We start from the raw sequence: 143413 nt of genomic DNA, 5'->3' as shown, positions 1-143413 counted from the left end.
AAAAATGGGCAGAGGACATGAACAGACATTTCTCCAGTGAAGAAAGACAGATCGCCAGCAGACACTTGGAAAGACGTTCAGCATCACTCATCAGAGAAATAAAAATTAAAACTACAATAAGATACCACCTCACACCTGTCAGAATGGCTAAAATCAACAACATAAGAAACAGCAAGTGTTGGTGAGGATGTGGAGTAAAAGGAACCCTCATGCACTGTTGGTGGGAATGCAAACTGGTGCATCCACTGTGGAAAACAGTATTGAGGTTCCTCAAAAAGTTAAATATAGAACTACTATATGATCCAGTAATTCCAGTACTGAGTGTTTAACCCCCCAAAATAAAACACTAATTTGAAAAGCTATATAAACCCCTATACTTATTGCAGCATTATTTACAATAGATAAGATCTGGAAACAACCCAATTGTCTATCCATAGATAAATGGATAAAGATGTGGGTAAAGATGGATAAAGATAAAGGTATACAATGGTATATTACTCAGCCTTAAAAGAGAATGAGGTCTTGCCACTGAGATTTTGATAGGTATTGGATTGAATCTGTAGATTGCTTTAGGTAGTATGGACATTTTAACAGTACTAAATCTTTAGCAAAAACCATGTTAATATCTTATTATTAATTTTTCATTATAGGATGTGAGTAGATGTATTTTACCAAGTGAGAAGTTGCTAGAAAGTTTCATGTAAATACTGGTTTAACTGTATCATCGAAGTTTTGGTATTCAGAGTTTTCAGTATCACTTAGTTTTACCTGCTTAAGTTTTCAGTATTATTTCTTCTTTGACCTGTGAATTATGAGGATGTGTCTTAAATTTCCAGATACTTAAGTTTTTGTCAGTTTTATTATTTATTAACATCTATTTAATTACTTTTTTATATTTAATTTTATTTTTTCAGTGTTCCAAGATTCATTGTTTATGCGCCACACCCAGTGTTCCATGCAATACATGCCCTTCTTAGTACCCACCACCAGCCTCACCTACCCCTCCACCCCCATCCCTCCAAAACCCTCAGTTTGTTTTTCAGAGTCCACAGTCTCTCATGGTTCATCTTCCCCTCCATTTCCCCACAATTCACTTTTCCTTTCCTTCTCCTAATGTCTTCTGTGTTATTCCTTATGCTCCACAAATAAGTGAAACCATATGATAATTGACTCTCTTCTTGACTTATTTCACTCAGCACAATCTCCAGTCCCATCCATGTTGATACAAAAGTTGGGTATTCATCCTTTCTGTTGGAGACATAATATTCCAATGTATATATAGACCATATCTTCTTTATCCATTCATCAAGATGTCCAAGAAGGGCATTTTGGCTCTTTCCACAATTTGGCAATTGTGGCAATTGCTGCTATGAACATTGGGGTACAGATGGCCCTTCTTTTCACTACATCTGTATCTTTGGGGTAAATACCCAGTAGTGCAATTGTAGGGTCATAGGGTGGCTTTATTTTTAATTTCTTAAGGAATCTCTACACTGTTTTCCTGAGTACCTGCACCAACTTACATTCCCACTAATAGTGTAAGAGTGTTCCCCTTTCTCCACATCCTCTCCAACACTTGTTGTTTACTGTCTTGTTAATTTTGGCCATTTTAACTGGTGTAAGGTGATATCTCCATGTGGTTTTGATTTGATTCCCCCTGATGGCTAATTATGATGAACATTTTTTTCATGTGTCTGTTAGCCATTTGTATGTCTTCTTTGGAGAAGTGTCTGTTCATGTTTTCTGCCCATTTTTTGACATGATTATATGTTTAATTACATTTATATCTCAGTTCCTTAGCAACAAATTAATTGACCAGATATGTATGGATTTATTTCTGGGGTCTCTATTCTGTTCCATTGATCTATGTGTCTCTTTTTAGGCCAATATCATACTGTCTCAATTTTTAGCATGTTGTAATATAGTTTGAAATTAAGAAATGTGATGCCTCCAGCCTTCTTTTTAAGATTGCTATGACTATTCAGAGTCTTTTGTTGGCTCCATATTCATTTAATAATTATTTTTCTAATTCTGTAAAAAATGCCAGTGAAATTTTATTAGGGATTGCATTGAATCTGTAGATGGCTTTGGGACGTATGGACATTTAAACAATCTTAATTCTTCCAATCTATAAATACAGACTATTTTTTCATTTATTTGTCTTCTTCAGTTTATATTATCAATGTATTATAGTTTTCAATGTATGAATCTTTCACCTCCTTGCTTAAATTTATTTCTAGGTATTTTATTCTTTTGATAGAATTGTAAATGAGGTTGTTTTCTTAATTTCTTTTCTGATAGTCTGTTATTGGTGTGTACACAACTGGGTTTTGTTTATTGATTTTATGTCCTGCAACTTCACTTATTCATTAGTTTTAACAGTTTTTGGTGGAGTCTTTAGGTTTTCCAAGTACAAAATCATGTCATCTGCAAATAGTGACAGTTTTACTTCTTTTTCTCCCCAATCTGGATACTTTTAATTTATTTTATCTAATTGCTCTTGCTAGGATTTCCAATACTATGTTGAATAAAAGTGGTGAGAGTGGATCCTTGTTTTTCCTGATCTTAAAGGAAAAGCTTTCAGCTTTTCACCATTGAGAATTTAGCTGTGGGTTTGTCATATATGAGCTTTATTATTTGAGGTGCATGATGCCTGTAGCCAGTGTTCTGAGAGTTTTTATCAGGAATCAATGTTGAACTTTGTCAAATACTTTTTCTGCATCTATTGAAATGGTCATATAATTTTTACCTTTTGTTTTACTAAATTTGTGTCTCACATTGATTGATTTGCAGGTGCTGAATCATCCTTGCATCCTTGGAATAAATCCTATTTGACTGTGGTGCATGATTCTTTGAATGTATTTTTGAATTTGGTTTGCTAATATTTTCTTGAGGATTTTTGCATATACGTTCACCAGGGATAATGGCCTATAATTTTGTTTTCTTGTAGAGTTCTTGTCTGGTTTTGGTATCAAGGTAATGCTGAACTTTTAAAATGATTTTGGAAGTGTTTCCTTTTCTATTTTTGGAAGAGTTTGAGAAGGTTTGGTATTAATTCTTTAAATTTTAGATAGAATTCACTAAAAATAATATTTTTTCTTTCTTTTTTTTTTCAGGAGACACATCTTTGCATTTTTATTGTGTTATTTGCAAGTTTATGTACATTAGTGAAATGTCATCCAAAAAAGAATAAAAGTAGGCTAATTGCAACTTTACATTGCCACTTTCAGTCCTTGAATTTTTATAGTTCCATAATATTTCTGTAGTTGTCTGCTTTCCTCATGCTTCCATGATCATGGCTAATGCATGTCACATAGCTGTTGGGAATGGAGAGTCCTGAAAACTGCCCACGTCATTGAATTAAGAGTATCTTTGCAAAGACAATTAAACATCAGAAAATTTTTCTCAGGCAGGGTCAAGTTAAGGTCTTCCACAGTATTTTTGTAGATTTAACTGCTCTTGGCATTCCAGCATCACCTAACTTTAAATATGGCAAGGCATACAAGCTATTTCCTGTGCATATTTTATTCAGTTCTTTTTCAAAACCTTCTTTATAAATATGTTTATATTTTGGAGTGTTAGTTTTAGGGTGCTAGCTTTGGTTCCATTGGTGAATTATTTACATAATGGTTTTTTTATCTTTAAAATGAGTAGGTTGCACAAGATCACCATGATGTTCCAACCTCCTGCAGAGCTCTGGCTGCTAAAATGTGACTACCTTCATGCTATTCCCTTGCTCAAGAAGCTGTGCTGGCTCCCAAGTACCTGCAGCCATGAGATCAGATTCCTCTGTTAATATTTCTATGCTCTCCACCTTCTAGGGTTGCTCTGCCTCATATGAACTCTGGCCTCTCTGATGAACACACACACTGCACCTCACAGAGGTTGTCTAGGATTCAAGATCACCACTTCAGGAGCCATGACTGCATGCATGGCAGGAATACTCAAAACGCTACCAGTCCATGAACCGTTTCTTACAGACTATGACAATGTAAATGCAGGGGGAAAAGTATTCAAAAGATTTTTCTTTGTAAGTCTGACTAAAGCTTGGTCTAGAGAGGAGTTCTGGTCCAAGACGGTATCTTAAGAGGTCCTGAATGCACCTCCTCCCATGGATGCATTGAATCTACAGCTATACATGGAACAAATCTCTTTGAAATAAATAAACTAGCTGAGTGACTTCTATACATCAGACAAATGAGGAAATACACACAGTGAAATGGTCAAGAAAGGCTGAGATACACTGTCACCATAAGTCCCACCCCTGCAAAAACAACATAGACTTGCAAAGTAGCTCACAATTCTATTCTCCCTGAGAAGCAAATGGTTTGTACTCAACATCTAGCACTCCAAATTTCAAGAATTCCACATAAGGCATGGCTGGAAGTCTACATCTCTGCACAGGCTTTACAAGAAATGTTAAAGGGATTTCTTCAAGCTAAAATGAAAGGATGCTAATTAGTACCAGGAAAACATATGAAAGTATAAATCTTACTGGTCATGTAAATACATTAGTTAATTTCAGAATACTCTGATGGTTTAATGGTGATAGGTAAATCACCTATAAAATTAGTCTAAAGGTTAAAAGACAAAAGTATTAAAATAACTATAACTACAATAATTTCTTAGTAGATACACAAGGAAAAAATGTAGATTATGGCATCAAATTTATATGCAACTAATGAATTGTTGAATACTACATCAAAAACTAATGATGTACTATATGTTGGCTAATTGAACATAAAAAAAAAATGTGGGTGGAGGAAAGTCAAAATGAAAAGTTTTAGTATGCATGCAATATTAACTTATCAGCTTAAAATATACTGTTATAAATATAAGATGTTTAATGTAAACTTCATTGTAACCACAAAGCAAAAACCTGTAGTAGATACACAGAAGATAAAGGGAAGGAAATCTAACTATATCACAACAGAAAAATACCACATCACAAAACAATACCACATCACAAAGGAAGAGATGAAGAAAGTAACAAAGGAATTACAGAGCAGCCAGAAAATAACAAAATCACAAAAGTAAGTCTATACCTATAAATAATTACTTTAAATGTATGGTTTCACTCATACATGGAACATAAGGAATATCATGGAAGACCAGAGGGGAAGGGAGGGAAATCTGAAGGGGGAGAAATCAGAGAAGGAGACAAACCATGAGAGAGTATGGACTCTAGGAAACAAACTGAGGGTTGCAGAAAGGAGGGGTTGGGGGATAGGGTAACTGGGTGATGAGTATTAAGGAGACCACATGTAGTGATGAGAACTGGGTGTTATACACAACTGATGATTCATTGAACACTACATCATAAACTAATGATGTGCAATATGTTGGCTAACTGAACATATTAAGATAAATAATTGTAAATGTACTAAATTTTCAAATCAAAAGACAGTGGATGAATGGATAAAAAATATACAAAATCACTGTATGCTGCCCTCAAAGTCTCGCTTCAGTTAAACTATATACACACTGACACACACTGACTGAGAGCAAAGGTATGGACAAATTAGTCCATACGAATGGAAACTGAAAGAAAACAGTTGTAATTCTGCTTATTTCCACCAAAATGGATTTTAATCCAAAGACTGTAATAAGAGAAAGAAGGTCATTATGGAATAATAAGAAAGTTAATCCATTGTGTATATGGACCACATCTTCTTTATCCATTCACCTGTTGAAGGGCATCTTGGCTCTTTCTACAGTTTGGCAATTGTGGACATTACTGCTATAAACATTGGGGTACAGATGGCCCTTCTTTTCACTATACTTATATCTTTGGGGTAAATACCCAGTAGTGGAATTGCAGGGTCATAGGATAGCTCTATTTTTAATTTTTTGAGGAATCTCCACACTGTCTTCCAAAGTGGCTGCACCAACTTGCATTTCCCACCAACAATGTAAGAGAGTTCCCGTTTCTCCACATCCTCTCCAATATTTGTTGTTTCTTGCCTTGTTAACTATTCTAACTGGTGTAAGGTGGTATCTCCATGTGATTTGAATTTCCCTGACTAATAATGTATTGTATGGTGACTAACATAACACAATAAAAAAGGTTAATCCAATAAAAGGATATGATATTTCAGAATATTTTTGCACACAACATAGGAGTACCTAAATTCATAAAGCAAATATTAACAGATCTGAAGGAAAAATATCCAGTAATACAATTAATAGTGGGGAATTTTGCTTTCAACAGATCATCCAGATGGAAAGCCAATAAGAAAACACTGGACTTAAACTACATGTCAGGCCTGACAGACTTAGGCATTCATATAATATTCTATCCAAAAGCAGCAGAATAAATTCTGTTGAACATGGAACACTCTCCAGGACAGATCACATGTTAGGACATAAAACACATCTTAATAAACTTAAGAAGATTGAAATCATGACAAGCATCTATTCTGACCATAGTGGTTTGAAACTAGAAAATATGGGCACAAAAACAGACACATAGACCAATGGAACAGAATAAAGAGCCCAGATATGGACCCTCAATTCTACAGTCAAATAATCTTTGACAATGCAGGAATAAAGTATTCCATGGAAAAAAAGATAGTCTCTTCAATAAATTTGCTGGGAAAATTGGACAGCTATATAAAGAAGAATAAAACTCGACCATTCTCTTACACCATACACAAAGATAAACTCAAAATGGATGAAAGACCTCAGTGTGAGACAGGAATCCATCAAAATCCTAGAGGAGAACATAGACAGTAACCTCTTCAACATCAGCCATGGCAACTTCTTTCAAGACACGTCTCTAAAGGCAAGGGTAACAAAAACAAAAGTGAACTTTTAGGACTTCATCAAGATAAAAAGCTTCTGCACAACAAACAGTCAGCAAAACAAAGAGGCAACCCATGGAATGGGAGAAGATATTTGCAAATGACACTACACACAAGGACTGATATCCAATATCTATAAAGAACTCCTCAAATCCAAAACCCAAAAAACAAATATTCCAAAAAATGGGCAGAAGACATGAACAGACATTTCTCCAAAGAAGACACAAATGGCTAACAGACATGAAAAAAATGTTCATCAATATTTAGCCATCAGGGAAATTCAAATCAAAACCACATTGAGATACCTCCTCACACCAGTCAGAGTGGCTAAAATTAATAAGGCAGGAAATAACAAATGTTGGAGAAGTTGTGGAGAAAGGGGAACCCCCTTACACTGTTGGTGGGAATAAACTGGTACAACCACATTCAAAAACAGTGTGGAGATTCCTGAAAAAATAGAGTTACCCTATGGCCCTGCAATTGTACTACTCAGTATTTACCCCAAAGATACAGATGTATCTTTGCATATGCACCCCAGGTTCATAGCAGCAATGTCCACAATATCCCAACTGTGGAAGGAGCTCAATATCCCAACTGTGGAAGGAGCTGAGATGCCCTTCAGCAGATGAATGGATAAAGAAGATGTGTTTCATATATACAATGGAATATTAATCAGCCATCAGAAAGGATGAATACCCAACATTTGTATCAACATGGATGGAATGGGAGGAGATTATGTTAAGTGAAATAAGTCAAGCAGAGAAAGTCAATTGTCATATGGTTTCACTTATTTATGGAACATGAGGAATAGCATGGAGGACATTAGGAGAAGAAAGGGAAAAATGAAGGGGGAGGATCAGAGTGGAAGATTAACCATGAGAGACTATAGACTCTGAGAAACAAACTGAGGGTTTTAGAGGGGAGGGTGGGTGAGCCTGGTGATGGGTATTAAGGAGGGCAGGTATTGCATGGAGCACTGGGTATTATATGCAAACAGTGAATCATGGAACTCTACATCAAAAACTAATGATTTACTGTATGGTGACTAACATGGCTTAATAAAAAAAAAGAAAGAAAGAAAGAAAGAAAGAAAGAGAAAGAAAGAAAGAAAGAAAGAAAGAAAGAAAGAAAGAAAAAAGGAAAGAAAGAGAGAAAGAAAGAAAGAAGAAAGAAAATATGGGTGTGTCAGTGGCTCAGTCAGTTAAGCATCTGCCTTTGGCTCAGGTCATAATCTCAAGGTCCTGGGATCAAGTCCCATATTGGGTTCCCTGCTCAGAGGGAAGTCTGCTTTTCCCTCTCCCTTGGCCTCTCTCCTGCTCATGCTCTCTCTCTCTCTCTCTCTCTCAAATAAATGAATACAATCTTTAAAAAGAAAACTAGAAAAAAATTATAAGGAGAAATTAATTGCATGAAAGGATAATTCACAAATATGAACATAAAACAACATGCCATTGAACAACATATAAATCAAAAAAGAAATCAAAAGATAAATAAAAAATATACTTTAGGTATTGAGGAGGGGACGTGCTTTGATGAGCACTGGGTGTTATACTTAAATAATGAACCATTGAACACTACATCAAAAACAAATCACGTGGTTTTGATTTCAGTTTCCCTGATGGCTAGTGATGATGAACATTTTCTCTTGTGTTAGTTAGCCATTTGTGTGTCTTCTTTGGAGAAGTGTCTGTTCATGTATTCTGCCCAATTTTTGACGTGAATATCTGTTTTTTGGATGTTGACTTTGAGGAGTTCTTTATAGATTTGGATATCAGCCCTTTGTCTATAGTGTCATTTGCGAATATCTTCTCCCATTCTCTGGGTTGTTTCTGTTTTGTTGACTGTTTCCTTTGCTGTGCAGAAGCTTTTTATCTTGATGAAGTCCCAAAAGTTCATTTCCTACATTAAGATACCACCTTACGCCAGTTACAGTGGCCAAAATCAACAGGACAGGAAACAAAAAGTGTTGGAGAGGATGTGGAGAAAGGGGAACCCTCTTACACTGTTGGCGGGAATGCAAGTTGGTGCAGCCACTTCGGAAGACAGTGTGGAGCTTCCTCAAAAAATTAAAAATAGAGCTATCCTATGACCCTGCAATTCCATTACTGGGTATTTATACCCCAAACACACAGATGTAGTGAAAAGAAGGTCCATCTGTACCCCAATGTTCATAGCAGCAATGTCCACAATCACCAAGCTGTGGAAAGAACCCAGATGCCCTTCAGCAGATGAATGAATAAAGAAGATGCGGTCCATATATTCAATGAAATATTATGCCTCCTTCAGAAAGGATGAATATCCAACTTTTGTATCAACATGGAGAGGACTGAAGGAGATTATGCTGAGTGAAATAACTAAAGCAGAGTAAGCCAATTATCATTTGGTTTCACTTACTTGTGGAGCATAACATGGAGGATAGTAAGAGAAGGAAAGGAAAAGTGAATTAGGGGAAATAGAGAGGGAGATGAAAGATGAGAGACTATGGATTCTGAGAAACAAACCGAGGGTTATGGAGGGGAGGAGGTGGGGGAATGGGTGACCCTGGTGGTGGGTATTAAGGAGGGCACATATTGCATGTAGCACTGAATGTGGTGCTTAAACAATGAATCTTGGAACATGAAAAAAATAAAATTAAATTAAGATGTTAAATGAATTAGGTACTATATAGTGACTAACAGAAATAATAAAAAATAAAAAAACTCAGAAATTGCAGAGCAGTGGGTATGAGGGGCTGGGGGAATAAAAGAAATGGGAAGATATTTGTCAAAGTGTACAAACTTTCAATTAGAAGATTAACAAGCTCTATAGATCAAATGCAGAGTATGTCGGTATACTTAATACTGTTTGATACATTTGAATGTTTCTAAGAGTAAATCTTAAATGTTCTTACAAAAAAAGGAATTTAAGTATATGACAGGATGGAGGTTTTGGCTAATGCTATGATGGTAATCTATTTGCTTATAAATGTGTCTTACCAACATCTTGTACACCTTAAATTTACACAATGCTGTATGTAAGCTATATATAAATAAAGCTGGAAAATTAAAAATAAATAAATAATTTACTTTGAGACCAATGAAAATGGAAACACAACATATTAAAACATACAGGATGCAACAAATGTAGTTCCAAGAGGGAATTTTATAGCAATAAACACCTACATTAAGAAACAAAGAAGATTTCAAATAAGAAATCTAACTGTACTTCTCAAAGAACAAGAAGTACAAAGTAAGTCCAAAATTAGTAGAAGATTGTCTTATGTTACTGCTTTCCAGATAACTTATGATGTTCTGTTTGATTTTCCCCTTTAACCAAAGGCATACATTCTTTAATCTCCAAAATTTAGGATTTTTGGTTCCTTTTAATAAATATTTTTATTTTATTGTATATGACCAAAGAATATGGCTAAAAAACCATTCTTTTAAAAATTTTAGTTTATAGCCAAACCATGATCTGTTTTTGAAACATTTTATAAACTTAACAAATTTTTATTCAAGGGGTCTAAGGTTTTTGTAAAAATACCAGAGATGTTTGTTAACTGATCTCTTATTATACTTGTCTTTGCTTATATTTTGCTTATATTCTACATTTGTCAAATTCTATAAGAATTCTCTCCTAACATTTCTAGAAGCTTTTACTTTGTGTATTTAACTACATTTTAAATGTGTACACCTTCATGACTGTTATATCATAATGCATAATGTTACTTATTTGCATTGCCTAATTAACTCTACCCTGTTTAGAACTTTTATCTTTAAATATGACCTTGTCAGCTATTAATAGTCCTGCTTTTTAAAATTTTTATTTTAATTTTTCAGTATTCCAAGATTCATTGCTTATGCACCACACCCAGTGCTCCATGCAATATGTGCCCTCCATAATACCCAACAACAGGGTCACCTAACCCCCCACACCCCCTTCCTAAACCCTCCATTTGTTTCTCAGAGTCCACAGTCTCTCATGGTTCATCTCCCCCTCCAGTTTCCCCCAATTCATTTTTCCTTTCCTTCTAATGTCCTCCGTGTTATTCCTTATGCTCTACAAGTAAGTGAAACCATATGATAATTGACTCTTTCTGCTTGACTTATTTCACTCAGCATAATCTTCTCCACTCCCATCCATGTTGATACAAAAGTTGGGCATTCATCCTTTCTGATGAGGTGTAATATTCCACTGTATATATGGACCATATCTTCTTTATCCATTCGTCTGTTGAAGGGCATCTTGGCTCTTTCCACAGTTGGCTATTGTGGACATTGCTGTTATGACCATTGGGGTACAGATGGCCCTTCTTTTCACTACATCTGTAACTTTGGGGTAAATAATGAGTAATGCAGTCCTTCTACTTTTTGTGTGCATTTAGTTGCTATCGCTTTGCTCATAACATTATTTTTAACAGTTGTTTATCATTTTAATTATGTTTCTTGTGCCTTAGCATATAGCTGGATTTGTTTTATTCAAACCTTACAGTTTTTCTCTTTTGACAGAGAATTCATTGCATTTACATTTTGTCTGATGACTTTACACCCTTCTCAATATTATTAACACACTAGGATAATCTATGGCAGTGAAAAGTGAATGATTTATTGCTATAAGCAACAGCATACATGAATATCACAAATATATTAATGAATAAAGGAAGGAAGATATAAAATAATACCTAGTATGTAATTCCATTTACATAATTCAGAACAGACAAAAGTAATCTTTAGCATTAAAAGTTAAGACAGTGATTACCTTTGGAGATTAAAAAAAAGTATTAGAGGGTTTCTGTATTGAATATTTTTGTTTCTTTTGGCTAGGTAGTGGTTTATACAGGTGTGTTCCTGCTTTCAAAATTCAATGAGTTGTATACTTAGATTTTTTTGAGCTTTCTCTTAAAATGATATAGTTAAAAATGTTTATTAAATGGATATCGGGGAGGGTATGTGCTATGGTGAGTGTTGTGAAGTGTGTAAACCTGGCGATTCGCAGACCTGTACCCCTGGGGATAAAAATATATGTTTATAAAGCTGTTAAAAAAAAAAAAAAAAAAAAAAAAAGAAAGAAAGGATGAATCCCCAAGTTTTGTAGCAACATGGACGGGACTGGAAGAGATTATGCTGAGTGAAATAAGTCAAGCAGAGAGAGTCAATTATCATATGGTTTCACTTATTTGTGGAGCATAACAAATAGCATGGAGGACAAGGGGAGATGGAGAGGAGAAGGGAGTTGAGGGAAATTGGAAGGGGAGGTGAACCATGAGAGACTATGGACTCTGAAAAACGATCTGAGAATTTTGAAGGGGTGGGGGGTGGGAGGTTGGGGGCACCAGGTGGTGGGTATTGTAGAGGGCACGGATTGCATGGAGCACTGGGTGTGGTGCAAAAATAATGAATACTGTTATGCTGAAAAAAATAAAAAAATTAAAAAAAAATGTTTATTAAATTTTTCTGATCTATAAACACAATCATCTTGTCTGCAAATTGAACTTTTAATTCTTTTCTAAGTTCTAGTTCCCTGGACCTTTACATTTTTATTGAGTTTTTGTGTCCATGTGCTTGTATTTCCTACATAATGTTAATGAGCGAGACAAAGGCTATTGCATCATTGACCTGTTTGCAGTTTTAGAGGAAAAACTTTTAACATTATATTATTTAAGGGTGGTATTTCCTGTAAGTTTTTAGAAGATGTCCTTTATGATGTTAAGGAAATTTCTTTGTTCCTATATTGCTAAGAGTGTATAAAAACAGCATTTCACCAAATGCTTGTGTTATATGTATATTCTTCCTCATTCTCTTCATGAGTTAAGTTACCTCAACTGATTTTTTAAGTGTGTAACAAATTTGTATTTCTGAAGTATATGAGTTGGTTGTAATGTATTCTATCTATCTATTATCTATCTATCTATCTATCTATCTGTCTGTCTATCATCTATCTGTCTGTCTTTATCTGGCTACAGTTATACTTTTCTTTTAAAAGGTTTTTTGTTTGGGAAAAATTTTCCATATATATTTATTAGGGAATTGGGCCTGTAATCTTATAATGTCCTCATCAGATTCAGGAAGCAAGGTTATGCTGGTTATTACAAAATGAGTTCATCAGTGTTCCTTCATTTCTATTTTCTGAAAAGGCATGACTATGCTTCTATCTTATATTGAAAAATCACTGAGAGAAATTCCTGTGTCTATAATTTTTCCAAGTGGAAAGTTTGTAATTTCAGAGTCAATGTCTTTATATGAAATTATCATTCAGCTTTTAAATTCATTCTTTGGTTGGCTTTGGCAAGGTTGTATTGCTATAGGAATATTCATCCTTTGCATCTACAGTTTCATTTTGGCTTAAGTTTGTTCATAATATCCCTCGTCATTTTTTAAATATTTATGAGCTCTACATGATTTCCCTTCTCATTCCCAATATTGGTTATTGATGACTTTCTCTTTTATCTTCATCTGTCTTGCTGTGTGTGTATCACTTTCATTAGCCTTTATAAAGAAAAATTTTTAATTTGGTTGACCTTGATATTGAGTTTTTATTTCTTAATTAATTATTTTTTGCTCTTATAATTATCCTTTCAAAAAATATTTTTCTTTCAACTTTGTTTTTTTAAATTAAAATTTATTTTATTTTATTTTATTTTTTCAGTGTTCCAAGATTCATTGTTTATGCACCACACCCAGTGTTCCACATGATACATGCCCTCCTTAATACCCACCATCAGGCTCACCTAACTCCCCACACTGCTCCCCTCCATAACCTTCAGTTTGTTTCTCAGAGTCCACAGTTTATGGTTCATCTCTCCCTCCGATTCCCCCCAACTCACTTCTCCTTTCCTTCTCCCAATGTCTTCCATGTTATTCCTTTTGCTCCACAAGTAAGTGAAACCATATGATAATCGACTCTCTCTGCTTGACTTATTTCACTCAGCATAATCTCTTCTAGTCCTGTCCATGTTGGTCCCTGTTGATACAAAAGTTGGGTATTCGTCCTTTCTAATGGAGGCATAATACTCCATAGTATATATGGACCACATCTTCTTTATCCATTCATCTGTTGAAGGGCATCTTGGCTCTTTCCACAGTTTGGCAATTGTGGCCATTGTTGCTATGACCATTGGGGTACAGATGGCCCATCTTTTCTCCACATCTGTATCTTTGGGTTAAACAGCCAGTAGTACAATTGCAGGGTCATAGGGTAGCTCTGTTTTTAATTTCTTAAGGAATCTCCACACTGTTCTCCAAAGTGGCTGCACCAACTTACATTCCCACCAACAGTGTAAGAGGGTTCCCCTTTCTCCACATCCTCTCCAACACTTGTTTACTGTTTTGTTAATTTTGGCCATTCTAACTGGTGTAAGGTGGTATCTCCATGTGGTTTTGATTTGATTCCCCCTGATGGCTAATGATGATGAACATTTTTTCAAGTTTCTGTTAGCCATTTGTATGTCTTCTTTGGAGAAGTGTATGTGATGTCTTCTGCCTATTTTATTGATGTGATTATCTGTTTTTTGGGTTTTGAGTTTGAGGAGTCCTTTATAGATCTTGGATATCAGCCCTTTGTCTGTAGTGTCATTTATGAATATCTCCTCCCATTCCAATGGGTTGCCTCTGCTTTCCTTAGGTTAAATTTAATCTGCCAATTTCTTGAAGTGGCTCCCATTGTTCTGTTGAAAATACAGTTACCTGTCTTATGAAGATATGACTTTTTCTGTATCTGCCTTTAGATTTTCCATCTGAATATGGTTTTCATCTCAGTTGTTACATGCCTAACTACAGTGTGGTTTTTTTTTTTTTAAATATCCTATTTGATGTTTCATCAATTTTGGACTACTCGTCTATTATATATATTCAAATATGGTCCCAGGTCATGCCTTCACTTCTTAATTTGATAAATATCAATTATATATATGTTAAGATTTATTAACTTATCCCCTATGTCTCTTATTACTTTTCCAGTATTTTTTATCCTTTCGACTCTTCATGCTTTTGAGTATGAATATTTTCTTTTGATCTGTATTTCAGTTTACTGATTCTTTCACCAGCTATATCTAGTCTTTGTCAATCCTATCCATTGTATTCTCAATTGCAGTAATTTTATTTTTTAATTTATACTTCTAATTCCTTGAACATATTTATTTCAAATCCCTGTCTGAGATGTCTTATAGATGTTTCTAATGTCTACTTTTTTTTTAAGATTTTATTTATTTGTCAGAGAGAGAGAGAAAGAGAGAGAGAGATCACAAGTAGGCCGAGAGGCAGGCAGAGGCAGAGGGAGAAGCAGGTTCCCTGCTGAGCAAGGAGCCCGATGTGGGACTCGATCCCAGGATGCTGGGATCATGACTTGAGCCGAAGGCAGCCGCTTAACCAACTGAGCCACCCAGGCGTCCCGTAATGTCTACTTTTTATTTTTGTTTTTATCACATTTTTTCTGAATGCCTGGTTACTTTTGATTACATGCCAGATAATAAATATTTTTCAGTGCAGGGGTAATTTGAGATGCTGGATGATGTTAACTCTTCTCTGAGAGAGTTTCCTTTTGCTGCTACTCAGAAGTCAGAAAAACAAACCGTGACCACATTAATTCAATCAGAATCTAAGATCTGGATCTGGGAAATATTGTGAGACCTTGTGAAAGCTGGTCAACTTGAAGTTTGCTGCTACTTCTAAGATGTTGCCCTTTCCACTCCCTCCTATTCATTGCCAATTTTTGCTGTCATAGCCACATGAATGTGCCAGTCACTTCTTAGCATCTCAGTATCAACCTTAGAAATTGACAACTTCCTTAAAGGAGAAACCCTGAGTCTCATATGGTTTGTCTCCCTCTCTGATTTCTTCCCTTCTACCAGTCAGAATGGCAAAAAGTAACAAGACAGGACACAACAATTGTTGGCAAGGATGTGGAGAAAGGGTGTGGAACACTTTTACACTGTTGATAGGAATGCAAGTTGGTACAGCCACTCTGGAAAACAGTATGGAGGTTCCTCCAGAAGTTAAGAATAGAGCTACCTTATGACCCAGCAATTGCCTACTGGGTATTTACCTCAAAGATACAGGTGTAGTGAAAAGAAGGAGCACATGCACACCAATGTTCATAGCAGCAATGTCCACAATAGACAAACTACAGAAGGAGCTGAGATGCCCTTCATCAGATGAAGGGATAAAGAAGATGTGATCCATATATACAATGGAATATTACTCAGCCATCAGAAAGGATGACTATCTACCATTTATATCAACATGGATGGAACTAGCGGGGATTATGCTGAGTGAAATAAGATGAGACATCCAAACTGATAAGGAAGAAGACAAACTCAGTATTTGCAGACAGTATCATACTCCTTGTTGAAAACCTGAAAGACTCTGCCAAAAGTTTGCTAGGACTAATACAGGAATTCAGCAAAGTTGCAAAACCTGAAATCAACATACAGAAATTTGTTGCATTTCTATACACCAATAATGAAGCAGCAGATAAAGAAATCAAGGAATCAATCCCATTTACAATTGCACGAAACCCCATAAGATAGTCAGGAATAAACCTAACCAACAAGGCTTCTCAAGAGTCAGGGTTGCAGAAAAGGTGGTGGGAGGGGAATATGGTAACTGGGTGATGGACATTAAAGAGGGCATGTGATATGATGAGCACTGGGTGATATACTCAACTAATGAATCATTGAACATTATATCAAAAAATAATGATATACTGTGCCTTGGCTAATTGAATTTAAATTTTAAACACATAGCATGTGACCATTCTGAGAGTCATTTCTCTAAAAAGGGTAATCTATTACATTTATCTTTGTTTTGATTTTTAATATGTTTAAACTTATACCTCATGTTTCTTCTTATATTATATATTAGCCATTTTTCTTACCTTTTTTCTAACTAGTTTCTGTATAAATTATTGATATTTTTTCTTTCACTTTTATTCTCAGTATTTCAAAATTACACACTTATTAATCTAGTAGCTACTCTTAGATTTTTTTAATTTTTTTAATTTTTTATTTCTTTTCAGCGTAACAGTATTCATTGTTTTTGCACTGCACCCAGTGCTCCATGCAATCCATGCCCTCTCTAATACCCACCACCTGGTTCCCCCAACCTCCCACCCCCCACCCCTTCAAAACCCTCAGATTGTTTTTCAGAGTCCATAGTCTCTCATGGTTCACCTCCCCTTCCAATTTCCCTCAACTCCCTTCTCCACTCCATCTCCCCTTGTCCTCCGTGCTATTTGTTATGCTCCACAAATAAGTGAAACTATATGATAATTGACTCTCTCTGCTTGACTTATTTCACTCAGCATAATCTCTTCCAGTCCCGTCCATGTTGCTACAAAAGTTGGGTATTCATCCTTTTTGATGGAGGCATAATACTCCATAGTGTATATGGACCACATTTTCCTTATCCATTCGTCCGTTGAAGGGCATCTTGGTTCTTTCCACAGTTTGGCGACCGTGACCATTGCTGCTATAAACATTGGGGGTACAGATGGCCCTTCTTTTCACTACATCTGTACCTTTGGGGTAAATACCCAGTAGTGCAATTGCAGGGTCATAGGGAAGATCTATTTTTAATTTCTTGAGGAATCTTCACACTGTTTTCCAAAGTGGCTGCACCAGTGGCTTTCTTATACACTAACAATGAAAATATAGAAAGGGAAATTAGAGAATTGATTCCATTTACTATAGCACCAAGAACCATTAGATAACTGGGAATAAACCTAACCAAAGAGGTAAAGGAACTGTACTCGAGAAACTACAGAACACTCATGAAAGAAATTGAAGAAAACACAAAAAGATGAAAAACCACTCCATGCTCTTAGATCGGAAGAATAAACATTGTTAAAATGTCTATACTGCCTAGAGCAATCTATACTTTTAATGCCATTCCGATCAAAATACCCACTGGTATTTTTCAAAGAGCTGGAGCAAATAATCCAAAATTTTGTATGGAATCAGAAGAGACCCCGAATTGCTAAGGAAATGTTGAAAAACAAAAATAAAACTGGGGGGCTCTCTGCTCTTCCCCATTCGACAGACAGCCGCATCTTCAGGTGCATTGCCAGCCTCGTGCCCGAGACACGATGGTGTAGGTCGGAGTGAACGGATTTGGCCGTATTGGGCGCCTAGTCACCAGGGCTGCTTTTAACTCTGGTAAAGTGGATATTGTCGCCATCAATGACCCTTTCATTGATCTCAACTACATGGTCTACATGTTCCAGTATGATTCTACCCATGGTAAATTCCTCGGCACAGTCAAGGCTGAGAACGGGAAGCTTGTCATCAATGGGAAGTCCATCTCCATCTTCCAGGAGTGAGATCCCGCCAACATCAAATGGGGCGATGCTGGTGCTGAGTATGTTGTGGAGTCCACTGGGGTCTTCACCACCATGGAGAAGGCTGGGGCTCACTTGAAGGGCGGGGCCAAGAGGGTCTTCATCTCTGCTCCTTCTGCTGATGCCCCCATGTTCGTGATGGGTGTGAACCATGAGAAGTATGACAACTCCCTCAAGATTGTCAGCAATGCCTCCTGTACCACCAACTGCTTGGCTCCTCTCACCAAGGTCATCCATGACAACTTTGGCATTGTGGAGGGACTCATGACCACCGTCCATGCCATCACTGCCACCCAGAAGACTGTGGACAGCCCCTCTGGGAAGCTGTGGCATGACAGCCGAGGGGCTGCCCAGAACATCATCCCAGCTTCCACTAGTGCGGCCAAGGCTGTAGGCAAGGTCATCCCTGAGCTGAATGGGAAGCTCACTGGCATGGTCTTCCATGTCCCCACCCCCAACGTGTCTGTTGTGGATCTGACCTGCCGCCTGGAGAAAGCTGCCAAATATGATGACATCAAGAAGGTGGTGAAGCAGGCATCAGAGGGCCCCCTTAAGGGCATCCTGGGGTACACTGAGGACCAGGTTGTCTCCTGCGACTTCAACAGTGACACCCACTCCTCTACTTTTGATGCTGGGGCTGGCATTGCTCTCAATGACCACTTTGTCAAGCTCATTTCCTGGTATGACAATGAATTTGGCTACAGCAACCGGGTGGTGGACCTTATGGTCCACATGGCCTCCAAGGAGTAAGAGCCCCCTGAACCACCAGCCCCAGCCAGAGCAAGAGGAAGAGAGAGGCCCTCAGTGCTGGGGAATCCCTGCCCTAACTTACCCCCCAAAACTTTGATAATCTCCCAACCTCCACTATTTCCATCCCAGACTCCCTAAAGAAGGGGAGGGGCTTGGGGAGCCCTACCTTGTCATGTACCATCAATAAAGTATACTGTATCCAGCCAAAAATAAAATAAAATAAAATAAAAAATAAAATAAAACTGGGGACATTACGTTACCTGATTTCAAGCTTTACTACAAAGCTGTGATCACCAAGACAGCATGGTACTGGCATAAAAACAGACACATAGACCAGTGGAATAGAGTAGAGAGCCCAGATATGGACCCTCAACTCTACGGTCAAATAATCTTTGACAAAACAGGAAAAAATAAACTGTGGAAAAAAGACAGTCTCTTCAATAAATGGTGCTGGGAAAACTGGACAGCTGTATGTAGAAAAATGAAACTCGACCATTCTCTTACACTGTACACAAAGATAAACTCAAAATAGATAAAAGACCTCAACGTGAGACAGGAATCCATCAGAATCCTAGAGGAGAGCCTAGGCAGTAACCTCTTCGATATCAGCCACAGCAACTTCTTTCAAGATATGTCTCCAAACAATCTGAGGGGTTTGAAGAGGCAGGGGGTGGGAGGTTGGGGGAACCAGGTGGTGGGTATTAGAGAGGGCACGGATTGCATGGAGCACTGGGTGTGGTGCAAAAACAAGGAATCCTGTTATGCTGGAAAAAAAAACAACCATAAAGTCAGTGTTAACATCTAAAAAAACCAAAAAACAAAAACAACAACAACAAAAAAAAAAAACAGGGTAGAAGTCCTGGGCATCTGAGAATGGAAATTGAGGGAATAGAAGAAAACTTCCCAGAGGATGCATTTTTTTTTCTAATAATGCTCATGTAAACAAAGAATATAGCATATATTTGATAAATTTGTATTGAATTAATATAATATGTTTAGAAATTTCAGTGAGCCATAACAGATTTTAAAAGTCATGTATAATCCTAAACCCTAAGAGATTAACATTTGAATGTATTTCCTTAAATTTTTCCCAAACACTTCTGTGGGATTGCTTATATACTTTTATTTTATTTTTCCTTTGCTTATATATTTTTAAAAATACATACATAAGTATGATAATTGAAAAAAAAAAGATATGTCTCCAAAGACAAAGGAAACAAAAGCGAAGATGAATTTTTGGGACTTCATCAAGATCAAAAGCTTCTGCACAGCAAAGGAAACAGTCAACAAAACAAAGAGGCAACCCACGGAATGGGAGAAGATATTTGCAAATGACAGTACAGACAAAAGGTTGATATCCAGGATCTATAAAGAACTCCTCAAACTCAACACACACAAAACAGATAATCATGTCAAAAAATGGGCAGAAGATATGAACAGACACTTCTCCAATGAAGACATACAAATGGCTATCAGACACATGAAAAAATGTTCATCAATCACTAGCCATCAGGGAGATTCAAATTAAAACCACATTGAGATACCACCTTACACCAGTTAGAATGGCCAAAATTAGCAAGACAGGAAACTACATGTGTTGGAGAGGATGTGGAGAAAGGGGAACCCTCTTACTCTTAGATTTTTAATACATGTTAACGTTATATTTTGTATTAATGCCTAGAGTGCAATAGAATCTCGTTCCTCAAGAAAGCAAAACCATTAACATATTCTTTCCCATAACCCACCCCTCTAAATTAACATCATTTAGCATTTTAGAACTGTATTTTACTTATTTTTTCAATTTAAATTCAATTAGACAATATATAGTACATCATCAATTTTTGGTGTAGTGTTCAAAGATTCATCAGTTTCATATAACACCCAGTGCTCATCACATCATATGTCCTCCTTAATACCCATCACCCAGTTACTCCATCCCTTTACCCACCTCCCTTTGTTTGTATGTTTCTAGAAATTTATCCATTTCTTCCAGATTGCCTGGTTTGTTGGCATATAATTTATCATAACATTCTCTTATGATTATTTGTATTTCTGTGGTGTCGGTGGTGATATCTACTCTTTCATTCATGATTTGTTTATTTGGGTTTTTCTCTTTTCTTTTTGAAAAGTCTGGCTAGGGGTTTATCAATTTTATTAATTCTGTCAAAGAACCAACTCCTAGTTTTGTTGATCTGTTCTGTTTGTTTCTATATCATTTATTTCTGCTCTAATCTTTATCATTTCCTTTCTGTTGCTGGCTTTAGGTTTTATTTGCTATTTCTTTTCTAGCTCTTTTAAGTATAAGATTAGGCTGTGTGTTTGAGACTTTTTTTTGCTTCTTGAGCTAGACCTGTATACTTCCCTCTGAGAACTGTCTATTGCATCCCAAAGCTTTTGGATTGTTGTGTTTTATTTTCATTTGCTTCCATGTGTTTTTTTATTTCTCCTTTAATTTCCTGATCACCCATTCATTCTTTAGTAGGATGTTCTTTAATCACCATGTTTTTGTGGTCTTTCCAAATATTTTTTTGTGGTTGACTTCAAGTTTCATAGCATTTTGGTCTGAAAAAATGCATGGTATTTTTGCACTTGTTGAGGGCTGATTTGTGAACCAGTATGTTATCTATTCTGGAGAATGTTCCATTTGTACTAAAAAATAGTGTATTCTGCTGCTTTAGGATGAAATGTTCTGAATATATCTGTTAAGTTCATCTGGTCCAGTATGTCATATAAAGACATTCCTTATTGATTTTCTGCTTAGGTGATCTGTCCATTGCTGTAAGTAGGATGTTAAAGACCCCTACTATTATTGTATTATTATCAAGGAGTTTCCTTAGGCTTATTATTAATTGATTTATATATTTGGGCCCTCCCAAGTTGGGGGCATAAATATTTATAGTTGTTAGATCTTCTTGATGGATAGACCCCTTAATTATGATATAATACCCTTCTTCATCTCCTGTTACAGTCTTTGTTTTAAAATCTAGTTTTTCTGGTATAAGTATGGCTGCATTAGCTTTCTTTTGACATCCATTAATATGATAGATGGCTCTCAATCCCCTAACTTTAAATATGCAGGTGTCTTTAGGTTTAAAATGAATCTTTTGTAGGCAGCATATAGATGGGTCTTATTTTTTATCCATTCTGATGCTGTATGAATTTGATTGGAACATTTAATCTATTTACATTCAGAATGATTATTAAAAGATAGTTTATTGCCATTGTATTACCCATAAAGTTGGTGTTTCTGGTGATGTTCTCTGTTCCTTTCTAGTCTTTGTTGTTTTGGTATTTTTTCCCCCACCTAAAGAGTTCCCCTTAATATTTCTTGCAGGGTTGTTTAAGGGGTCATGAACTCCTTTGGTTTTTTTTTTTTGTTTTGTTTTGTTTTTTTTTTTTTTTTTTTTTTTTTTTTGTCTGGAAAACTTTACCCCTCCTACTCCAAATGACAGCCTTGCTGGATAAAATATTCTTATCTGCATATTTTCCCCATTCAGTACATTGAATATATCCTGCCATTCACTTCTGGCCTGCCAAGTTTCTGTGGATGGACCTGTTTCAAACTTGATCCATCTTACCTTGTATGCTAAGGACTTTTTCTTCCCTTGCTGCTTTCAGGATTCTTTTCTTGTTTGTGTATTTTGTGAATTTGATTGTAATATATCTTGGCAATGACTGGTTTTTATTGAATTTAATGGGAGTTCTCTCTGCTTCTTGGATTTTTATGTTTATGTCCTTCCCCGGATTAGAGAGCTTTTCAGCTATAATTTGCACAAATAAAACTTCTGCTCTTTTTTCACTCTTCATCTTCTGGGACTCCTATCATTCAAATGTTATTACACTTTAAGGAGTCACTGAGTTCCCTAAGTATACATTTATGATCCAATTCCTTTCTTTCCCTCTTTTCAGCTTCATTAGTTTCCATATTATCTTCTACATTACCAATTTGTTTCTCTATTGTCCATCCCCATTGTCATGGCATCTATTCAGGTTTGCATCTGGTAGTAGCATTTTTAATTCTGGCCTCACTAGATTTTAATTCTTTTATCTCTGTGGTAAGGAATTCTCTAGTGTCTTTTACACTTTTTTTTTAAAACCCAGCTAATATCCTTATGACTGTTTTAAATTGTATTTGAGAAATCTCATTTGTATTGAGTAAATCCCTGGCGTTTACTTCTATTTCCTGTTCTCTTTTGCAGTAAATTGTCCCATCTTGTCATTTTGTCCAGAGGCGGGGGAAGAGGGGGTGAGGAAACTAGATCCTAGTTGTATTTGGTCTGCTTGTTTTTTTTTTTTTTTTACATGTAACAGTTTTATTTTTTTTTTAAATTTTTATTTTTTATAAACGTATAATATATTTTTATCCCCGGGGGTACAGGTCTGTGAATCGCCAGGTTTATACACTTCACAGCACTCACCATAGCACATACCCTCCCCAATGTCCATAACCCCACCCCCCTCTCCCAACCCCCTCCCCCCAGCAACACTCAGTTTGTTTTGTGAGATTACAAGTCACTTATGGTTTGTCTCCCTCCCAATCCCATCTTGTTTCATTTATTCTTCTCCTACCCCCTTAACCCCCCATGTTGCATCTCCACTTCCTCATATCAGGGAGATCATATGATAGTTGTCTTTCTAGATGTCTTTCTAAGCATGATACCCTCTAGTTCCATCCATATCGTCACAAATGGCAAGATTTCATTTTTTGATGGCTGCATAGTATTCCATTGTGTATATATACCACATCTTCTTTATCCATTCGTCTGTTGATGGACATCTAGGTTCTTTCCATAGTTTGGCTATTGTAGACATTGCTGCTATAAACATTCGGGTGCACGTGCCCCTTCGGATCACTACGTTTGTATATTTAGGGTAAATACCCAGCAGTGCAATTGCTGGGTCATAGGGTAGTTCTATTTTCAACATTTTGAGGAACCTCCATGCTGTTTTCCAGAGTGGTTGCACCAGCTTGCATTCCCACCAACAGTGTAGGAGGGTTCCCCTTTCTCCGCATCCTCGCCAGCATCTGTCATTTCCTGACTTGTTAATTTTAGCCATTCTGACTGGTGTGAGGTGATATCTCATTGTGGTTTTGATTTGTATTTCCCTGATGCCGAGTGATGTGGAGCACTTTTTCATGTGTCTGTTGGCCATCTGGATGTCTTCTTTGCAGAAATGTCTGTTCATGTCCTCTGCCCATTTCTTGATTGGATTCTTTGTTCTTTGGGTGTTGAGTTTGCTAAGTTCTTTATAGATTTTGGACACTAGCCCTTTATCTGATACATCATTTGCAAATATCTTCTCCCATTCTGTCAGTTGTCTTTTGGTTTTGTTAACTGTTTCCTTTGCTGTGCAAAAGCTTTTGATCTTGATGAAATCCCAACAGTTCATTTTTGCCCTTGCTTCCATTGCCATTGGTGATGTTCCTAGGAAGATGTTGCTGCGGCTGAGGTTGAAGAGGTTGCTGCCAGTGTTCTCCTCAAGGATTTTGATGGATTCCTTTCTCACATTGAGGTCCTTCATCCATTTTGAGTCTATTTTCATGTGTAGTGTAAGGAAATGGTCCAATTTCAGTTTTCTGCATGTGGCTGTCCAATTTTCCCAACACCATTTATTGAAGAGGCCATCTTTTTTCCAGTGGACATTCTTTCCTGCTTTGTCGAAGATTAGTTGACCATAGAGTTGAGGGTCTATTTCTGGGCTCTCTATTCTGTTCCATTGATCTATATGTCTGTTTTTGTGCCAGTATCATGCTGTCTTGATGATGACAGCTTTGTAATAGAGCTTGAAGTACGGAATTGTGATGCCACCAACTTTGGCTTTCTTTTTCAATATCCCTTTGGCTATTCGAGGTCTTTTCTGGTTTCATATAAATTTTAGGATTATTTGTTCCATTTCTTTGAAAAAAAATGGATGGTACTTTGATAGGAATTGCATTAAATGTGTAGATTGCTTTAGGTAGCATAAACATTTTCACAATATTTATTCTTCCAATCCAGGAGCATGGAACATTTTTCCATTTCTTTGTGTCTTCCTCAATTTCTTTCATGAGTACTTTATAGTTTTCTGAGTATAGCTTCTTAGCCTCTTTGGTTAGGTTTATTCCTAGGTATCTTATAATTTGGATGGAATTGTAAATGGGATTGACTACTCAATTTCTCTTTCTTCTGTCTTGTTGTTGGTGTAGAGAAATGCAACTGATTTCTGTGCATTGACTTTATATCCCAACACTTTACTGAATTCCTGTACAAGTTCTAGCAATTTTGGAGTGGAGTCTTTTGGGTTTTCCACATATAGTATCATATCATCTGCGAAGAGTGATAGTTTGACTTCTTCTTTGCCAATTTGGATGCCTTTAATTTCCTTTTGTTGTCTGATTGCTGAGGCTAGGACTTCTAGTACTATGTTGAATAGAAATGGTGATAACGGACATCCCTGCCGTGTTCCTGACCTTAGCGGCAAAGCTTTCAGTTTTTCTCCATTGAGAATGATAGTTGCAGTGGGTTTTTCATAGATGGCTTTGATAATATTGAGGTATGTGCCCTCTATCCCTACACTTTGAAGAGTTTTGATCAGGAAGGGATGCTGTACTTTGTCAAATGCTTTTTCAGCATCTATTGAGAGTATCATATGGTTCTTGTTCTTTCTTTTATTAATGTGTTGTATCACATTGATTGATTTGCGGATGTTGAACCAACCTTGCAGCCCTGGAATAAATCCCACTTGGTCGTGGTGAATAATCCTTTTAATGTACTGTTGAATCCTATTGGCTAGTATTTTGGTGAGAATTTTTGCATCTGTGTTCATCAAGGATATTGGTCTGTAGTTCTCTCTCTTTTTTTTTTAAAGAATTTATTTATTCATTTGACAGAGAGAGATCACAAGCAGGCAGAGAGGCAGGTGGAGAGAGAGGAGGAAGCAGGCTCCCCGCTGAGCAGAGAGCCCGATGCGGGGCTCGATCCCAGGACCCTGAGATCATGACCTGAGCCGAAGGCAGTGGCTTAACCCACTGAGCCACCCAGGCGCCCCTGTAGTTCTCTTTTTTGATGGGATCCTTGTCTGGTTTTGGGATCAAGGTGATGCTGGCCTCATAAAATGAGTTTGGAAGTTTTCCTTCCATTTCTCTTTTTTGGAACAGTTTCAGGAGAATAGGAATTAGTTCTTCTTTAAATGTTTGGTAGAATTCTCCCGGGAAGCCACCTGGCCCTGGGCTTTTGTTTGTTTGGAGATTCTTGATGACTGTTTCAATCTCCTTACTGGTTATGGGTCTGTTCAGGCTTTCTATTTCTTCCTGGTTCAGTTGTGGTAGTTTATATCTCTCTAGGAATGCATCCATTTCTTTCAGATTGTCAAATTTGTTGGCGTAGAGTTGCTCATAGTATGTTCTTATAATTGTCTGTATTTCTTTGGTGTTCATTGTGATCTCTCCTCTTTCATTCATGACTTTATTTATTTGGGTCCTTTCTCTTTTCTTTTTAATAAGTCTGGCCAGGGGTTTATCAATCTTATTAATTCTTTCAAAGAACTAGCTCCTAGTTTTATTGATTTGTTCTATTGTTTTTTGGTTTCTATTTCATTGATTTCTGCTCTGATCTTTATGATTTCTCTTCTCCTGCTGGGTTTAGGGTTTCTTTCTTGTTCTTTCCCCAGCTCCTTTAGGTGTAGGGTTAGGTTGTGTACTTGAGACCTTTCTTGTTTCTTGAGAAAGGCTTGTACCGCTATATATTTTCCTCTCATGACTGCCTTTGTTGTATCCCACAGATTTTGGACCATTGTGTTTTCATTATCATTTGTTTCCATGAATTTTTTCAATTCTTTAATTTCCTAGCTTACCCATTCATTCTTTAGAAGGATGCTGTTTAGTCTCCATGTATTTGGGTTCTTTCCAAATTTCCTGTTGTGATTAAGTTCGGGCTTCAGAGCATTGTGGTCTGAAAATATGCAGGGAATGATCCCAATCTTTTGATACCGGTTGAGACCTGATTTAGGACCGAGGATGTGATCTATTCTGGAGAATGTTCCATGTGCACTAGAGAAGAATGTATATTCTGTTGCTTTGGGATGAAATGTTCTGAATATATCTGTGATGTCCATCTGGTCCAGTGTGTCATTTAAGGCCTTGATTTCCTTGTTGATCTTTTGCTTGGATGTTCTGTCCCTTTCAGTGAGGGGAGTGTTAAAGTCCCCTACTATTATTGTATTCTTGTTGATGTGTTTCTTTGATTTTGTTATTAATTGGTTTATATAGTTGGTTGCTCAAACGTTAGGGGCATAGATATTTAAAATTGTTAGATCTTCTTGTTGGACAGATCCTTTGAGTATGATATAGTGTCCTTCCTCATCTCTTATTATAGTCTTTGGCTTAAAATCTAATTGATCTGATATAAGGATTGCCACCCCTGCTTTCTTCTGATGTCCATTAGCATGGTAAATTGTTTTCTATCCCCTCAATTTAAATCTGGAGATGTCTTCGGGTCTAAAATGAGTTTCTCGTAGGCAACATATAGATCAGCTTTGTTTTTTTATCCATTCTGTTACCCTGTGTCTTTTGATTGGGGCATTTAGCCCATTAACATTCAGGATAACTATTGAGAGATATGAATTTAGTGCCATTGTATTGTCTGTAATGTGACTGTTACTGTATATTATCTCTGTTCCTTTCTGATCTACTACTTTTAGGCTCCCTCTTTGCTTAGAGGACCCCTTTCAATATTTCCTTAGAGCTGGTTTGGTGTTTGCAAATTCATTCCGTTTTTGTTTGTCCTGGAAGCTTTTAATCTCTCCTTCTATTTTCAATGATAGCCTAGCTGGATATAGTATTCTTGGCTGCATGTTTTTCTCGTTTAGTACTCTGAATATATCATGCCAGCTCTTTCTGGCCTGCCAGGTCTCTGTGGATAAGTCTGCTGCCAATCTAATATTTTTACCATTGTACTTTACAGACTTCTTTTCCTGGGCTACTTTCAGGATTTTCTCTTTGTCACTAAGACTTGTAAATTTTACTATTAGGTGACGGGGTGTGGACCTATTCTTGTTGATTTTGAGGGGGGTTCTCTGCACCTCCTGGATTTTGATGCTTGTTCCCTTTGCCATATTAGGGAAATTCTCTCCAATAATTCTCTCCAATATACCTTCTGCTCCCCTCCCTCTTTCTTCTTCTGGAATCCCAATTATTCTAATGTTGTTTCATTTTATGGTGTCACTTATCTCTCGAATTCTCCCCTCGTGGTCCATTAGCTGTTTGTCCCTCTTTTGCTCAGCTTCTTTATTCTCTGTCATATGGTCTTCTATATCGCTAATTCTTTCTTCTGCCTCATTTATCCTAGCAGTGAGAGCCTCCATTTTTTATTGCACCTCATTAATAGCTTTTTTGATTTCAACTTGGTTAGATTTTAGTTCTTTTATTTCTCCAGAAAGGGCTTTTATATCTCCCGAGAGGTTTTCTCTAATATCTTCCATGCCTTTTTCGAGCCCGGCTAGAACCTTGAGAATCGTCATTCTGAGCTCTAGATCTGACATATTACCAATGTCTGTATTGATTAGGTCCCTAGCCTTCGGTGCTGCCTCTGTTCTTTTTTTTTTGTGGTGAATTTTTCCACCTTGTCATTTTGTCCAGATAAGAGTATATGAAGGAGCAAGTAAAATACTAAAAGGGTGGCAAAGACCCGAGAAAATATGCTTTAACCAAATCAGAAGAGATCCTAAATCGTTGGGGGTGGGGAGAAAGGGGATAAACAGAGGTTCAGGGATAAAAAGAAACAACTTAAAAAAGAAAACAAATAAAGAAAAAATATAAAAAAGAAAAAATATATATATTAGATAAACTAGTTTTAAAAAGTTAAAAAGGAAAAGGGTAAAAGTTAAAAAAAAATTCAGCAGAAGAAGAAAAAAAAATTGAAAAAGAAAAAAAAAGAAAAAATTAAATTAACTGCAAGACCAAAGAATCATGGGGAGAAAGCCATGAGTTCCGTGCTTTGCTTTCTCCTCCTCTGGAATTCCGCCGCTCTCCTTGGTATTAAACCTGCACTCCTTGGTAGGTGAACTTGGTCCTGGCTGGATTTCTTGTTGATCTTCTGGGGGAGGGGCCTGTTGTAGTGATTCTCAAGTGTCTTTGCCCCAGGCGGAATTGCACCACCCTTAGCAGGGGCTGGGCTGAGTAATCAGCTCAGGTTTGCTTTTAGGAGCTTTTGTTCCCTGAATGCTTTCTGTAGAGTTCCAGAGGATGGGAATGAAAATGGCGGCCCCCAGTCTCTGGCCCAGAGAAGCCAAGAGCTCGGGGCCCCACTCCTCAGTGCGCCTTCAGAGAAAAGAGCCCAATTACTCCTGTCTCCCTGGCCTCTGGACGCACTCTGAGCTCACCAGGCCTGCGACCAGTTCAAGGTAACCCCTAGCTGAGAGCTCACTCCTCGGCTCTTCTCTGTAGCCAGCTTCCCCGTTCTAATACCTGCAAGCTCTGCGACACTTAGACACCCCCAATCCTTCTGTGACCCTGCAGGACCTGAGGCCACGCTGACCCCGCATGGGCTTCACCCCGGTTTAGCCTCTGGAGCAATGTACCCCAGCAGTACAGACTTTTAAAAGTCCTGATTTTGTGCTCCGTAGCTCCGCCACTTGCCGGGAGCCAGTCCTTCCCCCCATGGTCATTCTTCCCATCACTTTGGATTCACTTCTCAGCCAGTCCTACCTTTCAGAAAGTGGTTGATTTTCTGTTTCTAGAATTGCTGTTCTTCTTGTCTTCGATCTCCCGTTGGATTTGTGGGTGTTTGCAATCTTTAGATAAGCTATCTAGCTGATCTGCTACCTGAAGTAGTCTCAGCCTACTACTTCTCCGCCATCTTGAGTCCTCCCTGGTCTGCTTGTTAAAAGAAGCTTCCAGAAGGTAATTGTTTTTTTCTACTTGTAGACTTACAGTTTCATTCTCTCGGTCCTCAGATTTATTTCTTGGTGTTCAGAATGACTTGATATTTATCTAGCTGTGTTTGAGAGATGAGGCAAGCTTAGGATGTCCCTCCTCCTCTGTCATCTTAATTCCTCATCCTTTTCAATCCAATACAGGTTTAATTTATATAACAGTGTAATAAAGGACATGCTATGTCCACCAAGTATTTGTATTTTTATTATGAATTTTCATTAACTTTCAAGTTAATTAATCATATTCAGTAAAGAAAGGATTCAAAAACATTCAAAGGACAGAAAAGGGATTTTTAAATTTCTGAACACATAAGTGCTGGCATATCATTTGAATATATATATATATAACATATATATATTTATACAAATATTTATTTGTATGTTTATTACAAATACAGTCAAATGATATGCCAACATTCAAGTAAGATACTATATGCAAATACATATTACAAAATAATGTTAATCAACCTATTCTTGTACTAGACTATTCAGCTAAAATGCACTTGTGTGCTTATTTAAATATATTCTAACAATACTGTGAGTCAAATATTAATAGTGCTTAGCAATATTTATTGTAGTTCTAGGGAGCCCACTGCTAGTGACTGAATTAGGACTCCAGCCCAGTTTTCTGAACATACATCCAGCACCAGTTCTATACAAAAGCTTGCCATTTCCATTTGTCCTCTATCCTAACCCTATCAGAAGTGACTTAGCCATCACCTTGGACTGTTTACTAATAATATCAGAATTTATTTTTCTCTTAACACTGAAGTTATATACTCCCCTGGGCTCTTCCTTCAAAAAAAAAAAAAAAACTATGCTGCTAACAGTCTTACAACTCTTGCCTCATTAAAGAGTTTCTAATGAGCTAATTAAACAGGAATGGAGTTTGGCCAAGGAAACAGCCCCCAGAGAATATGGATTCTGAGACAGGGAGAATTGGGATTTAACACCCTGGAGAGCTCAGCCTGATGACTCAGGATCCTAATGAGCCTGGTGTGGCCCCCAACCAGCTCCCAGAGAGCACATCTAATCAAACTGTGTATCATAATGAGTGTGGGCTTTTGACCCCAGCCTCTATTTGAACCAGCCTGACAAGCCACATTTTCTAAGGTATTCGCTTTGCCAAATCACAATCACCTACAAAGTTAAGTCTCACAATCAATGTGTCCTGCTGAGCAACCCATCCTTAATAAAAAGCTCCTCACTGTTGACACTGTCAAAACACTGGATTCTAAATAGTTCAATATCTCATGGGACCAGACTGTAAGAATGTGGAACTACCTAAAAGTTCATTCGGTCAAATCCCACCCTTTCATGGAGGAAGGAGACAAAGCCTAGATAAACTGAGATTTGACTTGCTGTATGAATTCAGAGAGCCAGCCAAAGAAGGTGTATAAATAACAAAGAATACTTGAAAAAGAACAATGAATAGGCATTTTTTCCCAGCCAGATGTTAATGTTTACTATAAAAGTAATGGTCTTTTTTGCTTTTTGCTGAGATTAATGACCATTTTTTCTGTTATCTGCCTATTTGCATAGCTATTTCCCCATAACAGACTGAAAACACCAGACACTAGCTTTCTTAGCACCTTTGCAGATGGTCCAATAGTGACCAACAACACATAAAGGGGAAACAGCTGGAAAATACTTTACTCATGAACAAAAGAGGGAGGCCAAGTTATACTCTGTGAAAAAGACTGATAATACTTTTCAACATCCAATTCCTTTTATTATTGTAATAGGATCCTTATTATTAACTCTTCTCATGGTCATTCAAAATAAAGATGGTATTTTTCATCTTGCAATGTATGTGGACATATAATCAAGTACTGATAAATGTAATATAGCAACATTTTTTTTAAATAAAAATGAATGAAACTTGGCAAAAACCTCAAAGGCTATGTCATTTTTGATCTGGGCTTCTCCCATTTCCCCCTTACTACCTCCATGGATTGTTAGCCTTGAAAAACAGCCTTGCAGATACTGGAAGGATAACATTGATTTTACAGTCCCTCAATCCCTAGAGTACTGACACTGTTTCACCTGATTTGCAGTCTCCTGGAAAACGACATTCATGTGACAGTTGTTTGGTCTGACCCAGAGCCCAGTTTTATCCCTAAAGAATTATTGAAAAGTCACATTGTTTAACATTGAAGCTGCTACATGCTGCAATACCAGTATTTTTGGGATAAAGAAGAGCTCAGTCAAAATTTAAAAGGAAGATCTGGGGAGTAATAGGTCCAGAAGGGGGTTTGAAAAGCTCATACACACCACTGGGGACTTATAAGGCTGCATTCATCATCTGGCTGTGTGCATGCCCAGGAAAGATAAGAGAGTTTCAGTCACTTACTTGTCAATGATATGGAGGCTCTGCACAAACAGGAAATCAAGGCTAAGACAGATGTGTAAATTGCCTGAGCTTTGAAAGAGTGCCTCAACACACACAGATCTCAGCAAAGTGTGGAAGATTTATCACTGAAGGCATTTAAGAAAATCTGAGCAATCATTTGCCTGGCTATTAAGTTGGTCTGAGTAAGCAACTCTTAGGATGCCAGGCTTAAAAGTAAAAACAGAATTAAAGAAAATACCCAAAGACTCTGTGCCTGGGTGGCTCAGTGGGTTAAAGCCTCTGCCTCCAGCTCAGGTCATGATCCCAGGGTCCTGGGATCGAGCCCCACATCGGGCTCTCTGCTCAGCAGGGAGCCTGCTTCCTCCTCTCTCTCTGCCTGTCTCTCTGCCTGCTTGTGATCTCTTGTCTGTCAAATAAATAAATAAATAAATAAACCTTAAGAAAAAAATTTAAAAAAAAAAGAAAATACCGAAAGACTTTGGTATCCACAAAATGTGAGGAATACAGACTTTACAGAATTAAACCAGAGAAGGCATTAAAGAAGAAAAATAAAACAAAACAAAACAAAAAAGCAACTATAACAAATCCTGGATGTTATCTTTTTCCAGAGTTGCATTGTTATGTTATCCAAAATATCAGTTTGTCAATTAAAAATTATGAAATACCAATACCAAAAGATTAGGATTATTCCCTACATATTTTCAGAATATGATTCTTTGAAACTTGAACTCAAGCACAAAAGGAAATTTGGAGGGAACTCAAACACTCAGAGGTCAAAGAGCATCCTACTAAAAAAATGAATGGGTCAAATAGGAAATTAAAAAAGAATTTAGAAAGTTCATGGAAACAATGAAAATGAAAATACAACTGTTCCAAACCTTTGGGATACAACAAAGGTGGTCCTAAGATGGAAATACACAGCAATACAAGACTCTCTCAAAATATTAGGAAAATACACAAGTTAACATTACACCTAAAGGAGCCAGAGACAGAACAGCAAATAAAGCCTAAACCAAGGAGGAGAAGAGAAATAATAAAGATTAGAGCAGAACTCAATGAAATAGAACCAGAAGAACAGTAGAACAGATAAATGAAACTAGAAGTTGATTCTTTGAAAGAATTAATAAGATCAATAACCCCCTAGCCAGACTTTAAAAAGGAAAAGAGAAAAGACCCAAATTCATAAAATCATAAATGAAAGAGGAGTGATCACTACCAACACCAAGGAAATAAAGGGAATTGTTAGAACATATTATGAGCAACTATATGCCAGTAAATCAGGAAATCTGGAAGAAATGGATGCACACCTGGAAACTTATAAACTACCAAAACTGAACCAGGAAGAAATGGAAAACATGGACAGACCCATAACCAACAAGGAAATTGAAACAGTAATCAAAAATCTCCCAACAAACAAGAAAACTTCTCTGGAGAATTCTACCAAATATTTAAAGAAGAACTAATACTTACTCTTTTGAAGCTGTTTCAAAAAATAGAAAGGGAAGGAAAACTTCCAAACTCGTTCTCTGAGGCCAGCATTACCTTGACCCCAAAAACCAAACAAAGACCCCATCAAGAAGGAGAATTATAGACCAATATCCCTGATGAACACAAATGGCAAAATTTTCACCAAGATACTAGCCAAAAGGATCCAACAGTACATTAAAAGGATTATTCACCACAACCAAGTAGGATTTATTCCTGGGCTACAAGGGTGGCTCAGCATTCATGAATTCAACAATGTAATACATCACATTAATAAAAGAAAAGACAAGAACCATGTGATCCTCTCCATTGATGCAGAGAAAGCATTTTACAAAATACAGCATCCTTTCCTGATTAAAACTCTTCAAAGTGCAGGGATAGAGGGAACATAACCTCAACATCATAAAACCCATCTATGAAAATCCCACAGCCAATATTATTCTTAATGGGGAAAAACTGAGAGCTTTTCTCCAAGTTCAGGAACACAACATGGATGCCCAACTCACCACTTTTGTTCAACATAGTACTGGATGTCTTAGCTTCAACAATCAGACAATGAAAAGAAATAAAAGGCATTCAAATTGGCAAAGAAGAAGTCAAACTCTAATTCTTCACAGATAACATGATACTCTATGTGGAAAAGCCAAAAGAGTCCATCCCCAAATTGCTAGAACTCATACAGGAATTCACCAACATGGCAGGATATAAAATTGATACAAAGAAATCAGTTGCATTTCTATACACTAACAATGAGACTGAAGAAAGGGAAATTAAGGAATCAATCCCATTTATAATAACACCAAAAACCACAAGATATCCAGGAAGAAACCTAACCAAAGAGGTAAAGAATCTGTACTCTAAAAACTACAGAACACTTACTAAAGACACTGAGGAAGACACAATGAGATGGAAAAATATTCCATGCTCATTGGTTGGAAGAATGAATATCATTAAAAATGTCTATGCAACCCAGAGCAATCCATATATTTAATGCCATCATGCAATCCCTATCAAAATACCATCAACATTTTTCACAGAGCTGGAAAAAACAATCCTAAAATGTTTATGGAACCAGAAAAGACCCTAAATCAACACGGGATATTGAAAAAGAAAACCAAAACTGTGGGCATCCAATGACTAACTTTAAGCTACATTATAAAACTGTTATCATCAGGAAACATGGTACTGGCACAAAAACAGACACATAGACAAAAGGAACAGAATAGAGGCCCCACAAATGGACTCCAAATTCCATGGTCAACTAATTTTTTGATAAAGCAGGAAAGAATATCTAATGGAAAAAGGACAGTCTCTTTAATAAATGGTGCTGGGAAAATTGGACAGCCATATGCAGAAGAATGAAATTGGACCATTCTCTTACACCATACATGATAAACTCAAAATGGATGAAAAACCTAAATGTGAGACAGAAATCCATCAAAATCCTAGAGAAGAACACAGGTGGCATTTTCTTTGACCTTGGCCACAGCAAGTTCTTGCAAGACACATCTCTAAAGGCAAGGGAAACAAAAGTGAAAATGAACTATTGGGATTTCATCAAGATAAAAAGCTTCTGCACTGCAAAGGAAACAGTCAACAAAACAAAGAGACAACCCATGGAATGGGAGAAGATATTTGCAAATGACACTAAAGATAAAGGGCTGATATTCAAGATCCATAAAGAACTTATCAAACTCAACACCCAAAAAACAATCCAGTCAAGAAATGGGCAAAGGACATGAACAGACATTTCTCCAAAGAAGACATACAAATGGCCAAGAGACACATGAGAAAATTCTCCACAACACTTTGCATCAGGGAAATACAGATCAAAACCACAATGAGATACCTTACACCAGTCAGAATGGCTAAAATTAATGAGACAGGAAACAGCAAATATTGGTAAGGATGTCGGGAAAGGGGAACACTCTTACACTGTTGGGAATGCAAGCTCATATAGCCACTCTGGAAAAGAGTATGGAGGTTCCTCCAGAAGTTAAAAATAGAGCTACCTATGATCAGTAATTGCACGACTGGGTATTTACCCCAAAGACATAAATGTAGTGAAAAGAATAGGCACATGCACCCCAATGTTCATAGCAGTAATGTCCACAATAGCCAAACTGTGGAAGGAGCTGAGATGTCCATCAACAGATGAATGGATAAAGAAGATGTGGCATATATATGTATGTATAGATATGTATATATATGTGTGTATGTTTATATAGATATATATCTATACAAACATATATATGTGTATATATATACATATATGTATGTATCTATAATGGAATATAGATTTCTGAGCCATCAGAAAGGATGAATACCTACCATTTGCATTGACTTGGATGGAACTGGAGGGTATTATGCTGAGGGAAATAAGTCAATTGGAGAAAGACAATCATATGGTTTCACTCATATGGGGACTGTAAGAAACAGCACAGAGGATCATAGGGGAAGGGAAGGAAAACTGAATTGGAAGTCATCAGAGAGGGAGAAAAACCATGAGAGACTCTCAACTGTAGGAAACAAACTGAGAACTGCTGGAGGGGAGGTGCCTGGGGGGATGGGGTAATTGGGTGATGGGCATTAAGGAGGGCATGTGAAGTGATGAGCACTGGGTGCTATATGCAACTGATAAATTGTTGAACACTACATCTGAGACTAATGATGTACTATAAGGTGGCTAATTGAATTTAAATTTTTTTAAAAAGAAAGAAAATCTGGAAAGACTATGACAAGTAAATAAATTAAATTAGTAACTTTAAAATTTGCCACAAAGAAAAGCCTAGGCTAAATACTTTTACTGGCCAATTGCATTGAACATTTAAAGAAAAAATAATTCCAATACTCCCAAACCCCAGAACAGGTAGTGGGTATTAAGGAGGGCATGTATTGCATGGGGCACTGGGTGTTGTACATAAACAGTGAATCTTGGAACACTGCATCAAAAACTAATGATGTATTTTATGGTGACGAACATAACACATTAAAAAAAAAAGAACAATACTCATGCTAGCATGACCATCTCGTTATTGACAAAGATAAGAAAACAATTCAGCGGAGTGAAGATAGCCTTTCAATATCTGCTGGATTCATTGGATATTCAGAGCCACATACAAACAAATCAGCAAAACAACTCAACCTAGATTTCACACCATATGTAAAAATTAGCACAAATGGATCCTGAGCCTAAATGGAAAACTTAGAATTATAAAACCCTCTGCATTATTTCTTATTTCTTACAGCAACATGCAAACCTACAGTTATCTCAAGATAAAAATGTAATTGAAAACACTCCTCAGCTGAGCTTGAGGACAAAACAAAACCTAAGTGAACAAAGCCTTAGTGCCAAACATTTCATAGAATAAAAAAATTCCACAGCAGTTTCCATCTTTGACATAACTCTGTAAGGAAAAGGAATCCATTGTAGAGGGGGAAGGAAGACACAGACAAACTTTCCCTGAATTTTAGTCATCTCATCTTGCTGGCGTGGGAAATGGAACCTAAAAGAGTTCCAGCCACGAGTGGAATTGCAGCCATCTGGAAACTTACAGTCATGAGTCTTCACCTAATACAAGGGGTAGAATGCCAAGGGGCGAGGGGTGGACAGAGAATGAGTTGAGAGACATCCGTCGTGCAAAGGGATACACATGTGTGGGGTGGTGCAGTGTTGTTAGAGAAACCCATCAGAGGCACTCATGGCTTTAGGCTACAGAAGCTCAGAGCATACAGCTTAATTGAGAACTCTGCAGATTCCTTTGTGTTCCAGCTAGGAGAGGTTGAGGGTGGAGTAGGGAGACTGAGAGAAGCTCCTCGAAGTCATTGCTGGCATTCCCAGAATTGACCCACTGGGGTCCACAGCACTCTGCTCACACACAGAGCACCTTGGCTCATTAAATATCCTAAACTGAGGGGTGCCTGGGTGGCTCAGTTGGTTAAGTGTCTCTCTTTGGCTCAAGTCAGGATCCCAGCATCCTGGGATAGAGCCCAAGTGTTGGGCAACCTGCTCAGCAGGGAGTCTGCATCTCCCTTTCCCTCTGCCCCTCCCCTGCGCTCTCTCTCTCTCTTTCTCTCAAATAAATAAATAAAATCTTTTTAAAAAATAGCCTGAGCTGAAGGAATTTATTTATTTATTTAGATTATGTTACGTTAGTCACCATACAGTACATCATTAGTTTTTGATGTAGTGTTCCATGATTCATTGTTTGCATATAACACCCAGTGCTCTATGCAATCTATGCCCATCACTGGGCTAACCCATCCCCCGCCCCACTCCCTTCTGAAACCCTCAGTTTGTTTCCTGAGTCCACAGTCTGTCATGGTTCATCTCTCCCTCTGATTCCCCCCTTCATTTTCCTCTTCCTTCTCCTAATGTTCTCCATGCTATTCCTTATATTTCACATGTGAGTGAAAACATGTCATAATTGATGTTTTCTGCTTGACTTATTTCACTAAATATAATCCCCTCCATCTCCATCCATGTTGATGCAAATGGTGTGTATTGATCATTTCTGATGGCTGAGTTCTGTTGTATATATGGACCACATCTTCTTTATCCATTCATCTGTTGAAGGGCATCTCAGCTCCTTCCACATTTTGGCTATTGTGGACATTGCTGCTATGAACATTGAGGTTCATGTGCCCCTTCTTTTCACTACATCTGTATCTTTGGGGTAAATACCCAGTACTGCAATTGCAGAGTCAGGGGTAGCTCTATTTTTAATTTCTTAAGGAATCTCCACACTGTTTTCCAAAGTGGCTGTACAAACTTGCATTCCCACCAACAGTGTAAGAGGGTTCCCCTTTCTCTACATCCTTTCCAACATTTGTTGTTTCCTGCCTTGTTAATTTTAGCCATTCTGATTGGTGTAATGTGGTATCTCAATGTGTTTTTTTTTTCTTTATTATGTTATGTTTGAATTTCCCTGATGGCTAATGGTGTTAAACATTTTTTCATGTGTCTGCTAGCCATTCATATGTCTTCTTTGGAGAAGTGTCTGTTCATGTCTTCTGGCCATTTTTGAATTGATTACTTGTTTTTTTGGTATTGATTTTTGAGAGTGGAACAGAATAGAGAGGCCAGATATGGACCCTCAATTCTATGGCCAACTAATCTTTGACAAAGCAGGAAAGAATATCCAATGGAAAAAAGACAGTCTCTTCAATAAATGGTGCTGGGAAAACTGGGCAACCACATGCAGAAGAATGAAACTAGACCATTCTCTTACACCACACATAAAGATAAACTCAAAATGGATGAAAGACCTAAATGTGAGACAGGAAGCCATCAAAATCCTAGAGGCAGTAATTTCTTTGACACTGGCCACAGCTACTTCTTTAAAGACAAGACTCAAAAGGCAAGGAAAACAAAAGTGAAAATGAATTTTTGGGACTTCGTCGAGATAAAAAAGCTTCTGCACAGCAAAGGAAACAGTCAACAAAACAAAGAGACAACCCACAGAATGGGAGAAGATATTTGCAAATGACACTACAGATAAAAGGCTGGTATACAAGATCTACAATGGAATTTTTTTTAATGGCAGAAGCAGGAAGGTCACTCTGACAACCCCTTCTCACATCTCTTCCCTGAAACGGGTCATCAAATATCCATGTGAGAGTTGCCCTTGTTGTACCAGGAGGTGGGAAGAGGTTCTTTTCACCAGAGATAGGGAGTTGGGGACCAAGAAATATATACAAACAAACCTTGTTAAAAACACCCTGATCATCCTACTTACTTTTCCACCATTCACCACCCCTAACCCAAACCCTTTTGTCAAATTTTCACAAATTTCCTGTGTCCTTTACCGTGTAAATCTATAAAAGCTGCCTGATCTGGGCACTACTTTGCATCTTCATTCTGTCATGAAGTTTCCCATGTACATGTAAAAATTCTATAGAATCTGTGTGCTTTTCTCCTGTTAATCTTTGTCAGTTCACTTTTCAGGTCCAGCCAATGACCCTAACAGGGTTGAGGAACACTCAGACCGGTGGAAGGCAATGCTACTAAAACAATCTCTTCTGGCACAGAAAACAGGTATGTGACTGGAGAACAAAGAGAAATGTCCTCTGTGACCTGGAATCCTGGGTACTGTGGTATAAAGTGTGAGGATGTTTCTCACAATTTCTTAAGGAGGTGCTCCAACTGCAGGTCCCTGGAAATCTCACTAATCACAGACCCTTGATGCCACTACCACCCTCAAAACATTTGAAGCTCATGGTAAAGTGAACCAAACTACAGGGGCCACACCTCACCCAATTATAGCCAGACTGGCTCATGTCCCACTTTCATACACCCCAGTCAGGGTGCTGAACAACTAAAACAAAGAGCAGATCTTCATAGCAGCCTGAGAGAAAAGACACATTACATATACTGGAATAACAATAAAAATATTTCTGACTTATAAATGAGTCTGAGGATAGTGGAGTCTCACTTATAAATGAGTCTGAGGGCAGTGGAACAGCATCTTCAAATTGTTGAAAGGAAAACATTGTCAAGGTAGAATTCTATATCCAGCAAAGATATTCTTCAAAATGAATGCAGAAATGAAGACATTCTCAGGCAGAGAGAAGCTGAGATAACTTGGGGTCCACAGACCTGTACTATGAGACATTCTAAAAGAATACAGCTACAATGTTCACAAAACCCAAAGTATGGAAAGAGTTCAGATGTTCATTGACAGAAAAATAGATAAAGAAGATGTGGAATATATGAAATATATCAGCCATGAAAAAGAATGAAATCTTGCCATTTGCAACGACATGGATGGAACTAGAGGGTATTGTGCTAACCAAAATAAGTCAGTCAGAGAAAGACAAATACCATATGATTTTACTTACATGTGGAATTTAAAAAACAAAACAGATGATGGGCACCTGGGTGGCTCAGTTGGTTAAGCATCTACCTTTAGCTCAGGTCATGATCCTGGAGTCCCAGAATTGAGTCCCGCATTGGGCTGCCCACTCAGCAGGGAGTCTGCTTCTCCCTCTGACCCTCCCCCTTCTCATGCTTTTGCTCTCACTCTCTCTCTCTCAAATAAATAAGTAAAATCTAAAAAAAAAAAAAAAACAGATGAACATAGGAGAAGGGAGGGAAAAATAAAATAATATGAAAACAGAAAGGGAGGAAAGCCATAAGAGACCCTTAACTGAGGGTTGCTGGAGGGGAGGGGGAATGGAGTATCTGGGCATTAAGGAGGGCACTTGTTGGGATGAGCACTGGATGTTATATATAACAGATGAATGGTTAGGTTCTACCTGTGAAATGAATAATATCTCCTGGTAGAAAGAAAATGATATGAGATGGGATCCTGAATCTTCAGGGAAGGAATAAAGAAGGCAAAGAGAATAAGGCTGAGCATATGGGAAATACAAAACCAAGTTTTGGAAAATATAAGATAATAAGAGCAAGCAGAATCAAGAGCAAGAAGTTCAGAAGGGAAATGAATGGAATCAGACGATGGAACACTCACACTGCTTTTGTAATGGTGTAATATTAACTGGAGGTAGATATACTATATTAAATATACATGTTTCTATTTCTAGAATAATCCCTGAAACTAACCATATTAGTTTCCTGTTACTGCTATAACAAATTAACACACCTTTTGTGGCTTGAACCAACATGAAACTATTATCTTGCAATTCTGGAAATCAGACATCCAAAAATAGGTCTGATGGAGATAAAATCAGGGTATACAAAGGTTGTGATCCCTCTGGAGGGTCCAGGAAAGAATCAATGCCTTGCCTTTTCCTGCTTCTGGAGGCCACTGGCATTCATGGCTCATGGTTTGTGGCTTCTGGTGGTGGCACTCTGATCTAAGCATCCATCAGCACTCTTCCTGCCCTTCCATCTTTTAAGGATCCTTGTGGTTGCATTGGACCCACCCAGATAATCCAGGATAATCTCCCTATCTAAAGAGATCCTTATCTTATTCAGATCTGCAAAGTCCCTTTGCAATGTAAAGTAACATTCACACATCCCAGGAGTTAGGATGTGGGCATAATGGGGGAACATCATGTGAATGTCATCACTGTTATTCTGTCTACCACTGTTATTATGCCTACTAAACAAAGAAATAGAGCCAAAATATCCATATGGACTATAAAGTGAAACTCTAAAAAATTCACAACCTACCCAAAAGAAGAGAAGAAGAGAGAAACAGAAAAAAAGAACAAAGGGAGTAAATAGAAAACATAGTAATAATGTGGGACACTTAGAACAGAACATGACCTTAATTACATTAAGTTTAAATGGAGTAAATGCTCAAAATAAAGGATAGAAAGTTGCCTTTGTTTTTAAAACACATGTTCTAATTTCTAAATCAATAACCTTACTTTAAAAAGGCAGATTGTTTTGAAATCACTGTTCACTCAGCTTTTCTGTGCTTGTCCAAGAATTGCAAGATGCCTGTCTCTTTTGCTTAGTGGTTTCTTGAGCTCTGGCATGTGCAGCCAGTATCTTTCTCCTCAAATAAATATCCACTGCAAAGGCTGAATAGCATTTAATTAGCATTTTCCCCTTTGCAGAAAGAAAGGGGAATGTAGGCCAAGTAAAGTAGAAGCTTTCTCCATACATCCTTGACTGTGAAATTCTCAGCCCAACACAGGTTGAACTGCCAAAACAATTTTCATCCTCCCATTAGTTCCCAAATTCAAAGACTTTGTAGACAAACCTAATGAAATATACATGGTTAGTATTAGTATCACGTTGCTTAGAAAGGGAGCTCTTCCAGTAGGATTCTCTCTTCTTCTAAGTCCCAGAAACCTAACATGTAAGGTTGGCCAAAAACCTTTCCCAAGGAAACTATCCTGGTCCTCTGTGGCACTCACCCATACTCCTCAGCTCAGCATGCCTTACCTTGCTGAACTTCCATGAGTGTGTGCTTTGAATGAATACTGTTACCTTCTTACATATTCAGAATCTTGGTGACTCTTGTTTTGTTGGGAGAAGGCACCAAACAGAAGGTGGGATGATGAGAGGTCTTCCCACCAGGAATTTTAAAACAGATTTAGAGGACCAAAAGTGTAACTCACAATGCCCTAAAGAGGTGAAATAGGAGATGTGGAGTATAGAAACTGTTGGCAGCAGGTCTCTGCTATGTAGACAAAGACTCTTTGGCCAAAAAAGTTCATGGGCAGAGGAAAGCAGAGTCTGGAAAGAGAGAAAACATCCCTGAGCCTGGGAAGCCCTGAGACCAGCTGATCATGTGCTCTGCCTCTTCTTCCTTAAATCCATTCTTCAATGTCTTAGCTACCATTGAACTCTCAATCTTTTCAAGGTATGATCTCTCCTTCCACTTCTCTTTTTTCTTCATGGGACAGTCTTCTCCAAGCCATCACCAAGTTCTCTCCAGCTAGGATATTTTCCTCCAAGGAGCTCAGTTATTCCAGTTAGAGCTGAAGGCCTCAAGCTTTAATTTGCCTTTCTTTTTTTTTTTTAAAGATTTTTTTTTAATTTATTTATTTGACAGAGAGAGATCACAAGTAGACAGAGAGGCAGGCAGAGAGAGAGAGAGGGAAGCAGGCTCCCTGCTGAGCAGAGAGCCCCATGCGGGCCTCGATCCCAGGACCCTGAGATCATGACCTGAGCCGAAGGCAGCGGCTTAACCCACTGAGCCACCCAGGTGCCCTAATTTGCCTTTCTGATGTAATACGAACTTTCTACCTTCTGAGTTTATAATCAGTGACATTGTTTTTATTTGCAGCAGAATTTCCAGATGTGGCAAAAATTGCTATTTTTTTAAGTTAAGGCAATTTTAGAAAGTAGAAGAAATATATATTTTTCTCTATATCTAAATATATATATTTTTTATCTAGCCATCTATTTTGCTGTATCAGTAACAGCTATTCTTGAAGATGTTTGGAATTGTAAGGATACTAAGCCAACAAATTTCACAATGTTGATGAGAAGTCCACAACTTTAATGATTCACCTTGTCAAATCTGATACAAGGCACAAAAGAATATCTCAATAGCCATATTTCAATTAAATAAATAGAATTTGTAAATAAAATCTTCCATACAAAGAAAACCCTAGGTTCATATGATTTGACAGAAATTGCTATCAAAACATAAAGACATCAAAAGAAAAGAAGATTATAGAACAATCCCTCATCAACATACTCACAAAAATTTCTAAAAATATTAGCCAAAAGGTCTAGAAATGCATAAAGATAATCAAATAATGATCAAGTAGGGTTTATTCCATGAATTCGAGATTGCAGAAAACTAAAAAAATTCATTGTAACTCACTATACTAACAGAATAAAAGAGAAAAAATATGATCTTCTAAAACAGTGCAGAAAATAAATCTTTTGAAAAAAATCAATACCTGTTCAAAGTTAACAACTCAGAAATAGGAATATTCCCTTGAGCTGAGAAGGGCATCTTCTCACTTATAGCTAATATACATGATAGTAAAAAATGAAATGTTTTTCCCTAAGATCAGACATGAGGCAAGGATATCTGCTGTCACTATTCTCATTTAACACTGTGCTAAAGGTTTTAACAAGGTAAAGAAGATAAGAAAAAGAAATAAAAGATACAGAATGAACAAAAAATATTAATAATGTTTTAATAATATTAAAATGTTCATTCACAAATAACATGAGTTTCTATGTATAAAATACTCTGGAATTTACAAACCAAAATTATTCAATCTAATGAGTAAACTTGATTAGGCCATAGGATGCAACTTACACAAAATTAACTGTTTTTCTATGAACTAGCAACAAATAACAGGAAAATGAAAAAAATGTAAGTCATTTGTAATGCTATCACCAAAAATAAGGGTAATCATTTAGTAAAAGCAGAAAATGTCAGCTAAAAAACAAGCAATAGATGTCAACAAAATTTTATCATCATTTACATTAAATGTTAGTGGACTAAATATTCTATTGAAAGGACTAAGATTATTAGATTGGCTAAATAAAAACCCTATATGCTTCTTACAAGAGACCTACCATAAATATAAAGACCAAGAAAAAAATGTGAGAGTGAGAGGAAAATGTACATCATGTAAATTTAAACAAAAGGAATTGTGTGTAGTTATACTAGTATCAGATGAATGTACTTTAAAGCAAGAAGCAATTCAATAAATAGAGAAATTTTATAATGAAAAAGGCAGGTTTGTATTGTTCAGCCTGGGCAAGTTTATCCCCAGCTCCTTATGAAAGATTGGGGTCTTAGGAGTTTCTTGGTTGCAGTGCAAACTCACTCTGTATGCAATATCTACCCGGGCCACTCAACATCATTCCTGTGGTACTGGAGAGTGGGCAAGGGGAAATAGATGGAATTAGGAAAATCATTCTGCCTACTGTGCGAAGAGTAAAGAAATCCTTTTTCTCTGATCTAGGAGCCTTATGTGTTCTACCAGCCTCCATGAAGCCATGGCAGACCTAACTGTTAGCTTCTAAGTGGGTAAAATCTCAGCTCCTCCAGTTCTTGACACATATGGGTTGCCAATGAGTGCATAAAACATGTTCAACATTATCAGTAATTAGAGAAATAAGTATGCAGAGCAACAAAACCCTCAAACATTGCTCTCTGCCCTCACTTAGAGTAATGACATTCTTTTAAATATTACCCTTCTAGTGACTGTGTGGGGCATTTTTTGTGGTTTTAATTTACATTTCTCTAATTATTCATAATATTGAACACCTTTTCATGTGCTTATTGGCAGTCCATATGTTTTTACAATCCATCATGTTATTACATTGAGAATGTAAAATAGTACAGCCACTATGAAAATTATTTGCCAGTTTCTTATACAGCTGAAAATACATTTTCTATATAACCCAGGATTTGCACTCCTTAAGTGTTTATGCAAAAGAAATAAAAACCTCTGTAACAAAAAGATACATACACAAATTCATAACTGTGTTGTTCATAATAGTCAAAACAGAAACAACTCGAATGCCAATTAACAGGTAAATAGATAAAAATGTATGGTATATCCATAAGATGAGATACACTTCAGCAATAAAAAAGAATGAATTACTTATGTACCCAACTATATGGATGATTCTCAAAATGTTATGCTAGTCAATTGGAGCCATACTGCATGATTCCATTTACATCACATTCTAGAAAAGGCAAATCTAATCTATAGTGACCAAAAACAGATCAATAGTTTCCTGTGACAATGTGTGGGGTCATTTTCTGCAAATGAACTTAAAAGAATTCTATATAATGATGGGATTGGTAATATTACACAACTATATACATTTCATAGAGCTTTACATTTAAAATGGGTGTATTTTAATAAATAAATTAAAGCTCAATTAGGTTATATTAAAAGGAATATTCTAATAAGAAAAATCCACAGCAGACATTATATTTCATAAAATATTAAGTTTCCCCCCAAATAAATGTATATTCACCTTAAGAATTTCTTTTTATTTCCACTGTTTTGGGATCATTTGCTGAAGTCTGTACTTTTCCTACCTTGGCACTTTTCTCAAAGACCAATTTATCATTTTATCTGTAGTTAATTTATGGGTTATACTAGATTCTGTGCCAGTGGACTATACATCTATCTTTACACCAATCTCACATTGATTAGATTGCTGTAACTTTATAGTAGATCTTAAAATCAGCTAGTAGACATCTTACAATGTTTTTTCTTTTTCAAAAATGGTTGTGACCCTTTTTTAAATTTTTATGTTTAGTTAGTCAACATACAGTACCTCCTTAGTTTTTGATGTAATGTTCAACGATTTATTAGTTGCATATAAAACCCAGGGCTCATCACAACACATGTTCTCCTTAATACCCATCACCCAGTTACCCCATCCTCCCACCCACCCCTCCTCTGTAACCTTCGGTTTATTTCCTGGAATCTTGAGTCTCTCCTGGTTTGTCTGCCTTTCTGCTTTCTTCTCTTTCAGTTTTCCCTCCCCTCCCCTGTGCTATTCCTTATGTTCCACATATGAATGAAACCGTGTGATAATTGTCTTTCTCTGCTTGACTTATTTTGACTCTTGTATGACTTTTCCTTTTCTGTAAAAATTATAGAGTAAAAGAACTCCTCAAACTCAACTTAGACAAAACAGATAATCACTTCAAAAATGGGCAGAAGACATGAACAGACACTTCTCCAAAGAAGACATATACAAATGGCTAACAGACACATGAAAAAATGTTCATCATCATTAGCCATCAGGGAGATTCAAATCAAAACCACATGGAGATACCACCTTACACCAGTTAGAATGGCCAAAATCAACAAGACAGTAAACTAGTGTTGGAGAGGATGTGGAGAAAGGGGAACCCTCTTACACTGTTGGTGGGAATGCAAGTTGGTGCAGCCACTTTGGAGAACAGTGTGGAGATTCCTTAAGAAATTAAAAATAGAGCTTCCCTATGACCCTGCAATTGCACTACTGGGTATTTACCCCAAAGTTACAGATGTAGTGAAAAGAAAGGCCATCTGTACCCCAATGATCATAGCAGCAGGTTCCACAATTGCCAAACTGTGGAAAGAGACAAGATGCCCTTTAACAAATGAATGGATAAAGAAGATATGGTCCATATATACAATGGAATATTATGCCTCCATCAGAAAGGATGAATACCCAACTTTTGTATCAACATGGATGGGACTGGAAGAGATTATGTTGAGTGAAATAAGGCAAACAGAGAGGGTCAATTATCATATGGTTTCACTTACTTATGGAGCAAAAGGAATAACACGGAGGACATTGGGAGATGAAGTGAGTTGGGGAAAACCGGAGAGGGAGACAAACCATGAGAGACTGTGGACCCTGAGAAACAAACTGAGGGTTTTGGGGAGGTGGGGTGGGGTAAGCCTGGTGGTGGGTATCGTGGAGGGCATGAATTGCATGGAGCACTGGGTGTGGTGCATAAACAATGAATTTTGGAACACTGAAAAAAAAATAAAATAACATAAAATTTTTTAAAAAAGTATAGAGTAAGATTTTCAAGTTCTAAAGCCTGATGACATTTTGATTTTGAATGTGTTATTGAATAAATAAATCAAGTTGGGTGGGGAGAATTAATATCTTCACAATATTGAAAATTTTAATCCATGAATATGGTATATCTCTCCATTTAATTTTAGGTCTTTGTTATTTCCTTTCAGAAATGTGTTGTGGTATTTGACTTTATCAATATTTTTCATTCTTCAGTATGAGGGCTAACAAATGGTCAGGGTCTTCTGGCTCAACCATTAGTTGGGGCCCCAAAGCCATATGTATTTTTGGGCAAAATGGCCAGAGGGTAGAGAAAAAAATTGAGGGGTATCTGGGACATGAAGCTTAATGCACTATACTTCCAAAACTGTTGGTAAATAGCTGTGTCTCCCTTATATGAAAATATTATTGGCATAGATATTATGTCCAACTAGGGAGCACTCCCCCTACCTAGTTTTATAAAACAGAAAGCAGCGGTGCTGGGGTAGCTCAGTGGGTTAAGTGTATGACTCTTGATTTTGACTCAGGTCATGATTTCAGGGTCATGAGATTGAGCCCTGCATTGGGCTCCATGCTCAGCAGGGAATCTGCTTCTCTCTCTCTCTCTCTGTCCCTCCTCTCTCTCTCTCTTTCTCTCTCAAATAAATAAATCTTTAAAAATAAAATAAAATAAAAGAGAAGGCATATAAATTCACCCTTCAGACAGTACTCATTGGAAGTACTACATGAGAATCCATAGAGTTGTCTGAGCCCATTCAGGTTGCTAATTTCAAGCAGTGTAGAATACCTAGTGCACAGAAAGAGAGTGCCACTTTCATTAACAACATGTTAGAAGCTGGAACTTCTGTAAATAAATTCTGTGTACTATTCCTATATGCTGTGTGAGAAAGGCAGATGGCTCATGGAGGCTGACAGTAGACCAACCAGGCCTGATAAAGGAGTACCACCAATAGCACCAGCAGCTCTTATTGTGGTTTCAATAGTGCGAAAAATACTGCAAGCTGAAAGAGACATGTACTCTGGGATGTGTCTTTTTATATGTCTATTTTTTTAATTTAAATTCAATTAACAAACATATAGTATATAATTAGCTTCAGATATAGAGTTCAATAGTTCATCAGTTGTATATAAAACCCAGTGCTAATCACATCACTTATCCTCCTTAATGCCCATCACCCAATTAACCCACTCCCCGCCCACCTCCCATCCAATAACCCTCAATTTGTTTCCTAGAGTTAAGAGTCTCTCACGGTTTCTCTCCCTTTCTGATTGCTTCTCATTCAGTTTTTCCTCCCTTCCCCTATGATCCTCCGTGCTATTTCTTATATCATCTATGTCGATGTTCATTGTATGTATTAGTCCTTTCTGATGGCTGAATAATATTCCATTATATATATAAACCACATCTTCTCTAGCCATTCATCTGTCAATGGACATTTGTCAATATCCATCTGTCAATGGACATCTTTCCACAGTTTGGCTTTGTGAGCATTGCTGCTATGAACATTGGGGTGCAGGTGTCCCTTCAGATGACTACATTTGTATCTTTGGGGTAAACACCCAGTAGTGCAATTACTGGGTCATAAGGTAGCTCTATTTTCAACTTTCTGAGGAACCTCCATGCTGTTTTCCAGAGTGGCTGCACCAGCTTGCATTCCCACCAACTATGTAGGAGGGTTCCCCTTTCTCTGTATCCTCACTGACATTTATTTCTCCTGACTTGTTAATTTTAGCCATTCTGACTTCTGTGAGGTCATTGTGGTTTTGATTTGGATTTCCCTGATGCCCAGTGATGTGGATCTTTTTTCATGTGTTTGTTGGCCATTTGTATGTCTTCTTTGGAGAAATGTCTGTTCATGTCTTCTCCCATTTCTTAACTGATGTGTCTTGCAAATGCTCTTTTCTCAGTCTCAGTCTTGATTTCAGAAAAGAGTCAGCTGCAGTCTGCCTTTGTGTGAAAGGATCCCAATACAAACAGCCATAGGTTCTCTGAATTCACCAGCTCACTGTCATAATTTGGTTAGAAAGAACATGGACTTGGTGCACTCTGAATGTAAGAAAACACTCAGTTGATACTGTGATGATATCAGAAACTAAGGAGCCAGCTGGTACTGCCTAAGTGTGGTGCTGATATGCGCCACTCACTGAGGCTGGAAGACAGATCCTGCACAGACGGCAGGGCACACGCAAATGGTGAGACTTTTAGGAATAACCCAGTCAGAAGCCCCCCGTGACGTCCCATGGGTGACTGAAAATAAGCTGCAGCCACTGCCTGTCCCTGGAACTAAGGAGGAAGCCAGTGCATGATGGCACTGTTTGGATTTGCGGGGCTGCACTTTCCACATCTGGGTGTATTGCTAACTTCTAACTGCACCCCAAAGGAGATCATATTTAGGGGGGTCTGGGCAACAGCAGGCTGTGTCTGAACTGCAGAAAGCAATCGCCCTATGGCTGCTCTTGGCCCTGATGATTCATTCACACATGATTGTGGAAGGATTTACAGCTCACACTTCACAAACTGGAGCTCAGGGCTGAAGCCCGTGAGTGCCGCCTAGTGGCCAACACTGGGATTTTGGACGAGAATGCTGCTTGCCGCAGCCATAGGGTGTATGCCCTCCAACAGAAAATTGCTAGGTTCTCGACTCCCCTTTTCCCTATGATTGGTGCTCCTGGGTGCAGGGCTGTAGCCAGAGGTGCGGACAATCGCTCAGCAAAGCACTAACTACACTTCAAGCCTTTACGTCAACACTTTCTGAGGGTTGATGGGGTGGAGCGTGCCTACTTCCTATCTGGAAAACTTGGAGCTGACAGGCAGGGCAGCTGTTCTGCCTGGTGGTTGAGAAGGTGCCCTGGCTCCGCTCCTATGTGGCCTCACCCTGCATGAGGGGGAGGCACTTGTCAGACTGGTCGTGCTACCAACAGTCAGAGGAGCTCAGAGGCCCAACGTACTGTCCCTTCCCAGGGTAGAAAACTTTATGCTAAAATCAGTGACAGATGGAAAGAAACAGCAATAAGCCTGAAGTTAAAGGAGTGAGTGGTTTGCCACAAAGGAGATCCAAACAGCCTTCAAAACAAGACGCGGCAGGTATCCTTATGACTCCAGAGAAAGCAGACATTTCTAAATAGGTTGTTAAGAATTAGTGCCAACCTAAAGGAACAAATGAACTGATGAAACTGTTAACAGAATAAGAAATAGCATCTTCCCATCAGGGCCAGCATAGATCCCATGTCTACCCAAAACTGTGAACTGTTTCCAAGGCAATTCCATGAGCTGATTTTCTAAATCTGGGTTCCTATAGATCTGTCAGGGCGAAAGGATGTGATAACCACACGTGGTTTAGAGGCTTGAGTTAGTTCATTCTTCTCCCAGGAAGGGGGGAGTCACTAGCCTTGGCCCACGTTCCATGGGCTGGGTCGGGGAGACTGGTCACCCAGACCGGCTGTGGCCCAGTGTTGCTTCTGGGCATCACGAGAAATTAGAAAGGGGATCAAGAGGCAAGACACAGAGTGGGAGAACATGTAATTCATGTAAAATTCCAAAAATATATCTAAAGATACGAATGAGGCAAAGAATTCCTACAGATTGATGAGAGAAATACAGAGCACCCAACGGAAACAAGAAATGAAGGAAGCACTTGCTTCCGAAAGTGGGCAGCCAGCTGGCCGATAAGCATATGTACATACAGATGGGGCCTAATTTTATCAGCAATTAGGGAAATGCACGTTGAAAACCTCCGATGTGCAGATGGACAGCAGACAAGTGCGAATGTGGATTCCATCCACACTGCTGGAGGGCTGTTTGTGTCTGTTGTACTGTGCATTGCACTTGGGTGTGGACGGGCCACCCCCGCTTGTCCATTCACCTGCTGACAGGTGTCCTGGTCCTTTCCAGCTTTTGGCAATTATGAACAGAGCTGCTGTGGACGTTTGTGCCCAGGTCTCTGTGTGAGCAAACATTCAATTTTATATGAAACTGTTAAGCTACTTTCCAGACTGGCAGGACCTCTGGCACCTGTACAGACACTGCCCACTGCCCACGCGACCCTGGCACTTTGTGCCGTCTCTGCTTTATTTTCACAACACTGACCGGTGTCCACATGGCTTTGATTTGCGTTCCACTGACAGCTGTGTTGTGCATTTTCCAAGTGCTTCTTTGCAGCCTCTTCTCTTTCTTGATCTTGAAGTGTCTGCTCGCCCTCCTGCCCTGTAACCGGGCCATCCTCTTCTGTTTCCATTGGCTGCTCTCCAGAGAGGAGGAAAGAAGCTGGCGAGCTGGAGTATCCATTTATAAGAATGACAAGCATCCCCACTGCGTCCTTCCCTGTGCCTGAGCTCCATGGCTGTCAAAGTGTGTCCCCCAGACCCCTTGGCCAGAAGGCTCTAGGCTGCTTTTGTCTTCTGCCAACTTAGGAAACATTTACAAGATGGACTTCTTTTGGCTTAGACACATCAGTTGTTTTTAGGTTGATTATAATTGTGGGAAAAGTTCTTACCTTATGCCAGAAACTCACATTTCCCTATCCCTTTGTGAATAATAATATTCATGAACTCTGGGGTAAAGAAGCATTGCCCTGAGTCCATCTCCCCAGACCAGGCCATGGTCACCGCCCACAGAAAGGTCCTCTGTTCCTGAGCCCGAGTCATCCCCCTCCCCAGCCCTGAAGGGAAGCGTTCTAGAGGTCCTGGTGCGGACAGTGCTGTGTGCCCAGAGATCAAGTGGACAGGGGAGGCTGTTTGGTTAGGGGATCTGGACCCTGGACGGGGCACAGGAGGTGGCCAGCAGAGAAGCCAGAGAGGGCTCGGCCCCCAGCCAGCTGCTGTCACCAGGGCCCAGACGCCCGCGGACACGAGATTCTGGGCTAATTGGCAGTGTGGGGCAGTTACTTCTCAATAGCGGGGTAATTGGACCCTGGGGTCTGCACCTCTGTGCATGACGGGGAAGGGAGCCAACAGTCCCTTCTCTCTGATGCCTCCTTTAAACCAGCAGTTGCTCTGGGGGCAACTTCAGGGGCTGCCCACTCAGGGTGCCAGAGAGAAGGGCGGCCAGTGACACCTGCAGTTGTTCCAGGTAGGTCCCCATGGCGTCCTTCCTCTCAGCAAGGTGGTGGTCTGGGTGGCCTCTGGACCTGGTCTTTCAGGGAAATGGCAGGAGTGAGGCCAGGACTGAGCCACCCCTCACCAGCGCTGGCCTCTGGTCCCGAGTGGGCGGTGTGGGAACTTCCTCCCAACCCTGCACCCCTGCACGTCAACGCTTCACTCCCGCGCTCACCGGTATCTCCAGCGTCCTCCTCTCCCTCTGAGCTCTGAAATCCTCCCCCGAGGGGCACAGCCCCTCCTCCCACTGCCCACTTCCTCCACCATCTGCTTGCTTTGTCCACACCCTGCAGTGGTGCCCGCTTCCCCTTCCAGGACCTGGAGAAACCACCCAGGTCTGCCCGGCCCACATTCTCAGTCCCAAGCGGTGACGCCTGCTCTCTGCCCCCCATCCCTTGGCCCGACCTGCCTGTCCCCTCTTGTCCCCTTTGTCCTCGCAAGGGACGGCAGTCTGCTGAAAGTGGGCATGGAGGAACGTTTCAGTAGGGGCCACTCTTTCAGTCTAGTGTCAATGAGACCAGCCCCCAACTTGCAGCAAAGCCAGAGTAGGGGCCTGGCCGGTGGGAGAAGCGGGGGCGGCAGCAGGGCCTGCTTCCAGAGTACCACCCCACTCCTGCCTTTGCCTCTGAGGGGCGCCGATGGGTCCCAGCTTCAGGGGAGGACTGCCCTGCCCACCTCCCCCACTGCCCTTCACCCCGCCCTGCTCGCTCTTCCCTTCACTGCCCACACTCCCAGCTCTCACTCCTTTAAGCCTCCATTTCCCCGTCTTTGACAAGGCCAGAAATAACCGCACATTTGCCTTAAAATTGGAAAGTGCAGAAAGATCCAAAGAAACACCAAGCTTGCGTCACTTAAATGCTCTGCATGGTCCAGGTGGACAAAGGGTCAGGGAAGTGTCGACCCTTCAGTGGGACTGGTTCCCTGGCCCTGACCCAGTCATGGTGGGACCGGTGCCCCTGAGCAGACACATTGCGCAGCTCCGGCCCTAGCCTCTAATGAAGGCCGAACTCCAGTGCTGAGCTCAAATCCTGGACAAAACCCAAGCTTCCCCCTAAACTAGCAGCTGGACAGAGCCCTCACCCCTGCACATCAGGTCAGGGTGGGACTCTGCTGGTCTGAGGATTCGGGGAGGGGCATGGAAAGGGATGGAAGCACACTCTTGGTCTTGAAGCCCCCAGACCTCCTGTCTGGTCTCTCTGCCATGTGGGCTCCTCCCTCTGCTGCTGCTCATACCTGGGAACCTGAGCAGGGTACCTCCAAACTGTCCCTGACCTGCCCCAAGTTACCTTCTGGAAGACTCTTTTTTAAATGCTGATTCTTGCTCTGTGCATGTCCCACACTGCCCTCCATGCGCCCCCGACATGGCTCCCATGTCCCCACAACAGCCCCGAGGTTAACACGCAACTCCTTCGAGACTCTGCCTCTGAGTCGCCTTCTTGTGACCCTGGCTTGGGCCCCCAGCACCCCAGCTGTGCCACCTGGACCACTCTCCGCCCCGCACTTTCATCCATGCTAAGCAGTTACTTCTCTACGGTGAGTGTTACTTATGGTCTGTCCTCTCTGCCCCTACTAGAACGTACTCTTCCACAAAGGCTGAAGCCTTAGACAGATTTCTTTCCTGATTTATCCCCATTGCCTTGATGCCATGACTGCCGCATAGTAGGCGCTTAGGAAATCCTGGGCACGTGAATAAGTGGGAAGCCCCAGGTGACATACTGCCCTGTCTCTCCGTGGGCTCAGACACCCTGGGCTGGTGTGGGAGGCCCCCACGCCTGGCCCCCGCAAACCTCTGCTCCCAGCACACCTGAAACCATGCTCCTCACCATCCTGTCTTTCCTAATGCGTGCTTTTCCCCTCTGTACCCAAATGCTAATGGAGGCAGATGCCTGGGAGACACTGTAGCATTCTCCATTTCTGGGGGGCATTGAGTGGCAGTGCTAGGGGCTCATGGGAGCCCTTCAGGAAGAAGCTGTGTCTGGACTGAGTTCAGCCCAGGGTGGGGCCATAGGGCACTGAGCGAGCTGCTCTCAGGACCAGCGGGGACCTCCCAGGCAGGACACTGTGGCTCACGAGGGACAGGAGCACAGGGCATGGCATTTATGCTAAGGACCCTTGACGGATGTGGTGGGGACAGTGTCTCACATGCCATTCTCTGCCATACAGACCCCAGAGCAGGGGGAGGAATGAAAGACTGGAGAAGTGCCATCTGAGGCAGTGGCAGTCATCCAGGGAGGGGACGATGGAAGCTGGATGGGGGGGGGGGGGCATGGCGTGGAGGCAAGAGAACTGATTCTGGAGACATTTAGGAAGTGCTGTGGGCAGGACTCCATGCCTGCAGAGCTGTGCGGGCGGAGAAGAGGGGAGAGGGGAGCAGAAGCTGGGTTTCTGGCCTGGACAGGTGGTGCCATTTCCTGAGACGAAGAGCCCAAGAAGGGTGTGAACTCTGCGGCCAGGGGAGGTCTCCTGTCGTTGGCTGGATGCCCGAGTGGAGTCCGCAGGGAAATCAGGGAGGACCCGGGGTAGTCATCCAGCCACAACCATGAAAGACACCAGGCAGGTGTTTGCACTCCGTGTGGACAGTGTGAGCAGAAGCCTGGGGCCACACTGCCAAGGGCAGAAGCGGTGGGGAGTGACACACATGCCCGGAAACTAGCAACAGGTTGGTCCCGGGCATCTGCAGGATGGCCAGGCTGGGGTGTGTGGGGACAGAGGCCAGCTGGTGGTGGAGGAAGGCGGGGACCAGACCATGGCTGTAGGTGAGCATTTATGTGAGAGAGGAGACTTCTTTTCTCCTCTAAGAGGTGCAAAGCTCCAGCAGAGCCAGCGCAAAGGAGAGAAGAGTGCCTGGAGAGTGGGGCGAGCAGCAGCAGCTCCGCAGCTGGGCCAGCAGCCAAGGGGCTGGCAGGTGCTGCCCACAGTGCTACTCACAGTGCAGAGGGTCTTGTACATGGTGGGTGTGCAGCAAGGTGGGGCCACATTGCCCCCGACCTCCCAGTTGTTCAAGAGAAGCCAGAAATCTGTGCTTCAACAAGAATGTTCTGGTTTTCCAAAATGATCGTTACAGTGAAAGTGTCCAGATTTCTGAAAGAAAGTGAAGGACAGAGTGAAAACATGGTAGCACAGTGGTGTCTGGGACCCAATGGTACAGATGTCACTCAGATTCTCACTGCGCCCACAGTAGACTCTCCCCCAACTCCCGATGTACGTCTGAAATGTCAGGAATCGTCTTGGGTTGAGTTCTAACTAGCGGGCCCCCCCATGAGTGGACACTGCCTGCAGGGTCCGGTCTGTGCTCGCATCCCCTATGTCCATGGGAAGGGAGCCCGGGGCTGCAGGACTGGCAGTCACACCCCCGATGCAGCAGCCATCAGAAACTCAGCTCCTGATGTAACAGGGAGAAGAGGTCCCGCTGTGTTTCTGGGCAGATACGGAGCCCAGCACCTCAGCCTCACTTACTAAGCCATCCACCCTTACCTTGATGATTATATGCCCGGATACCCTCAGCTGCGTTTTTAGTGCTTTCTTATTGTTCCTGTATTGTGTTTCTGTATGGGTCACTGTTCTTAATATTTCTTTCATTAAAGCAGTATCTTCGTTTTTATGCTCGATCCAGCATAGGAAGTCCCCTTCATTAGTCTCCTTTTTTTTCTGAATGTTCATGGCTTTTCCTATGTCTTCATATTTTCAGATGGTTTTAAGAATTATTTCTTCATGTTTTTAAGAAAAATAAGGTTTGATGAGATTTCAACAGTAATTGAGTGAATTTTGGAAGTCAGTTTGGCGATATTGATCTTGCAATATTATGTTTTTTCATCATGGAGCATTCTTATTCATAATTGCTGGTATACAAGATGACTGCATTTTTAATACTCACTTTGAGATCCCTTAATCAATTGTAACAATGTTCTGGGCTTTCTAGATTAAAAGCCAGGTTATGTGGAAACAAAGATAATTTTGTATATTTCTTTTTATTTTTATGATTATGTTATGTTTGTCACCATACAGTACATCATTAGTTTTTGATGCAGTGATCTATGATTCATTGTTTACATATAACACCCACTGGTCCATGCAATCCGTACCCTCCTTAATACCCATCACCAGGCTCACCTAACCCTCCACCCCTCTGCTCCAAAACCCTTAGTTTGTTTCCTGGAGTCCACAGTCTCTCATGGTTTGTCTCCCCCTCTGATTTCCCCCAACTCCCTTCTCTCCTTCTCCCAATGTCCTCCGTGTTATTCCTTATGCTCCACAAGTAAGTGAAACCATATGATAATTGACTTTCTCTGCTTGACTTATTTCACTCAGCATAATCTCCTCCAGTTCCATCCATGTTGATACAAAAGTTGGGTATTCATCCTTTCTGATGGCTGAGTCATATTCTATTGTATATATGGACCATATCTTTTTTATCCATTCATCTGTTGAAGGACATCTTGGTTCCTTCCAGTTTGGGGATTGTGGCTGTTGCTGCTATGAACATGGGGGTGCATGTGCCCCTTCTTGTCACTACATCTGTATCTTCAGGGTAAATACCCAGTAGTGCAATTGCAGGGTCATACAGTAGCTCTATTTTTAACTTTTTGAGGAACCTCCATACTTTTTTCCAAAGTGGCTGCACTAGCTTGCATTCCCACCAACAGTACAAGAGGGTTCCACATTATACCAGTTAGAATGGCAAAAATTAACAAGGCAAGAAACAACGAATTTTGGAGAGAATTTTGTCTATTTCTTTACCCCCTTATGTAGTGGGTCCCAGCATGTTTTCACAAGGACCTGTCTCCGTACTGATCTCAGCAGGATGGGAGGGACATTTGTATTCAGCTCTGGGGATGCTGTAGGCTGTGGGCTGAGTCAGTGTTTATTTATCCTATTAATCTAAGCGATTTCTCCCAGGTGACAAATGTATAAAACACTCGCATAGTTTTCAGTCAAAGCTTTTCAGCATCAGCTAGGCTGTCACTGTGATCATTCGAATGGATTTGCTAACCATGAGCTCTCTGTGCAGCCCTGAAATAGATGAAGATGGTGGGTGACAGGTGCCTTTTTAATATATTGCCCTATTTGCTAGTGAAACAAACTGGGCATGTAGTCGGCATGTAGCTTTCCTTTTGCGCAGTGCCTGAGGGTTTCTGTGCTGTTAGGAATCTGCACTCAGATGCACTTCACCTTCTCTGTAATAGTTTAGAGAGCATGGGGAAGCCAGCCCCAGGGGAATGGGAGCTATGGGCGGGGGAAGAAGCATCTGGGTTCCTTTGCAAAGACTCCAGCAACCCCCAGATTTCTATCGTGATGACGCTGGGCTTTCTGTTTCTACTTGTCAGTCTCTCAGAAAGTCATCTCTCTGCCCCAGACCCTGAGCTTTGCATTCCACAGCTGCTTTCAGGACACAGGGACGCTCATGGATAGTGACACTGCAGGACGGCCACTCAAGGACACACAGTAGGTGTTTTATAGATGCTGCTGAGCCTTCTCCTATCCCTTGATGAATCTCTGTCTGTAGCTGGTACCTTCTTTCATCATTAAAATGATGCCTGCATGCTCACTATTTTCATGTTTGTTGGATGAGCTGGGCTTTGTCTGTGTTACTGCTCCCCACTCTGAGGCTGCCTCTAAGCCCATTGTTGCCTCTACTGATCCATAGAGGCAAATTGATCAAAGAGAGACAAATCCTATTCTTTCTCCTAATTAAAATAGATTTTTTCCCTTTTCTTTCCTCTGTTTGCCCTCAGATTGGCTTAATACATTTTCTGACTTTAAAAAATAAATTATTTATTTATTTGACAGAAAGAGAGATCACAAGTAGGCAGAGCAGCAGGCAGAGAGAGAGGGGGAAGCAACCTCCCCGCTGAGCAGAGCGCTCTATGTGGGACTCAATCTCAGGACTCTGGGATCATGACATGAGCTGAAGGCAGAGGTTTAACCCACTGAGCCACCCAGGCGCCCCCATTTTCTGACTTTTTGAATGGAATACTTACTTCTTTTTCCCTCCTTTCTGGCTAAACAGTAAAAGCCTTTAGAAGCACAGACCCACACATGGACATCTATCTGGTCAAGTCACACATAAGTGTTGCTGTGTCACATCCTACCCAGTCTGTGACTGTGGTTCTGATTTCCTTGCAGACATGGGAACTCATTAGCAGAAGCTGTCTTCTTTTCCACATGCTTAGCTGTTGTGTTTAGTCTGATGTTAACTGGTTTAGATTTTTTTGTTCCATCGCTTTTAAGAAATTGGGGGATCTGTGATGTCTACTTTGGAAATCTGGTAGACTTTTTATGCTGTGGCAGAGAATTTTTTCCAGATTTTCTGTGGGCACTTCCCTTTTTTCAAGGTACTGAGTTAATAGCCCTCCAATCAGCCTGTAAGTCCTGTTACTCTGACACTCCACATCCTCACCCATTCTTGCCATGGGGGTTTGTCACGGCCTGAACGACACATGCCTATCTGTGGCCTCCTTCCTTCTGGCTGCTTCTCTTCACAGCAAAGCCACTGTGGACTGGGTGGAGGTCGTGCCAGGGACCAGAAGTTTCAGAAAGTAGACTGACCATTTGAGGCCTTGAGTGTTACCTGATCCAATATTAATTCTGAAATCAGGCTTTCTTATTGTGTGTCTGACACACCCAGCTAAGCCTGTAATGTCACCCTCCCCGAGTGTTTCATTCTGCAGACCACACATATTCTGTAATGACACATATTGTTGTAGATCTCTCTCACACGCTGAGAGTCTTCTCCTTTTGCCAAATTTTATTCTGTTTACATTTATTGTTGTGGCCAATGCATTTCTTTTCCTGTGACTGTCCCACCTTATTTACACACTCTCTTGATGTTTCCCTTACTTCTACATTCTAGTGTTGTCCTTCCAGGCTTTATAGGGTCCACATCCTTTTGGGTACTATTGTTTACTTGAAAAATGTTAAGAATTGATGTCACTCTCGTTATAAACTCCAAGAACAAGACATAACCATTTGATGTCCTCCTCTGAGAAATGAGGCAACAGACACAGATTTTCCTCATTATAATCATTGCATGTCCCGGGTTTTCCCTGATGTCTATAAACCCAGTTTCTGTCTCCTTTTTTTCCCGTTGAATTCTCATTATTATTATTTTGCATTATCTATCTTCTCGAGCCACAAGAACTGACATTCCCATTTTCTTCTGTAAGTATAGTGACAACACTTGGAGAATTGCTGTGTTGGTTGTGTTCACTCTCCCTCCTCATCCCTCTCCATGTGCCGATAGCCTGGGCTGGGACTTGCCCTTCTGAAGCTGACGGCTGTGATGTTTGAGTTTCCCATGGAGGAAGCATTGATCAGCCCCATGTTCAGAACAGGTTGTGTGGAGAGCATCTCATGTAATGGGTCTGGACACTGTATTCTTGCCCACAGCCTTCATCCCTCTGCTGGATTGGCCAGCTGTCCATCCCAGAAGTGTGTAAAGTTTTCTCTGTTGTTTTCTGGGCTCTAAAGATTTGGTGAAAAGTAAAGCTAATTCTACTGATATTCCATTTTATAAAATGTATTTTATTCTGTCTAGATGCCTTTAGCATTTTTTCCTTGAAGTTCCAATATTGGTCTCCCCTGGGACCCTTGGGTTGCTGGTGACCTACCCCTTTACAACCTCCTGAGCCTGGGGCCAGCCACTAGCACCCCTGTAAGTCCCGCTTATTTGCAGTGACAAACAGTTCTCCATGAGTCATACAGCTTCCTCCACCGGGCTCTCCTAGTTGGAGAACTTGGGTCAAATTCCCACCTCGTGTCCCCTGAGCCACAGCACTCCTGCACAATTGCGGGGAGGTTGGCTGCATTAATGTTTCTTCTCTTCCACGTCCAGAAGTCTGGTGACATCCTACGGGTGCTGGGCGCATAGCCCACTGTCCTCCCTAGTTTCCTGCATCATGAGGGTTTCCCTCTATTTTTGTATTTTCTAGGAAAGTTCTCTGGGACTTGAGGTCTAGGAGAAGAGGTAAGAGAGAGCAGCTGTGTGCTGGTACCATATCTCCTTTGGCATCTTTGGCTCAGTCACATTATTGTCTGCAACTCTTTTTTCCCATGCTTCACATCCCGTTGACTCCCCTTTGGGTTCGTGGAGCTCATCTTGTATATTGGCAATCATGCTTGGTGCCCGGCCCAGTGGGGACTGAGGAGACATAGCTCCTGCCTTAGGAAGTGCAGTGGGAAGACACCAAGAACACAAGCAGATGCAAACAGGGGAAGTAGAGCTACTATGCAGGTGGGTGTGGGGTGAGGGGCCTGAGAGCAGAACCAGCCGGAGTATGGGTGGGCCGGGAGCACCCCAGGCACAAGGGAGGTGAGCCCGAGGCTGGGGGCCTTCACTTTGTGCAGTTCTATCCTGCACCCCATTATGGTGTGCTTTATGGCTTAACCACTATATGGACAAGAAAACTGTCTTATTGTAGTTCATTAATTCAACTCCTGTGCCCATTACTACCACCATTATGAAAGGCTGTCCGCCCGCCAGGTGCTGAACAGGTATTTCCTACACATTTTTCTCTAAGAATCTGTTAGACTCATATTCAGTTATCTAGATTCTTAATAATTTGTACTAATTCATGCCCTGATCATTCCGTTAATACACAGTTGACCTTTGAGCAACACAGGATGGGACTGAGCAGTCCACTTATATGTGGATTTTTTCGATAAAGACACTACAGTTCTGTATGTATGTATGATTTTCTTGATCACATTTTCTTTCCTCTGTCTGACTTTATTGTGAGAATACTGTGTATAATACATATGACATACAAAATGCATGTTCATTGACTGTTGATGGTGGCGGGAAGGCTCCCGGTCACCAGTGGGCTATCCGTGGTCAAGTTTTTAAGGAGGCAGAAGCTATAATGTGGATTTTTGATTGCACAGGGGTCAGTGCCCATCACCCTACCTTGCTCAAGGGTCAGCTGTATTTCTATTATACCCCCTTCAGGTTTTCTTTTCTGTGTTTTCAATTCTCTACTCTTTTGGGAAGACAGATGCTTTTGCTACGATTCTCATCACACATTCTTGCTGCGTCATTATTCCCGATACCACACTTAAGGGCTTTGCCACGTGAGAGGCACATGCCCAGTGACCCAGTCTGTCCATGGGTTTTCCGTGCAGATGTGGAACTGTGGTTTAGGGAAATGTTTGCCTGCTGAATGTTTAATCCAGCACATAACATCTTATTTTTAAAGGAGAATTTGAGAATTTAAAAATAAGGAAGGGATCACTGTTTTGATAAATAATACACTTACATGAAACAAAATGGAAAATATAGCAAAAATAGACCATAGAAAGCTCTTGGTCCACCACTGTGTTCTAGCACCTGCCTCCCGCCAGGGTGATGGGCGTGCCAAGTTCCCTGTGGGATGGTCACACACAGTTGTCCCACATATGTGCCCTTATGTACACCAGTAGAGATCTGCTGTATGTACTGCTAAGAATATCTAGAAAATCTAACTCTGTGTCTTGGAAAGCATTCCATTCCTGTAGAGAGATGGGTTTCTTCTCAGGGATGGCGCAGTATTCTGAGACAGATGTGACAAACGTACGTAGCCAGCATTTCTTTCTTACATGTCTGCATGTTCTGCTGAAAAATACTTTCTTCATTTGTGACCTTTGTTAGTATAGACTATTAGAGTTGTGTCAGAAGGCAGCCCGCAAGGCCATCTACCCATCTTAACAACTCCAGATTTCTGGCCATAGCCAGATGGGTTTGTTTCCTCTCTTGTGGATTATCTGGTAGGAGGAGCTGCAGCCATGGAGTTGGAGGGCCTGGGTTTGTGTCCTGGTGCTACCATGATGTTGGGCAAGCCTGCAAACATTTTGCTCTGAGTCTAACTTCATTTGAACATGAAGATGTTGGTCTTGTTTTCCAGGGCCTCAGTGACGATGACAGGACATGTTTCATGTTAAAATACTTGGTCAGTGATGACGGTGATGGGGGTGATGAGGGTGATGAGGGTGACATGGCCCTTTGTCCCATCAATGCCAGCTCTGGGGACCCACACACAGGATGAGGAGCGTGGTACTAGATGTTCTGGAAGCAGACTGCATGTAGGAGCCCTGTTTTCACCCCCTTCCCCATCACACCTGTCACATGCTGGGGAAAATACAAGCCCTTGAGAACATTCTAGACTTCTCCACTCTTTTTAAAAAATTTTTAAATTTTTAAAACTATTTTATTTTATTTGTTATCTTTTTATTATGTTCAGTTAGCCAGCATATAGTACATCATAAGTTTTTGTTGCAACAGCCAACAATTCATCAGTTGCATATAACACCCAGTGTTCATCCCAACATGGGCTCTCCTTAATGTCTATCATCCTATTACCCCATCCTCCCACCCCCCCCCTCTGTTACCCTCAGTTTGGTTCCCGGAGTCTAGAGTCTCTCATGGTTTGTCTCCCTCTCTGATTTCTTCCCATTCAGTTTTCCCTGCCTTCCCTTGTGGTCCTCTGTGCTATTCCTTATGTTCCACATATGAATTAAACCATATGATAGTTGTCTCTGCTTGACTTATTTCACTCAGCATAATATCCTCCAGTCCTGTCCATGTTGGTACAGAAGTTGGATATTCATCCTTTCTGATGGAGGTGTAATCCTCCATTGTATATATGGACCATATCTTCTTTATCCATTTGTCTATGGAAGGGCATCTTGGTTCTTTCCACAGTTTGGTGACTGTGGCCATTGCTGCTATGAACATTGGGGTACAGGTGGCCCTTCTTTTCATTACATCTGTATCTTTGGGGTAAATACCCAATAGTGCAATTGCAGGGTCATAGGGAAGCTCTATTTTTAATTTCTCAAGGAATCTCCACACTGTTTTCCAAAGTGGCTGCACCAACTTGTAAGAGGGTTACACTGCACCAACAGTGTAAGAGGGTTCACCTTTCTCCACATCCTCTCCAACACATGTTGTTTCCTATCTTATTAATTTTGGCCATTCTAACTGGTGTAAGGTGGTATCTCCATGTGGTTTTGATTTTAATCTCCCTGATGGCTAGTGATGATGAACATTTTTTCATGTGTCTGTTAGCCATTTGTATGTCTTCTTTGAAGAGGTGTCTGTTCATGTCTTTTGCCCATTTCTTGACTGGATTATTTGTTATTTGGGTGTTGTTTTTGAGAAGTTCTTTATAGATCTTGGATACCAGCCCTTTATCTGCTATATCATTTGCAAATATCTTCTACCATTCTATAGGATACCTTTTAGCTTTGTTGACTGCTTCCTTTGTCATACAAAGCTTTTTATCTTGATGAAGTCCCAAAATTTCATTTTGACTTTTGTTTCCCTTGCCTTTAGAGATGTGTCTTAAAAGAAGTTGCAGTGGCTGAGGTCAAAGAGGTTATTTGTGTTCTCCTCTAGGATTTTGGTGGATTTTTTAGGTCTTTCGTCCATTTGGAGTTTATCTTTGTGTGTGGTATAAGAGAATGGTCTAGTTTCATTCTTCTACCTGTGGCTGTCCAATTTTCCCAGCACCATTTATTGAAGAGACTATCTTTTTTCCTTGGGGGGTTCTTTCCTGCTTTGTCAAAGTTGGTTGGCCATAGAGTTGAGGGCCCATTACTGGGGTTTCTATTCTGTTCCATTGGTCTATGTGTCTCTTTTTGTGCCAATACCATACTGTCTTGATGATGATGGCTTTGTAATAGAGCTTGAAGTCAAGCGTTATGAAGCCTCTAGCTTTGGTTTTCTTTTTCAATATTCCCCTGGTGATTTGGGGTCTTTTTTGGTTCCATAAATGTTTTAGGATTGTTTGTTCCTGCTCTGCAAAAAATGCCAATGATATTTTGATAGGGATTGCATTGAATGTGTAGATTGCTCTGGGCAGCATAGACATGTTAACAATATTTGTTCTTCCAATCAATGAGCATGGAATGTTTTTCCATCTCTTTGTGTCTTCCTCAATGTCTTTAGTAAGTGTTCTGTTGTTTCTAGAGTATAGATCCTCTCTCTCTCTCTCTCTTTGGTTAGGTTTATTTCTAGGTATCTTATGATTTTTGGTGCTATTATAAATGGGATTGATTCCTTAATTTCTCTTTCTTCAATCACATTGTTAGTGTATAGAAATGCAACTGATTTCTGTGCATTGATTTTGTATCCTGCCATGTTCCTGAATTGCTGTATGAGTTCTAATAACTTAGGATGGAGCCTTTTGGGTTTTCCACATAAGATACCATATCATCTGCTAAAAGAGAGTTTGACTTCTTCTTTGCCAATTTGAATGCTTTTTATTTCTTTTTGTTGTCTGATTGCTGAGGCTAGGACTTCTAGTACTATGTTGAACAGAAATGGTGAGAGTGGGCATCCTTGTCGTGTTCCTAACCTTAAGGGAAAAGCTCCCAGTTTTTCCCCATTGAGAATAAGATTTTCTGTGGACTTTTTAGAGATGGGTTTTATGATATTAAGGTATGTTCCCACTATCCCTGTACTTTGAATAGCTTCAATCAGGAAAGGATGCTGTATTTTGTCAAATGCTTTCTCTGCATCAATTGAGAGGATCATATGGTTATTGTCTTTTCTTTTATTAATGTGACCTATCATGTTGATTGATTTGCAAATGTTGAACCACTCTTGCACCCCAGGAATAAATTCCACCTGGTCTTGGTGGATAATCCTTTTAATGTATTGTTGGATCCTCTTGGCTAGGATCTTGTTGAATATTTTGGCATCTGTGTTCATCCGGGGTATTTGTCTGTAAGTCCCCTTTTTGATAGTAGACTTCTCTGATCTTGCTGCCCCAGCCACCTTTCTGCCATCTGCTTTCTTTCCCCCAGAATTGGTTCAAAGTCCTTCCCTTGCTGATATCCCCCCTCTTGGTCTCTTTTGATATTTTGATGTTATGTTTTTTTTATCTTTTTTTAAAGATTTTTTTTAAATTTATTTGAGAGAGAGGGAGAGGTCAAGCATGCACAAGCAGAGGAGGGGCAGAGGAAGAAGCAGGCTCTGTGGGGAACCCCATACATACCAGACTCCAGACTCTGTCCCAGGACCCCAGGATCACGACCTGAGCTGAAGGCAGACACTTAACCAGCTGAGCCACCCAGGCGCCCCTGGGTTTTTATCATTTTACTCCTTTGTCATATTTTCAGGGGTTTTGAGATGGCACAAAGATATGTATGTGACCGCTCTTCCTCCTTGGCCTGGGAGATTGCTGCTGCTCCCCAAAACCCCAGCCCTGTGAGTGTGTCTGGGTCCAGGGTCTGGCTAAACTGGGACACCATATCCCACCCCCATGAGCCCCGCTGCTATCCCTTCCTCTTACAAAATCAACTCTGAAACCAGGCAGAAGAGTCAGTATCCACTGATTTAGAAAGAGCTTGCCAGATGACTACCGAAAGGCCCAAGCAAGGCTGGCTGCAGAGAGCTTATTGTCTTTAGAATCTTAGGAGACCTCCAGCTTGTAGGAAAATAGGACCATCATGGGATATGTCGGGGAGGATTTGGCAGGCATTCCCAGAGCCCCTATTCTTAGTGTGACCTGCCCCACAGGCACTGGGAAACTCCTGATGGGAAAAGCTTCACTTGGGGACAATTTCTGCTCCCTCTGCTGCTCATGGAATCATGCGTCCAATCTCTGGGTCAAAACTCTCCTGCAGGGTGAGCTTGGCCTTCTCCCCCAAGGCCCCACAGCCCCTAACTCTGGAATGACGGTGTTTTGCAGGCTCCCAGCACACAAGGATGAGGGGAGAGAATGTCACCAAGGTCAGCGTGTTCATCCTACTGGGCTTCCCCACGGCCCCTTGGCTGCAGTACGTGCTCTTCCTCCTCTTCCTGCTCACCTACCTCTTCGTGCTGGTGGAGAACTTGGCCATCATCCTCACTGTCCAGACCAGCTCCTCCCTCCACAGGCCCATGTACTACTTTCTGGGCATTATGTCTTCCCTGGAAATCTGGTACATCTCTGACATCATCCCCAAGATGCTGGGTGGTTTCCTCCTACAGCAGAAACATATCTCTTTTATTGGCTGCATGACCCAGCTGTACTTCTTCAGCTCCTTGGTGTGCACTGAGTGTGTGCTCCTGGCCTCCATGGCCTACGATCGCTACGTGGCCATCTGCCATCCCCTGCGCTACCAGGTCATCATGACCTGGGAGCTCTGCGTGCAGCTGGTGGTCTTCTCCTTTGTGAGTGGCTTCTCCATCTCCGCCATCAAGGTGTACTTCATCTCCAGTGCCACATTCTGTGGCTCTAATGTCCTGAACCACTTCTTCTGTGACATTTCCCCCATCCTCAAACTGGCCTGCACAGACTTCTCGACGGCAGAGCTGGTGGACTTCATCTTGGCCTTCATCATCCTGGTGTTTCCCCTTGTGGCCACTGTGCTCTCCTATGGGCACATCTCCATGGCTGTCCTGCGCATCCCTTCTGCCACTGGCCGCTGGAAGGCCTTCTCCACTTGTGCCTCCCACCTCACCGTGGTCACCATCTTCTATACGGCCTTGCTTTTCATGTATGTCCGGCCCCGGGCCATCGATTCCCGGAGCTCCAACAAGCTCATTTCTGTTCTGTACACTGTTCTCACCCCAATCATCAACCCACTGATCTACTGTCTTCGGAACAAAGAATTTAAGGCCGCCTTGAAAAAGGCTCTGGGCTTTGGTCAAATTCCAGTGTAGGAGGGCACGCCTTGGCATTTTACTCTTCTAGAACATAATCTGAAAATACATATCCTCTCTGATGGGGCCATTTAATTTGTAATAATGGAAATTCCTTCCATCATTGTAAAGATTATTCCCACCTCTATGTTTCTCCCTTAGCTCATGGAGGATGTCAGTATCATAGGTGGTGGTCTACTTAGGCCCCTAGTGTCTTCATTTTGTATCTGAGCAAAGTGGAACTCGTGATTTTTTCTCATCCTTAAAATTGCTCTGCACATTTCAGGAAAAAACAAAATACACTAGGTCATCTGAAGTATTAAACTCCTAAATAATTGCAATATTTTAAAGAGTTAACTCTTAAACTACCTGGTGAAATGAGCCCCAAATGTCTCCAAGTGTCCCCAACATGGCCTCAAGCAAGCCACATCCTGGGCTGGCCACCAGTGCATAAGAACTTACCCCTCACCCATCAGCTGCTCAAAGAATAAGACATGATCTTGGGTGACCTGTAATAATCGCAGATGCCCAGGCAGGCAGGACTGCGGCGTCTAGGAACCCTCGCAGCTCAGCCCAGTGCCTGTTGGGCAGTCCACAAACATTTGTCAAGTTAATGTCCCGAGGTACAAAAAGGACCTTCTTGTCTGCAGGGAACATTCTGGAGCTCTCTCAAGACCCCAGCCTCCTCCTTCTGGGAGCCCTGCCCAAAGGCCATGACTAGGACCTAGCACCCTTCGAATGAGTGTTCTATGGGGGCGGGCATGCCAGGGCCCAACCTGGGGACCCCTGGATCAGAACCTCAGGGATTCAGCTCAGCATGTGCTCAGACCCTTAAAACATTAGACAGTTCTCCAGATGACTCTGATTGTTTCCCGAGTTCAAAAGCCAATCTGTTGGACAACTGGGAGCAATTAAGAAAACATGAGGGCAGACACCCCCACAACAGGGCAGGGTTTGGGGACATGTGGAGAATGGAGGGGGCCGTGGAGACCAGCGGACAACCCCAGGGCTTGGGGGCTGCTCGGGCACAGAATACTTCTCTCTGACGGGGTGGGGAGTGCTTGGGCTCTGGACCCCCTTGCCATTTCCCCCAAGGGTCTATAGCTGCCACCACTCCTGATGCCCCACAATGGTAATGATGTACATAGGTCCTTTGTCATCTGCTGGTCGTTATTAGGAATTCTGTAAGTCATCGTGTTCATACCAATGGGGGGCAGAGGCTGCGTCCTGGAGTCTGTCTCACAGGTGGCCATGCCGCTCTCCATCTTGCTTGCTTCTTTGTTGGTTCAGCGGCCTGGTCTGTTCCCAGCTGCCCACCTGCCTGCATCAGGCCTGAGATCCATGTTGGAGGGACAGAGGATGGAGACTCGCCACCTGTGGGAGTCCTCGGTGCCCAGAGAGGCAAGGCAGGTGCGGCCACACTGGGGGTGACTGGAGCTCCACAGCCAGAGGGAAGAGGGTGATCAGCCCATGGTGGGGGCACAGGGAGGGGCTATAGGGGGCCCCGCGGGGCTGGAAACAGGAGCAGGGCTGTTAAAGGTGGAGGATGGACAAGGCCCAGGCATGCTGGGCAGCCCTGGGTTACCAAGGCCAGAGGCAGGGGCTGCACAGTGCACGGAGAGCTCAGAGAGGCTGGGGTGGCTGGTGCCCTGGGCTCATGGGGGGACACTCACAGGGCAGGTGGGGGCAATGCTATGAGCTCACAGGCTGTGGCAAGTGGCAGATAGACCAAGGGCAAGGGTGGGGATGGTGGGGCCGGTGAGGCAGAGGGCTGTGTTGGAGGTCGCTGGAGATCCCCGGGAGGGGTGATAATACTTGGATGGCTGGGTGCCGTGGTGTGGTCTGCAGACTCTTCGAGAACCTTCTGGGGGGCTCCAAGAGGGCTTCCAGATTCCAGGTGACCAAATGAAAAAAAGAGCTTCTGAAGGAGGGCAGAGGACGGGGAGCTCGTCTGGAGGGAAGCGGATGTTTGCTTGGGGCCACACTGATGTGGGGACCATCTGGAAGCCTCACATTACAGGGAAATCCTACAACATGAGCAGGACTGGGGTCCAAGGCCCAAGCAGTCACACTCAGGCCAAGGGAGCAAGGGGCCTGCCCAGGGCTCAGGACAGTGATAGCATTTGGGATTTGGGGTGTTTGGGTTAAGGGATCAGGAATTTTGGGTTCACATCTGAAAGAACACTGCAAACAGAAGCAGTGTGCAGGTAACTGGGCAGCTGGGGGTGGGGGGTAGCGGGCAGGCCTGTCCTGGGCAGCTGGGGGTGGGGGGCAGGGGTCAGGATGGTCAGAGGAGTGGGGACTGGGTGGGATTAGAGCGGAAAGGATAGGCGGGTCAGAAGTGAGGCACAGGGCGTCCCCATCTAACAAGTCCTTCCCTGGCGTGTGTGGGTGGGCAGAGGTTCTGAGCTGGGGGCTGAGACCCGCCTTGTGTTCTACCGGCTTCTGTGACAGTGGTGGGGCCCATCCAGGGACGGGGACAGCACGGCCAGCCATTGGCTCTGGCCCCCACCCCTCCCACTACAGTGGCAGCCCACTCTCCCCCTCCCACCACCCTCTCGCAGAGAATAGGCTCCTCTCCATGCAGACACATGAGCCGGAGCCTCTCTGAGTGTGAGATCCAGGGCTGACCCAGGGACAGTGGCTCTGCAGGTAGGGAAGCAGGACATCACCACCAAGGTATTTGCAGATGCAGCCGACCAGGGGCCATGGGGCATGGGTCCACACACTTACCCAGGGGCCCTCAGCCTGGGGTGTTGGGGGGCAGACAGCCCCAGAGGCACGGGGACCCAGCTAATTGGTGGTGTAGATAACATTGTCAGTGTGGCGGGGGTAATTGGACCCTGGAGTCCTCATGCTCCAGCAGAAAAGGCCACAACCATTCCCCCCGGCTGCTCAGGCAGCTTGATTCTCCAGAGTGTGTTCGAGCCATGGCCGGTCACCGTGGCCAGCCTGCGAGTCACTGGGTGAGGGGAGAAGCCACCCCTTCCCCAGCAGGCAGGTGCAGGCATTCACAGTGAGGCTTCTGGAACCTGCAGGTAGGACCCAACGCTGTCCATGCTGAAGCCCGGTTCATTTTGCTGTGATTTTTAGAGCATGATGGCCGTGTGTGTGTGTGTGTGTGTACATGTGTGTGCAGGTGTGTGTGCATGCACAAGTGTGTGCACACGCCACCCCCTGCCACAGATATCCACATACCTGATCCAGGGCAGGGGCTGAGCAGGACCCCTCTGCATGGTGGCTCGCGGGTGCTCCACAAACGGTCCCCAAACCTAGGGCAACCGCGGCAAGCGCCCAGCTGCAGGTCCTGTGGGGCCTCGTTCTAACGTCACACGCAGCGGCCCACAGCCGCGTCACACAGACTGTGCAGAGCTGAGGACCCCTACCCCCAGGCCAGCTCAGGTCCCCTGCCGGCCATCTGCTGGTAGGAGAGCCCTTTGGGGCAGGCAAATCGGCCCCGTGCTCTCTGCCATCTTCCCGAGAGGCCTCCGGGTGAAAGCCTTCTGTCACCAGAGCCGCGGAGAGGAGGCCCACAAGGAGAGAACCCAGGATCCCCTCGCCTGCCCCACCTGGCCTTGCCGACCCTGTGCAGCCGTTGTCCAAGCATCGCGGGCCTGGAACAGGAGGAGGACGCAGAGGAAAACTAGATGAAACCCAAGTGGGGGCTGGGGTCTAGTGGGCAGGGATGCTCCAAGTCAGTCTCAGAGGTCCGATAAGCGTGTGCTCCCCGTGTGAGACGCGGCCTTGCAGCCACTGGGGGAAGGTCTGTGGGACCTCCACGCTCTCTTCACAACTTGTCTTGACATCTAAAATTATTCCAAGATGAAAGTTTATTTAACAAGAAAATGCAGCCATTGTCCAAAGTACAGAAGAAGAGCATGCTTTAAAGGGTCCTGAATTTGTAAATAAACACAGTATTTTATATAACTGATCGATCTGGTGTGAATTGGCCAACTCACTAGTGATCAGTTACGACTCCGAGTGATCAGCACAAACTCTCGGGCGCCTCGCTGTGCGGGGATGAGGGTCAGAGGCTTGGAGCTCTGCCGGGCTGCCCTGGGGGTTGGGGGGACTGCTGGCTTCAAGGATCCCAGGAGCCCTCCTTCTGGGCTGCAGGCCCTGGGGCTGCCTGGCTGGGCGACAGGTGTGGGGTGCCCAGCCAGCGTGCAGAGAGGTGGCCTTCAGGACAGGATGCTGGGGGCCCTCTCCTGGCAGCTGTCATCCCTGCTCTTTCTATAAAGGACATGATAGGTTTGGTGTGGATCCTAGAGCAGACAGTAAGTCTTCTGAAGTTGGTCCTCCGTTCAAAACCTCTCACTGGGACTTTAAGGCTGAGTCTGCTGTGCTGGCCGTGGGGGCAGACCTGGCCCCGTGCTGACATGGGAGGACAGACATGTCTCCCTCAGGGCATAGCTGCGCCCTGGAACAATTCCTTTCCAGAAATTTCTTTGTCAGCCCAGCCCTCATCGCTCAACCTCAGATTTGTGTAGCCACAAGGATATCCAGCCAGCACCCCATATACCCCCAGGAAATCCCCGACGACGTGCCCCTACGTGGCCCTCTCCTGCTCTTCCTACCTGACCAACAGCGGGTGTCCTGGGCCAGAAACCCGAGCCTCAGGCGCAGCACCTGCCGCCAGCCCAGCGGCCTTCCTCCTGTCTGTGAACTGGCCACGCTCACCGTCTGGTTTTTGCACCTGCTGTTCCCTCTGACAGAAACACCGTTCCCTGGTTTCCCAGGGGCCTCCTCATCACCATGCTGAGAGCTCAGGGTGAGCAGCACCTGCTCTGAGAGGCCTGGCTCCCCCTGGCCCCCCACCTAAAGATGCAGAGAGGCCAGTCCTCCTCCACCCTCCCAGCCCTGGCTGGGCCTGAAGAATAAAGCCTCAGGCCAGTTAATAGGAGGGAGCTTGCCGCCGTGCCGACTATAGACCTCGGGGCCCTTTCCCAGGAACGGAAGGTGTGCCGAGGCCGCTGAGCGAGCGTTTTCCTGTGAGATTTGGTGAAGGGCGGACGGGGGAGCTGCACGGTGAGTAAGTGCAGGTGTGGGACCTGGGCTGCTGAGCAAGGCCTGGTGTCCAGATCCTTTGTCTTCAGAGGCTAGGGCTCCGGGGGGAGGGAGGGGCCCTCGCGTCAAGGGGGTGACCTGCTGCAGGGGATGTGGGGTCAGGGCGACCTTCCTGCTTCTGCCAGTTTCTCCAACTCCCTCTCAGGCCAAGGTGCCATATTTCAGGGTGCAGGTCCTGAACCCTGTCTGCAGCTATACTGCCTTGTCACTCCATATCCGCATCCACTCGCCTCCCCAGCAGAGACGTGAGTGTCACCACAACAGCTTCATCTCCCACGCAAACCCCAGTGCATGATCAAACATGGGCCTCAAAGAAAAGAGGAAGAAGCCAGTGAGAAGGGGACGGGAGCTTATGAGGAGTCACTCTCATTGGAGCCTGGCAAGACAGGGTGGCTGGAGACAGAGGCCAGGTGATACCCATGGGTTTGGGGGTGTTGGCGTTACTGTGTCCCCCAGAGACTCTGCAGCTTCTCAGCAGGCTCATACCGCTGGCCTCTGCTGGGCATGCAGGTTCCCTGTCAACGCTGTCATCCTGTGCAAACCAGAATGTCCCCACAGGGCTCTCCCACCTTCTCCCGTCCTGTGGCCTCCTCGGGCCTTCATTGCGCTGGCTGTTCTGTAGGCTGTGGGCTGCTTAGCCCTCCTGTGGTCTCCTGGTGGGTCTGGCCCGATGTCCTCCTTCCATCCCACCACCTTAGCACAGGTGCCCCCGCCCCCAGCTCTGAGCAGACGGCCCAGGACACGCCCTGCACCCGCCAGGTAACCTAGATGACCCATCAGAGACTGTCCCCCAAGTTAACAGGGGCCCAGGACCACAGCCCCTCCTGTGGGTCTGGTCTCCTTCCCTTGAGCTTTCTCCTTACACCTCCCCTCTCCTATCCACATTTGGACTCTGCCCTGGTTGGCTGGTGGCCCCAGCTTCTCGCTGAATTCCTTCTGTCCTGCTCAGTGTCCATTGCACTGACTTGGAGGAAACTTCCAGGTCTGTCACAGCTCGGGGAATCGCCAGGGGCCCTGCTCTGCAGGTGTCCACCCAGAGGGTCCCTATGTGAGACTCACCCAGGGCTCAGGGCTCTGAATCCTGGTCCTGCACCTGCCCTGGGGCTCCTGGCCCTCTGTCTGCTGCCTGAATGCGATCCCCGTGCTCCCAGTGGGTGTCCTCCCACAGGCTGGCCACAGCAGGAGCACGAGCGATGTCCATGAGTGCATTGTGGTGTGTGTGCACACGCTGTGTATAGTGGTTTGTGTATACTGGTGTTTGTGCATAGTTGTGCATTGTGTGTGCACATGTGTTTAGTAGTGTGTGCACACACATGTGTAAATATGGCCTGTGTGCACGCATGGGTGTGAATAGAGGTGTGTGTGCACCCATGTGGCTAGTGTTTCGTGTAGTGTTGCGTGAGTGTGCACATGAGTGTGTGGCATGGGGTGAGGGAGGTCAGGGCACATCCAGAGACCCCGGGGCCCCTCCCTCACTTGCAGCAGCTCACTCCTCTGGGGGAGAAGTGGGCGTGACCACACTTGGTTCCCTCCATGGAGATTGTTCCAAGCCGTGGAGCGAGGTCCAGAGATCGAACAGTAGCCTTGGCTGTCTCTGAGACGTAGGAAGAAAACAAAATAAAATAAGGCTCCATCATGATCTGTCATGATGGAGGTGCTGGTGGGAGTGGATGCCGGCAATGGCCAGGGAAGGCATGCGTTTGCCTATAAGACAAGACCCCACACCAGAGAGAATAAATGAACCCACCCTTACTCCCGGCTCTCCCTCCCAAAGAGCCAGGCAGGCAGGTCCTTGTCTTAGCTGTGCGCAGCTGCCCCTGGGCACTTCCCTCTCCCTGGCTCTGGCTGGGTTACAGCTTCGGGTTTTCCTACTGGAAGACATAACCACAGAGGTGACACTGTCCGTGGGGCCAAGGTGAGCTCGGTCTTCTCCCCCAAGGCCCCACAGCCCCTAACTCTGGAATGACGGTGTTTTGCAGGCTCCCAGCACACAAGGATGAGGGGAGAGAATGTCACCAAGGTCAGCGTGTTCATCCTACTGGGCTTCCCCACGGCCCCTTGGCTGCAGTACGTGCTCTTCCTCCTCTTCCTGCTCACCTACCTCTTCGTGCTGGTGGAGAACTTGGCCATCATCCTCACTGTCCAGACCAGCTCCTCCCTCCACAGGCCCATGTACTACTTTCTGGGCTCCATGTCTTTCCTGGAGATCTGGTACGTCTCTGACATCATCCCCAAGATGCTGGGTGGTTTCCTCCTACAGCAGAAACACATCTCCTTTATTGGCTGCATGACCCAGCTGTACTTCTTCAGCTCCTTGGTATGCACTGAGTGTGTGCTCCTGGCCTCCATGGCCTACGATCGCTACGTGGCCATCTGCCACCCCCTGCGCTACCAGGTCATCATGACCTGGGAGCTCTGCGTGCAGCTGGTGGTCTTCTCCTTTGTGAGTGGCTTCTCCATCTCCGCCATCAAGGTGTACTTCATCTCCAGTGCCACATTCTGTGGCTCCAACGTCCTGAACCACTTCTTCTGTGACATTTCCCCCATCCTCAAACTGGCCTGCACAGACTTCTCGACGGCAGAGCTGGTGGACTTCATCTTGGCCTTCATCATCCTGGTGTTTCCCCTCGTGGCCACTGTGCTCTCCTATGGGCACATCTCCGTGGCTGTCCTGCGCATCCCTTCTGCCACTGGCCGCTGGAAGGCCTTCTCCACTTGTGCCTCCCACCTCACCGTGGTCACCATCTTCTACACGGCCATGATCTTCATGTATGTCCGGCCCCAGGCCATCGATTCCCGGAGCTCCAACAAGCTCATTTCTGCTGTCTACACTGTCCTCACCCCAATCATCAACCCACTGATCTACTGTCTTCGGAACAAAGAATTTAAGGCCGCCTTGAAAAAGGCTCTTGGGCTAGGTCAGTCTTCATAATAGGACAAACAAAACTTCTGGAAATCTGACTGGTAGGATAATAAAATGCTATCTTTTATTGCACTTTCCGCTTTTTTAAAGTAATTCTACAAATGAAACTTGGCAAACTATAAAACCATGCAGAAATCATAAGCCTTTATTTGCATTTGTTTTCCCAAAGGGCAGTGGTCACTTTGGGTATATTTTGAGGTTTTTATGGATGCAGTTGTGAATATGCTTTTATGTTTCTTTCATCCGGTGTGATGCTTGAGTGACTCCTTCATGGTTCTGCATGTAGCAACGATTCACGCATATGGTGCATAATATTGCACTGTGTCGATGTATCACAGTGTCCTATGCGTTGACTGTGCAGACCGTGTTAGAGATGGAGCCTATCATCACTACGGTTAGTGTCGTGGTAAACACTCAGACTCATTTGTTTTCACTAACGCATATTCACTACTGCTAGCTGTGTGCCTGGGTGGACTGAGGTTCACGGAAGTGACACTGGTAATTGCTGCTGAAGGAGGTATGTGTTTGGGCAGTTTTAGCAGGAAATGCCAAACTGTTTTCCAGGGCAGGTACACCGTTTTTTTCCCCGCACAAGCAGTGTGCGAGGGTCCCAGCAGCCCAGAGCCGCCCCGACATTTGGTGTTCTTGTAGTCCCCCCAGGGACAAATGCTGAGTGCCCCAGTGACGTTAGGGTCTGCTGTCCTGGGTGTTTGCCTTCTCAAGCGCCCATCATCACCACGTCCCCTGGTCTCAGATCTAGTCACTGTTTCTTTTTAACATTTTTTAATGGGCATTTTTTAAAAAGGTTTTATTTATTTATTTGACAGGCAGAGATCACAAGTAGGCAGAGAGGCAGGCAGAGGGAGAGGGGGAAGCAGGCTCCCAGCTGAGCAGAGAGCCTGATGCGCCGCTCGATCCCAGGACCCTGAGAACATGACCTGAGCGGAAGGCAGAGGCTTTAACCCACTGAGCCACCCAGGCGCCCCCAGGTGGGCATTTTTGCATGCCTCTGTGTTGCATTTACTGCAAAAATATCCTAGTTCCTGGGCTTGCCTTTTCTCTCCCGTAAGGGTGTCTTCCAATGAGGAGCACTGCTTGATGCTGACATCTAGTCTGTCCACTTTCTCCCGTTATATTTGGTTTATTTTCCATTTAAGAAGGGCTCATCTAGGGGATACTGGGTGGTTCAGGGATTAAGCCTCTGCCTTCAGCTTGGGTCATGATCTCAGGGTCCTGGGATTGAGCCCCACATCAGGCTCTCTGCTCAGCTGGGAGCCTGCATCCCCCTCTCTTTCTGCCTACTTGGGATCTCTCTGTCAAATAAATAAAATCTTAAAGAAAAAAGAAGGGCTTGTCTATTCCAAACCATAAAGACATTCTATTTAATTCTAGAAGCTTTATTGTTTTATCTTTCATGTTTAGATTTACAACCCATCTGAAACTGACTTTTTTTTTTTTTAGGGTATGTGGTACGGGTTAAAGTTTATCCTTTTCTATGTGGATATCAAATTGACCTGCACCCATCGTATATTGATATGACCATGTCTTCCCCGCTGCAACGTCGCCCTTTCTGTAAAACAAATTTCTATCTATCCACCCATCCTCCTCTTTTCAGACTCTTCATTCCATTCCATTTGTCTGTGTGTCAGCTCCCACCCCAGTGCTGTGCTGTTGTAGTTACTATGGCCTTTTTTATATACTGACATCTGGTATTAAATCCTCCATCCTTGTTCTTGTTTTTCAAGATTGCCTTGGTTATTCTTAGCCCTTCCCAAATGGGTGTTGGGGGATATAAATGTGAGAATCAGCTTGTTAATTTCACCACAAGAAAAAATTGCTGGGTTTCTTAAAATTGGGATTGTAACGAACCTATAGATCATTCTGGAAAGAACTGTCACCTTTATAATTTTGAGACTCTTAATCTAAGAGCAAGACACATGGCTACATTCATTCACAGCTCCCTCAACTTCTCAATTCTGTTTCATGATTTCCAGCTTATTGATCTTTCACATTTTTCGGCATACACTTGAGTTTGGTTTTTTTTTTTTAAACTAACACAAATGGTAACTTTTCTGTTTAAATTTTTATTTCTTAAATTAAAAAAAAATTACCTCTGTTCCTTTGTTGCTGGTCTATAGAACAAAAGCTTTAAACTTTCTTTTTTGGAATAATTAGATTTACAGGACATTGTAGAAAAATATGGAGGGAGGCTCTCTGTGTGCTTTGCCCAGCCTTCCCCATGACACCATCCTACATGATGAGCTTGGCATCAGAACCAGACAACTGACTTCAAGGCAATCCACACAACAGATTCCCATCCCACCCATTATACATGCAGTCACCTGTGTATGTGCACGTGTGTGGACACACGTGTGACTCTGTAGTTTACCACTTGCGTAGCTTTGGGAATTAGCACCTTCAGGGCATGTGGAATGTTCCATCCCCTCAGGATTCACACTTGACCTCAATCTTTTGATATTGGTTCTTTCCATTCAAAGGCATCCTCTCAAGTCCATCCAGGCTGTGGTGTGTCAACAATCTGTTTTTTTGTTGCCACCACAAGTTCTGCCCCAGGGCTGAGCCGTTCACCTGCTGAAGGACAGGCGGGGTGGGAGTGCTCCCAGCTGCCAGCTGTGAGGCATGACCGTGCAGGCAACACTCAGTCCAGGTTTCTCCGTGAAGCCAAGTTTTCGGGTCTCTGGGTAAGCGCCCAGGAGACCAGGTGCTCACCGGCATCACTGTTGTGTTACAGCTCACTTGCAATGCTAAAGGGAACCACCAGGCCTTGGGCAGAGAGGCTGTGCTGTTCTCTGCTCCCGCCAGCAGCGAGTGAGTGAGTGGTTCCTGCACCTTGCCCCATCGGTGTCATCCCCACATCTCCCTCAGCCTTTCTGGAAAGTGTGCAGTGGCACCTCGTTGTAGTTTAATCTGCATCCCTCTAACAATGATGTTGAGCCTCCTTCCTGTGCTCACTGGCCACCTGCCCGTCCCTGCCAGCGAAGTCCATTCACATCTCTATCCTGATTTCTTTAAGATTTATTTATTTGAGAGACAGAAAGAAAGAGAGAGCGAGTGCAAGAGGGAGGGGAGGGGCAGAGGGAGAGAGAGAATCTCAAGCAGACTCCAAGCCAGTGGGAAGCTGATGTAGGGCTTGATCACAGGACCCTGAAATCACGACCTGAGCCAAAATCAAGAGTTGGGCACAGAGCTGCCTGAGCCATTCAGCTGTGCCTCCTGTTTTCTAAGTGGATTTTTAAGTTTTCTAAGTGGATTTTTAATGAATGTTTAGTTTTGAGAGTTCTTTCCATATTCTAGATGCGAGCCCTTTGTCAAATTGCACACCTTTTCTCCCCATCTGATGTCTGCCTTTCCATTTGCGTAAGATCCCTCCCTGATGGAACGAACATTTAAATTTTGCTGAGTTCCCCCTTCTGTGTATCATGCTCTTGATGTCAAGTCCAAGAATTCTTTCCTTCATCCCAGGTGCTGGAAGCTGTTTTCTGAAAGCTGTAGAGTTTTACATTTAGGTCCATGATCTATTTTGAGTTAGTTTTTGCATGTGGTGTGAAGGTCACATCAAGGTTAATGTGTGTGTGTGTGCCCTTGGTGTCCAGTTTCTGCGATACGAGTGTGCAAGAAGTTGTCCTTCCTTTACTGAATCACATTTGTACCTGTAAAACATCAGTGGAGGATGTTTGTGTTAGTTTGTTTCTGGTCCTCTATTCTGTTCCATGGATCTGTGTGTCTGTCCATCCCACCAGGACTGTGCAGGCTTGAGAAAGGTAGCTACCTGATAAATTCTTAACATTGCAAGGATGAGTGGTTCCCCTACTTTCTTTTTCTTTTTCAAAATAATTGTGGCCATTCTAGGGCCTGTATGTTTCCTTATAAATTTTATAATAAGCCTGTTCATGTGTATAAAGAATCTTGATGGAGTTTTGACAGGAACTGCATTAAACCTACAGATCATTTTGAGAACTGGCATTATTGTTCTGCCAAGTCCTCCAACCCAGGGACACAGCAAGTCTCTCCACTGATTAATGATTTCCTCTGACTTCTTTCCCCAGTGGTCTGTGGTCTCCAGCATACAGACCCCATACATGCTTTGCTGGATTATACCTAACTATTACATTTTTTTTTCTGGAGCAATCATAAGTAGTATTTCATTTTTAAATTTCAGCCTCCTCTTCTTGTTGGCACTATACAGAAATGCAGATTTTTGTGTGTTGACCTTGTAACCTGCAAGCCCACAGACCTCATTTATTAGTTCTAGGGGCTTTTCTGGGTATATTGCTTTGGATTTTCTACATAGTCAGTTGTGTATTCTATGAATAAAGGCAGTCTAATTTCTTCCTTTCATATGCTTTTTATTCCTGCCTTACTGTACTGTTCAGGATTCCAAGGCTCTGTTGAACGAGAGCAGGGACAGTGGTTATCTTTGCTGTCTCCTCTCGTATAAGGGTTAGAAGGGAAGCATCACACTTTCACTGTGCAGTGTGACATCAGCCGTGGGCTCTTTGCAGACGTCCTTTACCAAGTTGAAGCAGCTACCCTTCTATTCCCTGTTTGTCAGGGTTTTTGTTTTGTTTTTAAGTGAATGAGCATTGTGGTTTGTCAAATGTTTTTTCTACTGCAGGTGTTCTGACCACTGATTCTTCTTCTTTACCTGTTAAGGTGGATTACAGTGACTGACTTTTGAATATCAAGTCAGACTTGCAACCTTTAAACAAATTCCATTTGGCAGTAGTGTGGTCTTCATTTTCTATTCATTGCTGGTTTCAATCTGTTAATGTTTCGTGGAGAATTTTTGTGCCTAAGTTCATGAGATAAATTGGTCTATAATGTTCCTTCCTTTTTTTTTTTTTTTTTTTTTTTTTTTTTTTGGTGCTATCTTTGTCTGTCTGGGAACCATAAAATGGGCTTGGGGACATTCCCTCTTCTTCTATTTTTCAGAGGAGACTGTATAGAGTTAAATCTTTAAGTGTTTGGCAAAATTCCCCAGTGAAATCATCTGGGCTGGAAATTTCTTTTTTGAGGGGGGCGGGCAGATTTTAAAATAACAAATTCAATTTGGGTAATTCAGGTTATCAAATAATTGTTAGGGCTTACATCTGTTTTCCTTTGTATTTCTTTCCTCTGCTTCTTTCCTCTTACCTTCTGGTTGGAAACCTTTACATTTTTTAGAGATCCATCTTGATTTAGTTATAGAGTCATAATACTAATTCAACTTGCATAGGAGGTGGTGTTTGGGCAGTGCCATTTTGTATGGCGTGGTCTCCTTCACGGTTGCTCAGTCACAATCTGTCTTCGCTGCTTTACCACTTCGGGCTAATAGTCAACCTTCGTTGACATCCTTGGACCCTCCCTACTTTCTCAATGTGATTGCTCCACCTCCTCCACATACATTAGACATACTTCGGCCATCCGATGTGATCTGAGCAGCTCACGAAGGAAGATCTATTCTGTTCATGCCCCCGCCACAGTTCTCCCTTTGTTCAGAATTCCCCAGGGTCCTCTCGCTACATCTTCTCTGCTTTGGAAACTCCTGTAACCATACATAAGGGGTGGTTTCTGCTGGAAACGTCCCTCAGTGTTCCTTCTCCTCAGAATGTCTTTGTTTCCTCCTTTACAAGGGGAAAAGGACAGCTGTGCTGGGTGCAGGAGTCCCAGCCCAGGGACTCTTTCTTCCTCTGTGTGGATGGACAGTCCCCCCAGTGCCACAGGCTGAGCCCAGCATCACTGGCAAAGGGGTCAGTCAGGAGTCCACTGACAGGAAGTGGTTGGAGAAAGTTAAAGAGGAACACTTCCCAGGTAATGTTATGAATTCAGTATTATTCTGATAGCGTGACCTTAAAGATGGTCCAAAGTGAAAACTACAGCCCATCTCTCTCATGAATATACATGAAAAATTCTTTAATATTTACAAATAGGACTCAGCAATATACAAAAATCATGACACAGTATGACCCTGGGGGGGTTAGTCCAGGGATACAAGGCTGGTTCAGTGTTAAAACCAGTCACTGAGATCCACCATATTAACAGGAAAGTCACATGCTTCTATCAACAGATATGGGGAAACTGCTTAACAGAGTCTAATGTCATTCATGCTAACAATTCTCAGGAAGCAAAGAACTAAGGAGCTTCTCCAACTTCCTAAAGCACATTTACAAATTTCCTGGAGTTAGAATCACATTTCGCTGACACCTGAGTGTTTGTCCCTAAGAAGGCAAGGAGGTCAGCTCTTGCCACCACCGTCCATCATGGAACCGGAAGTTCTAGACGGGAAAAGAAGTGAAGGGCATCTGGGCTGGAAAGAAGGAAATAAAGCTGCTCTTTTCTACAGATGACATGACCATTTGAAAGGACTAAACGGTTTTTAAGTACTTAGGTGTAGATCTAACAAAACTGAGAACCTCCATGCTGGAAAGTGTGTGGTGCTGGTGGCAGGAGTTAGGGAGCAAAGAAAAGGGGGGGGACTGTCTGCTGCGCATGGGTGGGAGGAGTCAGCACAGTAAAGGGGCTCATGCTCCCCAAACTGATACGCAGGTTTAACACAATTACTGCCAAAATCACAGCAAGAGTTTCCGTACATGCAGAGAAGATGATCCTAAAATTTACACGAAGAGGCAAAAGAAGTAGAACAGCTAAACCAACTTTGAAGGAGAATAAAGTTGGGGGAATTAGCCTATTGACGCTGAGACTACTCTATAGCGAGTCATCAATCTGGGGTATTGTTGAGAGACACACAGATGATGATGGGACAGAAAAGAGAAGCCCCATGTAAATACCACCGTCTTTAATCAAAGACTTTCCTGAGATAATTGCATATTCACACGCAGTTGTAAGAAATAAGAGAGATCCTTTGTGAAGTTTGCCCCATTTCTCCCAATGATCACACTTACGTAATTAAGGTTACGCAAGGATGTGGATGCTGATTCTGTCCACACACTTTGTTCAGGCTTCTCGCATTTCCCGTACTTGTGTCGGCCTCAGTGTGTGTGCTGTTTTAGAGAACACTTTCATCTGTGCAGGTTTTGGGTCCACCACCACACTGAAGACACCGCCCCACCCACCACTACGTGGATTCCTTGAGCTGGTCTTTTATACACACCACCTTCCTCCCACTGACTGCAAACCTACCCCCATTGCTAACCCCTGCATCAATTAACATGTCCTCTGTCTCCAAAATGGCATTTCAAGATGTTGTGTAAATGGAGTCACACCATCTCAGAAGTCATTCTCCATGTAGTGCGGGTCCTGTTTGTTCTTCTTTCCCCCTTCAGTGTTGCCCACGCTCCATGGTGTGCACCTGTCAGTCTGCTCGCCACCTCCCCTCTGAAGGACATCCCGCCTGACTCCAGTGTCTCCCTATTATAATACAGCTGCCACAAACATCCATGCACGGGGTTTTGTGGGGGACCCAAGTTCTCAGGGAAGCAGAAGTCAGAGATGACATGGGGAGAATACGGCTCAAGACCTAGATCAGGCTGTACCTGCAGCCGATACTTGCACAGAACTGCCTGGGTCCAGTGAGGTTTCCATCACATGCCTTACATGTGGGTCGGTGCTGACTGCCAGGTGTTACACGGTATCTCAGATGGAGACTTGACAGGTTAGGATTTGGGGGCTAGTGCTCTACAGGTGTACACAACATAAACATGAATTTTATTAGTAAAGTCTCACAAGTCATGTGATCTCAGGATTGAGCAAGTATCTCGTATCAATCCAGAAACATCAACTTTTTCTTATGAACTGATACTGAATTTTCTCTCATTTGGTTTCACCATTATAGTGATTATACAATCATTCAAACTGCAGCTGGACAGAAGTGTAACCTGCAGGATATTTATAAATGAAGTTCATTTGGACGTGAATTTTCCAAGCTCACAACTTCCTTCTCCAGTGTTTCTGGACAGGAAGGACAGTATTGGTTGGAGCTGGCTATGGAGGTCCCCTAACAGAGTGTTTATGAATGGTCTCACAAGGAGGAACAGTTGAAACATATTATCTATTTCTGTGTACCAAGAGCTTAACTTACTCTAGTTATAAGATTCATGTCCTTAAATAAATGTTGATTTACAAAAAGTTGTTGGGAAGCATTATACAGAACATCCCTTACTTCAATATTCATCATGAATGTTAGTGTTCAGAGCTGGGCCCCATGGACTCTGTCCCCTGTTGTTCTGTCTCAGGATCCATCCCTGGAGGAGGTACCAGGGAGGAGAGGAGCCCAGGTCTAGAACAGGGAGGCAGCTCCCAAAACAGATGGTGGAGAGGGCCTGAGAGGCCTGACCATGCCTCACCTGGCAGGGATTGTGACTGTGGCCTCTATCCCTGTCTCACTCTGCCTTCAGGACCTGTTGCTCACACAAGGACTTAGCCTTGGGTAAGAACATAAAGGATGGGTCTTCATCCGGGGTACAGCTGGGAAAGAAAACAGGAGCACCAGAGGCAGTATGTGAATGGGACAGATAACAAAGCAAGGTAAGAGGACAGGGAGCCCTTCCCTGAATTCTGACCCCAGAGACATGGGATGTGGAGGGAGGCCTTGGGTGGGTGGTGACCCCACGGGGGCTAGAGGACTTAGGGCTCCCTGTTCACACCTGCTTGCTTTGCTTGGGGACACGGTGGGGCAGGACGTGAACGGGGCCCCTGCTCTCCAGGAACGAAGGGTTTAGAACAGTGTTTCTTTCAGTGAGGACCATTTCCATCGCAGTTCAGGACCCATCCCAGATCTTCTACGTCGCTCTGGCTCCGCGGACTAGGACTCTGCATTTCGGACCGGCAGGAATTTTCTAATGAGAGAAATATCCGCTCAAAGACCTACTTTCCAGAACCGCATTCCCACCCTACCGTACAATTCCACGGTCATTCCGAAAAGCTGAGAACCAAACGAAGTTAAACGACAGAAAACCTCGGGAGTTAAGAACCGTGAGCCCGACTCGGTGAGATGCTAAAACCCTTCCCAACGGCAGACTAGTAGGAAAAAAAAAAAATCCCGCTTTAAAGTCATGGAGGACTGCGGTGACGGAGAACTCACGGCGCGTGTGCGTCCGGACGCCTCCGAGGTGTTAACGCCCTACTAGGCTTGGGGTCCGTCGTCACGCGGCCGGGAGGGCGGGGACCCCTGCCTAGCGCCCTGGGGCGGAGAGGCCGTGTCCACCGTCGCGGCGGCTCCTTTCCCTGCCCCGCCCAGTCCGGAGCTGCCCTCCGGGCTCGGACTGGCATCGGGCTACGGAGACGTCTCGCTGATCTTCAGGTCAGCACCTGCCCACCAGGGGCATGTGGGAGGGCGGGGGGCGTCCCCGGTGCAGTAGCTGCCCGCCCGCGGGCGGTGTCGGCTCCGCGACGGACCCTAAGAGGCCCGGGCCGAGCGAGAGACAGACCAAGAAACCAGCGGCCCTGAACCCAGACCAGAGGCTCTCAGCGCCTGCGCGCACTGCCCGGAAGCTCCCGACAGGCGCCGCTCGGGCACCCCGGTCGTGACGTCACAGCGGCGCGCCGGGCGCGGAAGAGGACCCAGTCGCGACCGCGTCCCCCTCAGGTCCTTGAGCCGGTCCCGACAGAGGAGCGATGGCCTTGAGGTTGCTGAGAGTGGTCCCCGCGTCTGCGTCGGCTCGGGGCCTGGCGGCGGCCGCCCACCGCGTGGTGAGGCGGCGAGCGGGGAGGAGGCGGGAGGGCGGCGGGTGGGGCTGGTCTGCCCTCCCGGCGCCGACCCTTCCTCTACCCCGGCCTCTGGGCAGCGGCTCCCGGGGTCACTCCGGGGAGCTCTCCTTGCCCCCAGCGTTTTTGGTCCTGAGTCGCGGCAGAGCTCATAGGGGCCGGGAGCTTCTCCAGGCAGGACGCTGGGGACGGTGGTGAATCGGCCGCCCGGCTGCCTTGGTGTGGGAGGTCAGCTTGCAGGTGCCTCGGTGCAGTTACGCGCCGGACGCACGAGCAGGTGTGGGTGAGCCGGGGGAGCCTGGGTGGTGTTTATCCACGGACGATCCTAGTGGCGCTGTCAAGCCCACTTAGGGTTCAGCCCTTGCTAGGCCCCGCGGGAATGTGACGTGGAGCAAAACCCGAAGAGAAGGCGTTTCGGTTAGATCAGAAAGACTTAGGGGACTTCCGGGGTAGACCACCGGCAGGGTGACATCAACGCAGAGGGAACACAAGAAGCAAAAGAACTGAGGCCGGAAACCTTAGGAAACTTTTTTTTATAACCGCGGTTGTAGAATCGCTTCTTTCCTTGCTAATGCCTCCCACTGCATCCGTGTCAGATTGATCATAAAGGGACTTGCTTGATCTCCCTGCTAAAGATTCTCATCGAAGGATTGTGAATAGAACAGTGTAATAGTCTTGCTAAAAAGCTATATATGTGTTTTCAGGAGATGACTCAGGCCACCAAAGAGAAGAAATAGACAAGTGGTCACCTTTTTAATATTCAGTGTCGTGGGAATTGTGTCAGTGGAAGTGAGGGACCCACAATTAAGGGGGTGCTACTCTGCTGCAATGTGAGTACTGGACAGACCCCCTTGTAACAGTTTGTTCACTTCCTGGTACCCTCTACAGGGGATGTAGATGAATTTCAGTAAGTGCAAAGAAAAAGGAGGAAGATGGAAAGGGAATACGCCTTGTTACTTAAATAATAAAAGGAATTGGAGATGTGTCGTGAAAGATCTACTATTCTGTGTGATTCTAGAGAGCAGTAAATGGGACCAAGGATGGGAAATTGTAGAGAATTGTACCATAACTCTATAAAAAAGCACTTTCTAAAGATTTCAGTCAGTAAATGGCTGATGGCTTGATCACACATTACTGTGCACCTGCTTTGTGCCTCATCTGTGCTATGATCAAGCCGTGGCCACACAGGGAAGCTGTTTGCACATGGCTTGTAGGTAGCCTGGAGGAGAGAGTGGTTAATTTCTAGGATGCAGGGTATGATAAGATTAACACCCCCATATGCCCTTCATGTGCTGTTCCCTAGTCCACTTGGCTTAAGTTTCACTGGACTTGCTGATATTGCAGTGCTCTTGCCCTTGGACTTTTGTGCTTACTGTTTTCTCTGCCTGAAAGACCTTCTTCCAGATGTCCACTTGACCAGTTCCCTTGGCACTTTCCAATCTTGGTTCAAATGTCACTCTTCCTTCAAAGGCTCCTTGGCCTCCCAGTATAACCTACAGCCCGTCCCATACACTGTGCTGCCCTCCACAGTGATTATTTAATATGCTGTGTATGGTGGATGCCTGAGCAACACAAATTTGAACACATGGGTCCACTTCTTTGCTGATTTTTTTTTGGATAGGTACAGTATTGTAAATGTATTTTCTCTTTATGATTTTCTGAATGTTTTCTCTAGCTTACATTAAGAAAACAGTGTATAACACATATAACATACAAAATATGTGTTAATTGACTGTGTTATCAGTAAGGCTTCCTGTCAACAGTAGGGTATTAGTAAAGGTTTGGGGGACTCAAAAGTTGTACATGAATTTTCAAGTGCATGGGGGCGGGGAGGTCAGCACCCCAGCTCCTGCATTGTTCAGAGCTCAACTGTTACTACTTTTTTGTTTTGTTGTCCCGTTGAATCCTTTGGCTCATTTCCATATCTACGATGTCTAGAAAACATGCTTTGCATTGTGTAGGCTCTTAATAAGTACTTGTTGAATGATTAAATAGGTGAGTGAGCATTTTGTCAAATGGTTTTTGGCTATTTTTAATACTTTCAAAATAAGCTGTACATTCCTGTTTTTCCTTATTTCAATAGTCCTCGCTGGTCCATACAACCTTTATATATTATATTATATATACATATATATATATAGATAGATATATAGTGTTGCTTGCCTTTTGATTGTGTTTCTTCCTTGATGTATGTGTTTTGTGTGTGTGTTGCTGGGGATAGACCATTTGGCCTTTGAGTGGAGAATAGACTGGATTTATTGGAGATAGGACATGAGGCAGGTATTGCACCATAGACGAGAGGCGTGAAGATGTCTGCAAAATCATTGTGGTGGGGATAAGGAGGAGACAGTTGACTCCAGAGAGGTTTCAGAATTATCAGTAGGATTTTGTGAGTGATGATAGGGTTGGAGGAAGGTTGAGGATATCCAAGGTGATTCCCATGTGTGCTTGGATTTGCTTGGTACATTGCAGATAGGGAGCTGGGGAGGGAGAGCAGATTGAGGGGTTAGGGTATGTATGTTAAATTTCAGTTTTAAGCCTGTTAACTTTCAGGTATTTTCAGGACCACTAGATGGAGCTGTTTAAAGACAGGTAACCTGGTCCAGAGCTCAGGACAGAAGTCTGCCCTAGAAAAAGGCTCCATTCCCTTCCTCTCTATCTTCCCTTTCCTTCCTCGCTGCCTTTCTTCCTTCCATCCATCCATGCATGCATCCATCCATCCATCCAACTTCTATCGAACATGGTATGCATATTCTGTTCCAGGTACTGTTCTAGGCCCTGAGGATTTAGCAGTGAACAAAACAGACAGTCCCCCCATCCTTATGAAATTACACTGGGGTGGAGTAGGGAGACCGGTAATTAAACAAGTAAATAGATAATTAAAATGTAGATGTTGGCATTTTTATCACCAAGGGTCTTCTTGGCGTTTTTACCTAATAGCTGCTGTTTCCCGCAGTAACCAGATGCTGTTGTGTTTTTCAGGGAGGAATTCATACAAGTGTACAGTGCAAACTACGGTATGGCCCTTTGGCCTACATTCTTGGTGAAAGAACAACCAAAAGATTCACAGAACACAGCAAAGTGATAACTGTAGACGGCAATATATGTTCTGGAAAAGGCAAGCTCGCAAAAGAAATAGCAGAGAAATTAGGTATGGACTTCTGTCTCTGGAGTGCCTTCCTCCCAGCTGCACGGCTGCTTGTCTGAGTTTGATTTTACTTTAACATTGACTAGACAGAATTGGGCCCTGGGCAGGTGTTTCACATTTTTAAAGTGTATTAAAAGCTGTTTTAATGTATTAAGTTTAATGAAAAATTAAAAAACCATACTGGTTGTCAATTTGACTTGGAACTCTTTCTTGATAATTTGCTCTTACTTGAGCTTTGGAGCAGTCCTCTGAGTAGGGCAGTGATTACTGCTGTCACTCCCAGAGGGGTAAGAAGCTGCTGTCATGAGGCTGGTTGGTGCAGAGCCAGCTCTGAACCCTGTTCCTGTCGAGTACGACTGGCTGGTGCTCACTCATAGGTGTGGGGCTCCCACAGTGCTGGGCCACCCTCCTTTTCAGGAGGATCTCCCACGGGGGTGGGGAGGGTCTCCGGGGGACCTCGTCCTGCAGCTGTTCTGGACACATCATCCTCAGCATCATGTGCAAACACAGGTATGAGGGTAACTTTGCCCAGGTTCTAAGCGACCAGCCTCTGCTATGTGTCTGGGGCTTGGTTTCTGTGAGACCCAGCTGCCCATGGAGGGCAGGTGAGGCACTCACGTCTCGTTTCTTCTTCTCAGGCTTAAAGCACTTCCCAGAAGCAGGGGTGCATTACGCAGATAGCACCACAGGAGATGGGAGGGCCTTGGACATAGAGCTCAGTGGCAGCTGCAGCATAGAGAAGTTCTACGACGACCCGAAGAGTAACGACGGCAACAGCTACCGCCTGCAGTCCTGGCTGTACGCCAGCCGCCTGCTGCAGTACGCCGATGCTCTGGAGCACCTGCTGAGCACAGGTGGGCTCCCCGAGGCCGGCGGCCATGTGTGTGCCCTAGCCCCCTCTGGAGTCCCGCCATGTTCCATTGCCACTAAGTAGAGCTTTTCTTTGAGGGTGTTGGGTGAGGCAAGTTCTGTCTTTTTAATAAGATTATAAATTCCCCCACGATTCATGTCATTCCTGCTTCAGAGTAAAGTTTGCTTTCTGTTACTTCATTCCTGGGGACGGGGGTAGGATTGGTGGGTTTTGTAGGAAGTTTCCGTGCCGCTGCTCTAGGCTCCCCGGAGAGGTATCCACAGACGCAGGGAAGGAAGCACCTCTAAGTGGCTGTGATGACGTGTAGTCCCAGGCATGCGATGGCGCTATTGTCACACACAGATGGGACACACAAAACAGGCTTGTTTCTGAGGGCCAGGTGTGGGCTGGGTTCACCATGCACCCACTGGGTAGTGCTTACCCTGGAGAAAGTGCAGAGGTGGGGCAGGCAGAGCACACAGGGCCCTGTGGGCCCATGGAGTGTTTTAAGGGGGTGTGTTTCTGGAACCCAGCAAGAAACAGACAAGGGCCATTTGGGGCAGGTGCTGCCTAGAGTCTGGGAGACAGGCAGTAGGAGTCAGTGCGTAAAGTTAGCACCGAACAGGGTCTGGTCCGGGGTGGTGTGGGGGTGGCAGCATCCTGGGGACCAGCAGTATGGGTTAAACTCGGCCCCTCCCCCAGAGCATGCTGGGGGCAACAGACACTACTGTGCTGTGCCAGAGAGCCCCGGCCTCGGAGGTGCTGAACATGCAGCCGGCAGCAGACAGCGTGTATGCGTGCCTGAGAGGAGGTGCAGATTGTCCAAGTGTTGTGTCTGCCTCCTGTGGCGGCGGTGGCCACACCGGGGCGGCTGTCTGTTAATGCAGTGAGCTCACTTAAAGGCAGCTCAGCTGCCACCTGGGGGGTGTGCTTCATGGGTGGGAGAACAAGAAGGTCTTGCAACAAGGGCCCCCAGTAATGGATGGGACTGATTCACAGACCTGAGTTTAGGACCTACTGGCTCACACTCCAGCGGGCTCTGCGTGCACGGTGCATGCCCCAAGCTGCAGGACTCACTCTTCACCTAAATGTTTACACAGGAGTCTGGTTATTGTCTTGCTTTTCCGGAATTTTCTTAGTGATACTTTTCCTCAGGCAAACATAAGCCCTGATTTTGGTTAGTGTCGCTCCTGAGAAAAAAATGCGGTCTCCCTTTTGATGTTCTGTACCAGGACCTGGCTTGCAGGAGCTGCTTTGTCCTTGGAATTAATCCTGAGACTTGCCTTACCCCAGCTTCTTTTGGAAGCATACTTCAACCCTATCTTAGGGCTCCCTATTTCTTAGGGTGAAAAAAGAGCACTTTAAGTGAAAACTTGCTTCTTTTTGTGTTCCATGAACTGTTGCACATTGTGTAAGTGCCTACCGTGGGCCAGGTGCATTCTAGGAGCCTGGGAGGAGGAAGCAAAGGCTGCTACTTCCTAGAACTGACACTGTGGTAGGGAGAGAAAGCGTAAACATGGGCATGTTCAGTGTCCTATCCAGTAGTGAGAGGCTCGAGGGGGTTTGCTGTGGGCCTGGGGCCATTCTTCCTGGTGAGGAGGTGGGGGAGGCCTCCATGCTGACACAGCAGGCCTGAGTGCAGGGACGCCAGCCGGAGCTGGTGGGGATAGTGCACAGAGCCGCTGAGGTTACAGGAGGCTGCTGTGATGTGAGTGGGCTAGGAGTGGATGAGACAGGGTCAGAGAAGTGACCTGGGCAAAGATGGCTTTCCCTCTGGAGGGGAGAGGGAGCCATCAGGAGCTGTGAGCAGAGGTGTAACGGGATTGGGGTTCAGCTCTGAGAGTGCCCATCTGTTGGTGGGAGAGCAGCCGGGGTCAAGGGCAGAGGCTGGGCCTAGCTGGGGTCTGGGGCTGGGACTGGGACCTGGCCAACAGTCAGGAGGCCTTCAGCAGTTGGGTTCAAGATGTGGTTGGGAGGAAGCTGGTGGTTCGCTGATGAGTGGGGCACGGGGCATGGGGGGAGAGTCTGGATACTGCTGGGGTCTGGCTGAGAGGTCGGGCCAGGGCGGGATTGCGGTGGGTAGACAAGACGGAAAAGGTATGGTTTCAGACAGAAATACCTTCCTCCTAACGCGATAGGTTATAGCCGACAGGATGAGACAGAATGTGACAGCACCAAAACGAGAAGTGTTCTCATTTTCTAAAACGATTTCCCACTTAGAAGAACACGTCTGTGCTTTTGAAATATTTGATATGCAAAGTGTACCGTAAATAACTTTTGCCTTTCTGAAATGGAGTTACTCGTTTCCAGTGCTTTGGTTTGTATCTCTCTGACTTTTGATTTTGCTCCCCTGTTTCTGACAGGACAAGGCGTTGTGTTGGAGCGCTCCATCTTCAGTGACTTCGTGTTCTTGGAGGCGATGTACAACCAAGGCTTCATCCGAACGCAGTGTGAGTCGGGGCTGTGGTCAGGCCTTCCTGGGTGTGTTGTGCCGCTGGCTGAGGCTCTGGCAGACTCCTTTTATAGTTGGTGTGCACTTGGCACATGTGGTGACTACATGAATAAGTGCCTTTACTTGTTACATTAACAGGAAAAAAGAGCGTTCTTTCCACCCTCTCTTCCTCCTAAATTCCTATCTCTGGGAAAGCAGACAGGTTCCGCCAAACACCTAAGCTACTTTCTCTGATCTAGTTTAATTTCGCTGAATTAACCAGTTTCTAGTGTGTGATTTTGTGTGTCATCAGGATGTCTGTGTTTTTTGTGCCCGCACCTGCAGCTGGCGTCATCGTCTTCTTTCTCTTCTGTCTGATACGGCGGTATTCTGATTCCTCCCAGGACAGCGGCACCCTGTGGGGCTCATTGGAGGTCTGACAGGTGGACACGGACGAGGATGAGGTCTGGTCAAAGGTGGCCTGACTGAGGAGTTAGGGACACGTGTCTAAGGGGTGTCTAAGGAGGCATGTGCCAGGGCAGGGCTGTGGGGCCCTGTGCTCAGTCTGCTTGTTCATCTGAGTGCTCAGCTGGCCGGAGCCAGCGGCCGGGTCTCCCCGGAGGGCCGAGCACTACGGGCTGGTTAGTGAGTGGGGAGAGCCAAGCCAGCCAGGAGACGATTCAGGGCTGAGGCGCTCCGCTCTTGTCTGCTTCCATGTTCTGCTGTGAGAGCTGCTGGCTGCGTGCCGGGCTCAGTCCTAGGTGCCAGGGATATGACGATAGAAGACAAGGAAGGCTCTTGCGGTTCTGGCCAGGGTGAGGCAGGCATGGAAGCTGCATCGATGCTGGTTCCTCCTGGGGCTGCAGGAGCACACAGGAGAGCGCTAACTGGCAGGGGGAGACCGGGTGCTGTCAGCCACAGCGGCCTTGAGGAGGGAGCTTGGCGGCAGGGCGGCCGGTGAGCGGGGTGAAGCGTGGAGGAGGTTCCTGCGGTGTTGATGGCGAGGGCGGCCCAGGAGAGGCAGGTGGGGAAAGCCCAGAGTGAGCAGCGAGCACTGAGGCCGGGATCCTTGGGCTTCTGGGTTTCTGCCTACTGGGTCATCCTGCTGCAGACCTGAAGCTGAGTGGGCTCAGCGAGGGTGGCAGGAGGACAGTCAGCACCCAGAGAGTGCAGGGTCTTGTGGGACAGGAGCTGAGAAGGGCCCTCTGGGAGGCCAGCGGCTAGTGAGTGGCGTTTCCAGGTTGGGTTAGGGGAAACAGAGGACTTGAGAGTAGAGGGCACTGTGAGGTGGAAGGTGGTCTCCGAAGGGGAACTCCGCTCATAGGAGTCCGAGCAGCAGGAGGCGGAAGGACAGATGCCTTTCCTGAGGGCAGGGGAGGCTGGCCTGGCTCTGTGTTGCCCAGGTGGGAAGCTGAGATGAGACCAGGGGTTTCTTGCACGGACAGGAGAACAGTGCCCAAGGGAAACCTCGGTCACTCGCTGCGATGGCGTCATCTATGTACCCTGATAGTCCTCCAGGTCAGACCTTTGCTGACTTGGGTCCAAGGTATGCCCTGAATGGCCACTAAAACCAGACTCACTGCAGTGGTCACCTGAACATTTCCTTTAGAGCAAAGTCGTTGCCTTTCTGTGGCTCTAGTGTGAGCCCCAAAGTTGATCTCTTCTGGAAGTTTCCACCACGTGAACCTCTGCAGAGATGGCAGTTTCTTGATGTTGTTCCTGTGGTAAGTGAAGGTGGTGGTTTCATTCCAGCGCCCCACAGTGTGCTCTGCCTGACTTTCTAGTAACGTCCTTGTATGCCAGAGGACATCCAGGTGCAGAGTGTCCTCAAAACAGCACCCGTGTCCTTTAGGGCCACAGGTTGTATGTGGCTGTTCTGCATAGGATGACCCAGGGAGAGTGAGCCCTCAGCCTTAACTTGCTTTCTGTTTTATTTTGTATTACTAAGTCTGCTACAGTACGTAGTTCTGTGTAGCTGGTTAAATTTACTGAAACCAGGTAAATGTAGCTTCCTATTTTTCAGTTACTTGAAAAAGAAAGTGAATAACAATGGTCTGTCCTCGCTAGAGGAGACAGGACTGTGTCTGTTACTGCCAAGCACAGTGGGTGTGTAGGATGCGTCCCAGCCACAGGCCACCAAAGAGGACACTTGTGTGCCCTCTCCTGGCCTTCTTTGTGGCTAAGATGCCCTTAGAATCTGGCCTTTTGGATGACATGGAGGCCAGTGCATAAGTCCCAGCGTCCCGCCCTGTGGAGGTAATGTGCAGTCCTTGGGCCCAGGGCTTGCTGTCTGCGGGCAGGAGAAGCGCTGCAGGGCGGGGGCTGCCTCTGGCACCTGCCACGGGGTCCCGTGTTGCGTGTGTGCTGCTGGTGCGGACACCTGTACCTTCTGTGAGTCATGGATTGACACGTGGCTCTGGGCCCTGCAGTCTACCTTTGCCCTTTTACTTGGAAGGGTGCATGTTGGGGGATCCTGTGGCGGCCTGTCCATGACTGATGTGCCTCTCTCGTGTGTGTAGGTGTGGACCACTACAACGAGGTGAAGAAGGTCACTATCAGCGAGTACCTGCCCCCTCATGTGGTCATCTACATCGACGTGCCGGTTCCAGAGATCCAGAGTCGGATTCAGAAGAAAGGAAATGTAACTCAGCTTTTCAGTTGCAGACCACGCTCTTTCTACTTGTCCTTGTTATCTTGATATGTCCTCGTAGATCAGCACTTCCTGGTGGCAGTCACAGCAGTTTGCTGTCAGGTGCCACCGGCCTTCACAAAGATGGGCGGCCCACATGGTGGGGGCACCTGAGTGTGGGCCCTTGTGCGGTGGCTGGAAGGGGCTGTGGTCAGTCACTGCTCTCCGGCAGTGCTCTGCAGCCTGGAGCACCATCCCGCCGTCACACCTTTTCCCCTAAGCCACCCTGTGGGGATGGGTTAGTAGCTGGTTGCAGGCCCCTTGCTGTGTTCTGTTCTTTCGTGGGGCTTCTGCACCCAATATTCTGTTGGCCAAGTGAATGTGATTTCTAGCATCCTTTCAGTTTTCCCTTCCTGTTTAACTCAGGTTGAGCCCCTCTCCCTCCTTTCCTCTTGTGGAGACTAGAGCATAGGGGCTGCGTTCCCCGCTCAGGCAGCGCTGGCTGAGCCTGCATTAGGGGGCCGGAAGCTGCGGTTTGGTGCTGCTCGCTGGCTCGGGGCACAAAGCAGGACCCAGGACACGAAGGTGTCACTGCCGCTCAGACTAGTTCTTGTCTGCAGATACCACTCTCACGTGGAGTAGTTTTTCCTGGGACAGAACAGGTCTTCTTTCCAGTGCTGTGATGCAAGTGTAGGGTTGTTGTGGGCAGGGTCAGCAGCAAACAGAGAAGCAAAGGAAGGTACCAGGTGGAGGTCAGTCAGTGCCACAAAGAAACATGAAGTGGAAGATAACATGACTTACCTGTAGCATTGCTGAACTGTAAGAGGTTTTAGGTACTGAGACTGGCTGCTCAGATGTGGAGGTTTTGGTCTCTGAGTTTGGTGGAGCACAGTTCAGGCGATAAGGGAGGTGAGTGGTACAGGAAGTGGGAGAGGTGGTTGCCGTGTGCGAGTAGTGAAGGGAGAAGGCAGGAGGGAGTCTGTGGTGGAGAGGAGGGTGTGGGCTGGGGGAGAGATGGGCCAGTCCCCTTGTTGTCATGGTCTTAGCTGCCAGGCTCTGGTATTTGCGCACATGAGTGCTTGTGTGTGTGCTCTGTGTGTGTGTGTGTGTGCATTACAGTCCATGCCAGGTGGAATGTGTATACTATAACAGATTCTTCCTGCTCCCATTCTAAGCGTGTGTCTTAACCTTAACGTGTGAAAGGTTAGGCCATGGGATCCCCTGGGCAAACATGTGTGCCCTGCTGTGGCACAACGAGGTTGGCCCTGACCAATACTGAGGCCCCTTTCCTGTCATCTCTGCAACGCCCAGGAGGTGTTCCAAGAAAACCGTGTTTGTTGCTTGTTTTCAGCTTTTACAGGTGTGCAAGTAAAAGAAAAAGTCTAAAACATTCTGCTTGTTTTTCTCTGCTTTTGTTTAGCCACATGAAATGAAGATTACCTCCGCCTATCTGCAGGACATCGAGAACTCCTACAAGAAGACCTTCCTGCCAGAGATGAGGTGAGCTAAGCGTGCGATTGAGTCCTGTGGCGCGGCATCCCCACACGTGGTTCCCTGTGTCCAGCAGCCCGGGAGTTCACTCCTATTTATTACAGCGGATGTTGTCTGCAGTGTTATAATCTCATGTTTATAAGCAGCAGTGACAGCACACATTTCAGCTTAATTGGTGGGGATTTTTAGTTTCTTGGTTTGCTTAGTTTGCCCATACTTCTTTGTTTTATTTGTACAATCATTGGAGGCTAGAAGGAAAGCCATGCTGTATCCCACTCCAGGCAGTTAGCATCAGAGAACTCCTGTGTTTTAACCTGAGGTGGCAGCTGAGTATTCTTGGTTACCTAAAAGGCTTACTGAAAGTGCTCCTTGAATCCGTGCCGAGAATTCATGGAGGACAAGCAATTTGTGTAGATCCTTTTAAAAGTTATTCTTAATGGTCGTTTGGATTACATGAAATCCCACCAGGTCCTCCTGTTTCTTTCCTTCCTCCTGCTCACATTGTTTCTTTCCTGAAAACACAAAAGGAAATGTTCTCCCCTTGGTCTGCTCTTCGTCCCTAGTCCTTGGCTGCCAGTGTCTGAGAGGGAAGTCTGGGCCACTGTCCCTTGAGTCCCACTGGAAGGAGGTGTTTGATCTCCTCCTGAAGGTATCTAGCAGCTTGTCTTAAACGGTGTTAAACTTGAGCCCCTTGATGCCTAAAAATCTCATGCCTTTGCTTAAGATTTCAGTGTATGAAGGCGTGAGTAAAATCAAAGTAAGTTATGGTAACTTTGAAAGAAAAGTTTGATTTGTAAATTGAAAACTATTTTTTTTTAACCATAAGCATTGATGCATATGTTCCCGTGTCTGTTTTGTGCTAAGCTGTTTCCTAGCAGCAGGACAGAGCAGGGTGAGCTGTAGGTCCCTGTCTTCCTGTTGGACTGCTCTGTTTTCAGGACTAGAAGTGAAGGAAAAAAGCAGGTTTAGTAATCTGTGCTCAGGGGAATGTATAGACATATGTGAAGAAGCAGAAGAAATGGAGATAGTTGACCCTTGTGTTGCAGTTCCAAAACTCTTGGAGATCTGACTCTAGAAACCTCAGCTGAGAGACGGCGTCCTGACAAATTCTCAAACGAAATTTTTAGCTAATAATGCCTGAGTCAGGCTCTCTGTGAGGTTTTCTTTTACTTTGTGGTGATTTTCAAGAACTTCTTCTAGAGGGCTTCCTGATAATGAAGTATGTTCAGTGGCCATCGTAAGCTCCCCTTGCGTCATCTCTGTTCTGGCCTGGATACCTGCCCTGGTTACATCCCTGCGCGCCCAGGGGGTCCTCTTGCTCTGGTGGTCCTGTCTCGGGGGGCATCAGGTGAACAAGGTGAAGGGAAGGAGGGGCGCTTAGGGTAGGTGTGTGTTTCTCATGGAACACGTGTAGCACGTGGCCACTAACGGGACAGGCACGGGGTTGTGTGCTTGTCGCCATGAAGGAGAGGGTGCCTCTCCACGACTGATGGTCTCGGTGCTGACTGTAGCGTGCTAACCTGAAGACACCACACGTGTTGGGGACTGTCCCCTCCCCTGCTTTCAGGAGAGTCCAGTGGAGCCCTGCTCTCAGCAGTTTGTATAATGAGAACAATAGACAGACAGGTGAATGTGTGGGATTTAATTTGATTTTTCCAAATGAATAGCATAGTAAAGATTTTTAAAAGTTGTAGGTCACCTGCTCTCCTGCCACGGAGACTCATTATACCACAGGCACTGGTCTCTCCCCTTGTGGTCCTGCTCTGTTCTCAGCTCTGTCTTCCAAACACACATGGTCTGTCCACTGTCATAGCTCAAGCTGTTCTGGGAGCCACTTACGTTGGCGGTCATTTGTCACATTTAAAAGAGCACCTGTGTGAAAGTTTCTGTGTAGCCCAATTTATATAAGTGTTCAATCATAGACCAGGGTCCTGCCACGGCTTGGTGACCTACTTGTGTCTCGAAGTTTTCTCTTGGGAATTCACTGTGAGATTTGACTAGAACTGCCAAATTGTTCATGAAATTTTTTTTTTTAAAGATTTTATTTATTTATTTGACAGACACAGATTACAAGTAGGCAGAGAGGCAGGCGGAGAGAGAGGGAGAAGCAGGCTCCCTGCTGAGCAGAGAGCCCGATGCGAGGCTCGATCCCAGGACCCTGGGATCATGACCTGAGCCGAAGGCAGAGGCTTTAACCCACTGAGCCACCCAGGCGCCCCTGTACATGAAATTTTAAGAAACTATCATGACTAGGTTATCTGAAGTTTGTAAGTATTTGTGATTTGTGTTTTAGAATTCAGGAGGTATTTCCCACAGAAACAATTTAGGTTTCCTAGGTTTGGTTATTTAAAATCATTTAGTTAAATATTACATATTTATAGTACTAACCTTAGAAGGTAAAATTGTTAGAGTATTAATAGTTAATCAGTAAAATCAAAATTGAATAAGAGAAGTGTCTTTTGGCTTGAATGTCAGTATTTGAAGCAAAGTAGATTTACTGGGCTCGATTAGTCTTGCTGGCACCTGAGCCAGTCTCTCCTATGTTAGCTCTTCTTTTGTGACCCAGACACTGTCATCTTACGTGTCCTGTCTGAACGCATGAAGAACGGTGCAGCTTTGGTCAAAGTCGTATTGTGAGATTTTACGAGGCACAGTGAACTACCATAGGAATATGTGTTTTCTGGCTTTGTCAACATTTATGCTGAAGATTGTTGGAGAACATGTTTTTTATCCTCATTACCTTATGTTGTGGAGCTGTAGCTGGGTTTAGCAAACATCTGTGTAAACAATTGTGAAGAGACATTTACTCTACTCCATTTATAAATGTCACTGTTAGCCCTGCTATTCCCAGGAGACCCAGGGGTTCCTGGGAGAGGTGTGCCTGGGGGAATCAGGCAGCTCGCTCCTTAGGCCTTGATGGTGTCCCTGAATCTCTGAGACCCTTGTGGGCCACCCTCTTTGTTTCGGTCTCCCTTCACAAACAAGCTGGTGGGAATGGGGGGTGGGCGGGGACCCAGCAGGAGGCTTTGATGTGTCCTCTGTCATTTTGTCACTGAGGCACTTGCTGTGGGATGCTGCTCGTTACAGGCACCTGGGAAGCAAATGTTCGTTGAACTGAGTCACACGAAGATGGAAATGTTAGGCTGTGAAATTGGCTCTGTGAGTTGTTCTCAGTAGGTGGTCTGGAGTCTCACATTCTGTGAGGGCGGGGGCCCTGTCTTCGTCCTCTGGCCCATGCTGCGCCGTGCCTGCCACCTCCAGGGGCTTTGAAAGTGTGCTGTTTTGTGTGCCAGAGGTACCCGTCACTGCTTTCCTGACGCCTCTGACAGCCACGCCAGGGATGCCACATCCACGGTGAGCATTTACACGCCTATGAGATAGACAATAATGCTTCCGTGCTAGCCGCCCTTCCTTGATCATCACGGAGTGTCCACGACTCTGTCTCCTACACACATGGTTTAATTCTGACTCGTGTGGCTTGTGGAGGGAGATCACTACCCTTTGTGCCTTTCTCTTTCTAGTGACAGTGGGAGGCTGTGGGTGCTTAAGGAGGAAAGATGCTGAGTTCTCGAATGAGGAGTGGCTCTTGCTCTGGCCAGGAGGGCGGGTGCAGTGAGCTTCCGTTTCTGGCTTTATGGGGCCGTCATCATTGTGCCTGTGGTTTCTGATCATTTTCTTCTATCTCTAGACAAAAAATGGAGTGATTGGGCTGCACCGAGAAACTGTCATCTAGTCGAATGACTTCCTTTGACTATAGAATGCAGGCTTCTCTGTAAGCACAGCACCTAAGAAATTGGGGATTCGTAGGAGTCCATAATAATTAGCTACTAACTGAGCTCCTTAAACCAGTGGCCCGCTGAAGGTGGTTCCTGGTTGGTGAAGTTGGATACCATTGTGTAGGGTCAGATGTGGATTTCAGGTTGAGCATAGCTTGTAAGGTCTCGGACTGTCTGTGGATTTACCCTCCACCAGTAGGGGGGTGCTGTGTTAACGACTCCTAAATGAGAGGGTGTCCCTTGTGTAATCTCCTTGGGTGTGTCATGCACCTGATCTGGGGGAAGTAGTAGTCTGTCCTTGACATTCTGCTGTCCCCTTTGCGGGAAGGAGGTCAGACATTTCTGCAGTGATGGGCTTTCCAGCAGGCCTCCAGTCTGAGCGGCCTCACCATCTCTCTGGCTGGGGCTGTGGCTTCAAGTCTTCCATGGTTTGGTCTGGAGGTGGTGGCAGAGGCAGCCTCTTTCATCTGTCAGGTACAGACTTTCCCATCTGTTGGCTGGCAGTCATGTCCTGGGCGGGCAGCCAGCCGTCTGCATGGTGGGGGCATGCACAGAAGTGCTGGAAAGGGCATCCTGCCATCTCCTTCTTTTCAGGACCTAGCTGTGACTTTTCAGTGTTTAGACGAAGGGCCAAGGACTAATGGAACTAGGCTGTTGCCTTCCTGCTGCAGACTTGGGTTGTCTCCTAGATTTGAGCAGCTCAAGTACCCTGTCCTTCCTCCTCCACCACTTGGCTGTTCTCCAGGCCCACGTCCAGTGATGAACCTGTGGCAGTGGTGACCATGCACCCTGTCCCCCTCAGCCCTCAGTGTCTGGTGCCGGTGCGGTGGGGTGGGGTAGCCAGAAAGGAAGTCAGGAGATATACCTGCTGTTGTCACTGTCCCGCCAGAAGCTAGCAGGTCCTCCTCAGCCTCTCAGGCCCCATGAGCCAGCACGTGTCCAGCACACTGTTCTCTTCAGAATGGGTAGCTTTAATGTTTGTAGGAGTAGACTTTAATGTTATATACTCATTTGTTTATAAGCTTAGAAGATTTACCGTGAATTTCTTCTTGCCTTTCCTTACAGTGAGAAATGTGAGGTGTTACAGTACAGTGCAAGGGAAGCTCAAGATGCAGAGAAGGTAAGAAATCGGCTGAGAAGTTTATAATTATTCTTAAATTTGATTCATATGTAAAGTTCTTATAAATCAGATAATCAGTTCAGCTCCCACTGGTCTTAGAAATGTCTGCATTTCATAAGCTCAAGGAGGCACTAAGGCAGCCCATCACTCCCCTGGGCATGAGATTTTGATTTTCATTTAAATAATTCAGTTTCTAGGATCTTAAAATTGTAGAAGGTACATTAGTAAGTGCACTTTGTAAAATTCAAGTCAATCTCTGTGCTATTTTCAAGAGAGCTTAATGAGTAATAGCCAAAAGAAATTGAAAAAGAATAATGCAGGAACATTTGCCTTCCCAAATACAAAAACATATTGCAAAATTATGGTGATGAAAGCACTGCAGTATTACTACAGGAATTAATACGTGGTGTAATGGAACAGGAGCAGAGAGTGGAGAAACGGTTGTGTGTGTGTGTGTGTGTGTGTGTGTGTGTGTGTGTGAGTGAGTGACTTGACTTTGGTAAAGGTAGAGCTTTAAAGAGGAAGAAAAAATGAAGTAGAAGGAAATGGACTGTTTCTTAAATGGTGTTGAGGCAGTGGATCATTACACACACAAAAAGTCCCGTATCTTATATATTAATTGTAAATTGTAAAAAGCAAAACAGAAGATATGAAAATTCTAGAAGAAAATGCCAGTGTTACGATGTGGGGTTGAGGTCTAGATGGTGATGAGGTCTAGAGCGCTGTGGAGTCAACGGCCTGGCCGGCTCCGGGTGCGGGAGCAGGAGAAAGCTCTGGCAGAAGGTCTTCTCCGTGGAGAGGAGCGCAGTCCCTGAGCACCCGAGACAGTGTCCCTTTGTGGTGCTGGGACAGCGCTGAGGACGCCAGCGGCCCATTCTGCTCCGACGGATTACATCCCACGTGTTTTTGTTTCTGGGGACGTAGTTGTGTTTAGGAGATTTTCACACCTTGAGAGATGTTCAGGTGCTGTGTGTCTGAGTAGGAGAATGCATTTGCTCTATAACACTGTGTTGTGTTTTGTGTTCAGGCTCAAATTCGTGAAAGTTAGGAGAGGACCCTGAGTTTGGCATGTTTGGAGACAGCATTTGGAAAGACTGCCCCTCTGGGAGGTCGGACTGCAGGCTGCGGGTGTGGGGCTGGAAACAGTGTATTGGATCTCTCTAGGAAGTGGATTCATTTTCTTGTTCTCTAGGGAGGAAATAAGTAGTCTGTCCCTGACACTTGGTTCCCCGAGTCTTCATGATTTTTTTGTCCTGTGCTGCTTCTCCCAGCCTCACACATAAGCTTTCTGCCATCTGTGTGTTAGCTGGGCCAGGCATCCACGCCGAGGGTCAGCTCCACTCCCCTGCCCCTGACCCCAGCGTCCTCCAGGCTGGGCACCCACACTGAGGGTCAGTGCTCAATCCCATTTCCTCCCTGAAGGCCATCTGTCCGAATTCCTTTCTTTTTGATTTCTGTGCTGATTGTTCCTGTTAGATATTCATGGCTTATAGTATATTAAAATGTTATCTCCCTTAAATTTTCAAAATGGGACTCTACATGAAATTGAAACTGTTTTTGTCTCAGGTGGTAGAGGACATCGAGTACCTCAAGTACGACAAAGGGCCATGGCTTGAGCAGGACGACCGCACTCTTCACCATCTGCGGATGCTGTGAGTTCCATGCCGTGGGGAATCAGCCCAAGAGGACGAGGGGCTGGGTGTTGGAATGTGGGCCCTTGCCTGCTGTAGGGACGTGGAGAAGTTTGAAGGAATTCTGTTTCAAGTGAGGTGTTAACAGTCCCAGCAATAATGGGGTGTACTTCCGGTTCCCTTCAAAGAGGCTGTTGCACGATTGGTTAATTGATCGCCAGTATTAATTCAACAGATATTTTGCTTCTACCATGAGCCAAGCACTGTACCAGATTTAGAGGATTTGGCATCAAATAAAACTCCTGCTTTCATCTCCTCTGGGCACTTTGTCCTCCCGTCCCCAGACCCAGGATGCTGGGGAGATGGGCATAAATCCTGTTGCTGGTTCGCTGGCCGAACAGCGCCCTGATTTGCAAACACAACAGAGTGCTTTCCCCAGCTAGTGCCTCGACATCCCTCTGGGTACCATTCACTGTTCTGTGAGGCCAGTTGTGTCAGACAGTGAGTGTCTCATGCATGGAGCCACTGTCACACCTCCTGGGCCCTAACGTGAGTTCCTTGGACAGGCTGCATCATGAGTGGGTTACCGCATGTGTGAGTGACCTGGGGCTGCTGTGGCGAGTGGCCACACACAGCGCTAGTCTCCTAGTTCTGGAGTCCAAAAGCCCAAAGTCAGGGTGTTGGTAGGGCCGCCCGGCTCTTCAGGATCGAAGAAGAACCTTTCCTGCCTCTTTCGGCTGCTGGTGGCTGCTGGTGGTCCTCTGGTGGCCCCATCGCTCCCACTCTGCCTCTGTCCTCTTGAGGTCTTCTTCCTGGAGTGTCTGCATTTGTGTCTACATTTCTCTCTTGCTATAAATTCACATGTCATGGGATTAGAACTGCTGATGCCCTGTGATCACATTTTAACTTCTCTCTACAAAGACTCTGTTTCTAAATGAGATCCTATTCACAGGTTCCGAGCAGACATGAATTTTGCAGGGACATTATTCAACCCAGAACACCATGTGTTTTGAGGGGCCCTGAGCCCAACCCCACACTTGAGAACTCACTGGAAGGACTCGGGAATCACAGCAGATGGTTGTGCTCATGGCTAAGGTCTTCCCAGGGAATCAGCGAGGATTCCCAGCTGGTCAGTGAGGAGAAAGGCACACAAATGTGGAGCAGTCCAGGCACAGGCGCTCTAGGCTCCCTCCCACGAGGGATGAGCCAAATGAGCTGCTTTGGGCCCAAGAAAAGCAGTAACATGTGCTTAGGCAGTCTTTCTGCCACAGAGCCCATCAGACACTCGGTGCCCAGGGTTTTGATTGGGTGCTGGTCATGTTGGTCTTAGCAGCTGCTCAAGTTCTGACCTTGAGTAAGAAGTCAGGTGTTCCCCGTAAATCATGTTATACCCCGGTGCCCAGTGTGTGGTGCCCCCGCCTCAGGGCAGCATTTTATTAGACACTGAGGCCTCAGACACCAGCCGAGGGAGACCGCAGTCTCGGGCCTGCTCTGTTTCTGAGAGCTAGGCTTCTGGAAGACAGGTCTTGGGCAGGAGGGCAGATCTGAACCCAGGAAATGGAAGTTTCCTGTGAGGGTAGTGGCTGCCCCCTCCAAGAAGGGTGGGGCCCCATGTCACTAACTTACCTATTTGTCTCCAGCAACGGCCTGTGCTGGAGGCTCAGCATCAGCCTCTGTTCCACCATGCTGGACACACATTGGCTGCGCTGTGTCAGTTTTGGGGAGCATCGTTGTGAGTGTTGAGCCCACAGAGAGTGTCCATCCTGCCTGGTGACCACTCTGCCTGTCAGCCCATTGGCTAAGCTCTGCCCGAGCAGGTGCCCAGGGCCAGAGCTTCCCTGTTTGCTGGGGAGTTGGCGGGCTCATGGTGTTTCTTTTGATAATGGACACGCTCATTTCTCTGCGCTTGGATGCACCCTAATGTCAGCATATCAGAGTCCATAGATTTTAGGAATTTCTCATGTTGAACCTGTTGATTTTGTTATTAAAAGTGGGACCTAAAATTTTAGTCATTTTAGCAGTTTTTTTTGTTTTAGGGTTAAGATGGAAGAAATAGCACATGGGAAAGATCATACAGTTGTGGGGTTGGGGGAAGGCTTGGAGTGGCCTCCGAAGACGTGACCTAGTGTTCCGTGGCAGTCCGTGCTTCTGACAGGTGGAGGGGTGTGGGCAGGGGTTGGGTGAGTGGGGCTGTGCCTTGGGCATGTGGACATTCCCTGATGGTTGCATTGTCTTCGTAGTGATGGGAAGTGGGTCATCAGCCACAGGTGGCAATGGAGGGGATGGGTGGGCTGAAGGTCTGAGGAGGGAGGAAAGGTAGAAAGTGTTGTCTGGGTGTTGGAGTGGGGAGAATGGGCCGGGAGTGTGCTATGGACAGCAGGGTAGGGCGGTGGCACTAACATCCGGTGGAAGGGGGACGGCCTCCCGCTGCTGCAGCTGCCCGAGGGTCTGCAGGGAGGGGGCAGAGCTCTGGAGCCCAGCAGGATCAGCGAGAAGAGTGTACAAAAGCGAGTGAGTGTGATGGTGAGAGACGTGACGTGGGTGAGGCGGCAGGGAGCATAGAAGTGGCGGTGGAAGCCAGCGGACTAGCGATCAGAGTCCCACTGGCTCACCCTGGGGTCGGATCTGGCCCCCTGTGGTTCTGGCACGTCGCACCTGAGTTTGCTCCACATTGGGAGTGAAGCCGAGCACACTGGGTGCGGGCATGCAAACACACCGTACAGCTCTCCTTGCGTGAGCACTGTTCTTGGGAAAATACATGCTGGTCTGCCAGCTGGACCGTCTTCCCGAAGTCCTATGCAGACCATGAAGTTCGAACAAAAAGCAGACAGACAGTTGTGATTTTGATGCCAAAGAAAAGTGTTTGCTTTACTTTACATTTTATAAACACTGAGCTTCAAATAGTTTGTTTTTATTGCCCGTTTATTTGTCCTTCGTGAATTTTTCTTCACACTTATTGATCTTTTTTAAAAAACAGCTCTTTGTTTTCTTGAATTTCTATATTTTTCTTTTTCAGTCTGCTTCCTGTTCTAGTTTTTATCATTACTATTTTTCAGAGGCCTAGGTGCTCGATTTCAGGTCTTCTCCATACGTGCCGTCTATAGGTGCTGTTGGTGTCCCTCTGGCTTAAGGGCGCTAATGATCTGAGAAGCAGCTGTGCTTGCCATCTCCGTGTTTGCCTGGGCTCGGGGGCTTGACGTGCTCAGGCTTGCTTTCATCTAGAGTCATGCCCTGGTCGGGCGGGAGAAGAACTCGCCTCCTGCCATTGAGTGGAAATTCTGGCAGTGTCAGGAGACCAGGCTCTGTCGCAGGCGGGGGTGTTCTTCTCGTGCACGCCCCCCTCCCCCCCAACTTCTTGGCCCATGGGGTCCACGAGCAGGGGTGTGGCGAGATCTTAGCTGTAGGAACACATGGCCCTGTCTCCACTGACTTGTGTTGTTGCCTCATGTACTTTGATGCTGTGCTGTCGTGTGTCTTCATGGAGAACTGACCCCTTCCTCGCCACGGAGCGCCCTGCTGCCTCCCTGTTAATGTTCCTGTTCTGCAGTCTGTCATGTCCGAATGGGTGCTGTCTGTTCCGGCTTGATTCGTGTGGGTGTCTTCCTCCATCCTTTCCCTTTGGACCCGAGTCTGCTTACCGTGGGTGTCGGAGCCACATAGATTCAAGGCCCGTGTTTTCTTCTTTTCTGACTGTCTCTGTGTCTTAATTGCCATGTGTGGACAGTTTACATTTAAAAGGAACGTTGATGTATGTGTATTAACATTCACTGTGTCTCTCAGGGAAGGTTTTTCGTTTGCTGCATTTGCTGTTTGTTTTCTTTCTCCCACCTTGTCTGGTTGGACCTGAGCCTCCTTTCAATTCCATCTTCCCCTCCCCTGGCAGAGCGGTTGCACTTCTCGCCGTGTGCTCGTCACAGTCCACGTCCCCCAGCTCTGTCACCTCTCAGGTGGGGCCGGGACCTCCAAGCAGAGTGCCCGTTTCCTCCCTCCATCTCCTTTTCTTCCGGGATCAGAAGTTGATTTGCAAGGATGTGTTCTTGTTGGAGGGACAGGAGTGATGACTTTCAGGCTCTTTCCTTACTGCACCTGAAACTGGAAGCCTCTGTTTTTGAAAGCTCTGGTTCACTTTTTTTGTCTAGATGCTGCTCTGTGCAAATGTTTTCGTAAACTGACCTAAATGAGATATATATGGTGCATTCTGAACCTTGCTGGAGCCCCTTTCAGCAGCCGTGTAGTGTCTGCCTCTAGGTCTGAAGGCTCAGGATATTAGCCTGAAATGAATCATGGTTACAGTGTCAGCACTGTGTCCAGAAGGCATTCCAGAAATGTTTCCCGATACTCTCAATACCACAGTGCCCCTGCCCAGTGAGGGCTCCCCTCACCTTACAGCTGGGGAAGCCGCAGCTCAGGAGTGCCGACCTGCTCGGTGAGGAGGGGCCACCGTGAGCTGCCTGCGGCCCAGCGTGCAAACCTTGCTGTCTCCCCTCCTCCCAGCAGCTCAGGCTTGGATCTTCGTGGGCTTATCACCTCCTCCTTCTGTCATGCTGCTAGGACCCTCCTTTCCCGGCCGGCCCTCTTACCCGCACATCCTGAGTAACACTCTGAGGCCTGTGTGTGTTTGTCCCTGCTGCTTTCTCTCCCTCTCGTCATCTTTCCTAACTTTTGTTGTCTTTGAGGTTTGGTCCTCTCATTCTTGATCTTTATCCTGCCATTATTTCTTCCTATTGCTCATCCTATGTGCAAGGCAGTGCACACCAGGCTAATTTTCATAAAAATGTCACAGTGGCGCTGTTTTCCTTTCACTTTGGGTCCTTCAGTGGCTCACCCTTGTTTGGTTATCAATCCAGATTTCATTTCTGCAAAGTAATTCAGAGTCCTGATCATCTGGTTCTCCCTCTTCCTGAATCTGTTCCCTCCCCTACCTGCCCAGTAATTGTCTAAAAATCCTAGCTTAAGTCTGGCTATATTCAGTCTTTTCCCCCCGAATACCCTCTCTTCATTTCACCAGGCTTTATATGTGATTCTTGTTCATGTCAGTGACTACTGGACGCAGGCATGAGGGAGCATGTGAGAAGGTGGCTGTCCTCGTGCTGGGCTGTCCCACCAAGGCCAGGGGCCTGCTGACTTGTTCCACTGAAACAGACTCGAGTTCTAAACACAGTCTGGAATGTGTGTTCATTTGATTCCAGACTGTGTCCAAAATGATAATCTTAAGATCCTGATTTTAGTGGTTACTTAGTTGTATTATTGTCAGATCACAGAGAAGGGTTCAGTACTTCCCTTAAAGATTATGGATTACAGCCCTCAATTCACTGTTTTATTTTGCTGTAGATGGTCTGTCCGCTCCTTCTCGTGGTCCATCACTCCTGTGCCCCGGGTATTTCATAACCGTGTGCAGCAGTAATTGTGTTTATTTTCATGTGAGTGCCATTTCTTAATTTGGGGGACTCAAATGAAAATTATGCCCAATTTTCTAAGATAATTACTATAAACATGCCATTTACCAGTTACACTCATTTCGTCTAGAACCTGACCAAATTATTGGGTTCGAGCATTTTTGTTCCATCTCAGTTACGTATGCTGGTGTGTAATTACGTGTGCGCCTATGCTGAGAGACGGTAACTGTACATGTCAGCCTGGATAGCATTTTGTGTTCCCGTGCATATTCCCTAACTTACTGTCTGGCGCCCGCCTTGGTACATTTCATTCCTGGGTTGGTGACTCTGGTCACCAGGCAGGGCTTCATGTGTACGGGGCTCTGGGCCCCTGCCTCCCACTTCCCCAGAGCCTGGGCTGCCCTCCGCTCACCCTGTTTGCTTCATCCTGGAGGCTTCTGTTTCTTGTGACTCTGGGACGAGGTCCTTATAGTACGAAATCCTGGGGCCGCAGTTGGTGGGGTACGAGTTTGGTATCAGAGTGTGGTGTTCAAACAGAACTTTGTGGCTCGGGACAAGCTGACAGGTGGACTGCGGACATGTTTTAGGAGCGAGGATAGACATTCTGTCAGTTGGGAACCAGTGTGAGCCATAAGACATAATTTACTAGGTGTTTTTTCTGTCTTTTCCTGCCTCACTCTTTTAGAATATGGGGCCTACTGCCATGTGTTGTGAACCAAGCCCCGCTACAGTTCATCTTCTTCTTCGGGCACTTTGGCTTCCGATGTTAAGAGGATATGTTATTTTCAGCCAGTTTTTGAAATCTCCTCAATTAGATTTAAGTGCTTTGTGAACAGAATGTTTTCTTTCTCTCTGTTTTGCTCCCTGGGTCATAAAATGCTTCCCTTTCGTCTCTGTTCCTTACTTATCTTCAATCTAGAGTAATTGGGTTGATGGAAGGTCACCACTCTTGGCATTTACAAGAGACAAGACACCATAGGCTCTTCCCAGCAGTCACCGCTTGAGCTCATGGTGACATGTTGCGACAGTGGTTTAGCCGAGTTTAAACAAGTTGTAGACAGTTGCAGCAGATTATTATTATTATTATTTTTTATTTCTTAGACAGAGACAGATCACAAGTAGGCAGAGAGGCAGGCAGAGAGAGGAGGAAGCAGGCTCCCCGCTGAGCAGAGAGCCCAACGTGGGACTCGATCCCAGGACCCTGAGATCATGACCCGAGCCGAAGGCAGAGGCTTTAACCCACTGAGCCACCCAGGCGCCCCAGCAGATTATTTTTTTAATGTTTGGAGACAATTGGAAGCGTATTTGTTGGAAGAGACGGTCTATTGTGGGGGGGGCATATAAACTGTACTTCAGCCAGACGAGGCATAGAGGGCGCTATTGCTCTGTATGTTGCCCACTGGCTCCGGGGCCAACAAGTTCTTAAGGGATTTTCCAGAATTTTGTAGGGTTTTCAAACTACTGAGAAAACCAAATCATACTCCACTGTGACATCTGTTAACATTTAAAAACACTAATTTTCGTTTTTAGTGGAAATGGTTTACTGTGAGATCACTTTAAAAATTATCTCTATAAAAAGAATAATTCTCTGTGTTAACAATAAAGGGATGTGTACTTATGTGTTCTCTGCACCTGCGTGCAAAAGTCTGTTGTGTGAACAGCTTACTGGGGGGCTGACAGGGAGCCCTGCTCTTGGTGTGCCCTAGTAAGCCCAGCTTACTAGGGGGGCTGACAGGTGAGCCCTGCTCTTGGTAGCTGGCTGTGTGCCTGTGGACGTCCACAGAGATATCCCTGGGCCGCATTTCCTGGGGGGGGTGATATTTGATGCCAGATTATGAGTCTGTGTATGAGAGAAGTCTCATTTGTCCCAGTGACCCTCAGGATGTGCCTCTTCCTGCTCTCCTCTCATCCCACCTGCCGCATGTTCTTAAGGCACCGCGGTCCTCGGCAGGAGGGGCCTGGGGAGCACCGGCCCAGGATCAGATCAGGGAGTTCTGACTGTGGCTGTCTGCCCCGGCTGCCAGGGGTCTGGCCTTGGCCACCATGGGTCTGGACTCTTTATCACAAAGTAGCTGAAAGCCAGATGCATTCAAAGAACTTCCATTTGGGCCATTATAAACAGAAACCTTTTTTGCCTTTGTAACTCATTAATGGGAAAAGTGGTCATTTAAAGTAATTATTTGATTTGTTTTGAGCCCTTAAGAGAGGAGACTTTATTTAAATGTTTCTTTCTAAAAGCCCCAAAAATGCTTTTCATCTTCAAGTATAGCGGTCATATTCAGACTAAATTTGATTTAAAATAAGCAGTTATAACACAGTGTAAATATTTCAGATTTCAGCCAAAATAAAATGGTGAAACAAGGAGCGTATCCTATGCTTTGTATTTGTTGGTGCGAAGCAAGGCGAGGGTGTGCCTGGCTGGCCTGTGTGGGCCTGCCACCCCTCCCCCCGCCCCAGGCTCCTGACTTCCCAGTGGCCCTTCTGCTCCTGGAACCTTTTGGGCCGGGCAGCAGGACACCGTGGGGTAAATCTGGAGGAACTGCATTACTTGCTGCCTTTCCCTCACGATTCACTAGTGAGGTTTTTTTTATTTTTTGTTTTTAATTAATTAATTATTTATTTATTTTTAAATTTTTACTTTTTAAATTTCTTTTCAATGTTCCAGAATTCATTGTTAATGCACCACACCCAGTGCTCCATGTAATGCGTGCCCACCACCAGGCTCACCCAGCCTCCCACCACCTGCCCCTCCAGAACCCTCAGATTGTTTTTCAGAGTCCATAGTCTCGCATGGTTTGTCTCCCCCTCCAATTTCCCCCAACTCCCTTCTCCTCTCCATCTCCCCATGTCCTCCGTGTTATTCCTTATGCTCCACCAATAAGCGAAACCATATGATAATTGGCTCTCTGCTTGACTTATTTCACTCAGCATAATCTTTTCCAGTCCTGTCCATGTTGTGTTGATACAAAAGTTGGGTGTTTATCCTTTCTGATGGAGGCATAATACTCCATAGTATATATGGACCACATCTTCCTTATCCATTTGTCTGCTGAAGGGCATCTTGGTTCTTCCACAGTTTGGCGACCGTGGCCATTGCTGCTATGAACATTAGGGTACAGATGGCCCTTCTTTTCACTACATCTGTATCTTTGGGGTAAATACCCAATAGTGCAATTGCAGGGTCATAGGGAAGCTCTATTTTTAATTTATTAAGGAATCTCCACACTGTTTTCCAAAGTGGCTGCACCAACTTGCATTCCCACCAACAGCGTAAGAGGGTTCCCCTTTCTCCACATCCTCTCCAACACTTGTTATCTCCTATCTTGTTAATTTTGGCCATTCTAACTGGTGTAAGGTGGTATCTCAATGTGGTTTTGAACTTTTTTTTTTTTTAAGATTTTATTTATTTATTTGACAGAGAGAGATCACAAGCAGGCAGAGAGGCAGGCGGGGGGGGTGGGGGGTGGGGGGTGGGAAGCAGGCTCCCTGATGAGCAGAGAGCCCTTTTGGGGCTCGATCCCAGGACCCTGAGATCATGACCTGAGCTGAGGGCAGAGGCTTAACCCACTGAACCACCTAGGTGCCCCTTCAATGTGGTTTTGATTTGAATCTCCCTGATGGCTAGTGATGATGAACATTTTTTCCATGTGTCTGTTAGTCATTTGTATGTCTTCATTGAAGAAGTGTCTATTCATGTCTTCTGCCCATTTTTGGGGGAAAAAAAAAGATTCATTAGTTTTGCATGTTTTAGTGAGGGCTCACTATGTGCTGGGCAGTGGGCGGCGTGGGGGTGGTGTTTTATCCATGCTATTCCTGTGTTTATGTGTCCCAAACCTCATCCATTCTGGAAAGGTGGTCCTCTGTGGCTGCTCAGGCTTTCTGGAGACTCTCCCTCCGGTTCTGAAGGTCACCTCAGAAAAAGAGCTGCACACAGACCTCATGGTCTGGGGTAAAGTTTTGCGTCCAGAGAACCGTCTGGGAATGAATGGCATTTATTTGGATGTATGTACTTTTTTAAAAATCAGTCTTACAGCTTATTTTGTTGTGTTTGAATGGTTTAGTGTGGTCTCTATTTATCTTATTTTGCAGGGTTCAGAATAAGCTGGAGGTGCTGAATTATACAACCATTCCCATCTACCTCCCAGAAGTCACAATTGGAGCTCACCAGAGTGACCGTCTCTTCCAGAAATTCACAAAGGTGAGATTTGGAAACCAGGTGAGCTGTCTGCTATGAACCCTGCGACTGGCCCCAAGGTCACATCTCTGAAAAGGTTTTTATTGTTTTTTGCCTGTTTGTTTTAGTGAAAGAGCTTCCTTTTCATTTAAGTAATTCTCCCTTAATTCTCCCTTCTTCACCTCCCCATCCTGTCACTGGTGCAGCTCCTCTCTCTGCAGGGCCGCATGCCACAGCGTATTATCTTGATAGGGACACGCTGTCTGTTGTCTAGCTCTTGTCTGCAGAGCGCACTTGGGGTATTGCTTGACTCCTTATGGTACCTGTGTCCACAAGGAATGAAGCTGTGCATCTGCAGCTGGAGAGAGCACAGGGTTGGGGTGCAGAGCCGGGTCAGGGGAGGTGGAGCTCAGGAGGCTCTGTGTTACTGGTCTTCTCTGATTTCCATACATTTTTATGAATTGCTTGTTTTCTGAATTGTTTGTGGATAGTCATTTCAGGCAGAATTCTGTGAACTTCGAGGGCACATATAAGTGGTGTAGTAGAAGCCCGCAGATGAGGGAGAGACTTTTCTGGGAGTCCTGCTGTCAGTGGAGGGCTAAAGGCATGATCCATTTCTACACCAGCCGTGGGTGGGGCTTGTTACTGGCAATAGTGTGGAAGGATCGCGCTTAGATTAGATCACCAAGCTGAGCAGCCAGCATTTAGATTAGTTTCAGCCTTAAATATTATTGCGTTACCGTAATTCTCTGATGCTTACAAGTTGCCTCAAGCACTGACTGGGTGTCCACAAGTATATCCCACTACATGCTATCTTTCTGGAGATACTTGGCATTTTCTTTAACAGGAGTTCTTCTGGTTGTTTTGGAAGTGATTGGATTCATTGTAGGAACCTGGGGAAGTACACGGAACTGTGAGGCCGTCCCTCAGCAGTACCCACAGATAGTGTGTGTGCATGTCTCCTTTCTGACCGCTGTCAGCGTGCACATGTGCGACGCTCGGCGGGATGGTGCTGTCTAGAGGCTGGGCTGGATCCTCCCTGCCGCCAGTGCCTTGTTTGCACCAGTGTCCTGCTGAGCTCGGTGCACAAGTGACCTCATTTTGTTCTGTGTTATCAGGACTCCCACCTCTGTCCAGGCAGCTGCCACGGTGCTTGGACTGGTGCTGTGGCTTCTTCTGTCTCCCCTGCATCCCATGTGCAAGCATACAAAACCCGTGGCCCGCCCTTCCGGCCTTGCCGCTGCTGTCCCTGCTGAGCCCTGGCCGGGCCCTGGGACATGGGCGCTCTGGCTTGCACGGAGCCTCTTCTCCACCATAGCCATGAGGGCGTCCGCAGCCGTCTCCCCGATGCAGTTCGCTGGGCTGGAGCGCAGGTGCTGCGGGGGGCTTGAAAACATAAATACTCTATTACCTAGTGAGAAATTTTTGCCCTTTCAAATTTTTTAAAAAATTCATCTGATTATGTCAGTGTGTTGACTTACTCATGATAGGTCTTTAACGTCTCTTACTTTTGACGACCTCACTTTTAAACAAGGAAACAGTAGGCAGCAATCTCAGAGACTTTGGAGTCACTGACGTGTGGGGCTGATGAGTAACTTTTCTAAGGCTCTCTCTCGTTTATGATGAGCGGCTCTGGCTTTCTGCTTGTCCCTCATGCGAGGTTTCCTCTAAACGTATTCGGTTTTTCCAAATGTAAGCAGGGGGTTTACGCAGCTGTCACCCCAAGTGGGGAGGGGGCCTCACATGAGTTGAGTGGCTGAGCTCTGCTCACTGTGGGTTCAGTGGGCCTCAGGCCCTTTCATCTAGTCCTCCCACCCGCTCACTGCCTTTGTTCCATCAGTTCAGTCACTCTTTCCACTGAATGCTTTCCAAGTGTGTGCCAGGGATCGTGCTTGTCCTAGACACTGGGGACGTGGCTGCCCTCATGGCATGTACGTCAGAGTGCAAGGAAGCAGTAAAACAGAATGTGTCAGATGATGGCGACAGGTGCTGTGGAGAAAATTCAGTCCCCAGAAGAGAGCAGGGCAAAGCCTGGCAAGGCAGTGGCTGGATTTGAAAAGCTGGAGTCGTGCTTCTAGGGCCACCTGGAGAGCTGTGGGAGGTGAGGGGAGCAGGTGGAGTATGGGGCAGAAAGGCCCAGGCAGGGAGATGGGCAGCGACAGAGATGAGGCACGGCATTATCAGCACAGACACAGGGAGGACGCCTCCTGGGCCGTTGAGGGCTCTACAGGAGTGGAGGGAGAATGTGTGTGATGTGCTTTGTAGTGGGAACATTCTGGTTTCTAACCCGACACTGGGTAGAATAGGGACATGAACAGAGGCAAGGAGGCCAGTTAGGAGGCCTAATAGGAATGTCGGCCAAAGGGCAGTATGAGCTTGGACGAAGGTTCAAGAGGTGGTCAGATGATGGGTACAAACAACAGAGTCTGTTTAAACTTCGTACTGGAAGAGAGAAGCAGGTAAGCTGTTTGCTGGGTTTTGGCCTCGGCAACCAGAACTGGAGTTGGAACTGGCAGGTGTTGCAAGACATAGAGACACACGTTTCGGAGAGGGGTGCGGAATTTGTTAGTCATGTTTGATATGTTTGTGATAGCCACGAAGAGGTTTTGATCAGGTGGTTACATGTGCTGAGTTTGGGGTCTGCGTTCTCCTCCGCTCTGGAGGGAGCTTGTCGTTCAAGGACCTGACTGGTGTCATGTGGTACGCATTCTTCCACGTTCTGGCTCACTGGTGACTGCTCTTTATTTTTTCTCTTTATTTGCTATTTTTCCATCTTCTTAAGATGAATAGGGACATCATTGATTTTTTATCTTGCTCTTGAGTAGACGCATTTAAGGCTAGACACATTGCCCTTCAGGTCTGTCTTGATCTCCTAAGTCTTGATGTTGGGTTTTCCTTAGTGAACTCAGAATATTTTCTAGTTTTAATCTGATTTCTGTTTTGACCAGTATGCTAATTTGAATTATACTGGATAATTTAAAAGCAGTTGGTCTTTCTAATTATCTTTTTGTTACTGATTTCTGGCTTAATTCTGCTGTAATCAAAAACATAATTTGTATAATTTCAATCCTTGCATGTGATTGAGACTCAGCATTTGGTCAATTTGGTGACATTTTGTGGTCTTGGAGGAGAGTGCCCCTTCCACTTATGCTGTGTGTGGCGTCCTGCTGGAGTCTTGAGGTGACATCTGTGGGGGCGTGACTCACGTCACCTTCCCCCAGGCTGGTCTGGGTCCCCGTGGGTCTGCTGGGTGGAGCATGTGCAAGTCCGCCACTGTTGGTGGATTGGTTCCTTCCCATGGTTCTCTGCCATTGTGCTTTGCACATGCCAAGGCCGTGTCATTGGGTGTGTGTGCTGTTTGTGTGTGCCCTGAAGCCTCCCTTGTGGGTAGCGCTTGTCCCCAAAGTTTGCTTTCTTCACTAGCTATGTGGTGTCTTATGCCATCTTCTGCCGGTGGCCTTTCCACATATCTGTGTTGCCGGCGGGCGCTGTGCTCCCTGAGATGGTTGTGCCTCGCCTTTCATCCATCTGCGTTTTGAGACTGTCTCCCTCTTCACACTCAGTGCAGCTGCTGTTGTGCTCCTGTCTCAGGAGCTCCTCCTACTCCGTGTTTTTTGTGTTTCTTACCTGCTCTTTTTCCTTTCTGGCCCTCTTTTGTATTAAGGCGTTTTTTGTTTGTTTTCATTCTGCTTCCTTCCTCTGTTCACTTCTAGCTCTCATTCTCTTAGTAGTGTTTAGTAGCCAGTCAGGTAGTTAAATATCCATCCTCGATGTACTGCTGTCCACAGTGCACTAGGTCTCTAGTTCCAGAACAGGGGTCTTGGGGCTTTCTCCTCATTTGCCCAGCTCCTGTCTTTTGTGCTGTTTTGTCATCTGTCTCACTTCTCCAAGCACTGTGGGCCCTGGAGACAACAGTGTTCATCGTTGTTGTGGTCCGTGCCCCTGCAGCTTTGCCCCAGGCTCCCCTGCACCCTGTCCCCCCTGCTTTCCATGCTCTCACTCTACAGCCTGAAGAATCCTGGCTGACAAAAAATAAGAATTCTTAAGTTTAAAAATGGTCTCTAGGATCCTTGTTTTATCTGTTTTTTTATTTTGGAATGCTTCAAATTTACAGAATGAACGAGAGTAGAACATACCATCTGCTGAGCCATGGTGAGCGCTCCAGATGCCCTCTTAGCCGCAGGCAGTGCAGAGGTGGTTCTCAGTGGGCCCCTGCAGCAGGCCCGCCTGGCCCTGTGGGGACGTAGGCCCTCGGGCCCCATGCCAATTCTCTGGCACAGACCTCCTAGGGATGGGGCCCAGAATCTGGTTTAAGGAGAGAACTGTGGCTTTAAGGCATTCTCTTCCCCCCCACAGCACAGCTGTCAAGGCCAGGAAGTTCACATTCCTATGTTCCTACCTCTAATCTATAGACCCTTTGAGGTCCCCCACCGTCCCAGAGCTGTTCTGGAGAGCAGGAAGACCAGATGCAGGAGAGCGGCCTGTGTGTGGCTGGTCTCTGAGCCTGACCTGTCCCTCCAGCTGTCCATGGCACTTTGGAGGAGGACAGGACAGGCCGTGTTCAAATGGCCCTCTGTTTGGTGGTGTTTGCTGTTTGCCGGGACCAGGCTTCAGACGCCTGCCTTTCTGTAGGAATCTCCTGGAATCCATCGTGTCATCTCAGCCCAGGGCACCCCTGGGCCTGCGCTCAGACTGTGCTGACTCTGATCACTTGGCAGAGGGGCTGTCTTCACTGGCAGTTGCTCTTTTAGTCCTTGTAATGTAGCAATATTTCAGCGGGGAGGACCTCAGTGGGCTTGCACTCAGTGGCTCGGATATTAATGTAATGGTCGCCAGACTTTGCCTTCATAGCTCTGTCACTGCTCCTCCAGTGCTGTTTCTTACCCCACAGGAAGCCAGCGCTTTCTCTTCTCCCTGCACGTTCACTTACTTGGCTGTGTGGCCACAGACCCCCAGGCTCCTGTCCTTCACCCACACACTTGTATTTACCTCTGTCTCCCGTGGGCCAGCAACTCCGAGCTCATGGCAGTCCTACAGTCCCAGGGTGGTGCAACGGGGTCCGGCCTCCTTGTCCCCGACTCGTAGGCTTCTCATGTGGCGAGGGGCCTGGCGTCCATGGCCTTGGGGTACGTGCTTCCTGGGGTAGCCGATGTGTGACCCATTTCACACCACGCTCATGTGTCTCAGTGAACATGTATGTCCCAGCTCCTGCCGGCGCCCCCACACACGCGTCTGTACTTTTGTCTCTGCTTGGGTTCCTAATGTTCTTTGGCTAACATTTGTCCCAGTTTCGGAAGACTTGCTAGGACCTCTTGCTAGGTGTGGCCTGCACCCCTCTCCAAGTACTCCCATTCTTGGGCCCCAGTCAGCTATGGAGACCTTCGAGCACATTCTGTGCCCTGATGCTCTTTGGTTGTTTCCATGTGTTTCTCCATGACCCTCAGCCGGGCACGTTCTTCTTGTGGAGCTTCCAAGGTGCTCATCTTCCCAGCTCTTTCTCATCGGCTCCTAGACCTGCCAGTCCTTGTTTCTGTGTTTAATTGTAATCCTAGTCCTGTTTGGTTCTAGAATTTCCATTTTTTATTATGTAGAGTGACCTGCTGAAATTATTTTGTCCCCTCATTACTTGAACACACTCATCACAAGGTTATCTGGTAACTGCACCATCTGGACCTCTTTTCGATCCATTTAAATTGCCCGGCTCTCTTCCAGTCCTTCCATGGTTGATCATTCAGTCCTGTTTTCCTGTGTGCTTTCTTTTTCTTCCCTTTAAGCACCAGTTATCGTAAAGATAGCTGGACACTCTGGACAGCACCTTGAGAGGAGGCAGGTGCTGTCTCTGTCAGGCATGAACTTCCAGCGGTTCACTGGAGGCCATCGACAGACCCAGCACCGGATGCCCAGTGTAGGATTGTGAGGTCTGCTTTGCTTGCCCTTTGCCCTTCCCGAGGAGGGCACGGTTAGTGGGGCTTGCTGTGCAGTGGGTCCTGACCTGCCCTTCTGTCTCCACCGACCCCTCCCCTGCGGCTTCTTGGGCTCGCAGCTACCCCTGCGGGGGCAGGCGGGCCCTGGGGAGGCATTCTTGCAGGCACACTGGCAGCTTGCCTCTTCTGCTTTCCTCCTGGGGACCTGGAACCTCCCTGCCTTTGTGCCTTTGCACAGGTGTTTTCCACACGGTGCCCGTCTCTCCTGGTGGCTCAGGAGTGACATGTCGTCTGCTCAGGTCCCTTAGGAGCTAAGTATGTTAGCCGTTTGAATCACAAACATGCTGGGGGAATTTGGCAGTTTTCCATCATTATTATGTTCTGTGTGTTAATGTCTTACTTTTAAATTTGTGAGTATTTAGAGAATCTACTCTATTGAACTATTAAAATTTTAATGAAATATTTAGAAATGCTGGAATTTTTAATTAATTTTTAAAATTTCTAAGCGTTAAAAAAAGAATTTTTAAAATGTCTAAGTATTCTAAAGAAGCACTTTTAGAACAGTGTTAGATTTGCAGGAAAGTTATGTAGCTGCCAGAGTGTTCTCGTGTGCCCCACACCCTACTTCCCTTGCTGACGTCTTACGTGGGTGTGGTGTACTGTGGCAGGGGACAGACCGGCATCTGTGCAGTACTGTTCACTGAGTCCATACCATGTTTGATGTCCTGAGTCTCCCCAGTGCCCTGTTTCCATTCCAGGACCCCATCCAGGGGCTATCCGTGGACCATCCAGGGACCACATGACACTGAGTTGTCCCATCTCCAGAAACTCCATTTGGCTGTGACTATCTCATTTCCTTGTGTTCGGTCCTTAGGATAGTTGTAAGGAAGACGGTCAGGATTTTATAGACCATTCCTCAGGTGGGGTTTTTCTGATGTTTTTCTCAGCATTGGCCCAGGTTTGTGTTTGCCAAGAGGTGAAGCTCTGTTCCCACCACATTACAGGCCACACACACACACTGCGCGTCCCTGCTGGTGTCGGCCTTGACGCCCTGGCTGCGCCCATGTGGGTGCCGCTCCCTTTGCAGAAAGTGACCATGCACTCCGTAGGCTTTGCAGGTGCCCGCTGAGTGGGAATTGTGTGAACATCTGGAGGAGTGCCGATGTTTTTAAAGGAAACTCAGTTACTTGATATTTAAAAAAAAAAAACGGTAAATTGGAATTAGATAGATTGTAAATCGTAGTGACCAATTGTCCTCATTCGCAGAGTATTCTGTTTGGACATCTGTTGTTACCAAGTGTCCCCCAGAGAGCCTGTGGTGGGAGGTGTTGGGATAAGCGACGAAGGCCTTGTGTCGATCTCACATGCAGCTGCTGGGGAAATCTGGGGAGATCTGCTCCCAGAAAGGGGTCCCTAGCCAGGCTGCAGAGCTCTCGTCTAGAGATGCTCAAGGGAGCAGCGGGCACAGCTGACCTGCCTCAGAGACACCTGATGCGCTCGTGGGTTTGCTGCTGGGAGACAAGTGAGCAGCGCGGGGACGTTTCAAAGAATTGTTTCTGCAAGAGGAGGAATTGTTTGATGCTGAAGCAGAGCACATTCTGTGGCTACTTGTTTCCTGGAACGCGTCGGGTGGTGGGTGCCTTTATGGCAGAGACCCTTGGAAGATGACTTCCCTGCTAGGCTGTTTCTCATTTTCTAGGGGAAAAAAATGTTTTTAATGTTGAAAATGTGTTTTAGCCAAGCTCCACCAACAGCATGAGAAGTTTCTGTAAACCTGGCTCATGTAATAAAGGTAATGAAATTACTACAGTTGCACCTCATGATTTCACGAGGAACTTAAAATGTATCTGCAGCGTGCTTGTGGAGACACTGGGAAGCAGGAGGGTGGGCTCTGCACTGGGTGATACATCTATTACATGTGTTGCGTATTTTATGGTGGATCCTGAACTTGCTGGTACTCGCGGTTAGGAGTCACTGGATGGCACTTCTGACTCTTGCAAGCGGGAGCAGTGCGCGGACCTTTTGTTTTTAATTAAACGTCACAGTCTCCCTTTCTCTTCTAGGATCTTTCTGATCCTTCTGTCTTTGCTATTTTGGGTCGGGGTATAAATTTGTTTTTTACTTACACCAGCACTTTTTGACTCTTGTGGATGGGATATTATTTCTTGCTTATGTTTTCAATAGCTTCTCTTTCTTTAAGCATCTCAAATACAGTTTTTTCTCTTCTTTGTCTGGTAATACCAGGTTTGGAGGATCATCCAGACTTTATCATTTATCGTTTCCTCTGATTCTTACCTATAGGGGTGGCTTTTTCCCTTCTGTGTTTTGGAAACTATGACACTAAGTTCATGCTTTGTGGGTCTCTATCCGTGGACATGTAAGGAGAGTCCCTCCTAAATACAGGATCCCCAGTTAAATTTGAATTTGAAGAAATGACGATGCTCTTTTGGGGTGAGTATGCCCCCAGACATTTCAGGAACTGGGGCATCTGACGCTGTTCACCAGCTCTGGCTGTCCGGATCCTGTAAGGACTGATTGCTGCTGCCAGCCCCCAGACTCACGACCAGCAGGGGCTCCGGGCCCCTGAGGTAGTGCAGCTGGAACCCTCAGACCCGTGTGAGGACAGATCGTGGCTGTAAATTCCCCAGATGGCAGCGGAGGTCTCCGCAGGGCCCAGGCTCTCTTCCGTTCTGCCTTCCACCCGGGCTGCTACCCTCCAGAGCTGTGCTTCGGTAAGGACGCCCCTCCCTGGGCCCCACCTCGCCCTGACGGCAACTCTGCCTTCCGGCTCCAGGCAGGTCTTCTCACGTCCCCAGGGCTGCTGAGGCTTCAGCGTGCCACTCTGGTTTTCACCCTGCTCTTCATTTCTAACCTTTGTGATTTCTTGCAGAGCTCAGCAATGCATTTAAAAGCATTTCTAGATGTTTTATATCAAGAGCTCTTTCAGGGCTCTGGGGCTGTTGTTTGGCTGGAAACAGAAAGCCGCTGTGGTGTTCTCCATGCTCTGCAAGCTGGTTTGGGTGCTGGGTCTTCCTGTAGCTGCACTAGGGCGGGTTTGAGTTGGAAGCTCTGTCTCTTTAGGCTCAACAGGTGTTTGCTTGGTGAGCCCCGGGGACAGAGAATTCATTAAATCCCCAACCCTCAAGGCAAGAAAGGAGAGCTGGCTGATGAAAGACTTTCTGTCTCCTGTTAGCATCAGAGAGTCCTGTCCAGAAGCCATATTCAGATGTTGTGTGGGCACTAAGTTATTTCCAGGAGTGACAGTCTACCCTGAACACTTGCTGGTAAGCTTAATACTGCTGCCACCGCACAGAACTGTCACCTCCCCATTTTGCATTTACTTCCCTGTCCCTTGGTAAGTCTGTTGTTCCAGGCACTATTGTCAGCATCGGGGCCATATCAGGGGCTAAAACAGTGTTGCTCTCAAGGAGCTTGCATCCCGGTTGGGGAAGGAGGTCCAGGCTGTAAGCTTACATGTAACAGGGCATCGAAGTGGGATGGGGCAGGAATAAGTTGATCTTGGGCAGGAGTGTGCTGCAGAGAGGGGTGACCGAGCCACACCTGTGGGCAGGGCTTTGGAGGTGGAGGCAGGCTGGGCCCGCCGTGGTGAAATGGGGGTGTGGGGGTGTAGGCAGGGCTGGAGGTGAACATGGAAGCTAGCGGGGCATGATTGGGGGTGGGGGCTGTAGGCAGTGCTGTGAAGCCTGGGGTGACGTTTTCGTGAGACTGGAAGCCAGTGCGCTGTTTTGAGAGTGATCGGGTCTGAATTATGTGCAGAGATTATGTGCTTGCTGTGTTGGGTTCTAGGGTGGGGGCAGAGAAGCGGGGTTGTTTGGGGAGTCTTGGTGAGAGATGGGGGGTCATGGCTGTGACTCCCAGGGTGAGCTACGTTCTCTTACCCGAGAGGCCTTGTTTGCAATGATGGGCTTGTCCTTTCCCAGGAGTCGGATCTGTTCATATGTGTCAGGTTTACAGCTAAATAAGCTATTGTGGAAGGGTTCCAACAGGGGGTGCTTGAGGGAGGGACGCAGCACGGGGGTGGGTGTGCTGTTTGTCTCCTTACTTTCCTTCTAACCCTGGGGTGGGTGCGGTGCTGGGAGCAAGTGCAGGCATGCCAGGACCTGTCCCCTTCAGTGGCTGGATCATGAGGGACGAGCTGAGCTGATGAGTCACAGGGTTTGTGAGAACAGAAGCTGTTTGTCAGAATGGTGGCTTTGTTCATGGGCCACAGGCACACTTAGTTGTGGACACCTGTTAGCCTGATGCTCACTGAATTCGCTGATGAACTGGATGAACCCAGAAAGGGTGGCTCACTGGAGTCCTTTCCAGGGGACAGCCTGTCACCCCAGATGCTTGTCTGCCCTGTCTGCACACTGGAGTGGTGCTGTGGTCCAACCCGCGTGTCGGCCATGTGCTTCTTGTCAGGGGCACTCGTGGCAGCAGCTGTCCCAAGCCTGAAGAGCATGAGGACTGCTGGGAACACAGGGTGCCCCCCCAGCCTTTTACAGTTGCTCCCTCACTGGGAGGATTGCAGCCCGGGCCTCCTTGTCAGACTCAGACTTTGCTGTTTTCATGACACTTGAGTAGATTCTGCAGTGACAGTGACAGGTGCCATTGGCAGAGCTGTGAACCGACCCTGACCTATTCCATGCAGGGGGCTTGCCGGGGAGCAGAAGTGCCCTGGTCGCAGAGGACCTGCCTCTTCCTCCCCAGATAGTGTGCTGGCCTGGGGCCTGGGAAGGTGGGATGGTAGGCTGGCAGCTGCCACCCTGCCACCCCCGCCACTGCTCCCCACCGCCACTGCTCCTCCCTCCACCGCTGCTCTCCCCTCCTCCCTGCCCCCACTCCCTGCCCCCGCTACCCCCCAACCAACCCCTCCACCCCACCCTCACACACACACACACACACACACACACACACCGTCACTGCTATGGGCAGGGCAGGCTGCTGGACCTCAGGAGGAGAGTTTGGATAGAATGATAGAAGTAGGCTTTCCCATATTTTGTTGGCATGTTGTTTTATTTCTAAAGGCTGAGACAGGCTCAGTCTGTTGCTGGGCTAAGGAGCGAGAGCACGTAGGGAGGGAGGGAGAGGGCGCAGGGCAGCCAGAGGTTGCAGAGGCGCAGAAAGGATCCCGGCTTGCAGGTGAGTATGGCTGCTCCCAGAGGACTTGGACAGTCTTTTCACAGAGCCCGCCCCGCTTGTGCGGGAGGAGCCACCCTTAGGGAGAGCGGAGCACTGCTCCATAGGACCCAGGCAGACCAGCTCTTGTTGCGCAAGAGACATGGCCGACAGAGGGCTGGCTGGCCAGCGAGAGAAGCTACCTGTGGGGAGGTGTGGGGCTTAGCATACTCAGGTCAGTGCGGGGCGTGCACGCCAGCCTGTACGCGGGCTGCTGCCTCAGAAGCCTCGTGTTCCTGAGTTAATCTCGCTGGAGCCCCTTCCAGCCCCAGACTCAAAGGGTAGATTGTAGCTCTTAGCCTTCCTGCATTTACATTTGCATAAGAGAAAGGTTTTTGTGTGTAGCATGGTGTCCACAGGCGCTTTGATGGCTAACGAGTCTGGGGGCAGGGGTAGAGGTTCCCGAAAGAGGTCTTGACAGGTCACACTCTGCAGCTACGGAATGTTCCTGGTGTCACATTTGCATGGTGGTGGTGTGTCTCTGTGGATCCTGTTGCCTTTGTGGCTTCTCTTGGAAGCCAGTCAGTGGGGATGATGGGAGGGCAGTGCTCACCCACACACACAGTGGCAATGTGGGCTGTGGAGGTGAGCACTCATGGACTCTGGACCCCTGCCCCTTAGCTGGCCTCCCTCAGTGTGTCCGGAGGGTCAGCTTGAAGGGAAGCCGGCTTTGGTGGCCCAAAGCCAGGGACCCCGCTGCTGTGTCCGGCTGCCTGGCTTGGGTCCCCCAGCCGGAGCCTCGCTGCCCGCCTGAGCTGAGGGACACCCTTGGGGTGAAGATCCCACGTCCTCCCATGGCTGGGCAGTCTTCATGGCACCGGGGCCCAAGTCTGGGTGGCGTGCGTCCAGGTCACGGGGTTCAACTGGCTCATTTTGCTTCCTTCAACGTTGTGATTTTTACTTCTGCTTGTCCTTGTAGGATCTGAGCTACCATTTGTCCTGGGGCATAGCAGTCCTGTACCCCAGAAGTGGCCCATGTCTCGGGAGCCGATGGGCTAAGGGTTCGGCTCTGTGTTTCCTTTTTGCTCTGATGGCCTGGAGTCAGGCCCAGTTTCAGGCTCTGCACCAAGGATGGAGTTTGTCACTGCAGAACTGCCTTTTCCTGGGAGCTGTCCTGTGCCAGTGTCAGCTGGTGCCCTTTCACTGCACAGCTCACACAGACACCATGCAGAGGATGCGGGGACAGACCCAGTCCCTGTGCCCTGCAGGCTCGCTGACCACTGGGCACCACACGCATGAGCATAGCACATGGTATAGTTCCGGGGCTCATGGTGGGGGTTCAAGTGTCAGGTGTCAAGAATCTCAAGATTATAAGGACGACGGTTTGCCAAGTAGACGAGGGCCCTCCCCAGTTTTGGGGGAGAAGGAACAGCTTTGTGAAGGCTAAAGGCAGGGTGGTGGGTCATGTATTATGTGAAAGAAAGAGGTAGAAAGGACTTTTGTCAGTTCAAAATTTAAGGTGGTCTGTGGGCTTTATTTGGGATTACTCATTGATACAAGAAGCTCTCTGCTGTGAATTTCAGAGCTAGGGAGACAGTGGGGCTCAGAGGTTGGTTAGCTCAGGGCACCTCCCTAATGTGGGAAGATGTGGAGGACAGAAGTTCAGGGTGATGGTTCGGAAGATGCTATCCTGGCTGGCGAATGCATTCTGGTAGCGAGTGGCAGGTGTACAGCACGGGCCAGATTCTTGTAGGGCCTTGATGCCCTCGTGCTTGTTGGCAGTAAGAAGGAGAGGCCTTCTGGAAGGCTGGCTAGGATGAAGGTGGGGTGTACGGGACAAGGGGCCCTGGGGCAGGGGTGAGAGTAGAGAGGCCGGCCTGACCAGGAAGCCATGCACAAGGACAGCTAATTCTGAGTAGCTGCGTTCGGCCCCTAGCTGCTGTCTGGGAGGGCGGGTTGTTACTCTTCCCAAGTGTGAATGGGCTGCAGAGAGGCTGTCTGAGCCGGAGGCTGGAAGGTTCCCTGCAGGGCACAGACCAGGCTCCATCCCATCACATTGAGTCCCTGTGCACAGCAGGCTGGGGTAGTGCAGGGGAGGATGCCATGCACAGCTGGGCTCGGGGTCCCTGGGTTGGGGGGGGTGTTGTGAGCATTTCCTGGTTGGCTGTGTTGGTGACCTAGGGGTGCAGACTAGTGAAGACAGACCTTTTGAGAACAGAAAGTCGCTAAGATTCCATATGAATAGGAGTTTTAGATTTTGGTTTTGTGTTGTTGATCCTGTGGCCCTGGTGTTAGTTCAGCTCTCTCATTGCTCTGGCTGGAGTCAGGGTGGTTTTCGGGCACCCATCCCATCATACTCCAGGTGACTGCCTGGGCAGTCTCAGGCTTCTCCTGAAGTGATGTTTGCAGAGGGACACGAGTGTCTGGAGTCTGAGTTTATTTATCCATATATTTCCCATTCACTCGGCCCCTATTCTATCGTTGGCACAACCTGTGAACACTCACGTGAGTGCCGATGTATGCATAGCAGTCTACTAATTTTTTAAAGTCATTTTTCAAACCCTGTACTGGGTTACTACTTATTTCCGTGCAGTCCTTCCTTGGGGCAGACAAGCTGTGAATTGGTTTCCGCTTTACTGGTTCGGTGTCTTTTCAATTTAGGGAGGCCAGATGCTATTAAGATATGGAGCTCCCTCCACAAATCTGATCGTGTCCGAGACAGTTGCCAGGACGACAGAGTCTTCTGCTTTTTCTCCTGCTATTTTTATTTCTTTACTATCTCAAGTTGTTTTTGTCTCAGTCCCAAGTTAGCATTATCTAGAAGAGTGGTGCTTTGTCGCTGGACTATGTCAACACTGTGTGGTCTTGCCTCCGCGGGGCTTTCTTGGGTAAGGCCACACTCGCAGTAATGGGAGAGCCTTGGAGTCGTTGGCCTCAGCGAGCTGACGGAGAAAGCTTACTAGACTCCGCTCGACACTCGGGCCTCAGAACTTAGCTTGGTACCTGTTTTTTTGTGTTAAACTGCAGAGTCTCTGTTTAGAAATTGTTCCGCTGAATGAGAGTAAGTGCATGGTGTCTGCGGTTGCCCCTTGCTCATGGGCTGGAAGACACGCTAATGTGGCTGTTTGCTGAGCACGGGGCTGACACTCCTCATCCGTCCACATGCCCCTTTGCTTAGGTTCCCACGTGTGGAAGATGACCTGCGTCCCTGGGGCAGGGCAGTTCATGTCAGACATGGACTTCTCACCCGGTGCTTCAGGTTGAGTGTGATTGCAGATGACCACATGCTATCTGGGTTCTGCTGACGCCAGGTCACAGGGTGCCGTCCTCGCATACAGCCTGGCAGACCACAGGTGCCCGGATGTCGCCGTGTGTGCACTCTGTTCTGCTGTTGGAGAATTTCTAGCAAGAATATTGTTTTCAGGTCTTTAAACAGGGGTTTGAGTCAGAGCTTTCCCACTCACAGCTAACAGTCATGCAAAGTGCATGGTGCTGTGATACTTAGGGCAGTGGGTTTGGCAGCTAAATACGGATGTGTTTAACAGGCTGTGGTGTTTGTGCTAAAAATAGAAGACACTTATTCTTAAAAAGATGGCTTCTGAAAATTGTCTTTGGTAAAATAAGATTTTAGGGGGTTGATTTCAGTGTTTTTAGACTGAATTTATGCTTAGCAATAATGAAAAATTGGGGACATTGTACATCAAAGAAGTCACTTTACTAAATAATTTCTATAACATTCTTCTTTAAAATTAATAAAACATTTTTATTCTTGGAGCTTATTAGCATTTATATGTAATAATTGATAATAGAGTTGGACATTGGAATCCCTAAGTCACTGCAGACTTCCTTAGCCGTTTGAGCTCCTCAGAGCGTCTGGAAAAAGCAGAGTCCATCATAGCTGTTACAGTCCACTTCCCACCCCAGGCAGGGCTTCTTCATCTGATCCTTTTTTAGAAATTCCCCTTTTTACAGTCCCACAACGAAGGACCTGGTGCCAGTATTAACACATCTAGTTTAGCTCTCCAGGAGGACTCAGCTGAGGAGCTGTGAGCATCTGTGAGCGCACCTGACACACCTGCCTGGAGCCAGAAGTTCCCCAACAGGACTTTGCAGTAAACCTGAAAGGGGGTGGAGAAACCCTGAGAGCCCACCCCTAGGCCAGCGTAGATGGGGGCTGGGCGCTGGTGCATGCCCAGGCCCAGCACAGCTAGAAACCGGAGCGCAGAGCTCCACCCATACCGGCTGGAGGGCAAACAGAACACTGGAGGGAAGGAATGGAATTCAGTAAAAATGAAGGCAGCACACGGGTGAGACAGACAAAGCTGTTGCATCATTTCCCAAAGTTAGCATATGCTAGGAGTTGCAGTTTAACCCAACAGATTCTTACACGGGGTCGTGGAAGATATTCCTGGACTTGAGACTTGAGGGTCCAGCCTGCTGCCTATAGTCAGGTGGCTCGGGCAGGTCACTTGACGCCTTTCCGAGGAGAGATAGCACCCACCTGCCCCTCATGGCATCAGAGTGCATGAGACAGTGCTGCTTTTGGATTCCAGTGGCTGCCTGCTTGTGTCAAGCAGGGGAGTGACTGCCCTGGACACCAAGAGGAGAGAGCGGGAAGAGAGGACACCGTCACCCTGTCTGTGTCAGGGCGCTCCTGGAGGAGGGGGCAGGAGCTGGGCAAGAAGAGCTAGTCGTGGGAAAGGACGAAGACGAGGCAGAGGCTGGGATAGCCGGTCACCTGCTTGCTCACAGAGGGCCACTTGGGAATGCCTGAGAACCCAACACTCACCGGATCGGGAGGTGCGTGTGCCAGAGCTAGGGCTGGCTTCCTCCTTGGGGCCTCCTGCCACCCTGTCCTGGAGCCTCTGGAACGCTCCTCCCAGAGGTGTGGTTCCTCACAAGGCAGCGGTTTTTGCCGCACGTCTCCAGGAGAGGTGGTGCTTGAGGAGGACAGCACTGGCTGGTGAGCAGGGCTGAGAGAGCCGGCGGCCTTCTTGGCCAGAACCGGAGCACTGGCCCCCAGGGGCCCTGCGGGAGCAAGTGACTCACCACCGCCCTCTGGCCTTGGGAGACGAGCTGGGTAGAGGCGAGGTCTCCTCAAGCGGGGAACACTTCAGTCCCGTAGCAAGTGAGGTTCAGAGTTTGTATCTTCCCTTTCTGTTTTCCTGGCTTCTTTTGGCTTGGTCAGCCATCTTCCTCTTCTGTTTTATTTATTTTGCTGACTCATCAACTACACTATCTGGTTTCATGTTCATGAACACTCCGGGCTGTTCTAGTACATGTCTGTCCCTCACCAGCATCTGCTCACATGCGGCTGGTCAAATCCTGCCAGCCCACGCACAGCAAGCTGACTTCTGTCCAGGTCCCCTGGCCTCTGCCATGGTCAGTTATCTTTAGAGGAAGCTGTTCTTATGACCTTTCACCCTGGCTACTAGCTGTGCTGTCCAGTGCGCTCCGTGCAGGCCCAGGCCTCTGTATGACACCTCTCCGTAGCCCCAGTCCCCTCCTGCCTTCACTGTTCCCACCACCCAGGTCTGTTGGCAATGAGTCGTTAGCTCTTGTTCAAAAAAGTCACCTGCACTTGCGTTTCATTTTTATAGATGGCGGCACAGCACGGACTTCTGCGCTAGCCGCTTGTTTCCTCTGACACCCTGAGACCGCCCCCTGGACCCCTGGCCACACGGCTTCTGTGGATAAGTCTGAAGTCCTGCTGTGTGCCATCCCGTGCCTGAGGGACCTGTTCTCTCTGGCTGCTTCTGAGACCCTCTTTTCATCTCTTTATCACTACTTCCCGCCACCTGGTGACCACGTGCTTCCGGGTGATTTTCTTTGTGCTTATCCTGCCTGGGGTTCATGGAGCATCTCGGGTGTGAGCAGTCCATTGTTTCCATATCATTTGTAACACATTTAGTCATGATTTCTCTGGATGTTTCTTATTCTCTTCTGGGGACTCTTGAAGGTCGCTGAGGCTCTGTCCAGTTGTTTTTGGCCTTTTTCTCAGTGCCTCATCTTGGATAGTTTCTCTTGTCCTGTCTTCAAGTTCACAGGGGTTTTCTCATGTTTATATAATATGCTATTAATTCCATTGTGCTAGTTTGGGTTCTCCAGGAGCAGCAGCCAAGATAGGATCAGGTAGATATTGATGAGACTTTTGGGGGAACACCTGTGAAGGGTCAAGGGGAGAGAAGATGTAAGGTGCAGGGAAGCCCTTAGTCCTGGGTGCCATGTGACGTCTGGGACAGAAGAGGGAGGGAGGCATATCAACAGTGCAGGTGGATCTGGCCGGGCTGATAGGGTGGCCTGGGGCCAGCGGTACCTGTCAGCAGAGTCCCATGTCCTGAAGAAATAGGAGGGCCTAGAGCCTCTGCCACTCCCGGGCCAGGCTGAATGGGCACCTTCTGTGGGAACATGGCCCAATGTGACCGGGGTGGCAGACACGGGCAGCAGCTGATACTGTGGGCACGTTGGAGCAGCACACCCAGCCAGTGGAATTTTATTTCAGATATCCTTTTTTTTTTTAACCTTAGAAGTTTGTTTCTTTTTATGTTTTCTGGTTTTCTCATTACTTTCACTTCTCACTTAATTCCTTGAGCGTACTGAATATTTTTATAATAGGTTTCAGTGGGCGTCTTTTCTAATTTCCCATCTTTGTTACATCTGAGTTGGCTTGATCTGTTCTCCCCTGGATACGGGTTACATCTTCCCTGTCCAGGGCTAGAGACTTTTCCACGGTCACCATCCATTGTGAGGTCTCTGCTTATGAGTCCTTGATCTTGTTTCATCCCTTGAGGAGCATTTGAATGTGTACCCAGCTGGCAGTTGACACACTTGCAAATCAGCTTCAGCTTCTGGGGTTTGATGTCTTAGCTTTGTGGTCAGTCTTGAGCAGCCTGGCTCATAGGGGAGGGTTAGCCTGGTAGCCAGGTGTGTGGTGAGCCCCGGGTGCTGGGAGCTCAGTCCCTCAGCCCCAGGGGAGCACCGGCAGCCCCCAGGAGTGCCCTTCTGCCGGCCTCTGGGAGCGTCACCCCACACGTGCAGGGACATGCGCAGCAGCAAACCAGGTCCGTCCCCGTCAGTATGTCAGGCCTCCTTTTCTGCCCACGGCCCTCCCCTCTAGCTCTCTGCCCGCAGATGCTAGCCAGCCCAATCTGTGTGTCCGGTGTCCAGATGGTGGGGGAAGCTGTGGCCATCAGGAGGCGTGGGTTGGTCTGGTGTCCTCACATGGTCTGTCCCGAACAGCAGAGCTACGGCCAGGGCTGCAGGGGTTCAGGTGGGCTGTGGTCCACTGTGGCTGCTCCCATGGGCCGTGCCTTGCACTGTCTGGTTGCTGCCTGGCCTGCTGCCAAAGCTGTTTCCTCCTCTCCGCCGACCAGGTCCCGTCTGTTCCTGAAGCCTCAGATCCCGTGGGTCAGACCCGGTTCCTCCATCCTCAGGCATCTCCATTCTCTGACGAGCTGTACGTGTTCTGTGTATTTCATGAGGTTAGAGAAAATGGGATTTATTCATGCCACTCAGGACGCTAGGACACAATGTGCTTTATATGCAGAAGGAATTGAGTTTTTTCCCAGGAGAATGAGTGAATAAAGGTAACTGCTCTCAGCTGGGTTCTGAGGGAAGTGGCTGGGAGAGGTCTCCCTGTGTGACCTCTGACCTCATCAGCCACCTCTCGGCACAAATCCCAGCCTGGCTTATGGCGTTTCATGACGGGCAGCTTTCCCTGGAGTCAGACTCACCCGCAGTCCCACTCTGTGGCATCACCTTGCAAACAAAACATACCTGTCTTGGCTGCCTCTGAAGCCTCTCCTCGAGCTACCCGGCTCCCTTGTCCCCCGATCCCGTCATCACCTTGTTCACTTTCTCTTAGGGCAGCGGGTAGCAGTTTTTTTGAGACAAGCCGGAGAGTAAACAGTTGAGCTCTGTAGGGCCTGCCCCCGCTGTCCCCAGGACTCGTTTCTGCCATGGGACTGAGCACCCACGAACCTTGTTTCTACAGGACAGTCATCAGCCAGGTTTGGCCTGCATTCCATAGTTTGCCGATCCTGCACAAGGCCATAAATTCACATGGGGACATGAGAGCCCTGACTCCCCCACACGGCGTGAGCAGAGCGTCGTCATCTGGACCAGAGTCTTGTGCACATTAAGCGAGAACCCGTTCTGGTTGCTTGTGTCGGCATCTGTTTATTTTTTCCTGCAGTAAGCGGTTCCACGTGGAGAATTTCACATCAAGCACAGAAGTCTGGAAGGGCACATCGAAGGGTCATTTCTCACCAGGAGCACTCCACAGAGCAGGGGCTGGCTGCCCAGGGGGTGATAGGCCCAGGGGCCGGAGGGGCTGGCGGCCTTGTAGCGGGAACAGACTCCGAGCCGGAGGACGTGGGCTTGGAGTCTAGCTCCGTGGACAAGCTCCTGAGCCTTTATTTTAGGGAAAAAGACAAAACAAAATAGGAGTGTATGTGCCAGAAAATACAGAATGTATGAAGAGTGTGCAGTTAGCACTGACTAACCTTCCTTGCCCCCCACTCCTGGGCCCCTGAGAGGCAGCCCTGCGAGAAGTTTGTTCTGCACGTACCATCCCGGGGTAATGTGCCAGCAGTGTGAGTGTGTGTGGCTGGGGGTTGTGCAGGAGGCTGTCCTGTGCTCCTTACCAGGAGGGTCAGGCCCATTATGTTTCCCACTGTTGTAAATGTTAGTTGCAATTAGGCTTGACCTTTGACACACAGATTTTATGCAGTTTAAGTGATCTGGGGAAACTGGGAATGATTTCGAGAAGGCTGTGGTGCCCTGACTACATCTGTCCCATGCCCATCAGGATGTTTCCAGTGGGAGGAGACCTAGGCCTGGGGAGGAAGCTGTGGGGCTGCATGCCTCCCCCACAGCCCTGAGGGGAGCCGCAAGGGCGAACCTTTGGGGGGAAGAGCCACGGCCTCTTTGGGCGGCCCCCCAGCCCAGATAGCTAGGCTTACAGGGGCATGGGGCCCACAACATGGAGACCCCCAGGTAGGCCAGCTCTCCAGCATTTAGGGCACAGGGCAGCTGGGGTGCTCCCCTGGAAGAGGAGGGCTTTAAGTCTGTGTCTTTGTGGTTTGCAGGGTTTTTCTTTTTAGTAAACTCACTCTTTGACTTTAATGGAAATGGGGAAGGTGGGAAGATAGGCTCCTGCAAGTATTAGACCTGGCACCATGCCGCCAATCCGGATGTCTGGCGCGTGCGACATTGTCCTTGGGTGCTGTGTGCTGTGGGAGTTCAGATAGGGAGCACTGATGGGCTAGACAGCCTTGGTCATCTTGCTTCCTCCCTTGCCCTGTGTCCCTGCAGCCACACCAGGCCACTTCAGTGTATGCATCCCTCCTCCTCCTCTCCCTCATCCCCCTCTCCCTCCTCCCCTGTCCTCCCTCCTGCCCCTTCCCCACTTCCCTCTGTCTCTAAACATTTCATGAGTAACAGTTCATGTCTTATCTTCACAGAGTTTTTGAGTGAAATAGTGCAGGTCGTGGAGAGGGGGCTGTCCACTAGTCACAATTTTTTCAGAAATATTTTCTTGTATAAGGAACACATTAAGATTAGGAGTAAGTTCGGCTGGGGGAACCACAGAAGATCTAGAACACCTGTGTCTTGGTTAAGCTCAGTGGCTATGTCTCCTGTACAAGTCCAGAGATTTATGTGCTGGAGGCGCTCAGCAGCTCTGTCCCACGGAGTTCTCCCTGCTGATGTCCTGCTCCCCGAGGGTTGGCCCGTTTCTCCGTGGATGTGCTGGCACCCATGTTCCAGGAAGTGGGTGGAGGGAAGGGAGAAGAGGAGGAGGCGCAGGCTGGGCTGATGGCCCTTTCCCCAGGTGCACTCCTGCAGGCGGGTGTGCGGTAAGGGATGGCTGGGCCCAGGCTTGCATGTCATTGTCGGTCCCCGAGCTGTGCTCCCTGCACGATACACGCTCTTCTCAGAACACTGCAGGTGTTTTCTCACGGGACAGGTGTGAACTGGGTTTTGGTAGTTTGCAGGGTTTTTTAAATGAGCAGATGCAGATAGGAAGAAACGGAAAAGGAAAAGCTTATTTTGCATCCCCTCAGTGTGGAATGTTCCAATTGGAAACCCTCCCCAGGGTCCCCATTGGCTTAAATGTGCTGGAAAGGGACCCTGAGGCTCAAGAGATCAGAGGGCAGGGGACTGCCGCCCCGAGCAGTCCAGGGGCAGGCTTTTGAGCCGTGCGCCGCTGCCGATGGTCTGCCGGCTGTTATTTGCTCTGGGCTTTAAAATCCGGTGTGCGAGGACGTAGCAGAGCTGCGTTGCTGCCACACACCAGCCCTTCCTTACAGGGCTACCAGTGCTCAGGGACACCGTGCCTTCAGAGCCCCAGGGACACTGCTGACAGAGCAGCTTGCCGCAGGCATGGGGGACCTTTGAGCGCCTTCCCGAGCTCTTTCCCTGACCGGTCAGCTCTCTGTTCCCTGGACACAGTGCTGGGGGTGGTCCTCCAGGAAGAGAAGTCCCGTTCTGGTGGGCCCACTGTTGGGACACTGCAAAGTCACACTTCTCTTTCCTGCTGGGACTGTTGTGCCTTCGTGGCCCTTTACTGGGTGTTCCCAGATGCGGGCCCCGGCGGGGGGCCAGCCCAGGGCCTCTGGCCTGCCCTCCTCATCCTGTTCTCAGCCGGTCAGCTGGTGTCTCCTCTAAGGCCAGGGCCCCCATCAGCATGCCCCCTGGTGTGCACAGACACACCCCAGCATCTTCCTCACCGTGGGCAGAGCATTCCCGTGTGTGTCCTGGGGAGCCACTCACCTGTGTGGTCTTGTGGCTCCGGAGGTCAGGAGGAGGAGGTGAGGATGTGGGTCGGCTGTGTTCCTTGTGGATGCTCCAGAGGAGGCTCTGTTTCTGCCTGCTTCCAGCTTCTGGAGACGCTTGCGCCCTGTGGCTCACGGCCCCTTTACCTGTCCTCTACTTCCGTGGTCTCCCCTCTCCTCTAGTCTGACCTTCTCGTCCCCTGTGCCAACCCCGGGTGTGCGTGGACAATCCGGCTGAGCTGCAGAACCCCCTCTGCTGTGTGAGGTCTCGCAGGCACAGGGTCTGGGGGTTGGGGCATTGTTTTGCCTGACACCGTCCCCCACCTTGGCGCGGGGACTCTGCCACACCCCTCTGCGCGGGAGGACACGCACTATTAGTCGTCATCATCGTCAGTCCCAGCTTCCCTGAGCTGCCCCGTCCCTGCCCGGACCACCTTTGCACACAGGTCTGTGTTTCCTGACGTCTTCTCTGCGCTCTTCCCCAGGCACCCTCATCAGTTCAGGTGGTGTCTCCTCCGCCCCAGCTGCTGGGCGGTGGCCGCATACCCGCAGGTCCCCAGCACAGCTTGTCTCTGCAGCCTCAGACCCAACTTTCCCACTGCCTCTCACCTCCACGCATGTCCACAGCTGGGCTAGTCGCTTACCTTCCCTGTAGCCACCACCTGCCCTCCCCCGTTCCTCTGTCATGCTGAGCTTCCCAAGCCCTGAGGAAGCCAGACAGGGGTGTTAATCCCTGCACCCACCTTATGTCGAAGTGTTCGTGGGAATCAGCTGAATACGTGATGTGTTCTCTCACAGTAATGCTCACTGTGTCCGTAGCCTGTGTGGCTGCCTGGGTGCCGGCCTTCCCCAGAGTGTCCCGCTCTCCACTGGCAGCTGCACAATCACACCCCCCACCCCAGGCTCCCCCGTGCTGCTCCTGTGGCCTGTGGGAGTGTGATACCCTCTCCCTTGCCAGTTTTTTCCCTAGACTCTAGACTCCCGGGAAGCTGGGTCTTGCCTTTTGCTTTCCTTTCGGATTCCCCGAATGCTCTTGGCACATGAGTGGCTCTGTTAATGGGGTATCCCAGGCCTGAAAAGCAGAGCCAGCCTGTGCTGGTCTCCTGCTCTGAAATGCATGGGCTCAGCGCTCCCGCCCGTCCTCACAGCAGTCCCCGGCAACACAAGCACCTCTGCAGACTGCAGAACCCCTGCAAACCCGCGTGACCCGCACGGGTGACAGCGTGGGAGCAGGGCCTCAGAGCACACCTGCTGTCCGTCAGCTCTGTTTGGCTCGGCAGTGGCCTTTGGAGCCCCCATTAGTGGCTCCCATTGCTATGGCTGAGGTTGGATGCCTGGTGCTGATGAGGAGAGGGAAACTGATTTATTTTTTCAAATGCTTTAATACTTAAGGGCAAAATGAAGGATTTTTTTATGTAGTATGTACGAATCTGTTTATCCACATTGACTTGTAAATACGAGAAAATAAATTCAGCGTTTTGTTCCCACATATGTAACTTGGCGAACCTAGTGTGCTCCAGAGTTTCCCCAGCCAGGCGTGGCTCCATTGCAGGCCCACCCTGCGCTGTGGGGCACTGCCTTCCACAGCCACCTGGAACCCACGGCCCCTGGCTCTTGCTGCAGACTCCTTTGCCCAAGGGAGTGGGCTTGTGGCCACATGGCGTGGTCTCTCTGGACGCCATGAGGGCTGGCAGGAGACCTCTGCCCTCTCAGTCTCATTGCTGCCCGGACAGACAGCCCTCCTGCGTCTAGTCCAGTCTGCTTCCTCCCCCTGCTCCCGGGAGCTCCCACTGAGGTGGGGCCTGATATTCGACACCCGCCTTTGTCCTCTTCCCTAACCTGCCCTGTAGATGGCAAAGGGCGGAGGGCCCTTAGTAAGCTCACCTGAGTGCTCCCGAGAGCCTGTGCTGTTCCAGCCAGAGTGCTGGCCAAAGCAGTGCCCTCTGGAGGTGCGAGTGGGTTGTTTGAATGACCACCCTCAGAGCCTGAAAACAGACATGCTGTTTCCCAGGCCAGAGGCCACCCCTGGTGCCTGCAAGCTATGGGCACACGGGGGCTGGCCGGGCTCTGTTCTCGTGGAGCAGCTGCAGCGAGCTGGGGCTCGTGGGCCTGTGAACCCTTGTGACTGTGGTCTTCCCTCCCACAGCTGCCGGGCCGCAGGTACTGCCCTGGGTACAATGCGGACGTGGGTGACAAGTGGATCTGGCTGAAGTGACGGGTCATCCTCCACGCTCTACACTGCGACAGCGAAGAGGTTTCCAGTCTGACCTGCTCGTATGGACTCCCATGTGGCTTTAGAGTGGGGTGGGGGGTGGATAGTAGTAAATGACCTGAAAGTGTCACCGTGGGAGAAACGGCCCGGCCAGGAGCAGGCTTCCCTGAGGAGTGTCTGGGCGCAGGATGGGCCTCTTGCTTTGGGAGGGTTCGCAGCCTGCTGGCTCTGTTGGGCAATGATCCATAGTTACCACGGGGAAGAAAAATCTGCTATTAAAGACCAGACGTGAGTAGAATTTCATTTCGTTATGGTTGTTTTCTGTGTCATGCTGAGTTGGTACTTGGTTTCTTCAGACTTCCAGAAATAAAGCCGATTCCACGGCGTTTCCCTCCATCATCCATCCACACCCGCACCCGCCACGTGTGTTTGCTCATGCGTCACTGACCATGTGCTGTGGTGGGTCTGGTTTACTGAGACAGAGTCCAGGACTCAGAGGGTTTCTGTACCGAGAGGGAGAATCACATTTCCTTACATAGAAAGCAAAAAGAAAACTTGCCAGCTCGTTGAGCGCTTCAGTGGCCTGCCCTGTTGAATGGGAGAGCTCTCCCCCTGAGCTGTGCCCCCGGCCACGTGCAGACCCCTGGACGCCTGTCCCTGTTGAGATTTGGGTGCTTGAAGTTCAGTGTCGCATAGAGGTCAGTTCCTCGGCCACACAGGTGCACTGGCTGCCGCTCAGGCTCCTGCTCCCGCACCTGCTCCCGCACCTGCTCCCAGGCTCTGGGCTCACTGAGATGCTTCATGGGCGTCCCAGTAGTGCCCAGTGCAAAGGAGGCCCAGACCGCTCTCCAGTCCCTCCCCTTCCCCAGCTTCCCTACTCTCCTCCCCATCCCTTCCTCTCCCCTCCCTGCCATCCCCTCCCCTGCACCCCTCCTTTTTTTCTTATTTTCTTCCCTTCTTCCCCTCCACTCCCCTCCTTCCCCCTCCCTCCCCTCCCCTGTTCCTCTCTTCTCTCTGCTGACTTCCCCTCCCTTCCTTTGCTCTCCTCCCCTGCATTGTCCTCCCCCTGTGCTCCTCTTCCAGTCCTGTTTGCCCCACTCCTCTCCCCTCCCCTCCCACCCTTCTCGTCTTGCCTTCCTTTCCTCTTCCCTCCTTCCTTTTTGGGGAGGGGTGTTTAACAGTTGAAAGTTTCCTAGCAGCGTCTAAGTTGGACACCCTGCTTTCATCAGGACCTGGGAGTGCGCTTGGCACCCGGCCAGCTGTGGAGTGTCTTTTGGACTAAGTGCCTCACAAACCATTAAGGAGAGGAGGAAGGAAAAGAAAAACATCTTTAATTATCCTGGCTGTCCCTGATGTCCCGGCCATAATGAGCTCTTTCTCCGCGGCAGCATCCCCCACGGGTGGCAGGTCTGCCGTGTGGTCAGGACACGTGGGTGGGAGCCTGCTCACTCTGCAGGCAGACTCATCTCTCCCAGCCTGTGTGCACCGCACCCAGGGGACACGGTGGAGCCCGAGTCTCAGCACTGGGGTGCACACTCCCTGCTGGCTGCGCACGTGGTGGCTCGTAGGTGCCGAGAAAGGCTGGGTCACTTCTCGGTGCTTCTCCTGTGAGTGCCAGGCAGAGAAGAGTGAATGAACAGTGACCCAGCCTTCTCTGCAGCTGGGGACCCGGAGGGTTGGGTGGATGCCCGCGTCGGATCTCCTGACTTGAGAGCAGCCATGATTCAGTTTCACGAAAATGCTACAACCCCTCAAAGCCCCGGAGCTAAAATAACCCTGCATGTATTTAAATACTCCATTTTGGAACGTTTAGCACTTCGAGGACCTCGAGCGGTGTTGGCGTGGCCATGTGTTTTCAGAGGGAGTCAGTGGCTCACGTCCCCCTCTCAAGCGGGCCTCACCGGGTGCTCCGGCCGCCGGGCACCCTCTCTGTGGTCACCTCACTCTGCCAACCCCTCTGCTGCACACAAGGTGCATGGCCAGAGCCGCGGGTGAGGAGGCCGCCCCCTCACGGGGCAGGTGTGGCCACAGACTCTGGTGATGCTGGTGCTGGGCTGCAGCAGAGATGAAGCAAGCTCCTGGCCTGCTTGCCCGAACCCATCTCGTCTGTCGGCAGCCAGTCTTTTCAATAGCCTGCCGGCCGCTCATCGGGCTTGGGATCTTCCTGCGACCTGTTCAGCAGCTCCTGTTTCTGGATGGGCTGTTCGTAGCCGTGCCCATGTCTGAGCAAAGAGGTGGGCAGGCAGCTGCTTTCTCGTAGGAAGCGCGGTCCACGCCCACCCTGGATGCCAACCTACAAGATCTGGGGGGCTGGCAGAGTCGGGGTGGGGAGAAGGCTGCAGTTACTGTCACACATTTGGGCTTTCAAGGGGAAAGATGGGCAGGCAGCAGCCCCTGGCTCAGGACACGGAGAATGGAAGTACTGCCCCAGTGATTCTAGGTTTTACATCTGGACAGAAATAAAAGCTGCGAACCAGAGGCTTTGCTTTAGGAAAATCAGAGCCTGAAAAAGAGGCAGAGACTCTCAGTCGTTATCCTATCAAGAGGGATCATCTAATATCTCGGATTTCATAAAGGAAAGGGCACGGTGATGTGACACGTCCACCCTTGAACGGGGAGGTGGCCTCAGGGAAAGGCCTCCCCTCTGTCCTCCCCAATGCCCACCTGGGTTTGTTCTGATGCCCCGTGTCGGCACCCCCTGACTGTGGAGCCCCGTTAGAAACCCATCCCTGGGGGCACCAGGACAGCTCAGTTGCTGAAGCTTCCGGTCCCCAGTTTGGCTCAGGTGTGACCTCAGGGTCCTGGGATCAAGCTCCACTGCGGGCTCCAAGCTCCTTACCCCATCCATCTGCTTGTGAGTCTCCCTCTCCCTCTGCCCCTCCCATTCTGCTCACAGGCTCGCCCTCTCTCTCTCTCTCTCTCTGAAAAAAGTAAATCTTTAAAAAGAAGCAACCTCCTCCCCCAAAGAGCCTGAACTTCCCCACCGGTGTATGTGGTCAATTGTGTGGTCGCTGCCACCCGGCCCGCGGTCTCTGAAGGCAGCTTACATGAAGGTTCTTCCAATGGGAAGCTGGGTGAAACAGTAAAATTTTGTCATTAAATGTATGAGTCCATTTCATTTGTCCATCCTACTGAAATTTTTAAATCGTTGTGATCAGAACAGTACCTGTTTTCATCGGTGAGGCTTCCTAAGTGCCAGGAAACCCCCTGGTTAGACCTGGCCATTGGCTGCACTCGAAGCGCTCCGTTCAGTGCTGTCATTTCACAGACTTCGCCTTTGTGCACCTTCGGCGCAGTCATGAGCCACCTGGATGGTTGCTCACGGAGCCTCCCGTGTCCCGGGGCCTCACAGGTGGCAGTGCACACAGCACGGGCACAGACCTGCTGGGGCTGCCTCCACTGGCCCCGATCGCCCATGTGCTGAAGCCGTGATCTCTGTGAGGCCGCGAACCCAGCAGCAGGGGGAGCAGGTCAGGCCTGAGCCAGGACCAACACAGAAGAGCAGAGTGGCTGTTCCTGGAGGGTCCAGACAGGGGACCCACGATGACGCGGCTGCAGCTCTACCTGCAGCAGGAGGTGGGTGGAGACAGGGCCATGGGGGCTCAGGCAGGGACAGTAGCATGAATGAACGGACGGAGAGCAGGGTCCTTTCCAGCCAGGAGTCCAGCATCACCCCGAGTCGGAAGCATGTCCCCCGTTCGGGTTGAGCCCTGTCCTGTCGGAGTGCAGGGGGGATGCTGGCTGTGCTGCCCACCTCTGGGGGGCGCGGTCACGGCTGCAGACACCTGCACCCCCAGACTCCGCAAAGCCTCGGCCAAAGGCACCACGTTTCTCCAAACATTACAGTGTCGAGTGCGGGACTTGGACCCTTCTGCAGAAAGTAGGGGCCTCCAGGATTGTTTCAGTCCTCACATCATAGATACGAGGCGAAGCCGGGGCCCCACCCCTGCACCGGGAGGGCAGGGGTGTAAGGACGGGCACCTGGGGGATGCGGTGGGGCCTGAGGCTCACTCCTGGGGTGTGCATTCCCTACCGGCCTGCACCTTTCCTGGTTTGTAGGTGCTGAGAAAGGCTCTGTGTCCCTTCCGAGTGCTTCACCCGGCCTTCTCTCCAGAGGGAGACCCGGAGGGTTTGGTAGACGCCCATGTCGGATCTCCTGGCTTCAGGGTAGCTGTGACTGATGTTCACATCAGTGCTGTGCGTGGCCAGGCCTCCAGCTCACGGACTCTCACTGTAGAGAGGCTGCCGCCACACATGATGGACACACCAGTGTCTCTGAGTGTTGTACCCCTCACACACAATGCTGTGGGTGAGGCATCCAGCCTCTGAGCGTGGTCAGGGGTCCCCTGGGGCTCAGGGGGCCGTGCGTCCACAGCTGGGCCCCAGGACCAGTCCGGGTGTGGGGGGGCCACTGACCAGGGTGTGCCCCTCCACGGGGGTGCTGCAGACCCTGACTGGAGATCCAGTCTCTCCTGTCCCCATACCTGGACAGCTGGCCAGCCACCCAGAGTCCCTGCAGAGTCAGCCCCTGGATTCTGCCTCCCACCCACCTCCACTCTTCAGTGGGGTCAGGGACTCACACTGTCCACAGGGCGGAGTGATAGTGGTGTCCGAAGCCAGAGTCTGTTTATCTGGCCCTTGATTCAGAGCTGCGGCTGACCCCTCCCTAAGAACCCCATTCCCTGGTCCCGCGGCCAGCTCCCCCCAGCCTCAGATGTCCCCTGAAGCCCCAGCAGGGTGAGGCCCGGGTCCTGAATAGACTCATAGGGCCCTCCCCTCCCCTCCATGTCACAGGCGCTGTTCCCCCTGAGCCCCTTGGGAAGAGGACCTGGGGCTGGACCATGGGGAGCATCACAGAGCCCCGCGTTCAGGACAGTGCTCCGTCCTCGTGCTGGCCATGGGACAGTGAACTTCTGGCCGTGTCAACATGAACCTCTCTGCCACCCCGAGGCCTCAGACACCTGCACTGGCACTTGGTTCCACTGAGCCGGACACTCGGGGCCCTGCTGTCCTTGTCTGCCCTTCACGCTGTGCAGAAGTAACCTGGGGTCCCGCCCGTCCAGCTGCCCGGGTGTGCAGCTTGCTTAGACCCTCGGTTCTCAGGATGGCTTTCCGCGTGTATACTGTCTCTAGTATTTGTGGACTTAACGTGAAGCTTGGCTTCTCGGTGGATCCGCGGAATAACCTCCTTGCTGCTGACGTGAAAAGCAAGAGGAGCTCGCTCTACACCGGCCAAAGCCAAAATCAAAATGAGCCCCTCCTGCAAAGGGGGAACCAGCCTTGCTGAGAGGATGTAATTTAGCTGCAGAAAGAACTCTAGCTGCTGGAAATCCCACCGCAAGGAGCTGGCAGAGCGAACCATTTGTCTGTGGCTGCATTGCTGTCCCTGGCGGGAGGAGCAGAGGGGTGGCGCAGTCCACGGGGCGCTCGGGGCCGCCCCCTGCAGGGCTCTTGGTGGCCTGGAGGTCGGTAATTCCGCCTCCCAGCACCAGTGCAGCCTGAGGGCAGGTCTGCGCTTGCTGTGAGCACAAAAAAGGAACCCAAGGAGAATGTTTACCTTCAGAGATCCCAGACCTTTTTTTCTTTTTTAAAGTTAGCCCCTTTCTCTCCTTCAGCAAACGTGTCTGCTCATGTGGTGGGCACCTGTGAGGTCCGTGGGGCCCTCCTGCAAATCGGCTTCGGGCCCCCAGTGCCCTCTGGCCTGAGAGCTGCTTGTCCATGAGCCCCGTGGGGGACAGTGCAGGTGTGCGTGGGGAGACCCAGAGAAGATGGCTCTCCAGGCAGCGGCTCGGGCAGGGCCGTGGCCGCCTCCTGCGTGTCCATCGCCACAGCCCAGCGTGCTCAGACTTTGAAGTTCCTCAGAGTGGGCGTTGGCAGCTGGCCGTGTGGCGGTGGATATGGCTCAGCACCCCCCCCCCCCAGCCCCACTCAAAAGGCAGTTTGCTCCGCTCGTGGCTGTCTGGAAGCAGAGAGCGTGGCGGGGGGACGTGCGGGGCCGTGGGTGCTCCGGGAGGGTATGTCCGAGACTGGCCAGGCTGTCTTGTTGGCTCAGAAATGTGGCTGTGATGGCCCGAGCCCCACGAGTGCTTCAGCCTCTGACCCTCCCCAAGCTGACCCCGGGGCCATCTGCACACACCTCCCCGTGGGACGTGGTGAGCCCCGCGAGCTCCCTGATGGCCTGTGCTGCCACGGACGTTGGGAGCCTGACACAGCGGTGCCGCCAGATGGATCCTTTCTAGCCTCGGCCCCTGGGCTCTCAGACCCCCAGACCCCAGTTGAGCGTGGCTTCTGTCCTCACGTGTCATCCTCCGGCTGTCTCCTAAGGATGCTGGGTGACATCAGCCCCGCACAGCGGCAGGACTGTTCCCACCCCAAGAGCCTTCCTCACACCTGCGAGGTCCCTTGTGCCACCTCAGGTCACGAAAGCACCAGTCCTGCCGTCAGTGCCTCGTCGGGGGCTGTCCATGTGCTGCAGGCCCACAAGACACCGTAGGGAGCTACGGGGGTGGCCCTGCCCTCTCCTGCCTTGGCTCTGAGGGGCTCTCCATGGAGAACATGCTCTGTGTTCCCAAGGGCACGTCTCAGGCTGCTGTCCCAGCCCCTGTGGGGGTGACTCAGGCCCACCCGGCCCCCTGGTGCAGAGCCCGTGCTGTGTGTCCCCACCGGGGAGGGAGTGACATCAGGCTGCCCTGTCTCAGAAGGGACATGAAGGAAAAGCCAGCGCCCTGCCTGCACCTGGCGCAGCCAGCAATCGGAGCACCCCTCATGCTGCAGAGGAGAGCCCCTGACACTAGCTCCCCACCAAATCCTCCCAAAAGCCCCAGCACTAGCCAGAGCCGGCTGCCTGGACTGGGCAGGAAGGGTCGGAGGCTGCAGGGGGAGAGGGTGCCCAGGGACATCGGGGTCCTGCACACGTGGCAGATTCTTCCCTTTGAGCCTCCTGCCTGCTTCATGTGGTCAGGCTGTGCGGACCCATCCCTGCATATGAGCACGGAGGCCCCACACAGCGCCCCTGCTCTCGGCCAGGATGGCGGGAGGCTGCGGTGAGCATCTGTAGCCCGTTCCCACCCTAAACCCTCTGGGCGGTGTTTGTCGGGGCAAAGAGGCCACCTGAGCTGTGGCCTCCTGCTTGGGCTCCTCTACCCTGCACAGTACCTGGCCCTTCGTCCAGGCTCCTTTGCACTCCTGTGAACCCTGAGGTTCAGAGTTGTACAGCTTGTCCAGGGACACACGGTGAGGAGGCATGAGGTCTGGGATGCTACAATGGGGCCGTGTGACCCATCTGTTCGCTCTGAGCCCATAGCAGCAGCCAAACCAAGCTTAGGGACACGTCCCTCGGTCATTGTGGCCTCGGGCATGGGGAGCGGCCTGCGGGTGTGAGGAGCGCAGCCCCAGACAGATGGACAGATGGACAGACGGACAGACGGCCGGAGCTCAGCCCTGGACCGACCTGACCCTGGGCTGCTAGGGGACCTCAGGCTTTGTTAGATTGTAAATCATTGATCTTGATCCCAGCAGCCAGTTCTGGCAAAGAAACTCCTGAAACAGCCCAAATGAGTGTGGTGGAGGTGGCACCTGCCAGCTGGTCCAGGCCCCAACAGAAACAACACAGAGGGGCAGCCCGCCTCCTGGGGCCCCTGACCACACAGGCCTGCGTGCCCCATGCGGGCAGGCCGGATCTTCGAGAATGACAGGCAAGGGCCGCCAGGCCTGCGGTGTCTGGGGAGCCTCTGTCCTCGGGAGCCTCCATCCTTGGGGGCCTCCGTCCTCAGGGAACTTCTGTCCTTGGGGACTGTGCTGCAGGGGCCCTGGGGAGCTGTCAGGCAGGGGCCTTGTTCCAG

The 143413-nt window shown here is 46.7% G+C and overlaps 3 protein-coding genes and 1 pseudogene across 4 annotated transcripts; all 4 read left to right on the top strand.

Moving 5' to 3' along the window:
- The first annotated feature begins 17846 nt into the window (after positions 1-17846).
- Positions 17847-19065, top strand: LOC125096025 (glyceraldehyde-3-phosphate dehydrogenase-like; annotated as a pseudogene).
- Positions 19066-66323: 47258 nt separating this feature from the next.
- Positions 66324-67262, top strand: LOC125095866 (olfactory receptor 6B2-like). Its single transcript, XM_047722411.1, has one exon. It carries the CDS (start codon positions 66324-66326, stop codon positions 67260-67262), a length of 939 nt encoding a protein of 312 aa, XP_047578367.1.
- A 7042-nt stretch (positions 67263-74304) lies between these two features.
- Positions 74305-75240, top strand: LOC125095868 (olfactory receptor 6B2). The gene has a single exon (XM_047722412.1). The coding sequence runs from the start codon at positions 74305-74307 to the stop codon at positions 75238-75240; it is 936 nt and encodes a 311-aa protein (XP_047578368.1).
- Positions 75241-84720: 9480 nt separating this feature from the next.
- Positions 84721-135870, top strand: NDUFA10 (NADH:ubiquinone oxidoreductase subunit A10). Of its 2 annotated transcripts, none has more exons than XM_047721564.1 (10): positions 84721-84879; positions 87877-88045; positions 88681-88896; positions 91256-91342; positions 93843-93964; positions 95373-95452; positions 100285-100339; positions 101906-101991; positions 111456-111564; positions 135507-135870. In XM_047721564.1, exons 1-10 carry the CDS (start codon positions 84805-84807, stop codon positions 135573-135575), a joined length of 1068 nt encoding a protein of 355 aa, XP_047577520.1. In that variant the 5' UTR covers positions 84721-84804; the 3' UTR covers positions 135576-135870. The 2 variants fall into 2 exon arrangements, with proteins under 2 accessions (XP_047577520.1, XP_047577519.1); XM_047721563.1 differs by having other exon boundaries at positions 111456-111582.
- Positions 135871-143413: the final 7543 nt, after the last annotated feature.

The sequence above is a fragment of the Lutra lutra genome, chromosome 3, assembly GCF_902655055.1.
Source record: "Lutra lutra chromosome 3, mLutLut1.2, whole genome shotgun sequence".
NCBI classification, from domain to species: Eukaryota; Metazoa; Chordata; class Mammalia; order Carnivora; family Mustelidae; genus Lutra; species Lutra lutra.
Note: the sequence above shows the minus strand (reverse complement) of the source record. Positions and strands in the feature narration are given on the sequence as shown.

Bases quoted from the DNA above. Each gene is read 5' to 3' on its own strand.
- LOC125095866 (XM_047722411.1), top strand. From the start codon at position 66,324: ATGAGGGGAGAGAATGTCACCAAGGTCAGCGTGTTCATCCTACTGGGC.
- LOC125095868 (XM_047722412.1), top strand. From the start codon at position 74,305: ATGAGGGGAGAGAATGTCACCAAGGTCAGCGTGTTCATCCTACTGGGC.
- NDUFA10 (XM_047721563.1), top strand. From the start codon at position 84,805: ATGGCCTTGAGGTTGCTGAGAGTGGTCCCCGCGTCTGCGTCGGCTCGG. The intron at 84,880-87,876 runs GTGAGGCGGCGA...TGTGTTTTTCAG, and splicing joins CGGCGGCCGCCCACCGCGTG to GGAGGAATTCATACAAGTGT. The intron at 88,046-88,680 runs GTATGGACTTCT...TCTTCTTCTCAG, and splicing joins AGAAATAGCAGAGAAATTAG to GCTTAAAGCACTTCCCAGAA.